Raw genomic sequence first — 117,257 nt, 5'->3', positions numbered from 1 at the left:
ATGGAAGGTGGAAATCTTGGAAGCAAGTTTCCTTCCAAGTTGGTCTGTCCGGTGTGTTTTAACAGTGGCAGCTTCTTGGATGGAGGCAATATAAGTAAACATATTCGGGTATTGTTATGCGTACCCTGTCAGTAGCTCGACGGACTTATTAAAGTTCCTTACCCGAGATAAAGGCATTCAGTTTTCAAACAGAATATTTTATTAATGTAATCCAGCTTGAACCTTTTAAAATGCACCTGTTTGCGCTTTCTTCTGCGTTGTCGCTTTGTGTCTGAAACCCCTTTTGCTTTAAGAGATTTTCAGTGTACATCTGCTGATGTTGTGGAAATTTCCCATGATAAAAATTTCCAGATGTTGCGGCCATCGAGTCAAATTGTCTCACACCACTCTCTAAGGAATCTTTTATGACTCTTCTTTAAGAGCGAAAAGGTTTCACATTTACCTCGCAGAGACGTCCTGAGAGTTATGTGTCTACCTCTTCACCGTGATCGGTTTTTCCAACACTAAATCTGAACATAGGTCAGCGCTGTTTTCCTACGTTTCTGTCTCACACTCGACCCAGAACTGTCTGGTAGCTTCTCAGAGCTCCATGGATGGCCAAGAGCAAAGAAGGAGAAATGGCGATATAGAAAGCGATTGTGAAATGTGGGAGCGAGGAGTGTTTGGCAGGGCTCATCTTGTTTGCTCAGTAAACCCCCGAGGCTTGTGTTTTTTCGCCGAGGGAAATGCCCGCATTGTTGGACCTGGAGACCGTGGTTACGGGCCAGACCGGGGCCCAGCCAGGCAGGTTGGGACAAACAACAAGATGAAGGTCAGCTAATATAGCAGTTAATTCCACTTCCTGGTCCCCATGACACCCAGGCAGGGTTTATTTGAAGATCCCAGAGCCTGAAGTCACTCTGCACTTTGTTTAGTCCATGAGCATTTTTGCTGCGAGCCAACACTTTCAGATATTAATGTATTCGGATGAGAAGGAAGGGAGGGTGGAAACAGAAAGGAAAAGGGGATGCAGCCAAGTAATGAGGAGGGAAGCCAGATTTTTCACACATCTTGCTGTCTTTTTTTCCAGATTTATTTTTTCTTTTTTTATTTTGTAAGGCTATTTTGTTGTACTTTTACCCTTATTTGATGGTGACGGTGAAGTATGGGACAGAGGGTAGGGGGTAGCATACAGTAGAGGTCCAGGCCAGACAGTATTCGAAGCAGGGACTCGCTGCTGAAGGCATTTGCACCCATATGGTATGAGCTGTAGCTCAGCTGTTGGGTCACTCATATTTCTTTTGGCTTAATATAAGTTTTTATATCTAAAGAGAAAACCTTACCTTTTCACATAAACCGACATGTGAAGCAAAAACAATCAACTGCATATCAGTCGATAGTATTTTTCTTTAACATGAATCTTAACGGGATCCTTTCATTTAATTTTTTGCTTGTAGCATTTTAGACCAAGGTGCATACTAAGCATTTTACTTGACAGTTTAGAAATCAACTTGTTAGTGCTCTCATGTGCACACATGACACATTTATTTTTCTTTTCTTTATTTATCTGGATGGGACAGTGCATATTAATGAACATACAATCTCATAATACTTTACACAAGGTTGCAGTAAATATGCAGGATTTAGCACAAGGCTAATTTCCATCCGTTGTCCCTCACATAAATGAAAAACTTACAGAGGTACAGATGTATAAAAAACTATTTAGTAAAACAAAGATAACAATAAATTAATACTGGCTGGGTTAAATCTGCCCTAAAGTGCTACTTTTTTAGAAAAGTACTTTCTAGAGTGCCTGATTTTAAAGTACCTGAATTTCTCAATGTTCACACATCTGCAACACACTGATATCAGTTATCAGTTAGCCCTAATATCAGTTAGACTCTGTGGTCTAACTGATAACTTTTGTCATATAATTTCAAGAGCTAGCAAAGAACAACAAATTAAACCGAGCAAATCCTTTTATGCCTGTTTTGTTTGTTTTGTATTTTTAAAGCTGTAATTCTTAGGATTACATTAGTACACTTTATATTACTGCTTCACAGTAAAATCCATCGTTTGTGTTTCTGGTTGATTTCTTTAAATGTGAATTAGCGCCAATGTGAAATGTTGGATTTGTGTTAATAATACTTTAACGCACTTCTGTTATGGTTCAGTTTGTTTAGTTGTTTTTCATTTGAAAGGGATGATGCAGTTTAATATAGTTACGAAACAGAGCATGAAGCTGATGTGCTGTAGGCTTTGTAACAATAGCTAATTCCTAAATCGTGTGCCTAGTTGAGCTTTTAGATACACAGAACAATTCATATTCACAGCTTTCATTCTCACAAAACCATATTGCTCTACAGACAAAAATATGATGAAATATTTATAACAAAATACTTTAAATCTGATGTGTAAGGGGGAAAAAACTTATAGTTACTACTACAGCTCTGGCTTACCTTTTGCCAGCGCTTTACCTTTTGTTGTGAGACACTTTATATCTGGAATTAATAAGATTTTGGTTGTTAATGTGTTCCAGAGTTGACAACCCTTTATGGAGAAAACTGGTTGTCCAAATTTAGACAAGCTGTCTTCTCCATAGTCTGTCACAGTCTGATTTTATGATGCAATTTATATTAAACTACATCATTCCTTTCAAATAAAAAACAACAAAACAAACTAAACCATAACAGTATGGTCACTAACATTTCACATTGGTGATAATTCACATTTAAAGAAATCAACCAGAAAGACAAACGATGGATTTTACTGTGAACAGCACCATAAAGTGCAGTAATGTAATCTTAAGAATTACAACTTTAAAAAATGCAAAACAAACAAGCAAAACAGGCATAAAGGGGTTTGTTTGGTTTAATTTGTTGTTAATCGCCAATTATCTATGGTGTGGTATTTTACCGTTCCATTTATTATGACTTACTCTGTTACTGTCGTGTCTTTGGACATGTCTGCGAAGAGGCCTCGATGCTCAACTGTTGATGCTTTTAAATAGAAATGACTGAAGCTCTCAAAGCTAAGTAAATTACATATTTCCAGAATATTGCAGAGATGCCACCTCACAAGCTTTTTGTCCATTACTTTCAGATCCTGATTGCATAAGGAGGAGAAATGTCTGATTTTTGGCAGTGATGTTTAAACCTTTATTATGTCATACAGTATGAAAAATGATATGATAGCTGTTAGGGACTGAGCAGTACACAATAAGACTGATACTGCACTCTGCCACTAAAATATACAAAATTAGAAGGAATTTCTGAGTATAAATGAAACCTGACTGTAAGTAGAGTCTTAATTGGGGTCGGCTTTCTGTTAAGTTTTGGTTTGAATGGGAAAAGAAGTCAACATTCTTTTAGTGTCTGTTGAAAAGTGTTTGGTGTCCTCTTGTCCCCGTTAAGACCCGGAGGACAGGGTGCTACTGTGAGGCAACTGAAGGACTCTCATCATGGCACAGACTCCAGTGAGACCTGTCTCCTCTGGCTTCCTCTGGACCCGGCAGTGTGCGTGAATAGACATTAAAAAGAGCTAGTTTATGAGCCGATTGTCTTACTGATCATTTAACTTGGACCTTGAGAATGCAGGGAGCGGGGGGTGGGACGGGTGAAAAATATAGCACACACCATCCAAAAGCCAAGTGGCTTAATCCTGAATGGAAATGGTAATGAGAAAAAAAGAGGACTAACTCTGTCTGTGTGCGCTCTCCTAGCCAGGATGGGATGGAGGCCTCTCTAGTGGGGCTTCTCCAGGATGCATAAGAAGAGCCTTTGTGCTCCAATCTAGTAAGCCAGAAATACAGCTTTTGAACCATGTGCATTGAAATAAAAGACAGAAATGGAGAGGCAGTTTGGGCGGGAGTGAATGAGTGAGTGGAGGGGTGAGGGGTAGGGAGGGCTTTTAAATATGTTAGTGTCAAAAGCAGAGGGTGTAATGCCTTGTGTGTCTGCGCGCACATATATGTTTTTTTGTAGTGTGTGTGTGTTCGCTGGTCACACACTGGGCTGATATCAAGTAGCTCTTTAAGCCCTCCTTCCATCTCCAAAGGTGCTTCATTCTTTGTTTCATGGAGCCTCTTTCCCCCATTCTGCTGCAGTCTGACTGGCAATGAAGGCTGGGAAGTAAAAGAGTGGCCAGTCAAATAGGTGACAAGTGAAAGACTTTTAGCAGGGAAACATTTTGGTGTCTCATGTTTCTTCCACTATTTTTTTTTTTTTTCAAAAATATGTTAATACTGGTTGTTGTTTGTTTGATCAGTTGTGTGAATATTATGTCTGTGAAGATTCTTAGACGTGTCTTGTTTTTAAAATTTTAAATGGTTTGGCCTCTCCTCCACTGCACCAATTTGTTCAGTATCACTTGGCACAATCCATAATACCTCAATACCTTTAATACCGTTTCGATTCACCACTTTTGAGTGGTCAGCTTTTTCTGTAAAGGCTGCAACTCAGAGCGCCCAGAAAGCTCAACTGATTGAGCGAGCGACCCATGAATGCAGCGGCCTGGGTTCGATTCCAGCCCACGGCCCTTTACTGCATGTCTTCCCCCATTCTTCTCCAGCCTCTCAACTCTACCTATCAAATAAAGCCAACAAAAGGCCAAAAAAATTATTAAAAAAGAAAAAAACCCTACACCTCAGTGGAACGTCCTGCCTGATGACGTTAAGAACTACGTTTCTATCGGCAGTTTCAAAAACAAACCGAAAAACCTGCTTAACCCTGGTGTCGTCCTGTGGGTCAAAATTGACCCAATTTAAAGTTTGAAAATGTGGGAAAAAATGTTTTCACATTGAAACATCTGATGTCCACATTTTCAACATTTTTTTAAAAAATCTTTGAACATTTTTTGGTGGGAAAAAAGAAACGTTGAAAATGTTTCTGAAGAGTATTCACATAAAAAATCAACCAAAATCCAGCGAATTTCGCTGGATTTTGGTTGATTTTTTATGTAAATTTTCTTAAATGTTCTTAAAGAAAATATTAGAAGTTTTACTGATATGTATGGAATCACTTTAGATATTTTTAGGATTTTTTTGGAAGATTTTTACTCATTTTTTGAAAATATGTATTAGAATTTTCTTGCCAAATTTTATTTATTTATTTATTTATTTTAAATAAAACTTTTAAGGGAAATTTTTAAGGAATTATTGGAATTTTATTCCTGAAGGTTTTACAAATTTTCAGAAATTTGGGGGATTTTTTGCTGAATTTTTGGATTTTTTTCAGACAAGGAAGCAATATTTTTTGTTGCCCGTAAATGAGGACAACAGGAGGGTTAAGGACACTCAAAACTGTAACCACTAATGTCTTTTTAATTTGCATTTGTGTGTGAGTGTGTGTCTGTGTGTGCATTTAAGAGTGTGTGTGTATAATGTTTTGTTTCACTGTGTCTTGTATTTTAGAGTTCTTCTTTTTTGTGACATTTTAATGTTGTGATGTTTTCATTGTGACCTGCCAAGGGACTGCAGATGGAAATTAGCTTAAAGCTAACTCTGGTGCAATACATCGAATGGCCACATGTATGTTTAATATTGTACATGGTCCCTTTTTAAATAAACTCATAATAATAATAATAATAATAAATAACCCAGGTCGTGGTAATTGTAGAAGCTTCAGTTAAAAACAACAACAAAAAAAAATCAACTGGACTTCTCTTGTAGGTTGTTTGAACAACCTACAAGAGAAATCCGGTTGAGTTTTACTGTAGTTCCTGCAATTTTTGTGAATATTCATGCTCATTTTCTTTATTTTAAGTTAAAATTTGCTCTGCATTTGTAAATTATATGATTGTATTTTTCTACCTTGTGAGAAGCAAAGTAAATAGGGCTTGGAAATACATTCAGTCAGCTGAGAAAACACAGTGTTATAGTGTTCTGTGTTTATTCGGGTGCTTAGGAGCAAACAAAACAGCATCTGTGGTGCAGCTCTAGTTTTACAGAGGGTTAAGAAGAAGGAGCGGGAGGCCAAGTGGGTTTCAGCAAAACAAAAGACTGTGATTGCATATAGTTTTCCAGCTCAGAGACAGAGAACAGAGATCTCATGCATAAAATCAGATGTGACCGATATGACTGAGGCTCCCTGGCTAAAATGAAATGCTGGATGTGACTTTCGTGGAGGTGCATAGACTAGAAATGATGGCAGTAAATGATTGTAGCTGCTGAATGATGCAAATCAGTTTCTGTGATCCTCAGGCGTCTAATCCACTTAAGTATCAGAGGCCTCTCAGCTCTCTCCTTAAACTCATTTGATAGATCTCAGTAATTAATAACCAGTTTTCTCCTGTGCTCTATCATCAAACACCCATCAGAGTCTTTACAACATTGTTCATTTACACAGCAGCTAATGAACGTCTCGTCAATACACTGTAATTACTCGCTAATTAAATTGTTATTGGACAGTTTGAATACCCCTTTTTCTCTTTTCTGTTTAAATTGAATGCGCTGTCATGCCTATTGATGAATAGTCCGTGAATGGGATTAAGGCTGCCTGGGAGGCTTCCTGGTGCTCATTTTATTCAATAGATTTTAAAAGCTGTACATTTGTCCACAGATGCCTGAATTTATGGACCAAAATTGTGCTGTAAGAAATCGTTTTTACATTTAAGACGGAGGGACTGTCAGCACTTTGTAGACTGGAATTTTGCAGAGTGCATAGAGTTTGTAGAGTACACCGTTAGAACATTTTCTTTCTTCGTTGGTTCACTGATTTGAGGCCACTTGGGGTCTAGGGACCTTGGAGCACACCGTCAGTGTCCCCACGGAGTTATAAAATGCAGCTACACGCACGAAAGTCACATAATCCCTCATGTGATGTTGTTTCAACATCGCAGAAAACCGCAGCGGCCTCATAACACTTACCTTTCTGGGAAAAACAAGGGGGCAAGGAACAATAAGGAAAAGGCAATAAATTCAAACCCTCTGCCTGTTTTTATGAGCTCAGTCTGATAAAGAAATCAGGGTCTTTTCCATCCTGTCATCAGCAGCACACATATAGAGAATATGTCATGGGAGTTGAAGCCATTTCACTCAACCACTTGCTGTTTCCATTTCCTGCCAGCTGTCAGCCCAGCACACAATTGAAGGGCAGAGGGCCACCCTGCCACCGAAGCTAGGACAACCTCAGCATGTCGCGCTGTCAGAGCCACCCTGCCTCGCTTTGTTTTCCAAGGAGGACAATGGCAGCAGTGTGACGGGGGGGATTCCTCTGTGTGGAAAGTTCCAAGTTGGTGCTGATGATGGAAATCTAACCCCTACGTTCAGTCCACTTTGAGCGACATGAATGCCAAAAACTATGCTCATATCACGTCTTTGTGTTTGTTGTTCCAGCTTCATCTTTGCGGATACTGAGAGGGGAAGTTCACACACACCCAGATCTCTTTTCAACTCTCCCGTCCCGCCCAAATCATGAGAGAAATCAGAGTGATCTTGTGCAACACTCGGGCTTCGTAGACTTAACTGTTCTAGTCTTGTGACGACGTTGTCAGAGAAACCAGAGAGCTTGAACAGGCACATTAAAGATATCTATACCAGCAAAACCTATTTGATCATACATTCAGATGCGTTCCTCCGTCCCAAACTTTCTCTCCTTTTACCAATAGTTAGTGCTTATGAGGCTGGTGATCACGGTGGCCTCATATTAATGGAGAACACAGCTTAAACTTTCAGCACTGCCTGTATAAATTGGTTGGCCCCTTTGGAGTGTTTTGCGCTGGGCATTGCAAGAGCAGTATATCAATACCCCGTCCACAAGCCAAGACAGATGGACTCTCGTTTGGAGCGGGTTCAGAATTGTGTGTTTTTGCGTAAAACCCCCAAAGGGATAAGTTAAGGGCTTCCACTGATTCCAAAACCTCCCAGCTACAACAATAACATCTGCGGTTTGGATCAGACACGTTGGTGATATCACCCTTTTAGTAATATGCCTGCATTATAGCAATCTTACAGCCAGTCCTTATTGTCTGTGAAGTTTGTGGAGGCATGGGATCCAACACAAATGATGATCTGCACTGCAGGACATGGTTGAAGTTCTATGGCAACAGCTGATGTTTAAATTCATTTGCTGCTAATGCTTTTCTACTGGCTTCACATTTTCATGTCACACTCACTTCCCTTTAGAGAATTCACATATTTATTAGTATTAAGTAATGTTACAATGGGATAATATTCCATTAAAGTCCAAATTCTGTATTATTTCACAAGAGCGCTGTTATTGTTGCAGTGTGCAGCATAAAAGTGCTCCTTGACTGTTCTGACCTGTTTATCAGCTACACTCCAGCATGTTGCTTTTTAGCAGAGAAAACGTGATAATGCTTTTCAGCCTGTAAATTACAGTGGGAATATTTTTTATATTTTATATAAATGTGTACATACTGGGTCCATATAGGGAAGGAGAGGGCATTAAACTTGTGTTTGGGAACTCAATTGTACTGCAAGAGCTTTTTAAATGACCAACTAAATTCAACATAGTAGCATACATACAAGAGTAGCATGACAGGAGAATGATTGTTCTTGCATTATGTTTTAAAATAACTTTGCAAATTTCATTTAGCAGACGAAACACGAGGTAGGTAGGCGGTGCAGCATGAAGGACCTTGCCTGAGAGTCCTCACTGGACAACCGGGATTTGAACCACCGATCTCCTATACCAAAGTCAGGGGTGCTAGTCACTGAGCTATCCAGCCGCACAACTTAAATATAGTTGATACAGTTGGTCCATCGATGTTTGAGCTTCATGATCCCTTCCGGTAGAAGGTCACATCTTGAGTCTCCAGGTACTCCTTAACATCATCACTCCGAAAATGGCAACCATGTACGCGGGATTTTAATTTAATTTAATTTATTGACTGGGCCTCGAAATTCCCCAGATTTGTGGGATGTGATGAAACAACAGGTCCGAACCAGTGGTACCACAGGGTTAAATGTTGTGGCTGATCATGTACAAGTGTTTGTTTTCTCATAATATGTCAGGATATAAAATCTTGTCTACCTGTTTTTCACTTACTTCAACATTGAATCCCCTGACTGCATCTCTGCTCTCCAATGTTTAATTATCTTTTAAAAATAACAAATAGGATGCTTTTATAGCTGTTGCTATAAAGGCATATCCTTTCATGTTTTGTTCTTTAACATTAAACCCCCTTAAACTCAAATCCCCTTACTTCCCAACCTCTTGTCCTCCTCCCCATGTGTAATAAGTGTTTTATTGATACCTCATGTGTACTAAATAATTACGCTGTAGTTTGTGGGCTGTAGTCTAGTGTTACCAGGGTGGGGAAATCTTGCACAATATTATGTTTTGCAAGACTTTCTGTAAGTCATTATTTTTAGCAGAAGTAGTATTATTTGTTATGCTGGTGGCTTCTTGTGTTGTGCAAGCACAATTTTATATTACAAAGTTTAAACTATAGCACGCTGAGTTGGTGTATAGAAATGTTTGCATCTGTTGTGTTGCAATAGAGAGGAAATAAGTATAATTTCAGTTGGGATCATCCTCATTTTGCGTTTTTTTTTTTTTTTTTTTTTACACAGCTTTATTTCAGATGAATTAATTTTCAGTTCTATCAAGCTGTTCAATAGCAAAACACCAATACTTTTCATTACAGCCAGCTACAATCAATGCAAAAGTAGAAAAGAAAAGATCAACAATAAACACCACAAAAGCCACATTGTTTCATAATGTCATTAAATATATTCATTTGTGATAAACATAATATATTAGTATTACAAGACATTACACAACCATTTGCAATGTACACTGCTAAACAACATTTACAAGCCAATGCAGGAACATGGGCAGATAATTATTCAGATATAGTATTTATGGAGAACAGAAGTCTGGTAGGGAGTACCTTTCTGACTGCAGAAGAAGTTGAAATGTGTCGGTACAGTTGTGTTGGCAGTGATGTTTTATGCATTTTGTAGTCATCAAACACAAACAGTATGATGCAGAGTACAGACGTGTGCCCGTGTGTGTGTGTGTGTACATGTGTGTACAGGAATGTGGCCCTACATATGTGTTTTCCTTGTGTGTCTGTGTAAATATTCAGGTAAACATGAAAAATTTGTCCCACATTCATTTATTTGTCTTTCTTTTTATTAAGCCTCTAGTATTTAAAACTCTGGTTAAGTTCACATGGAGATAGATCTAGTTAATGTTTTAACAAAAAGAAAAGTAATACTATACAGCTATATAACATGTAGACAATCAGTCATGCCTTTTTGTCGAGTACCAAGTCTTGATAATGAAGTCCAGTCCTCAAAAAGGCGCTTTGAGGTGACGAGCATTTGACACAGCGTGCTGAATGCACTGTACAATAAACATCTGTGATACTTTATCACTCCACAGGTTATTTTCTCACAACATTGAATACTGCATACAAATTAAATGTGTACATAATTCACAATCATTATTAGCCAGTCAGCTACAGTAAATAGTGAGCATGCAGTATGTCAGTGGTATGAGGTTTGTTTGCTTGATAGGTCGATATTCTCTCTTTTTTTAATGGAGTGACATGGTTCGCTTCTTCAGTTCTGTCACTCGTAAATGTTTGGGACATCCAGCATACATTTAGTCCTTTATTAGAGAATAAGCACTAAATTCTGACACTTCCGTAGTTGTGACAAGTGCACAGGGTTGTTACAGTCCAACAGAAACATCAGCTCATAGTCATCAGTGAGACAAACAGGGCTTGAACTAGCTATTAGGGCTGAACAAAAGCAGTTTAACAAATTTGTGCCGTTCTCCTTGCATGATGGACAAACTGTCATAGAATTTAAAGACACCCTCTGGTGAAAGCACTTTTTCTTTTTTCTTTTTTCTTTACCTTGTTAGCGTGTCTATGTTTTTTTTTGTTTTTTTTTTTATGCTAGAAGATAAATAAGCATTGGTCGCTGTGGCTGAGCATTTCCATCCTGCAAATGCAGGGACTTCTTGGGTTTTTTATTTTAAGGAACCAATCCTGTCAACTTGCAAGGTGGGGCTTTCCCTTTCATTATTTTTATTATTACAGTTGTGAACACGCATGTCGGAATTGGCAAGTGCTACAACTTGCTGTTGTGTAGCATAGAGTAGTTTTGCAGTGTTTGAGCAGAGCTGCAGGTGAGCTGGTATGCTTGAGCTTCAGCTAGTGGGTTGAGGTAAAAGGAGAGAAAGGCAGAGACTTCATAAATCTGCACATTGTAGAGGAAGCAATGGTATAGAGGTACATCTAAGCCATTTTAAGGCAAGAAAGGATTATTTTCATGGAAAAAAATCTAAATATGTAATTTTGATACCCAGAAATGTGGTTTAAGGAGTTAAATCAATAGCTGGAGAGGGATTTTAAATCTATTTTACACTGGATATTAAACTGAACCTTAACTTTTTAAAAAATTACATCATATATCAAATCCAAATATCGGTCAGAAAAAAATCACAATCAAACGTTTTCCATAAATTGTTCAGTCCTACTAGCTAACTATTTTTTTTTGCCTCAAATGGTACAGGATTTGCTTTTTGGATGCCACTCTAAAAATGTTTGTGAACATATCTCATATGTTCTAAAACATCTGACTAGTAAAAATAAGTGCATGGTTGACAAGTCTACTCTACATCTAGCTGATGCTACAGCATCATCGACTAAACATAATGTCTATGTATCCACATATGTTACTTTACATTGCAGAGGTCACAACCACAACATACTCTTGATATATCGAAAAGCACTGAGCAAAGACTTGCTTGCAGTAAGATCATTATACAGAATGAGGACAGGATCTTAATGGCGTTTTGTTCCCACAACACAAGTTGTTTCGCTGAGGTAACACTCACATATGAGCATGGAGCTCTTATGGAAAAATGGCACTCTGAGACCACAGTTGTGGACAATTTCACAATTTTTGACGTTCACTGTTAAGAAAGGTTCTTCAACGTTTGGCAGTGTTGCAAAGAGCAACTTATCATACATGAGTAGAGTCCCTCAATGCCATGCGATAACTTTTCCTTTAACTAGACAATGCTTTACATAGCACAGTGGAAATAGATCCTCTGAAGACACAAAAGGCTGGTACAGAAGATGCATTGCTCTTTAAAACAACTGAATACAAGACTTTAATAAACAAGGGCATCATGGGTAAAATAGTCAGGATGAGACATATCTGTAACATTAGGTGCAAACTCTGCAATTATACAACAAAACAAACCTTGAAAGACAAACAGAACAACTGTAGAATGAGCTCCTTCACAAAAGTTCCTAAAAAACACTAATCTCTTCACTCCAGCTCAGAGCAGCAGCACTCAGTCATTCCCCCATTCCTCCTACTTTTCTCCTCTGTGTCTCCATTTTTTATTTCTTCCAGTTTTTTTTTCCATCCATCCTTTCCTCTTGCTTGATTTCATCCCGGCAGAGTTGTTATTTTGCCTCCACCTCTCCCTCAATCTTTCCCGTTTTCTTCCCTCCAGCTACTTTTAGCACTTTCCCCTCTTGTCGCGCTGTTGGAACTTCCTCAGCCGGCGGCCCCACAGGTCCTTCCAAGGGATGAGCAGGCTTCCCTTGTCGGCGACTACACCGCTCTGCCCGGGGGAGTCGTCGTCTGTACCCAGGAGCAGGTACTTCCTCCCGGGCTTGATCTTGGGGCATTTGCAGGCCACATCTTTGGCGCGCACCCACAGCAGCTGGTCCCCGCGGCGAATGCGATGCTCACCTTGTTTGTAGACAGAAATGATGTTGACGGTGAACTTCCACCACTCGCCTGCCTTGTCTCCCTTTAGAACGTGCGCCTGGACAGCTGGTGGAAGAGAGAAGCAGAGGTTAAATCACCTACATGTACAAAGAAGACATATTACAAACCACTGATTCCTAACTAGGGATAGTAGTACCCTTTGAACTAAAATATACATATATCCACATATTGTATAAGCTGTAACATTAATGAACATGAATAAAGATAAAGAGCTAAAACAGTTGCCTCGCCATGTACAAATACAAACTAAACTGACAAAAACTGACTACAGTTATGAAAACATATTGTACCATGTATACCAGAGATTTGCACATGCTATCCAACACCACTTGTATTTCAGCTGTTGTTTTTCAGTTGGAGTACCAGTAGTTAAATAGCAATTAGTTCCTCTTATGTAAAATGAAAAACTAACAGTGTAGTAGCAAATCAATGCAACAACGTCTTTATTTTAGGTAACGGACTCATTCCTCCTCGGCATGAATGGTACCAAATCTCTAGAGAGATGTTCTGCTGTTCTTTAGAGACTATTTTTTTCAGCGGCTCTTTGCTGGAGGGGTTGTGTTGCTCTACCTTCCTCTTTAAAATGCCCCAGAGGTGTTCTATTGGATTCAAGCCAATGGACAACTCGTCCAGGTAATAGTTTTCACTTTTTTTATTGCTTAGGAACTCTTGTGGGGTTTTGGCAGCGTGCTTTGGGTCATTTGTCATACTCGGATATTCCTCTTCTGCCAAATGTCTGCAGACTGGGAGTCATGTTGTCAGACAGTATTCTGGTATACTGTCCCCACACTTCCACCTCCATGCTTCACTGTCAGGACTGTGCATTCACTGTGGAAGTTCTGGCCAGGTTCATTCCAGACATGCTGGACCCCATCTTAAACAAATGCACTTATCTTGGCCTAATCTGACCAGTGAACGTGACCATCTTCATCAGGCTTCTTTTTAGGTTCTTTAGCAAAGTTCAATCTTGCTGTTTAATGTGGAAGAACAAGCAACATTTTTTTCTTGATGCCATCTTTGATTTCCATTGATAGCTCCTATGCCAAGTCTGAAGCACTTGACCATTTGTTTTCCAGAGAGATTGTAAAGATACAATGTGTACTGTTCAAACAACATAATACTTCACATGTCAGCTTAGAAATATTTCAATTATTGAGAGGTGAGGCAGTTTAAAATCACCTGACAGTGACTTGAAGTGATTTTGCACCGGGGTGTACTCAGCTCTGTTGTATTCTGTAACAGTATGTGCTTTTACATAAATAACAACGTTTAAAAACATTTAGCTAAGGACTACTTGAGGTGATCTGTGAGGGTACATGTCTATAAATGACTGACAACCACCTTTTCAAAAAAAATTTATACAACATTGTATAAAAGAGCTAATAAAAGCTTCTGTTTAAACATGACCTAGAAATGTGCAGCATGCCACTGCCCCCCTTCCCTCATCTCTGACCTATGACCTTCCCTTGTTGTGCTCCTGAGCTTACTCCCTTTTAGAGCAACTGTTTCCATAGTGCTCCCTGTCTCACTGTGCAAACACAATGGTTTCCGACGGAGAACATCTGAAAGCGCACATGCCCTATGAAGGGCAAAGAGACATCTTTCTTTCAGGTGGCCAGCCTGGCTTTAAAGCGGAAGAGGCGCATACTGGGTTCTTTTTTTAACTTCAAAAATAAATGACCACAAAAATAAAAGAAAAGTTTTATAGAAAAATGCCACATCTGCAACTAATATAACTTCTGAAACAAATTCTTTCCAATTGGTCTGTCAGGTGTCAAGCTACAGTCTGAGCAACTGAACACCGACAACCTCGGGCTAAGTCAACCTGAATCTGGTAACTATTGGGACACCACTTGTAGAAGATATTTTCATACCAGGAAATGAGTAAAGCTCCCTTTGCAGAAGCTCCCCTGCGCAGATTATTTGTCCAACCAAACAGCGATTACTTCATCACAGTGATTGCAACAAGAGGCAAACAGCTCAACGGCATCTGAGCTAATCTGTGCTTGAAGTGAAGTGCTCTATCCCGCGGCTTTAGCTAGGAATGCGCTATTACCGTTTAAGTGTATGTGGGGGTTCACTTAAAACTGTGAGAATCAATCTAATCTGGAGAAGGCTGGATTAGATGGTGGGGGAAACGCTTGACATGTAACCAACCTTTTATTAATGTATTTATCTTCTGTGCATAATTGATTTAATACTTTATCAATTAAAGCCAACATCTATGGTATCTTCAATTGTATCTTACAAGTTAAAAATGGTTGTGTAATAGTATAATTAATAATTCAACAGTGTTTCTTCTTTTTTTCTAAAGTAAGTTAGCCTTTTCCTTGCCTTTGTGACTTAACCTGATCACTTTTAGTGCTCATCAGTCATCCCTGACCGCTGCCAAGAATGAAGAGAACTATAAGAGTGGGGTGTTTAAGTATGTGTGTCAATGCATGGTGTGAGCAAATTGCACGCAATTTCAGAAGAAAGAAGGTTTGTTGGGCTGAGTAGAGCGAGCTCTCACAGCCCTGCCATTCATTGCAGCCCTCTCCTTCATCCAGACACATAAAGGGTGCGTGAGGAGGGGGGGAAGGAGGGGCCACTATTTGTCTTCACAGCCACAGAAAAAGTTCCAGGAGAATTGGGATGTGTTTCCGACCTCATGAGCTGTCCGGGTTCTGCTCCCAGAGCCCCATCCAACTTCACAGCGTGAGAATCCAGCGGAGATAGCGCTCTCCTCCCCGAGCTGCTGGGCTGAACTCAGTGGAGGAGACTCGGTTACGGCATCCAGTCTCTCTGTCAGTGTCTGCCTCTCTCTTTCTTTCTCTCTCAAGTGTGTTTTCAGTCTATGCGGCGTATTTAAACACACAAATCCACACACACCTTCTGCCACTTGGTTTGAGATAAATAGACACCAGGGGGAGAATGGGAGCGCAGGGTCAAGCAATCTATTACAAAATAGTCCACACTGTTTGGTGAGACGGCGTGAGAGGAAGTGTGAGATGATCCTGCACTCACACAATGACTGCCAACCGAGCCTCCCTCACAGCCAAACTTCCCACTGGGTTTATCTTCTTTGGGTGCGCTGCGACTTGACACTGCATGCCACCAACAGGCAAGGGCTAATGAAATTAGACCTTGCTTAATTACCACACAGAGGCCCCTGTCCCCTTTGGTTATCAGCTGAGCGAATGATCAGGGACCTGTTACCCTTGGGTGAGCACAGAGAGGTGGCCGGGGAGGCTCTGGGAGGCCCTGCCTTTGAGCGCTATCCCGGAGCGTCAGTAAACACGCGGCCCTTTGATTCATTGTCCTCCTTGTGGCAGCGAGAGGGAGGGTACGTGTGTGCAGAGGAGGGTGTCAGGCGAGAATATAATCCCTTTGTGTCCGCCGTCTCCGTAGCTACGGCAGTGATGAAAAACAAAAATTGAATAAACAAAACATATTTCTTTTTCTCCGGGGTGGCAATCCGTCACCGTCTGCTTAATTTACCACCTGTTTGTGCCCTGAGGAATGCTCGGTGCCGGCAGAGCGCACAACTGTGTTTAAACAGAGGGCCCCTTCCCGTGACCCCCGGGGGCCGGCATCAGCACTCACACATGGGGGTTGTAGCCCCCAAAGAACAGAGAGGAGACGCTGAAGCCCCACAAAAGCAAGGCGACAGGCCTGAGAAATGAATTAGACCACAGCAAAGGAAATGCACGCTAAGCAATGATGTCTGCTATGCTTCCTAAGCGCGGCTCCGGCAGAATCATCTGCTTCCAGAGTCTTTAGAGGAACTTACCAACAGGAACCGCCCGCTCTGCCTTGACTGATTTATAGTTGCATGGTCTGTCTCAGCTCTGATGATTAAGATTTAAGTCAATGGAAGTATGAATAATAGTTGAATTTGGCTTCGTAGCAAAATGCTACAAATGGCCTGAATTAGTGTTGACTCGGCTGTAAGAGGGAATAAGATACATTTGGCCAATTTTCATTTGGATGCTGTTTAAAGTGTCTAAAGCTGCTTTTCTGTCAGACTGATGAAGTTTCACCGATGATTTTGTACGAGAGACAACTTAGGCTGCTCTGAAAGAGATCAACATTAGCGGGACTGGAAGGGTCCCAGCAGAGCTAACAGGGACAAACCCTTATTACAACTAGTTAAAGCACAAGCTTAAACTGAATCACTAATAGGCTGTTCAGCAATAAGGATATATTCCAGAAGAGACTCATGATACTGCTCTGAATGGGGCACACAAGAAAGAAGAATGTATGTTTGGTTGTATTTTAGCGAATAAAATACTTGTAAAGACTTGGCAGAGACTAGAGGATATTCTGTCTGGATGAACACCGGATGTGCCACAAAGACTTTGTTGTTTTTTTTTTCTGTCACTGCCATTTACAGATGTGGAGCCACTGATAAAAGATTATATTTCAATGATTAATGTTGCCGAAAATCAATCATCATTTGCCACGTGGATGAATGAATGTAGAGGTACGCAGTAAAGAAGTAAAATTTAAAAAATACATATATTATTTTGTCTGTGTTTAATCCCCATACGTATCTCTCTGTACCTGTGGTTCCTGTGTGACAGATAATGGACCTGCATGGTTAATCATCCAAACATCAGATGTCCTTCTTGTTCCAAGCTGCTGGTTTGTGTGACACAGCTGTTTTTGCTGTTGTGTGCTGGTATCGAACTTATAGCACATCATTTCAGACCTGGTAATATTATATCTAATTTTAATTCTTGGACAGAAGCAGTTGTTGTTGACCAAGTCGCTGATTCTTGCCAAGTTTGAAGTGTAAACACTCAGTTCTCGTTCAAAAACTGCCATTTTGTAAAAACTGGGTTTTCAGAGATATACACAAGGTGTGCTTTGGTGTCAAAATTAGATGTTGAAAGATGTGTACAAGTTTTCTAGGTTAAAATCGTGGCATAAAGAAGTTGGAGTGGTGTAGGTGGAGTAAGTCACAAGACTTTGACCCAGGACATGGAGATTCATGACAAATTAATATTAGTAATATAATTTTAACGGTTCTATTATGACTCTTGAACTTGTTTTATGGCTCTTATCCAGGTTGTTTTCTACTGACTAGATCCTTACTTGTGTTGTATCTACTCTCAGATGTATGTCACTTTGGATAAAAGCATCTGCTAAATGAAATTGTAGAATTGTAAATAATTTCTTCACTTAAATTGGTTTTATTTTGTAGCGTAAGGTTCATTTTAACTTGTGGTTTCCTTTTGTTTTGGTTAACGTTTGGCAGCAAAACTACTTTTATACTTTGGGTTAAAATACACCCATCCATAGCATTATAGACCCCCTTTGGTCTTTTTTTTTTGCCTTGATAACATCCATGCATCTCAAAAACACACATTCAGATTTCCACAGTTTCATAAGAGATAAATCCTGTAGATTTGCAAAGTGGGACTTTCAATGTCATTATTCTTCAGAATCTATTTCCATTTCAAACATTTATGGCTGAATAACTCCAATTTTACAACTTGCCATCATGGACGTAGACTAGTTTTGCACTGTTGGAGCAAAGTCTTGGGTAAGCTGGAGTGCTTGAGCTGCCACATGTTGGGAGGGGTGGTTGGACAGGCAGAGGTTTCTTAAATTTGCACATTCTAGGGGAGGCAACCGTGTAGAGTAACATCTAGGCCATTTTAAGGCAGGAAGGGATTATTTTCATTATTATTTTTTAATATGTGACTTTAATGTGCGGACATGAGTTTATTTGAATTTGAAGCACATATTACACGGCAAACTCTTTTTTTTATCTGAAAAAGGAGTGACAAAGGCTCTAGCAAAGAAATTCTTGTCTTTTTCTGACATTCATGTTTTTTTCTTCACTCTGAGCATTTAGAAGTGATGTGTGTGTTCAGATGTGATATCAAGGGTTCCTGGCAAAGTGTTTGTATGCTAGAAGGGAGACCAGACTTGCATAAACCCTGAATTGCCATGTTCACTCATTTTTTAAGTGGGTTGTACAAAGGAGACATAAGGGGTTAACTCGGGAGGTTTATAAATAGTGGTAGGCTAGATTTTGTTACCTTTGGACAGAGCTAGGTTAGCTGCTTCCCCCTACAGTCCCCCTTTTTTCCAGGCATGTGTTCAACTAATTTAACCAGCTGCTGGTTTCAGTTACATACTTATTGGACAGAGATAAGAGTGGTATCAATCTTCTCATCAACCGTTCTGCAAAATAGAAAATAAGAATATTTTGCAACAGTTAATTTAAGACGTTCTTGGGCAACACTAATTTGCAATAAATTCTAGATGCTGCTTATGTGTCAAGCCACACTCTAACCATGCTTGCATTTTCAGAACTTCAGAATAACCACAATCTTTAACACAAACATCTGGTAAAGAGAGAGGCTGAATGTATTGGCTGCCATATTTTTTCTAGATTTCTGTAATCTCTAAACTGCATTGATTCAGGATTTAATCAGGGTTAAACACTATCTGATGACCTTACTAATGATAATTCCTGGATATTTGAATTTGGACCTTGAAATGAATCTCTGGTGTATACTCCTGAGAGATGAGAGAAAGAGATATGTCAATGAAAACGCCTGTACGATGCGATTAGATCAGCATACCAAACGAGCAATTACAAGTGACAGAATGTTGGCTGACCGTCAGACATCTTGAAAAGCTCGACTTTCCCTGCCCACACTTGAAAATGATCCACTCAGGAGAACATTTTTGAAAACCTCTATTTTCAGGGGTAGGAAATGTCAGCTTAGTGTGCCTGGAAACCCACATCAGAGAGATGTTTTAGATTAATCTGTATTAGTTGACATGACTTGAGGCTGTTTAAGTAAGCCATCAGTGAAACATGAAGACCAACAGGGTGTGGACTGGCCGTGCTTGAGATCTGATTAATTGAGACATTTGACCTCTAGACTGCTGACTGACATCTGGCAGCACTCATTCCTGTGTATTGGACTCACTCACCATAGTCTTTTTTACAGTACTTCTTCATTGTGATCTTCATTTTTCCTTTGGAGGCTTTGCAGTGAGATTCGCAATCTGAGGATGAGAAGAAAATGAAAGGTCAACACATATCCTGTGATTTGTGAAATGCCCTAACACCAAAAAAAATGTGTTTCAGTGTCTTCAGGCAGAGCTCCAACTGGATGGACTTTACATGTGCTCCCTTGTGTGACACTATTTGTGCCCCCAGAGTCTTAAAGATGCCTTCAAAGTGCCACTGTGGAACAGATTAAAGCTTACACAGATCCTCCTGTGTCTGTCAACACGCTCCTACTATACGCCTCCCATGTTTTCCATTCCAGCCCGCTCCCTCGTCAGTGTCCTGGCATGCATTGTGTGAGCTCTGAGGACTACTGAGGTCACTCCTGCACAAAAGAAGGTCATGGGGGAAAATTAGCCAGAGACCTAGCAAAAATTAGCAGGGACCCTCAGCAGCATCTCGGCCACGAGGCAAGAAAGCGAATACTCCAACACGGGGCGAGGCTAAATATTCTGCAGCCCTCTGACCGGAAAAGCAGCTCACAGACTTATGATTAATGTCTCAGCAGTGTCCCTTTTACGGCGCTGAATGTGCACCAGGTTTTGTGCGCCAGAGGTTTGTATCGATGGCCACTCTGTCGCGCTGTCACTGCGCCAGGTACCTTTTGTAATGAGGAAGCTGGTGGTGGGACCAGAGGCCAAACTGAAAATTGAAATCATTTGTTCTTTCCACTTTCTACTGACTGACACAAATTGGAACCAGACCATCTCCAAGTGTAGCCCCCCTCCCGTTCCACCTCTCCCAGAGCAATAAGCCTTGTGCTTATTTCTAGGGGGGGTGGGAAAGCTGGGCTGGTCAGTCTGAAGAGAAAGGAGGGGGCAGTTGAGAGAGAGAGGGGACCTTTCAGCTTGCCTGAATATGGACAAACTTCATTATTTCTTCCAGCCCTCTGTCCAGTCTTCCCCTTTCTTCCCTATTATACTCTGTGTGAATGAGGTTGCCTGGGTAATGATGGAGAAAGAAAAAAACACCCCTCTCCTCCCTCTCAAAAAAAAAGAAAAAAAGAGTGGTTTGGGACGTGGGATGAGGATCGAATTCATGTATGTAGAGAAAGCATTTCTGGTGGAATGCCTGGCTGCTTTCTGGGGTGGCGGGAAAAATAAGAAAAGAGGAAATCCCAAAGTAAATGAATTTGACGAGTCCATATCGAGCATGCCTGATTTCCATGTAAATGAAGTGGCGAGGGCGGGGGGCCTCTTTATCTCCCGCTGGCCCCTGGGGGCCTTCATCATACCTCCCTTTGATAGCTGACGTTGCCCATTAGCCCCTTAGTGCAATCGCTGCAGTGGGCCATTACACCCACGGCTCTCATTAAGGTCCAATCTCCTGCTGTGAGGACAAACGCCCCCTTTGTGTGTCTCTGCAGCAGTGCCACGTTCATTCTGCGGGGTGCCTGGGGACCCCACTGCTCCTAATTTGGAGGGTGGTGTCTGTTTGGAGTTTCTGACAGGAATCCAAACTCCACACAGCCTCGGCAGGCACTATAGCAGGAAGTGGGACTCGGCAACAAAGCTCAATGAAGTCAGTGGCGCCACTCTCACCAGACACTGATCGATGATCAGAGGTGACTCAGCCTGTTTAAACAAACCTGGATCACGGTGAAAACTAATTAATATAGTATAATTTTAAAAATGCATAAGAAGTTAAGGAAACATTTTTAGAGTCTGTTTGTTTCCTGTAAAGTGCATTTAAGAAATGTCCATTCTAGGACAGAAAAAGAAATGCTGCACATTAAAGGTGCAGGTAGATATCAGTGTTGCACATCATCTAATGTCAGCAGTCTGACATGGAGACTCCTGTCAGAAAACATGAACAGTCGGGTCAGGCAGGGCTTCACTGCTGGTGCAGCCAGCCTTGATTGAAATACAAACTGGTGCAAATGAAGCATGTAATCAGATTAGGGCTGAAACCCTGGGGAGGCTGCTGGGCAGGCTGGGAATACAGGCGACGAGGCCACAGGGAGCACTGGCAAAATATCTGGAGTTTACATCAGCTATGGGCTGACCTCACTGACGTGTGTTTGGTTGAGGAGTGTGGAAAAACATGCATGTGCTCAGAATACACCTATAATTACATGCATGAAGGAGCAGTTAATTTAGTTTGGTTGCACAATGTTTAAAAAATCCCACCAAAAATTAATTACAATAACATAACAGAAATAAAAAACTTAATGTCAGAAATATACCTTTACTTTGAGCGCTGGTTTAAAATCACCAGCTTTGTTACTCACCAGACGGCTCCTCGTAGCTGCTATAAGTTGCTGTCGGAGAGGCAATTGGGATTTCTGTGACAAAGAGAGGGATAGAAGCACATTTCACACTGTCATCATATTGCACTGAACCCCGAATAAAAAAGTGATGGTTACATCTATGAGGAAATATTGGAGCTCAATTTCCTCTTCTAAGGGCAGAGTTTCACCCCCGAGCATTGTGAAAAACACATTTGACACAGAGATGTGTTGAAAATTGTGTATCACGCCTCTGAGTTTCTTATTAATGTCCTGCTCCCTACTGATGGTGGTATGTTGTAGGTACAGGGAGCCAAGGCCGCTGGTCTAGTTAAACTCAGAGCTGGCAGGGAGTAAGATATCACAAAAATTTAATATCATACTATTAAAACCAAAAGACATGATCTCAAAAAGTATACGAGAAACCAAATACATTCTACTCGTCAAGAACCCAGTTTCCTCCAACTTTTACACCACATTTGTAACCTTCCCAACAAAATGAAAGGAATCTTGTTCCAGCACATTTGCAGGTATCACAGTAGATTCTGGACAAGCGTATCATTCTGATTCTTAGTCTGCATACACCCTGTCCAATTTCTACATGACTTTATCAGAAATGTCAGCCGCAGTAACATAGTGGACATTTGTTAGTGTGTACACGTCCTCCCAGAAATCACTGTTATCTTATCTGTTCCTGCCAGCCAGCTACTAGATGCTCCTAGCTAAAGCAGCTACTAGTGACCCATCTCTCCTTCTGTGAGGCGTTGGCGTTTATTGCCGAGGGCCTGGAATCTGCCGGCAGCAGATACAGCCAATAAACATATCGGCCATCATTCCCTTGGAGTCATTCTGGGGATTTATTGCGAGACGAACCATTAACGCCGTCGAAGGCAAACAAGGCCGCGTTAGTCGAGCCATAATGGTCTGTTTATCCAGACTCACGTTTAAACAGCCAAACGTCTATCCAAAATAATGGAACAAGGGTACAAAAATAACCCAAGATAAGTGTGAGCCAAGGATTCATGTATAACAAACGTGTCCTGTCCTTTTCAAGTCCTGAGCACAATCTACTACTGATTTATTCTACATCTCACAGGTTGCACTCTAGAATTTGTACAGGGTAACTTGGTCAAAGGCCTGCTTGCTCCAGCAATTAAAAGGGCAAAAATCTGTACTGAAATCAAGTGATTTGAAGGGTGCAAAGGTGGCTGTTAAAATCACAAGTTGAAGTACCTCACCTTACCTGAAACCACCGCCCCAAATTGTCCTGTCATCCTGCTAGACACACCCATGAAGTTATAGGATTAATACCTTTTGGCCTGCAAAGCTCGTTTTTCTTCCAACCATTGCACCAAGAACAAAGAAGGAACTGTTGTGAAGAAAGAATGAACTTTCTAACTCTATTATTACTCCGCCAAGGAACACAATAGAGTTATGTGACAATCAGCATACATGAATCAATCCTTCCTTCCTTCCTTCCTTCCCTCCTTCCTTCCTTCCTTCCTCTGTCTGTTAGCAACATTACTCAAAAACAAAATTACGGATTTGAATGAAATTTTCAGGGAAGGTCAGAAATAGCACAAGGACCACCTCATTAGATTTTTGGCAGTGATGCGGCTTATAGTCTGGATCTGCAGATTTGTTAAGGATTTCCAATTGAGATAGCGGCATGGCGTCACTGTAACCATGACAACAAGTGAACGCTACATCAGCTGCCTGCTGACGATCACATGATTTTGATCCTACTACAAATCCAGACTTATCGGAAGTGATACAAGGAACAATTAATTAAATTGTAGGGATTTTTCCGAGTCCCATCAATTCCCACTGCCCGCTTCATATTTAGGTCAGGTGATTCAGTATCCGTACTTAACGTACACATGGATAACATGCCTGTGTTCAGTGCAAGGTCTGGTAATGAACAGTGTTGGCGTAGTACTGCACTCTCTGAGTGCTTTTCTTGTTTTATTTTGTCGACACTTCACAGTGATAAGTGTTTCATGGTTGTTTTGAATGTGGGATATTTGTATTTCATTGCATTGGATTCCTGTTTTTTAATACCTTGAAAAAATGGACAGAAAATAGTGCAGCCAATCAGCACTTTGCTAGTGCTTGATTTGATCTGCAACTGTGTTCCTTTTGTCTTTATATAGTTGATATCTCCTTTATGAGTCCTCCCCCCATCCATCCACTTTATCATCTTCATTTGTAACAAATAAACTGTTGGATCAGCTTTCTGGGTGTGTTTAAATGTGCTTTCCAGGGCGCCCAGGTAGCTCAGCTGGTGGAGTGGGCAACCTATGAACAGGGGGTATAATCCCCGACGCAGCGGCCTGGGTTCAATTCCCACTCAAGGCCCTTTGCTGCATTTCTTCCCCCCAGTCTTCTCCCTACTTTCCTATCTGACTCTCTTCTAACCCGTCAAATTAAGCCAACGAAAAGGCCAAAAAAATTACTTTCAAAAAAAGTGCATTTCACATCATTCCTGTTCTGTTCACTTTCTTTTTTTTTTCAGTAGTTCAAGTGGTCCTTACTGATGCAGGGAGCGATAGGGGAGCGGCTCTGCTGGTAGCCTTTGGCACAGCGGTTGCAGGTGATCCCTGTCACTCCGTCCTTGCAGGGGCATTGGCCTGTTGTCTGGTTACATGTTTTCCCTGCAGCTCCAACAGGATGGCAATCACATGCTATGGAGGGAAATGAGAGAAAACCACAAAAACATGAAGCTAGATTGTGCAGAAGTAAACAAATTGTAATTTGAAAAATGAAAACACAAGTGGTTTACCAAACCAGTAGAGAACAAATATCAGTTTACAAATGAATACAGTGTGTCTCTGGCTTGCAATGCTGACTCTACATATTCCATACAATAAAAAGTGTAGCACTAAAACATAGTCAGAAATCATTCACGTTAGAGCAGGCTGTGTTTTCCTTCCAGACCATCACAGATGGGGAACTGGGCCTTGCACCAGCATAAAACCTCAATCAAATTACACTGCTCCCCTCCACCCATTATGACCAAAAGATTCTTCATAAGGTCTGCTCTGGAAGGCACGCAGAACAGTAAATAACTTGATTAATTACAGTATTTCTCTCACCGCACAGCGTATGTACAAACATTAAATGTACGTGACTGCGTTTTATGTATGTGCCTGTGCATGAGTGTAGGAGCGTCTCTGAGCTTCTCGAGAGCTTTGTGTCCTCTGCTTGGTTGCGATCAGACAGGCTGCGTGCTCTTCAGATTGAGTTTCCTATGTAAAGCCTTTTGGCAAAGAGCTCCTTGCAAATACTGGCTGAATAATGTTGCCCATTAATGGACGAGTGGAACGCACTTCAAAGTCTGTTTAAGCTTTTAGTTGGGAGGATCACACGTTAAATGTGAGAAATTTGTTGTGTGTGTGTGCTCTGCCAAACTTTCACCATAAAGCCAGTGTTTGAAGTGGAAGCCCAGCCTCCCTATTAGTCCTCCATGTGTTATATGTACCAGCACAGTCATTTGAAATGTGCTTGAAGTGGTCCAGTACACGTTGGAGGAGATGCTTATTAAATCTTTCTTTAAGAAGGTCTAACTTCTTTGTTTTTGTTCTACTTGATTTGTATCATAAAAGATTCTGAAATAAAAAACTAATGGTGACATTTTTGGGGATCTACTTCATTTCCTCAGAGAATTCAACACCAGTATGATCTTTACATGAATATGAGGGAAGAACATTATCATTATATAATGCAGCTTAGAGAGAGTTGGTTTGTTTCAGTCTAAACATTTTAACCAACATAGTGTTCTTTTGGTTGCTAACGGGTGAATAGATGTATCAGTAAAATAAATAGTTTGCAGTTTTTTTCTAAATGTATAAAATATATAATATTTCAAAGAGGGACCAGAGCAATAAAATTCAATACATAAAACAGAAATCTCTCCATGAAAAGATTAATGTCACTGTCATGTTTTTGCAGTAAATAGAGAGCTGAAGTGAAACCATACGTTCTAGGTTCTGTTCCAGAAGTAACAAAACATGTAGAAATCACAGTGACTTTTCTAACAATTAAAATCCAGGCTTGGAACAGATCCTTTGTCAACACTGTACTGTGAGACTTGCTTCATATGTCCACATCAGAGAGGTAATTTAACAGAACAAAACATTGTTTGTTCAGTGATCTGACTTTAGCAGTGTTTAAAACTGAGATAGACAGAAATCTGCTAAAGGAAAGAAAAAAGAACGCCGGAATTTGAACCAATCACTCCTTAGTCAAAGTCTCTGTCTAACCCGTTGCACCACTACACTGACCTTTGCTGTGGACTTGTTGCTCTTTACACTATCTCACATGTGACTGGCCAAAATCTCCTGTCACAGTTGGATTTTCTAAAGCCTAAAAGTGCAGCCAAGAGGAGATACAGAGGTCTAGTTTCCTTTCAGACCACTTGAATTTCAGTATGCAGGGAATTTTTGCCAAAATGATACAAAAAATACTGCCTACGCCAGCTTTAATGAACTCAGTTTCCCACAGTTTTGGTCATTTTCCATGCTGTCCGAAGAGAAGGACAACAAAAGGGGCGGGAACAGACTTAAATATGTCTATTACCTTTTCCAGTAAAGTTAGAAATTGCCTCAAGCAGACATTAAAGCTTGAGAGGAAGCTTTATCGAATTTCGCCATTAACTTTTTATACTTCAATATACGTTATGGAAACATGCATGTGGAGCCATTCCTTAGTTTAGTTTAGTACTCCTGTTAGTGAATGCACTTTTGTATGCAGCTTCAGACTATTAGGTGTAAAATAAGATAAGATATAAAATGACAGAACCAGGCTAGCTGTTTCACTCTTACCAGTCTTCATGCTAAGCTAATCTAAGTTAACTGACTGTTGGATGTTGCTACATGCTGTATTTATTGCACAGACATGAGAGTAGTATTCATCTGCTTCATCTAGTTCTCAGCAAGAAAGCAAATATGTATATTTCCCACAAACGTTTTTTTTTCCAAAACTATTTTGGTATAAGTAGCTGCATAGTGAGAATTCTTTGTAGTCCAGACTCAGCTCAGAAAAGTTTATGAGGCAGTATATTGTCTGATTTCTACTATGTCTGATGTTTTTTTTTTTTTTCAAAAAGCCATAATCACAGGTAGACTTACAGTATTTTCCAACCACCACCAACCTCTAATGCCAAACCACAGTCTTACTGCCTTCACAGGGGGTGTTACAAGCTGGAAACATTAATTAATTTGAACCTGCAGTGGGGGGCCTGTGGAGCTGAATGGTTGCTGAGGGGTTCAGGGAGCGCGGTGCACTGAACCATGTACCAGCTTCATCCCCATGGACTCACCGTGCCTAGTTAAAGGCTTAGACTGCCAAACGTACGAGGGGATTGGAGAAAAAAAACAAACTGTTAGGGGCGGGGGGGGCGTGCGCTCTGGTTCTCCAAGAGCCATGTTTACACTGCGCTTGATGAGGGGTGAAGTTGTTAATCTGGGAAATAAAGCATGAGGCATTCCACATTGCCACTGGAGATGTATGCAGTATGTTGAGCAGAAGAGCTTTTTTTTTTTCTCTAAACCTCCAACTATTAAGTAAATTGTTGAGAGGACATTTTGTTGAGATGTGGAGCGTTGGGGGGGGAGGAATGGGGAAGGAAAGCAGACTTCCTCCTGGCTGTGTTGGCGCAGCGCTGTATTTCCTGTCCAACAACAGCAGAGTGGGATGGTTGGCTGATTTGAACAATAAATACAGTGGTTTCTAACTGATGTCACATCGCCCTGCTTTTGTCACCTGAGGAGAAAGGCAGCAGTCAGACTGTTTGGGTTTGATCCCAGAGCAATGAGCTGAGTTTGTGGAGGGACGGGGAGAGGGGCTTGAAGCGTTCACGTTACTGATCCAGCTGTTTGGAAAGACTTTGCAGAGACGTATGGATGTTGCTGCACCATTAGGCAAAGTGAGAACCGAGCTGCTCGTAGCTCCAACCCCCTGAACTGAACCACCCCCCAAATATAGCTTGTGAAAATGTTTAGGCTGGCAGAGTGAAACAAGGCTGCGAAGAACCATTTGTCATGTTTTAAGTTAAGTGCAGATGATCTATCAAGCTTGTGTTCAGCACAACTCGGCCGCATGCAGTAAATCGATCCCAGAGCTCTGTTTGAGAGCGATTTCTGACGACCTCTGACAGAAAAAGCTTCTGTAAACACATTTGTCGGCCCTGCTTCTCATGCCGTTGCTTTCCTTTCATGCGAGTTGAAGAAGTCGGAGTGAATTAAGAGGGCAGGACTGTTGTGGTATGCAGTAGGAAATATCATGTTGCTCTTCCTATGTTATATAGCCAGTGGTGAACCAAGGCTAGGGCCAGCGGAAGATAGGCATCCCCAGACCCCATCACCTGCCAATCACAGCTCAGCTCAGCGGTGGATGTGGCTTAAGACCACAGTATGTGCATCTGCCCTCATTTGTCATTAGTATGTGGTAGAAGATTGGAGCACAAATGCACAATGGCAGCCAGAAATATTGTTTAAAAGCTGAAGTACTGCATTCTAATTAGAAACATTTTATTAGCTGCTTTTCATTAATCTTTCCTATATAAACAAACTTCAACTATGAAACCAATACCCCCTTATGACATTTCAGTTAAATTTAGTACGACTGAGTACAAAACCAAGCAGAAGGATCTGTCTGCTCTTGTTGATGTAACTTTCTGACTCATCCAGCTCTATCTCCTAAAAGTTATGTTCCAATACAGCTAAACTCAATTCTCAATTACACTTTAGACATACACCGAAATCTACATAAAAGATTGGCATAGCTGAAAAGTGAAGGGTGAACCGGGGATCTTCTAGCTGTGAGGTGACAGTGCTAACCACCATTCCACTGTGCAGCCCTATTTCAACCCAAACCATAATATTTTCCTCAACCTAACCAAACGTCAGGTGAGAATGAAAGTTAAGTCTGAAGATAATGATCCAACACAGGATATAATCTTTGATCTCCTGAGTGGATTTCCTGTTGCAGACCAATACCTCCTAATGTGGACTATATGATTCTTTTGATTGGAAGCCCTTCCTGCTATGTCATAATCCGTATGTATGTACCACCGTGTAAAAACTTTTCTCCAAAACTGAGGTAGTTATTTTATAAAAATGTTACCATTTCCATTTACTTTTCCTAATGTCATACTTCCTAATGCAGATAAAATATGTGAAAACTGCTCTTGTCCTACTTCACAGTGAGAAAATATCTTTGTTTAAAAAGGGTTAAACCTTTGATGTGCAGTGTGGGTCAGGAGATACCCATTTTCCATTGGACTTGGGTCACTTTTGACCCATGTTTTGCATCAAAGGGCTAAACAACAATGCAGTTTAGGTGTATAGAAATATAATTTTTGTGAAACAAGGTTGACTGTCATGGTAGCATATCATGGTTTGTGTGTCTCATGTAGACAGTGGCAATGTTAGGATTTATTTTTTAAGGTACTACTAACTGAACACTGAAATTGATATCACATATGAGTATTACAATATTGATATTAATAACCATTTGTTGTGTAATGTATGAGTTGTGTTGACCTGAATAGAGAGAGAGAGCATTAACCCCAGGCTCTGAAGGGTTAAATACATGACGGACACAGACAGGTCAGGCTGGAAAGCTACAGCTTCTGCTACACAACTAACAAAGATAGAGTTTTGGCCTTGATACACAGCATATCCTTATTTTCTCATAATGTAACAATTAATTTGGTTGAAACTTAACTCAAGGTTGTTTGAGGGAGAAAACCATAATAATCCTCCCTAGGGGACACCTGTATCCTCCTATTAGATACCACTAATGGCTGCATCACATCTCAGCTAACAATGGAATAATACAAACTGGTAGAAAGCGGGAAAAAGTTTGCAGGAGGTTCTTTTCACAGGGTGCGGCTCCTGGAGATTGGATGGACATGTCTGTGCAACAACAAATGGAGTCTAAACCACAGTTTATCCCCACCTTTAGCCAATCACATTTCAACAATTGAATTATATGTTTGTGTTTTATAGCCAATCACATTTCACCATACTAAATAAAATGTTCTGTTCATAGCAGACTGGATCCTTTTCTGAGAGGCTGTTCCAAATAGAAAAGGTCTTTGTACAAGATTATTTTGAGACACTCATATTTACAAAATAAACAGCTTAATTGGAGAGGGGTAGTCTGTCTTCTATCTCAAAAAACGAACACGCTCAGCAGCAGTTATAGGAACATACATGTGCATCAGTAGGATATTTAGCCGAGTGACTGAGTGACAGGGAGTTTGTTTGCTCAGGGCCTCGGAGTCTGTCTTTACTCCCAGAGGTGCTGCGAGACAGAAGGAGCTCAGCTTTTGTCTGCCCACACATTAATCCTTGGCAGCTCGGTCTCAGACCTGACGTATGCACTCACACCTGTGCGTGTGTTGTTTTTTCTGCCTGTGCACATGTGTATGTGGAGGTATGAATAGGCGAGTGGGACGATTAGCGAGTTGTTTCCACTGCTCTGCTCAGTTGGATCAGCTCACACCTCTGTTCTGTTTGTTATGTTTGTCTTGTCAGAGATTCACAGAAGACCTCAAATAGCTGCGGAGCTGCACGGGTCAGTTCACTGACACCTAGACAGGTGGGCGCTAATTTCTCCAAACTTTTTAAAGAATTCCTCTAACACCTGAGTGCGGTGAATGGTGTCTGTATAGCTGCAAGCCTGATTTTAGAAGCTAAATATGATATTTAAAAACATCAAATCTGCACACATATCTTTGGTCCTTTTTTTTGGGATTGTGTGCTAATTTGATCAAAATTGTAAATATAAAACTTTCCACAGTGACAATGAAGTTGTCCATATGGTGTTTTCTGGTTTCTGGTCGACTTCTGCCTCGATCACTTATAATGGAGATAAAATTTTTTAGATGAGGTTCAGGAGCAAGACCACACCTCAGTCACCCAACTTCCTGTCATACGTCTATATATACCACTTTCCTTCCCACTTGTTCGTTCTCGCTTCTCGTGCCACACCCACCCTCCCGATACTTCTGGCTCCTTTTCCTGTCTTTCCCTTTTCCTTGGGGGTCCACCGGGCTGGGAGGTGATGTCCGACTAAACTTTTCCCCCACACCGCATCAACTCATCTCAGTCATCACCAACATAATGATCCTTTGCATCCAATAAACCATCAAGCCTCAAGTCAATGGTGTGGTCCTGTAGTGAAAATATTCTGAATGTAGTGTACATTTAAAATAATATTTTAATTAATAATTTTAATTAAATAATATTCGTCTTCAACCCTTTGGTGCACAACATGGGTCAAAAGTGACCCATATACAATGGAAAACGGGTATCTCTTGACCCATGTTGTGCATCAAAGGGTTAAACAGGAAATGTGCCAACAACGATATAATACACTGCCTCATACAACCCCATTTCAAAGAAACAAACTACCCCTTTAAGTTTCAATTATTTTTTTGCTGTTATAGCACCCCTTACATTTAGCTCTTTAAGGAGTAGGAATTTTTGGTACGAAAGTCCATGTTCTATTTTCAATAGCCCCACACAGACAAGTTTATCAGCTATAGATTGGCAGCCATTACTGTGAATGCACAGTATATTTAAAATTGCTGTACATATATGCAGTATTTATACTATATAAATATGTTTATGTGAAGCACATTGAATCTCCCCTGGAAAGAAATGTGCTATAATAATAAAATTAGCTTAGCCTTTTCCTTTAATTGCTGCCATGGGAAACACCACCCAGATGTGTGAAAAAAAAGCCGCAGTATCATTGCAGTTTATATTTCCAAAAAACTCAAGAATCCTGGCGACTGAGCTCAGTTAAAGTTACAGCGTCCAACTTTTGTTACATCCTGTTACCTTTGCAGGCTCTGCGGTGAGAGATGGACTTGGTCATGTCCCTGTAGTAACCCTCCTTGCAGTAGTGACAGTGGCGTCCCGCCGTGTTGTGGCGACAGTTGAGACAGACTCCGCCGCTCCTCCGGCCCGACAGCTTGTACAGCTCCATGTTGAAACGACAGCGACGGGCGTGCAGGTTACAGTGGCAGGCTGGGAAAAGACAGAGACATTCAAACAAGACCGCCGACATTGACATTTTACAGCTCAGCAAAGCAAAATTAGTTTAATACTCAGTTAAGTGGGTTTTAAATGTGGTGCCGCCATGTGAAAACTGTTCAGCTTTTCTCATTCCCATGTTTTCACTTCAGTTGCATGATTACATAGTCCCCTGTCAGCTGAGAAACTCCAAACCCTCATGGAACCAAATTCAGCGCCATCAAGCTAGAAAACAGCGCTGTTTTTCTTAGCTCCTGAAGAGCTGACATTTTTGGAAACATGAGCTTCTTATCTGACAGCGAAAAACTCAACGCACAACATTTACAGGCTTTCCAATTAGCTGTTGCGGTTTAGAGCCAAATGAAGTCAGCAGAGATCCTGAAAAAATACATTCACTTGAAAGAAAAAGTCTCAATCTCCTGCTATGAGTTTGTCAAATTAAGACAACGGGTGAAGCAGATGGCGTGGCTTGGCCGGCTTTGGTCGGGCCTGAGAATAATGAATCCTCTAAAAGAAACGTCCTGGTTCAGGCTCTCTTTAACTTGGCCACCTGTTTGTGAATTTAACCTCTGAACCCTGGTGATGTCAGGCAGGAAAACTTTCTTCCGCCCAGACACACATCTGAAGGACTTCATATTCTGTGACTGAATGTCGCTGCTGTGTGGACTTCTTAATATTGACCTTGAAATTCATATTCCTCTTTCACAGATATATTAAAAATGATAAACTTAAGGATTTAGTTAAACTGTTTTCACAATTATTTTTATTTAATTACATTTTTATTTCAGAAAGTCACCATTCCCTTCACCTTTCACTGCATTACTTTTTTAAGGTAGCTAGCTCAATAAATGTCATTAAATTTAACCAGTTAGCTCTTGTTAGCATCTGCAGACCTGAAAGGAAAATGTGTTAAAATGAGATGGTAGTTTTTGTGCCTCTGCTCTTGGTTCATATTAAAGAGGATTTTATTTTGATTTGCTTTCTCAAAATTCTGATTCTGACTTTTTTCTCTCAAAATTCCTGAGAAAAAGTCACATTTCTGAGGAAGAAGTAATTTTTGTTGTTGTTTAATGTCAAAATTCTGCAAAAAAAGTAAGAATTCATACACCCTTTATCGGGCAAATGATCATATTTGGTAGCTTCCGCACACATTAAATATGCCGTTGCTCCCGCCTCTCAGTGAGGTCAAGAAGCATGTGGTTTTCACCCAGCCAATCAGCGAAGACCACTATGTTACATCACACTACATCGTGGCATTAGACCAATCAGCAGAGGCCTGGAACGTATTAAACTTTATCTTTTCTCCAAAGTTGAAAAAAGACGGACTTGCAGCTCGGTTCTCTTCCATATTTGCAGTCGAAACGTCAAAACTAACCATGGTTAATTGATGAAACTTACACATTTTGCAGTTGAGTAGTTGTGCTAAGTGATGATATATACATTTCTTGGAATGTTTCATTTTTTGAGGTTTTTTTTTTACCACTAATGGGCAAGGAACCACATATAGTAACTTCATTGACCTTGAATTTCAACATGAAATGAAAAAATTTGAAAAATGTCACAAAATTTTTAAAAAGTCTTATGTCCTCCAAAATGTTGAATTTCAAGGTATTTCAATGAGTGCCCTTTAAAGGGTTAAAACCAGAATTCAATGTCAAAATTCTGAGGAAAAACATTTTGAGGAAAAAGTCTGAATTTATAGTTCAAAGTCAGAACTAAAAACTCTCACATCTAAAAAAAAGTTAGGATTTTTAGTTCAAAGTAAAAATTTTGTTGGTAAAAAGAAGAAATTTTTGAGGAGACAGAATTCTTAATTTAAAGTCAAAATTTTGAGGGAAAAAAGGCAGATTTCTGACAAAAGGCAGAATTCCTACTTTAAAGTCAGAGTTAAAAAGTCAGGATTCTTAGAATTCTAATAAATTATTTACCGCTGCCCCAATCCTCCTCTACAGTGGCGGAAAAAAGTTTTCGGACACCCCATACATTTGTGAAATATTGCATTAAGAATCACTCTTAGGTGCGAGTGCAAATTGTTTTAGTACAGTCACAGCCATAATACTAAACAAATCCTTAAAAAAACATTAAAAACCTAAAATTATTTGGTTCCATAAAAATAAGACATTTTGAGTATTGGGTCATTTTGGTAGAGTTTGGTTTTGTTATTTTTTCTTGTAAACAATAAACCAAAAAATACCATTTGTATTTGTTTGTGTCTGTCTAATGCAGCCACATCCTTTGAAGCACAAAAAAAGATTTTCCACAAAAGTTTCATGATAATATTTGAGATTGTGTCAAATTTTAAAGGTGTCCCAAAACTTTTTTCCACCACTGTATGGTTTCTTAACTATATTTTACTATCAGTAAAGGTGATTTTTTTTTCTTAATATCATACTTATTTAAACGATGGGTTTATTGTTCTCAACTATGATCATTCTTGTGTTATAAAGTTTTACCTATTAGGTCACTCTTCTCTTTTATTCTCCTGAATGAGGCGCGCATGATTCATCCGAGCTGCCCCCACAGTTCCTCACATTTCGGTAATCTCTCCATCGGTGCGCCCGTCTTAATGTTATTACAGGGAGATGCAGGCGATAAGACTGTCACATATGCTCCGTATTCATCAGCGGTCTGAATCACGTACAAACTGACTCACACCTGCCATGAGGGGCCGGAGCTGGCAGGTGGTTGGGATTCAGAAACACTCCTTCTGAATGGGGGGCCCACACACACACACACACACGCACACACACACACACACACACACACACACACACACACACACACACACACACACACACACACACTGAGAGTACAACACAGAGGTGTTTGGCAGCTGTCACGGGCTTATCTCCCACACTTCCCTCCCCAAGCCCGATCCAACACGCACCACAGCGAGCTTTGAAGAACTCTCTCTCACACACACATGCTCCCTCCTCCCTTTCCCTCTTACTCTTTGCTGCTTTCCTATCCCAGATGTTATCTCCACTTAAGGGAAGTGTGAGGGAAAATGCAACAGGGCTTTTTTTTTTTCCTTTTTTTTTCATGAATAGGAAATGGAATGCTCTTAGTTTTCCGTGCTGAAGAAACCCAATGCTGGCGTTGTGCTTTCATCTTCCTAAATATCCAGAGACAGATGTGTTTATTGTAACGCTGCAGCTGTCATTTCAAAGTACACTATTACCTTTTTGCCGAAACATCATTACTTCAATCTTTTCAATACATGAAGTCAGTGGCATCAGTTTCTCTCTGCAGAAGGTAAAAATGAGTTTCCTTCTGTGTGTGTGTGTGTGTGAGAGCGTCATGCGATTAAATCAGTGCTATCTCCGCTGCTGTCCCCAGGCCCTTCTAATGAGCGCTGTGCTATCTCATCCACACATCCCCACTCCGCTCACACGGTCACCGCTGTAGTTGTCCTGCAGTGACAATAGCTGGAGTGCTGATAAGCTGCGTGTACAGCAGCAGGCTCCAAATGCCTTTCACAACAATCTGTCACACGAAATAACCGATTAAAGCAGAAAAGTCCACTTACAGGTGAATCTCAACGATGGTGTAAAAAGTTGGCAATAGGGTGACATTAGAGAGCTGCTTTGGTAAGATAAAAAAAGGTACATTATTAGATCTAATACACAGTATGCTACCAGTAAGAGAGCGACACATAGCAGCAGCATCGGTGTAAAAAGGAATTATTGTTGCACAGAAGCTGCTGCTTGCTGTGATTGGACATCCAGAGAAACAAGATGTCTTTTCTGGGTCTGCACTCATTTGATTTCAAGGGCCTACTTAGAGCTATGCTATTCCAATCTATTTATGTTCGAGTGCCATCTATCAGGCTTAGTGAAGGAAGCGCTCTCGGTGGGTGTGCATATTACACGAAAATTACGCATCCCACAGCTCGGCGGAGGCGTTTTTTCGCTCCGTCTACAGTGGAGAGCACACTTCAGGAACAATCAAACGTCTGTACATGATGATCACTGATGAAATTTGGTTATGGATGTTTGGAAGAGCTCGGCAGGCCGCAGCAGCAGGAATTCACCAACCCTGTCAACAGGTGTCAGACGTTTAACCCTACAACATGTTTGAGTGTCTGAGGGGGGACTTGAAGCGGTGTGATCTGGATTGAAAAGAATGCAACGCTTCTTCAGAGATGGAGTAGGAAGGAATTCCAGCACAATTGTTGTTTATCCAGGACCAATTACTCTCTCAGTGTGCATAATCCCGTACAGTCACTCGTATCATGAGCTGATGAAGTGTGCCAAATCAAACAGGGTTCATGTCTCGGCACAGCCTGTGATCTGAGCAAAAGACAGCACTCAGAGATTACAGAGCCATATTTTCATGACAACAGTCGCTTTATTGATTTAGGCACACAGAGACAGACGCTAACTGTGCTCGCTGTGGATGTATAAGTGTCATGTGCACTTGATTCCAGCGTTTCATCGCACAGTATATGGAGCTTATACAATCCTTGCATAACACCTGTATATGTGGGTGATGTTCCAGAAGTGTCACAAGAGTTCATTATATCCACCAAGTGCCTTTGTATTTTTTGCTTTCCTGCATTATAAAGAACAGGTAACACTCTAGATTACACTGTCTAAATTTACAGTAGGTAAATGTTGCTTTACAGATAAAAGAAAATACACATTGGAAACTGCACTGTACTTGCTCTATTCTTAAACCTGTATACCTGCATTATACAAGGTGCGCAGTGTCTCCCTGTGTTATTGTACTACCATTTCAAACTAGCTGGTATTTAATTGGCAAAAAGCTGAGGTGGTTCTCTAACATCAGTTTTGGTTGCTAGATAACTGTTGCCCAGCATTTTAAAGTCATTTTAAAAACCTGTGTTTCACTGTTTCTGGAGTTACAGCTACAGTTATGCTCTACATTACAGGCATAGCTTAATGTTTTGTTCTCAGGCAGCTATTAAAATGCATTATAAAATGTCAAATATTAAACTAACTACATCCATAGCCAGCTATTGTATAATATTTAAATTGTAATTTCCCAAGGCATATGGTTTGTACATATATCAAAGTCATCCATTGATAAATTCATTGGATTACCGACACTTATAACCTTTTTTTTTTTTTCGATTTTTCTTCATATATTTGACCCTGCATGCCCAATTGATTTGGATACACCACATATACAGGTCAGGAAGGACCTCCTTCACCTTCTCTTGAGCTCAGTAGGACATTAGCACCTAATTTAAGGACAGCAAAGCCACAATTGAGCACCTACAGAGGAACAAAACTCACCATTTGGAAGCTGGAGGTGGTAGCGGAGGTGTAAGCCTGCCTACTCTCATCCAGGAGGCCTGACTCCTGTCTCAAACCATAATTACAATCTTATTTTTTGATTCAGTTTTCACTTTTACCCCTATTTTCACTTTAACCTGCTGTTTTCAGGCAATGTTTGGTTACATTTAGGCACCAAAACTTCTCGGATAGTTTTAGGAAATGCTTTAAAGCTCAATTTCATACAACCTCAAGAGTTCGCCGACGTTATTAAGGTTAGTTTCTGTCTTTCAAAATGGATGATAATGAGCCTATTAGAAGGTCCCGACTAGCCCACATGTTTAGAAATGATATGCACTGATAACAGACCACTTAACAGGCTGATAATATCCCAATGGGTGGCATGACCAAGTGTTGAAGTACAGAAAGTCGGTCTTAGCTAAAAGACCTCAACTGTAGGGATATCACTAAAATGCCCATGGATGAAACATTTTACAAATGGTAATGACCTCTTATACCTCCCCACCCTTATTCACATTCACTCCAACAACATGAAAGCAGGAGGAGAAGCTTTGGCAGTCTGAGAAAAGATGTCAAATCTGTGACCAAAACCACAAAGAGTTCATCTGCAAAACAGCATCTAAAAGAAAACACGCAGCAGTATGTAACTTCTGCAGCTTACTGACTTGACTCATTCTTGCCTTTCCTTGGTCATCACTTGGTCTCAGTTTAGGTGGTCTACAGCACTAGCATGCATTGCATACTGAAAAGTCAGACTAATTTGTGGTTGTAGTTTAAAGTTTTATCCAAAAAAAAAGATATGCAATGAAGCTTTGATGGATGAGGTCACTGTGAACTCTGAAACTAGGATGCTGTTTCACTAATGAGGCTGGCAGTAGTTACTCTTTAGGATTATAAAAGCACCACTGAGAGTCGTGATCACGTCAACTTGCATAAAAAAGAACGGTGGAAATATATTATTATTATACTGGAGGGCTTGACATAAATCACTAATGATTTCTGCTGTGAAGGTTAATGGTAAGTCATTGTCAGAAATACAATTTTGTCGCTGCCGAGGCTCTGAAATGGTGCACTGAGACTAATCTTTACTGAAGCCAATACTTTAACAAACAAGCGTTTCTGTCACACAGTATTCGTGGATTTTTGTTGATAAAGCACATTTGACTCGGTAATGCAAAAGCATAAAAAGCAACACCGTGATCCGTCACCCTCGGCCGCCTCCAGGCGTCCTTCCACCAGACGCACGTCTCCCACAATAAATATTTCAATCACACATCACTGCAGCAGCTGTGATTTTGATGAGGGCGAAGACAACAACAAAGGATTTCGGCAACAAGCTCTCCAGATGATGACTCCTTTTACAAGTTTCCGGACTGCTTTTGAAGATTTTGGAAAAAAATGTAAACATTTAAGAAAAACTGGAGCTGTGACAGGGAGATTTTTATCTGGCACAGAATGGATCAGGTTTACCCAATGACCTCTGCCCTTATCGCCCCGGAGTCACACAAACAAGAATAGCATCAAAACAGTGTGCCGAGATAAAAATTACTCACAGATTTTATTTTCTTTGATCAGATCTAAAAAGAGATGGCATGAAAAAGACAAATAACTGCAATGGAACATGAGGAGTTAGTGTATGCGACATGTTTTAAGGAGGTATATATCAGAATGTGGGATGCTTGAAAAATGGTTCTACTTTGCCACACTTTCCTATGTGCTAACCAGACTGTCAGAGCTTTACAGCTTTTATATCACCTTATTCTATCTACTTAAAAGTTAGAATAGACCAACCAAAAACAAAGAGAAAACAAAATCTAAATTCTATCCATCAGCAGCACATGACCAGCACAGCTGGTAGTTGGGTCAATATATAATTGAGGGACTTTTGAAGTGAATGGGATAAATCTTGCATACATTTTTATTAAAAGTAAAAAAAAAAATTTTTTTTTTTAAAAAAAAGTTTAAAAGTTTTTTATGTTCATTATGATCATATCTTTACAAATTCCATAATTAATTTTTTTTTCAAGTTAAATTCATGTTGCCTGGAGAACACTAATGTAAGGAAGACTAGACAAGACAGAAAAATATATCTTAAATTTAATTTTGCTGGTAATTACAATTTTGATCTGACTTTTGATCTGACAAGTACAGATCAAATCAACCATCAAATACATGTTGATTTTTGTAGCAAAAATTCATTTCACATTTTGCCTGTCTGCTTGGCTGTTCTTCCAGGCTGTTCCATTTGTCACCGGGCTCCACCACATTGCCCACCCAGGTGGTGAGTCCTCTCAGGTTGATTGGGTCTCTGAGCTATCAGCTGTCTTCTATCGCTCAGGGACCAAATGTGAAAACCACCAAGTGTGGTTGCCAGATTGGGATAAGTGCTGGGAGTGGAGAGTTGGCCTGAGAATCTTTGTGACTTATCAGCATGAGGTTAGTTTAGGGCCAGCGTCCTTCACATACACAGTCATGTGCATTGCTCGTCGCGAAAGAAGCAAGATGTATTTTTGTCAACTCAGCAGATATTTGATTTTTGTTTGGCTGCAATCAACTGACTAGATGCAATGAGTAGTATGAGTAGTTAAACCTTCTTTTTTCAAGTGAGTGGAAGCTCAAAACTGTTCATGTTGACTCAAATATTGTCATTTTGAACGAATTTTAAGTAATTTTCAACAGGTTTCCAGTCTTTTTTGACATTTGTTTTGTTACTCTGGACAAATTTTGAGTAAATCCAGGCAATTTTACTCTGGGCAGGTTTCAAGTTATTTTGGACAATTTTAGAGTGAGCACTAAATAAAATACACTGGATCAATAGAATAAATGTGGCATGGCTCAGAAACAGTGAACAGAGGAGCAAGTTGTTGGAAGATACATTCAGCATGGTGAAACATCTTTCTACAGATGATGAGCGGAGTAAAGTGATGAATTTTTAGAGGTGTTGGTAACACCGGTGTGACTCAAAATTGCCCAAAACAACAAAAAATGTGTCCAAAGTGACTTTAAAATTGGCTTTTTGAACTAATCTTGAGTCATTTTGGACAATTTTAAAGTTATTTTGGTCAATTTTTTTAGTTAGTTTGGAAACGTTTTGAGTCATTTTATGTGACTTTGGACACGTTTCAAATCATTTTGGACAATTATTTGAGTGAGCACAAACTTTCCAAACTTTTCAGCTTTAAAACACTTTTACAGAAACCTGTAGGCAACGTCACATCATCAAAGCAAAACTAATTAAAACCATTACCGTTATTATCTGTTCTCTTCAGGACTGACATGAGGCTCAGAGGCTAACAGAGCAGTTCAACGGCATCTGCCTGTTTGTATGAGGACAGATGCCATTAGTCTAATGATGCCACCATGGCCAGTTTGGCATTAACGCCTCTGTTCCCTGTGGAGAGTTGTGTCTGCCCTGCTGCCAGATCACCACACACAGAAGCATTATGGCCCATCACTCAGCTCACCTTTCACCTCTGAGGAGCTGTCAGACCTCACAAGAGTGCACTTTGTGCCCCGAGACCAGATAAGAGATGAAAAGATACAAGCTACGCTAATGAATTGTGTTATCCTCATGATGAAAGGCTCACTAGAGTCATCTCAGCCATCTTCTTTATCCAGGTCTGAGCATGTCCCTGTATCTGTGTAAAAATCTGCTGCATCACCGTGTTTTTAACCTCAGTGTAGACGTAAAGTAATTTTATCATCGCTTTAGCCATATGCAATGCTAGTAGTGAGGCCTTGTAGAAACATTAAGGGGATCAGAAAAACTCTTTTTGCAGCATTTAACAGGGATTAAATGGAATAAAGATCTTGTTTCTGCAGCTTTCTGTAGCTTTTCACAAATCTCTTTTAAGCCTGTCAGACATCAGGGTAAATATTTTGCTACAATACTTGATACTATTACCCTTTTGTGGATGCCTTTCATAAAGGGTGGGGATATTAATCCAATAGGGCCAAGGGAAATAGTACTCATTTTTGTGCCAAAGTTTTGTAGTTTTGTATGTCTGAAAAACTGACAAGGAAATGGCAGCTTTAAGGGGAAAAAAAGAAATACCCAAGTCCACAGACATCCATGTGCAGAACAAAATGGTGTCCATGACAACAGTTCGTACACGTAGTTGGCGTACGCATGCTTGACAGTACTGTGCATGCACAAAATTCATTGTACATGTATTGGGACCTAGAAAAGTAATATAATAACACCAAATATGCATCTGTGTAAGCAAGGACGCATAATTAGGACCTCATGGTGGTCTACTTAAAGGACAGAAAGTGTTATTCAACTCTATGTGATTAGGGTGCTACTATTCATGAAGTCTCTTTAACTGGACATCATGGGCTGAAGCTGTCTTGTTTTTGTCACATCACCTCTGTTTCTTTGAGAAGAACACAGACTGCCTTTCAGTGCAGACTTAGCAGGAGTTTGCCCCTGGGTATTAGGATTAATCAAGGTTTCGGTTGGCCTTTAAGAATGCACTGTCTCCGCGACACTGTAGGGAATCTGGCTTGTAAAGATCTCACATGCAGCTCATCTTTAAACCTCTGACCACTCTAGTCTAATAACAGAGTACCCTCCTGTTGCCTAATAGTTCCAAAATGTGTGTATGTGTTCTTTCCACCTGACACTTTCTCTGCTCTCTCTGTAAATGCATCTCTCTGTGTGGGAATAAGTCTCTCCTCTGACTTGCAAGGCTCTGTCTGGCCATGCAGCATGCATGCGCTGATGTCATGGGAGGCGTTCCCTTTCTTTACGAGCGCAGCTCTGTGATCTCTGGTGGAGATCAATTAGTTGAGCAATCAGCCCGCCCCGTGCTTTTGTGTGAGTAACAGCTCGTAAACCGTTCGGTTGCCTGGCGAACAGGGAATGCACTGCCTCAACATAAACAGCCACCCAAGTCAGCACGGCCAAAGTAGCGCTGCTGGCTCCTACTCAGCACAGTGTATGTCATTAGGTAATGCAAAGTGACATCAGCTCATGCACTGCACCGTTAGCCAGTGTAATTTAAGATTAGCTGGTAATAATTTGTGTGGGTCAAGTAATGACCTGTTAGGGGTAACAGTAGTTCTCTCTAACAGGCTTTAATAGTGCCATCATTAAACCAGCTGTCCATGCTGAATAAATGAGAATTATATTCTACTGTATGTGTAGTAGGTGCCTTCACACTAAATTTTCCACGTGTAAACAGTATATCGAAGCTTGCTGTGTGCACTATGTGAGTTCTGTCTGATCTGAACCATGACCCGCTTCACTGCCGAGAAAAAAGACCTGACATTCTGTAGCAGCCACAATTTGTAATTGTGCAATCAGCAATGACCGGAGTTATTCACTCCCCTTTCTAAACAGCCTCTGCGAGGTGGTGCCAATGATACACACCCTCTCTTATGAATAATAATGCATAATGGCCAGCATATCTCAGCCCATTTATCCTCTTGTTGCAGCGTTGGGAGCGGTCCAGAGGAGGCGGGAGTGGGCGTGCTGCTGGTTCAGTTTGCTGGAACGTACGCCATGTAATTGCAACAGTCTCGCCTGGGATCTTTGTTGCGTGTCGCCTGTTTTTCTGTCGCACTTTTGTCCCGTTTTTTGATAGTAAAGTTGCTATTTACGGCTGTGAGATCTTTAAAATAATGGGAAGAAATAGCAACAGATGGGACAAAAAAGAAGGGAAAATGAGAGCATGTGTTTTGGTGTAGGCTGTTGTTTCCAGGCCTGTTCCCGAGGCCTTTTTGCTCTGGTGTGTTGGCCGTAGAGCGTACAGGGACAGATCTCACTGAGCCACCACATAGTTGGTCGGTAGGCTTTTAAAAAATTCCACAAAAGTTTTTCCTGGCATGCATGTGCAGTCTCCTGTACATGTGCAGGACTAACCAGCGCCAAATTTCTTCTTTCCCAGTTCACACCTGCCCCTTTGCCTCCGTCAAAGGTCTTGTGTTTAAATTGAACAAATCTTGAAGTAAGTTACTTGATCAAATGTTTAAGGTTCGCTTCCTGACTGACCGCTGAAGGAAGCAAAACTGGACTGAAACTGACCATTTAAGAGGAACATCCTGTTGACATTGATTCTCACGAGTATAGGACATTATGTGGTGTGTGTATGTGACCATGTGTGTGTGTCCGTGTGTGTAAACAGACATGCAACAGGGACAGCAATTTAGCACGGCTGCTGCGGCTGCAATATTCTCTTGGGTAATAATCTCATAAAAGCTTATTAGTTTGTGATTTATCTGTATGTTTTTGTTTGATGCCCTGTATATTTTCATCTATGAACTGCAGCTCTTGTAGGTGTGGAAACAGGCTGACAGGAGTGTTGCTGCTCCTTTCCTTCCTCCAGTTTATTTCCTCAAGTTTATGGGAGAGGTGATGAAAAGGTCCACGGTCATTAAGCTCGATAAGCAAATTCTGCTCCCTCCTTTCTGTTTCTAAAGGAAGCTTTTACAGTATAAGGATTGAATGGATCCAAAGAGATTTTAAGGTAGGGTTTTAATCTTTCTTTTTCAGATGCATGTTTTTAACCTTTTGAACTGTTCATTCATAATTCCAGCTTTAAACTAAGTAGGTTATGGAAACCATGTAGCCATTACTTTTGGCTAACTTTTTTGGCAAGTGCTCCTCAACTTTGAAGATTCTGTATGTAACATCCAGTGGTTTGGAATAAAAACAAGAGCTACACCATGCACCTTTGTGTACAAAGGAGCCAACAAAAAGTAATGTAGCTATATCTATATCCCCCTACCATTTTAAAAGATACTGAATGAAGAGCTGACAACTTGTTTACCATTATCTTCACTTGACCTCTTTTTGTTTCACTCCTCTTGTGTCTGTTCTGCTCCAGTCTGTGTTGATGTCACATCTGAGGAAACAGACATACAAGGACCAGTGCAGAGCAGCAAAATAGCAGTAGAGACTTACACTGAGTTTAAATGAAATGAGTACACATAAATTAGGTAGATAACATGAATATAATTTTGTTTTAATTCATTGGGTTCTTAGGCACCTGCTGAATGCTGGACTACATTTTCTCTTTTCCAGTGCAAGCTAGGAAGTCACTATCAGGCATCATAAATGCAGAAGATGCCAACAGTTTCAAATTGAGGGACTCAAATGCATTGACATGCACTAACATGTCCAAGAGGCCGGACCAGCAGCCAAAACACATACAGAGTAGCTCAATGTAATTTCGGTACGAAGGGCACCATTAAGCCACTATATCTTCACAGTCTCTCCAGGAATTTGCAATGTTGTGATCGCAACAATTAACGCAAATTCAACCAATCTCTGTGAATTTTGTCCAATCACCGCAACTTCTCCGCAATTTTGGCCAGCCTCCCGTGAGTTCCACCAATCATGGAAGTCCCCAGCACAAACATAAAGCACGGACGTCATCGAATTCACTTCCTTGTTTGTGGTTTGAAGATGCAGACATGTCCAATTCTAATGTCTCTCATTTACCAAGAAAAACTGCTGCTAAATTCATGAAAGCGGAGGTAAACTGTTTTGCAATACTGTGGTGGAAAACAAACGAAAATCAGCTTTACACAAGTGTAAGCTTGTGTAAATGGGTTGGAGCGTGTTAAAGAATTAGTTCAGGAATAAATATTGTCAATTAAAATGTTAAAACGTGTTCTTAAAGCTGAAAAAATGCAACTTTTTAGCAATTGTTACTGTCTCCCTCAATTTCATCGCAATAAATACACTTAAAACATCACAACTTACATCGCAGTTTTTTGGAAAAGTTGCTGCAAATTCAGGCAATTTATGCCGCAACAATCTCAAGAAAAGCCCAAAAAATCCTGAAGGACTGTCTTTACAAAGCAAATAATTGTTTATCGCTATATTAATGTTGTAATAAGGTCTTGAATCTCAGAATATGCACCTTTAACTTAATCAACTATTTATGGATTACTCCTCTCTAAGTATCCAGATATGTAAAGCTAATTATCTAAACCGTTTAACCAGAATTTTTAGCTAATTGTCACCATTTATCCAGTACATAGTTATTTCTGGCATTTACACATATTTTTTAGTATTTAACTTTAACCTTCCATATAGGTCTTAAACTGTTCTTTGCCACTAGCTGACTATTTCCACTGTTTCTACATCACTTTTAGCCAATTCCAACTGTTAGGACTTATTGCTTGCAAGCCAGTTTTCACACCGTCTTAAAGGTAGATTGTGTGAGTCTAATTTAGTGCCGTAACACTATTTTCTTGTGTCCTGTGCACGTTCGGGCTTGTGCATGCAGGTGGCTGTGCACAAGAGAGGAGAAAGAGGAGCTGACATGGGGGAAAGAGGGCAGTGAGAGTGAGACGGCTGGTAAATCTAGCACATGCTATCTAAAAATGGTAAATAGCTGAAAAAACACTGATCTTTTTCCATAATCACAGACTTCAAACCCAAGCAGGTGTTACAGCTCAACATGTGGATCTGTATTTGTAATCTGTAGATGTGCCCAAGGGAGTGCCCCACACTGAGGCTAACCTGAATAGGTGTCTCTGGTTAGCAGCTTGTATTTACAGTCAACCTGACATCGCATGAATGCAACCTAATTGAGCTTGTGGTCTGAGGGGACATTTTCCAGACTAAACCTGTCCTAAACATCTGAACAGGGCTTGGTTGCCGCGGGACCCCAGCGTTAGGCCGAGGCCCAGATCTTCCCCACAGAGCAGGGAGGTTATTTTAACACTCTGGCACGCGGCAGCTCCACTGTGTTCTCCCCTGCAGAGGGAATAAGGGAGAAAGAGGCAGGAAGCCACTAAGCTGTAAATCATGAAGCTGAGGTGACAATCCATCGTTCTTGTGGCATGTTTATTGTGCTTCTCTCCACTTTTCTCCAAAGGCCTATTTATAACTGGCCACATTCCCATCTCAAAATATCTCTCCTGTGTGTTTTTAGATTGCATCGACACATTTAACCCTTTGTCTCAGCCTTGAAAGTACAATTGTTTTCCATATTTTATTCAATTTTTGGAGACATTAACTGAGTCCTTGCAAGACGGAATACAGAAGAAGTACTCAGATCTTGTACTTACATGAAAGTACCAGTACCACAGTGTACAAGCAGTCAGTCAGAAGAAAAGTACAGAAGTGTATGCATCAAAATATGCTACAGTTACCAAAAGTAAGAGTACTCGTGATGTAGAATGGCATATTTTAGAATAATGTATGTAATTGGATCATAAATACTAATGCATAAGCATGTTTGTAAGGGTGGTTTAATTACTTTAGATAATTTATCTGCTTCGTAGCTTGTCAATTTACCTTTGGTGATCAAAAAAACTATCTTAGTCTAGAATACTATATAATTTGTTGACGATATTTGTTTTGTACACAAAATTTGCAAAAAAACTAAAACTAGCAAACAAATGCAATTAAGTAAAATATCTTTTTTTTTAATTGCAAGGGACTGTAGGCAGAAAATCAAATTACTCAAAAACAAGTAGCTTAAACTGTACAGTAGTTCAGTAAATGTGCGTTCCACTACTGATCAAGTGTTTAGCTTATAATGTGATTAAATAAAGGAAATCTATCTGTTATGTCACCTCACGAAAAAGCGATACATCTGAAACACCAGCGTCTCATTTCTGCACATTTAAAGGAAAAAGTTTGGAAATTAGTAGTTGATGATTGTTTTTATGGAAACACTGAAAGGTCACGGCGAATGTTTTGTTGCTACTGTGCTCATTTTCATCCCAAAGTTTGTTCTGGTTGCTAGGTGGATTCCAGGACATTGTACTGAGTTGAAGAGGAAACTGCTTGGTTTCTTCCTGAATCACACCAAACACAGGCAATCTTGGTGAAACTTGAGCTGCTATTAAAATGAGTAAAACAAATACTGTAATAAGCCTCAGATTAATGGAGACATCCAGGGATCTCAGCAGTAAATCAAACCCACATGATTTAACTGTTTGAACTATTGTTTCTAATTTATTTACAATGACATAGTATAAGCCGCTGTCTATGTGTCATTTAAAGAGGAGTTTCCTTTATTTAACACATCACACTCACATCTGATTTATGTTAAACTGCAATATGTAATATAGGGATACTGTTTATAATTGTATCTCACTGACTTTGGCCTCATTGTGTGCCTGCATTACCCACAATGCATCATTAGTGGCGGCTCAAGCAGAAGTGCCATCCCGTTCTCATTCACGGGTGTTTAATACGGTCATTGTACCAACACTGTTGTTCTTTGACAGAAGTGGTGTGCGATACTGCAAGATTTGGTATCGATCCGATACCAAGTAAATACAGGGCCACTATCGCCAATACTGATACTCGAGATAAACTTCTTCAGTAGTTGGTAGGTTTAGAACAAAAGTTAGATGCTGTATATGGTCGTCCACATCTGGAATAAGATGGGGTTGTAAATGCTTATAGGGTTTAAGAATCAGACTAATTCCTGGATAGGTTTTCTGTGGGTCAGACCAGGAAGAATCTGGGGTGCCGATGAAATCACAAAGTGAGGGATAACCTCCTTAAACAGTATTCATTTTTGACAGGTTGGTCAATTTTTGTGAAATACTTCTGTCACTGAAATAGGAAATGCTCTTTTAACATGCCTTTTTACATAAAATTTTTTGCACAGAGTTACTTTTGTAATGACAAGTACGAAAAAATTTCCCCCCTATAGTTATTGTCTTTGATTATAAAGCGTGACAGACATTGTCAGTTCGTCGCGCCCACCTGGTCACAGGTGAAACACCTCACTAGCTGAACATTTACTTATCGACAGACACATTTACCAAAGTTCCCTAAATGCCTCACAGTGCAGACTGCAGTAGATGCTGCTCAGACGGCGCTAGTCTTTGTAATTTGCATACAGGAGAGAAACTGAAACTAAAATATCGATCTTATTACACTGGTATCGTTCAATATCAATACCAACGCTGCCATTGATATTATTGATATTTGGATCGATTCACTCACCTCTATTTGACAGATACACACAAGGTGTTCTTCACTGTTAGTGCCATGTGCATCAATATTTGTTGCTAATGGACGTACAGGAGTCTTCCTAGGAAAAAAACCTTCACAGAGACATTGAAGGTAGACATCGTATGTGTTGTAAGTCACAGGACTCATGTTGGACGATTATATTTTGTGCTTTTTCCCTCACTGCTTAGTAAAATTTAGACAAAACTACTTGTTTAAGTTCAGGATAAAATCATGGTTTGGGTTAAATTACAACTTTTCACAACATTAACCATGTGTTACAAGGCAAAAGAACAACAGTGATGACACCAGCAGAGAACATTTGGTTACAGACTGATTACATCTATGTATGTCATGGAATTTTCTACATCTATCAGACTAGCCTGTGTGCTGAAAAGTGATTCTAAAGTGTTCCCAGTGCATTCAAATGTTACGTCAACGGGTCTTGACGAAGTAGTGTGACTAAGACTGAAATCGATACGATGAGCAGGCTACAGAGGTCTGGTACACTCACTTCTACTGAACTGCTTTAGATTTTTTTTCATTTTCATATTTATAGTCTTCAGAGCCAGGAAGGAGCGGTCATAATGAGCTGTTAGATGAAGTACTGCAGGTGCAGGCCACAACTTCTCAGCAAGTAGTCAGCTTCTACGATGTTAAATGGGAATCTACTAGCATCAGTTGTTTCTTTTGCTGTTGCTCCAATGTGCAAGGCCATGTGTACCATGTACCTTATTGATTTGGATATTTGCATACATAAATTGCGATCTTATCCAACCCTTTACTTCTTATGTGTTCCTCTGTAGCACCACTACAGAGCAGAAAAGGCTGCTGTAACAGATTCCAGGTACTTGACGGGTTGTTGTACATCACGATGTAATCTAACATGGTCTGTGGGTTCACTGCTCTGAGGTCATTCTTTTTCCCAGTTGTCCGTCTAAGTGGGAACCAGATACAACGCGTTATCTCTGACTCACCATCATGAGAAATTGAGCCTCGCTGTCTGTGCAAATAAACCACAGGGCGCACACACACACACATGCAGATGTATGCATGCTGTGGGCTGGTTCACGGAGTTTACATCACATACTGGGCGCCCAAGGTTTTCCTGTGAGCAGAAGAAGGGAGGAAGCCGCCTGTTGTACGTCTCAGATCTCAGCCAATCGCGGGAGGAAGGAAGTCACTTTGTACTGTTTGTGGTGAGCGTGTGAAGGAATGGTGAGCCGTCCACCTCACAGTAGCTGTGGCGACCTGGACGAGAGAGGAGAGGAGGGTGGGAACAGTGGACAAGCCAACTCAGACTGGAAGAGTTACTGCTCACTGGAAGGTGGCTTAATCCTCTGTCTGTGGATGATTCCCTACTCCCAGTCTGACCAAGAGATCTGCTCAGTCACACTCACACAAGCACACAGCGAGCCGAGGGAGGCTTGCATTTGATGAATCTCCAGGTTTTCCCGCCTTTGAGCAGATGTGGAACCCTGGGATATTTATGGTCATTTAGGGAGTGATGTCTGGTAGCCAGTCAGCTCTCCTCTCCTGTATGAATCCTGCTGGATATCCCCTCAAATCCAATAAGTGGTTCCTCGTTCTCTCTCAGAGAAGAATTGGTCGCTGGGGTATATGAGAGATGGAGGATGGAGAAATCCATTACGGAGCAGCAGAACCACTTGTAGACGCCCCCGCTCACGTTATATGGAAAAGTAAATGTGAAACGGGAACCAACAACTCCATTTCCTCCTCATGGCAAGCTTATTATGTCTACACTTTGTTTCAAAGTGTTCAGGAGAAGTGGCTGTTAATGAAAGGAGAAGCGGGGCAATTAGCAGCTGACATTCCCGATGCTTGGTGGACGATCAAACAGCAGTCGCATTTAATTTACACAATGTCGTCGAGATAATACTTTTTTTAAAAAAGGAGCCATAATATTTTACACTGTAAAAAATGTTTGTACATTTTATGGTGAAAAGCTGTCAAAGCATGACGGTAAAAATCTGTAAACTCTAAAACAGTTTGATGCAGTTTATATAACACTGAATGACCGTAAGCAGGTTAATCAGGAGAAAAATATGTTTTTTAGATTTTCTTTTCTCTTGAAAAAATACATTTCACGACTCCTGCACAGTTTTTAATGGAAAAATGCTGTAATATTTAGAATAAGTTACACAAACTTTATTTTATATAGTATATATATATCATGTAAATTTTCAAATTTTTAAAGGTTAAAACTATTTTTTACAGTAAAATATGGAATAAAGCACATTTTTAACCCTAAAATCAACAATATCAATATATTTCTTTACTGTAAATGTAGAAAATGTTTTACCGTAATTTTACAGTACCATTCTGACAACCACAGCTGCCGGACATTTACTGTAAAAACAACTTTTTTTTTACAGTGTGCATTTCCATTAAACTGTAGTAAAACCCCTGCAGTTCTCTATAAGAGCTGATCTAATAAAGATCAAGACTTTATTCAACTATAACTGATCCAGTTGTCAGTTGTTGCCTTTGTCTTCCAGTAAAAAGACCCCTGTGTTGACAGCGCAGCAGGAAGGATGGTACCAGCCAAAGGAGCTTAGCTTCGCCTCCACTGCACAGTTCCTTAATGCTTTTTGGGGGCGAGAGGGGGGACGTGGCACTGGGGGTAAGTCGAGTAAGTGACACTGAAGAAGTGTGTTGTGTGTGTTGTGTGTGTGTGGCGTACAAGCGGCGTTGTCACTGAGCTGGCTGTGTCGGGTGGCAGCGCAGCAGGGGAGCTGGCTGGGGGTCTGAAGCTGAGCTGCGGAGCGTGTCACTCCGCTGGCCCATTAATCATTCCCAGCCTGCCCTGCTTCAGCGCCTCAAAGGGGCTCGATGTGCACGCACTAGGTGGTCCTGATGCCACCCTGGAGGCTCCAGTCGGCTCCATGTAGACAGACGGTGGACACAAAGAGCCGATCATCCACACATTCACACAAACATGCACATCCATTTCATCCTGGCTCGGCAAACAATAGCGCCGCCATGAACAAACAAAAATAAACAGCCAAGAAAACAAACAGTTTGAACAATTTGAGCTGTCCCAACCGTTCAGGATCCTGTCACTGCTCCACAAGAGCAGGTAGAAGTCATCTAAAATTATTATTCCAAACATATTTTCATTTGAACCCTCAAAACAATAACCAAAAAATAATAAGACCAGTATGAGTCTAAACAAGAGCATCACGTACATATCTCACCCCAGCAAGTCAGAATTCCACTGAATTTGTGCATTTTGAATGAAAGGAGGACCAACTGAATTTTAACTTTGTGAGAAGTTTTCATGATTAAGAAACAGTAGCACGCTACAAAAACAAACAAAACACAGGTAATATTTCCTAAATAAGGTGTTGTATTTGACATTTGTAGCCACTGGATGTCATAAGAGAACCAGCATCTCAGACCTGTACTTTCAATTACAACCACGAAGATTGCTTCCACAGTCTTGGCCGTAATGAGTTGTTGTCATCAGTGTAAACTCTAAGCCATCTTGAATATGCAAATTCACTATTTTGGAATGAGCAGTATCTGTTGAATGTGGATGTCTCGTTGGGTGTGTCTGAAATGTGTGTTTTTTTAGTATATACTTTATATTATGCGATATTATCATTTTTATTTTTCATTCAATTTTAACTTGCGCTGTTCTTTTAAAGATTGCACTTAACTTCATTGCACAGGTTGCAATGACAATAAAGATATTGACTTGATTGACTATAAGCACAGGGAGCTAGAACTGTTTCAATGGGAGGCCGCACATGCACTGGTTATATTAATGTTCAAAATCTCACATAATGTGCCTTAAATTTGGTTTCAAGTGTGGTAGTGACAAAAATCTGTAAAACTTTTGACTTTTTTAATGCTCTTTTATGACTTTCCCTGAGCCTGGTTGTGCAAAGAAACAAACTTCAGTAGCCTATCGAATTATGAGGTAAAGATAACACCAACAAAAACTGTTAAACTGCATTGTATAAACCAATATATATTTTGAATCAAATACGGTATTGGGCCAGTTTCACGCAAATGTGCACTCAATGTGTATGTTTCCTGTAACCCCATTGTGTCCTGTATTTGTTTCACACTGGTTAACATTCATGCCATGATGTCCAGCAGCTCATGCGTGAAGGATACGAACATTAAATCAAAGTGAACACACTTGTGACAAAACATTGAGTCACCTCTCCAAACCACCATCCACAACTTAGCAGAACAAGATTTTTCAGTGTGCTCTTAGCCCGAGTGAAACCTTTCTGGCCTGAAACATCATGTCTGTCTTGAATTATGAGCTCAACAAAACAAAATCCTCAAAACATGCAGTCTTTGCCCAGAGGACACTGGATTGTAGCAGAGTGTGGATTTTTTGAGATCCCCCAAATACATCTCTTTGTTTTATGGTCTGGTTGTATACAGAGAAAGTCTTACCAAAGTCACATAGGCTTATGTTGCAAGAAAGACTGGAGGGGACAGAGTGAGGGCCAATTTCAGAGGTATTGTTCTCCAGCTGTAATCATGACTGAGTTGAAGCATGTTTTCTGGAACTGCTGTTAGCATGTGAACAGCACTGAGTGTCCCTTAACATGGAGTCTTAATCACAGACATGTAGGATCTAGTCAAAGTCTTTGGCTTGTAAGGCATCAGGATCTGTACCTAACTGGGTGATCTGCTAAAACATAAGCAAGACACTGGATTTCCGTCATGAGCCTTTTTCTCATGGATTCCACCCCTAAAAAGTCATATCTCTCCATCAAAGTTGCATATTGAGAAGTTATTTTCTGTGAAAATAATCCCTACCTGCATTAAAATAGCTTAGCTAATACTCTACATAGGTTTTTCTTATAGGATGCATGAATCTACCTCCATTACCACTTCCCACTCGCTGCTACTCGAGCACCCCAGCTCACCTATGACTCTGTTCACTGTAAAACTAATCTGTGGAGTAAATTAGTCATACATGTTCAAACAAGAAACCAAAATTAAAAAAAAAAAAAAAAAAGAGTAAAGGTACGTGTTAACTAGATCTGGCAATTTCCTGCATCCCATTCATTGTCTATGTGAAACGCACCGCCTTGCATGCTGGTCCGGTTGGGGTGTGTTTTGAGCTGTGATCCGATGCATCTCCCCGGAGCGAGCCACAGCTCATTTGCATAAAGTAGACTCGACTTTATGCAAATTTGATGTGGCATGCGGAGGGCCGACGCAACATGAAACTTTCTTCAAATGTCTAAACTAGCCGTTGTTGAACTAAAACGGGGACAGATTCAGCAACTGTACAGGTTATTTCTCGCCTCAAATGCTTTCAGAAATACTTTTCACTAAAGTGTTTTTGACCGTCATGTTGGTCCAACGCATCTACCGAACTGAAGGTCTGAAGGGCTGTCATGTGACCACCTAGTGGCCCGCTAGTGACGGCCAACCAAGCAGATGATTTTCAGATGCAGCGCGTTTACATGCAGAAAAAATCTAGATCTAGTGGACACATAGCAAAACACACAAATTCTAATCCTGCAAGTTTGACTGGATTGGGTCTTTAAATTTGTTATGAATGAAACTCTGGAGGTCTGAATCCATGTTTTTGAGACAGTCATCAGTACACTGCAGTTTTAATATGGAAATACTCAGCCCTTGTGCTCACTGCTGCTTTTGTTCATGATGTTTTCCAGCACGTAAAAAACAACATATGGAGATTTTAACAAGGTTAAAAAGATTTCACAACAAAGGGGTCTTTAAAATTAATTTCTCATTATCTAGACACTCATTATGCTTTTACGGTTATGAGAGTGGCTAATAAAAAAAAGAAATTTTAAAAAAAGAGATTTTCTCTAGGCTTATGCAAAGAGCAAGTGTAGACTGTAGGGAGTGTATTAAAATGATATTATTAGACAAGGCTGTATGTGATGTTGGGTTTTGTTTTTATGATTTTGCTTCTTTTTTTTTAAAATATACATATTAGATTAAACTAGAGTTGCTGTACAGGTGTGCATGCAGCATAACTGCAGCATCCCTCTATTCAAGCCAGTGACCTGTGTTGCATGTCATACACTCTTTGACAACCAATATTTCCACTTTCAACTATGCAATAAAGGCAAAAATGTCCAAAAATATCTTCAAAATAGATTTCAGTTTTAAAATTGGGTCATACAGGTGCGTGTATCCCTCCTATTCAAATGTCAGCTTATAGAGCCAACATACTAATGTTAAGAAATACAGAGTACAGAGAATTTTCTGTCTAGGCAGTCAATACTACCTTCACAAAAAGTTAAATGTGTCATAATTAGTTATTGCACAACATAATAGCACCACACACTGGGCCAAGATGCCTCACTACGTTTGCTTTCCAACTTTAATGCACCGTTTTATGGCTATAAATGTGATTTTTGCTAGTTTAACTTTTACTGTACAACAGGTGGCTCTGGTTAGGTTGTTGTTCCATTATGGTATTATTTTTAAATGGGGGTACACTATCTTCAGCTGCTCCTTTAGATATTAGTAATAATGAGTTCAACTAATTCAAAACTGTGTGTTATTTTGACATTTAGGGTGAGTTAAGGAGGGGAAGTTCCAAATGTAGCATTTTGCTCAAACACAACCTTACTCCTTCCCAATCCTGTCATTTCTACATAATCTCACACCACATTATTGGAAATCAAAATCCTCTCACACATGATTGCATATGAGACAGAACCAACCATTTATAGATGCTGTGGAAAGTTATGCATTCATAGAAGACTAGATGACAATTTACAACGAAATACAATGAAACATACCAGATTATGGCCTCTCCAAGTGTATAAAACTGCATATAAAAAGTAAACAGAGTGATGATAGATTCTGTTACTGTTTCCACAGAGTCTCCAGGTTTGCTGCTGCTGGTTTTGTCCCCAGAGTCGACCGTCATGTGAGTTGTGCCGATAAGTTTAGACACTCTTTTCATGCTCATAAGAAAAGCACGTTCACGTCTGCTTCATATTTGATCTTGCTGATTGAAAGCGATTGGTTTATAATCAGGGTCACTACTACCGCCTGCAGGGACTTTCTCTGCACTCCAAAGCATTTGAAGTTTCCTCCGAGCTGCACTCGAGCGCCGACGTGTTCTAGATGACTGAGACTCGTCAGTCCATCTAACTGGCAGTCGACTCCTGATGGGATTCTGTCCCAGGTGTCTGACTTTCCACACAGCTGTAGGGCTACAAATGTTCCTGAATGTTTGCTAACCTGCAGCACACCTGTTTCCTATTAACTCCTCTTTTTTCTCACATACTTCTCTTTTTTTCCTTATTACTTCTGCTGTTATTTCCTTTTATGATATGCAGTTTGTTTCTTCAGGTCTTATTTAGACTATTTACACAGCACATCTGAATGTTGTTGTGAACCCGCAAGAAGAAAGCCCTGTAATCATTAATGGGCATCCAAACAAACAACCCACAACAAGAACACTACGCTCACTGGAATATTTATTTGTTCTCTTATTTTTTCCGTCATCTTTGAATATTTGCTACATCGTCCAAAGGAGAAATTTTTCAATGCCTCGCTTTGTGGGTACTTCATTCGCTATCTGGGGAATTGCACTGAAGTTTCATTGCTAAACAAAATCTGTCTCATCATTTCCAAACACAGCCTGCTTTCATTATTCACTATGTTAAGGTAATGTATTTAAACATGAAACCCATCAAAACAGAAGTCAACAAAACAAAAACAACCCCAGAAATAGCCGGATCCTCTGGCTATTGTTGCCTGATTTCAAAATGAAAAAATCAAAACCCACAAATATGCCTGAGCTTACAAACCAAACTGAAAATGGCTGAGTCTGTCGCCCTGCTGCTGGCACACGGAGAATGACAGGGAGGAGAGAAGAAGAGGAGGAGAAAGCAGCAGAGCAAAGGAACCAAAATGCAGCTTCTATTACAACAAAGTCTATGACATCATGCTTCACAAAAATTCTTCTCTCCCGTCACACGGGCCGCTGCCGTGGAGCCGAAATGAGACCCAGATGGTGAGCAGGCCTGGCCCGGCCTAACCTGGCAACCCAGGAGGGAAGCGGGTGGCACAGGCACCATCAGCAGAAACAGTGTCAGTGGTCCCATTGAGCAGCACTGACAAAGACGGGTCCGTGCTCGAAATCATCGCGGCGCAGTTGGAAACCAAATGATGTGGAGTGGTTGTGTAAAAACGACTGATAAATGTGGTGTCCTCGTATTGAAAGACTCTGGTTTCCTCCTGCTTCTGCCAGCGTTTCCTCTCTATGAGTAGAAAATAAACTGTTTGCTAATAGTAGATGTGGCTGCAAGTAGGAAGCATGGCCACAGTTAATTAATCAGTTAGTTGTTTGGTTTATTAAATATGGAAAATATCAATCAGTGTTTCCTGAAGCCCAAGATGACGCCCTCAAATGTCTTGTTTTCAGATTCAGATTTAGAAAACTTTATTTGTCCTCGGGGCAATTAAAAAGGCATGTAGAGCAGGCAGTGCAACAATGATGTAATAAAGAAATAGGGATGGATATATATATACAAATGTAGAGCAAGTAATATAAGAATAAAAATAAAATGACAAGAAAGGAAAAAAGATTTTAAAAAACACAACTTACTAACATACTAGTGCAAATATGTCATACTAGTGCAAATACAAATGAACAAGTAGGTGCAATATGGCAATGAGGTAGATACAAGTTGCATATATCAAGGTCTACATTAAAGTCTGTAGGTGGTGGATGAGGTGGAGGTTGTGGTTTATGAGTTGAGGAGTTGGACCAAAGATTTTGTCCAAAGATATTCAGTTAACAGTCATAGAGGAGGGAAAAAAAGGAAAATATTTACACTTTAGAAGCTAAAATCTATTGAATAATTGTGGCTGTAAACCAGTGATTTCCATCATAGAGCAGCTAAGCTAATGTTAAAAATTCAAATATGATTTGACCCAAACACAGTCCTTTTAGATGAAAATATTCCATTTTTATGTATGCAATAGGGCTAATTATTAGCATCCGTTTTTACTTTGGGTTCATCTGGCAGTGCTGTTGGTGATACATCTGCACCTAACTAATGAAAACACAGCTGTAGTATTGATTTTCCCATACTTTTCTGCCATATTTACCATCAAACCTTGTGTTTCTGTACAGATATGCGAGCACACATTTCAGTTCTGTATTATGAAGCGTACTACAATGTGCTGCACTGACTGGAAGCAGGCAGTTATTTCAATCATATCCTAATTCAGCTTCATAAATGCCAGAATGCTATCGGATAATAAGTGAGACTGTGATCAGAGGTGCACAGATCTGTATCCCACACAACATGCTGGCTTTAATGAAATTAGAGGTTTCTCTCTGAAAATCTCTTTCCCATGAAATCCACCTGAAGCCACATAAAAGTCCGTCAAGCATAAGAGCAGACCTGCAGAGGTGCGTGAAAGTGCGCTCTGAAAGCACATCAAAAGTGAGAGGAAACACGACGGGCCGCACCTCCAGCTGACTTACGAGCGTTAGAACGCAGAACATCGCATGGCAGGGTGACAGAGAAAACAACGGCGGAATTGAACAAGTGCAAAATTACACGTATGAGCGACTGAGGCTACCATTTTCATCTCGCCTCAAAACCCACTTGGCAAGCCCGAGTTTCCCACAGTTCCCTTCACAGCCCATCAGTCAGGCCGGAGAGGAGCGGGGGCCTGACTGTCAGGGGTCAGCGCTACACCGAACATGGAGAGAATATGAAGCAGCTGCCTGGGACAGGAGGGCCTGACGTGTCACCATATGTGTGTGCGTGTTTCCCAACCTTATCCATTCCTTTGTATAACTGATTATGGGTCGTGGTCAAACATCATCATGCATTCATGACTTAAATGTGCTTTTTGTCTGGATGTTTGATGCAGAGGTGGAGTTAGAAACTTGTTCACGGTGGTAGTGTGGGGCACAGTGGCGGACAGATTTAAAGAATTATTTACACAGCAAGTAAAACATTTAAAGCACTGCTTCACAACAATACAAAGAAATAATAGCAAATGTACAGCAAGCGTTACATCAGAAATACTTAAAATGCAGCTGAATTGTAATATTATAATCTAAAATCAAAAAAGCTTCTATTCGTAACTAAAAAGCGGCTGTGCTGTTTATATTCATTCATCTGTTTGTGTACATTTTACATCTTTAAATACCGTGACGGGACCAGAAAGTTTGTTTTTAGGGGTTTCCATACCATTACTCACATTGGGGTGGTACAAAAACATTTTTTTCTGGTAGCAAATCACTATAGGACATTTTTCTGGTCAGTTACTTTTATCATTAACTTATGCAGGCATGACTGCTATGCAGAGGTACACCACAAGGACTATTTTTTGTGTAACCCTCAATTGATCCATGAATACATAGCTTTTTATTTGTTGATATTGCAGTTTAAATGACATTATATTAGGAGGTAACTCCAGTGTGTGTAGCTGTATAACTCAGGGGTATTCAACTACAATTCAAAGAGGTCCAGTCAGAGAAAATGTATTAAAGCAAAGGTCTGGAACATCATAATGTCTAACTTTAATTAGTGTGATATATGTTGATGAAACCTGGTAGTTTTATTAGTCTGCATGTAATCAATAACTGACCGTCAAATCTAGTAAATTCAGTACAGTTCAAAAACATTATGACAACATTTATGAATAAATAACTTTTGATATAACTGTAAATCTGAAAATAAAGTGCAGAACTTGAAAAAAATGACTGAACAACTTGAATCAACTGATATACATCTTTAACAATACCTAGATCTCAGAAAATGTAAACAATTGAACACTTTTACATTTTTTTCTTGTCTTATATCACTCCCCTGATATCCCTGCTGCTTCATGGGAGACCTGAGCTGCAGCTAGCCCTGCCAGCTTTTTGAATCATGATCTGAATGGTGTCAGGGTTGTTCTCAAACACATTTGGAGCTCATTGGTGAGTCTGGAACCATATTTAGTTTGGGTTATATTCATAGTTGAGAAGCTGCCTCCCAGCTGTATGTTGAGCCAGACATGGTCAGCATGTGACCACGGTCTGTCCTCGTCTTGTATGTCCCTCGCCTCTCAACTTTTCCTGAATGCAGAGCTGTGATGTTTAGCGCCTGCAATGCAGAGACTTCATTGGCTGAGTAGTGTCAGTTGGGATGTCTGAACTCGTATGTAATTGGTCTGTGTGTCTCCTGAGCTGATAACCAAGGTTGTAAACACTGGAAAAGCTGCACTGGTAAAATAGAAGCGAAAATTTAAAATCCTGCTACAATTTACTGATTACAGATCCGGATCTGGACCGCGGTTTGCCAGTTACTGATCCCTGCTCTATTGGTTATTTGGTCGGTATGGCGACCCCTTGACTCAACCCTGAATGTGCAGGTTCTAGTTGCCTTCCTAAAATAATGGCCGAAGTCAGTTTTTGCCTAAATCATCTCCTCATGATGCTGGCCACATCTGGTAAAATCGCCAACATCCTCAGTTGAACAGATCATGCGATTCTACCCCTGTAGTATAATGACCTACGTCAAGGTTCAGTGTGGTGTGGTTCAGTTTTTTGTGTTTTCTGAAAAAAATGACTTGGGGCCATTATTTTAAGAGGGTGTTGTATGGCATCTCTTTTTAGTAACTTTACATGTTGCATTGTATGTATCTCCTTTCCTGTCTCTTTGTGGTCATTACCAAGCCTCTCTACAGAGGCTTGGTAATGTTTTATATCTCTGTACCTGGTTTTCATTCAGTGAACCTCCTGAATGTTAAAGGGGTACCAGAAGTTTCCAGTCAGACTCCTTGGTGGGGACCATGCTGCCCCTTGTTTTCTAGACAAATTTGTCAGTCACGCACCTCCAGCTGATTGGAATGCGAAGGCTGCTCTTGCCAACATAAATGCCTCTCGACAAAATGATGGCAACCCTGCATGCAAAGTCATGGGAAGTAACTTTGTCTTGCTTCCTTGATGCCTGTCGCCAATAAGTGAAACCAACTCTCCCATAACCGCACCTCTCCTTCTCACTCTCCCCTCAATATCCTAATGTCCTACAGCAGGGAGGAGAAATCCAGACAGATCATTAGCACCGGCCGGTCTGCATCCCCACTGCCAGACCATATGGACCGTGTGCTGAATGGAAACAACCCCCTCCCCCGGGTCTTCTTCTTTCATGCTAAGGTGTCAGGCCACCCTTATTATTTCCTCTCGCTCGGTCTGGCTGTTCTGCGGTTTTATCTGATGACACCACTCACACAGAAAAAAGTGAGATGGTGAAAGAAGGAGGGGAGGAGGGCCTCCCACTGACAGCGAGATGGATGCCACAAGTGACAGCCTTTTGTTTTAGTAAAATACACTCACATGCTGGCTTTGCCGAGGCGAAAGGCGGAGGCCAAAGGGAACAACTTGTTCACTTGTTCCGTTTGGTTGAGCAAACCATGGCAGAGTCAGGACTTGTTACTTTTCCAGGTTTTGGAAGCTCAGGGGGGCTTGAACTGTTGATATACGCTCTCCTGCTCTGTTGAAAATAAGCATCACAGCAAATACACTGGCTCTACAATAAAAAAATAAAAAAAGCCTCAGATCTGGCTTCAAATTACCTCTCTCTTTGTCCTCCTCTCTGAATAGTTTACCGCCTCTAAAGTGGCAGTTTATACTCTACGTGCCAAAAATGTCAATAAAACCGCCCTAATCGGCCATCCAATCTGTAATAGCACCTGCTTATGGAAACACAACACGCCCCTGCAGTCTATCTCTGCAGCTGCAATGTTTCCTCCCTATTAAAGCTGCTACTACAGTCGGAAGCGCGGGTCAAAACGCAATTACGCATTTGGACAGGCGCACTTTGTTTATCGAAATGACTTCCTGCCTTTTCTTTGCTATTCATGAATTTCTTCTGATTGTTGATAAAAATCAGGGGTTAACAAAGTTCACGTGGTGCTTTTACTGCAGAAAAATATAGAGTTTGGAAAACAACACTTAAGATTTTTTGTTTGTTTGTTTTATTTTATCTTTACGCACAGGAACCATCCAGCTCTGCCTCCTGGAAATTGTTATTTATGTCTGCTCCACTGTGCGCATTTAACCTTACCTAAATCGGATAAATTACATTTTTTATTACAAATCGAATTAGTAAATTACTGCTGTTAATTTAGTCTTTTATGCAAATGTACATCACTTGTTTCTGTGCTTGTTTCAATAATATATATTTTTTTGCTTTGGAAAAGTAAAATGCGTAAAAATAATCAGCAAGGATGTAGCTTAATTTTGAATAAGTAATTTCATCAAATACTTTATTTTTAGATTGACTAAACAGATCACTCAGTTTAGGTGTAGTTTTAGCTCCTGAAATTTCATCTTGCTCCTGACACACGAGGCCTTTCTTTCTGTTTGTCTCACTAGAATTTATTTCTAAAATAATTTAAGATCAGATCACTATTTATTAATCTCGGCCTGTGCGTAAAATGTACATTTCCTTTAGTTTAGACACGGTGATATATTTTAAAATTCAGTAAATGAACCTCTGAGGAGAGCTGCATTTGTTTCACTCCCATGAACTTTTTGTGAACGAACAAACAGCTGCTTGGAGCTTAATTCTTGCGCGTAATGGCACAAAACGGTGATCACCAAAATTCTTGTTTCACCCGCATGACATGAAACGATAACTTAGTCTAGAGGGATTTTAAAATATTTCCACAGTGAAGGACAAAAAGAATAGATGTCTTACCGACACACTCGTTGGCCTCTCTGGCCGTGGCGCGCTGCCAGGGTCGGTCATAGTGGAAAGGTTTGCACCTGTCGCACTCCGGTCCCGCCGTGTTGTGTTTGCACTCACAGACCAGATTCCCCTCTCTGTCCTTGACGCATTTTGAAGCGTGCCCGTTGCACTTGCACCTTCCTCCGACCTGCAGGTCAGACACCGCGTAAAAGTAGGAGTCTCTGGCCAGCTCCGAGTCGTCCTCGTTCTCGTCTCCGAACGTGTGCAGCCGGCTGAAGATCACCTTGATGTCGGTGGCCGTCACCCAGTCCTGCAGCACCGGGGAGTTGTCGAAGTCGTGCGCCGACGGTCTGCCGTCCAGGGTGCTGAAGGCGATGAGGCCACCTGTCAGAGGGTGCATGTCCGTGTGGGAGTCCGTGCAGATCGCCTCCTGCTCGTTCTGTTTGGTTATGGTCGCCTTATTCTGTCGGTTGTACATCTTCTTGCACTGCGTGGAGTAAAACTGAAACGGCACCCACGACTTGCCATAGTCCATGGACTTGTAGATCGCCATGGACTCCGGTCTGGGTGAGCAGAACTGCAGGCTCACATAGGTGACCTCAAACTTTTTCCCCAAAGACAAGGTGAGGGTGACGTTCTGCGGATACTGCACGTAGTTTTCCGACTGCCAGCAGGTGAGGTTGTGCGGGTTGTTGAGGTCCGTCAGGTAGGCAGGTGGATGGGACTTCTTGGGATCCCCGGCGTCGCACGTGTGACAGTCCCTGGTCCTCTCCTCTCCCTTCTCGGTCACCACGCAGTACCGGGCCGCCGGGTTGCCGCAGGTGCTGGATACGCGCACGTCCTTCCCAAACGCGGAGTTGACGAAGTCGGGGATGCATCTCCGAGGGTTCCCGTTCTCGTCGTAGCACGGATCTGGAGGGGAAGACTGCGCTGCAAACATGCTCAGCCCGTATCCTCCAAAGGCGCCCTTGGTCAGCGCAGAAACTGTCACCAAGGTGACCCAAATCTCCAAAACCCTTTGCATTGTAATCCGTGCGCCGCAGGGACCGTTGCGCTGAAATATAATGAGGACAAAAATGATCAGTTAGGAAGAGAAAACCAGCTCAGCTATTATTACACTTAAATGATGCTCAGGCAGACACAATGAAAGCAAGAAACATCAGGACGCGAACATGTAAGAGAAATATTCTTACGAGGCAAAGAAAACTCCACCCAGACCTCCAAATTTAGCCCTCTGCTCAGTCTGAAAGTGTAGCACAACTCCAAAGAATTTGGAGAAAGCCTATCCCGTTTACGCACGAAAAAATACTACAGTTAAACTTTTCCCCCTACTTCGAAAATTACAAAATAAAAACAAGATATGGCAAAAGCCCAGCTGGCTCTGAGTCTCCCTCTGCCTCTGCCTGTCCACTCAGTCACACCTCTGCCCACCTCTATCTCTTTCTGTCCCATTCCCTCTCTGTTATAATAGAAAAAAAGGGGTCCACTCATTGAGAGGAGAGGAGTTGAAGCCTACTGAGTGTCTCATGATAGAGAGAGAGCAGCGACATCTTCTGGTGGATTATTTCAACTACATGTGGGAAAAAACAGGACTTTCCCCCTCAAATGATGCTCAGAAATGTACTGCATTTGAATGTGTGGTTTGAAGATGCACGTTTATTTATAGCTCATAACAACAGGATACATTTAGAACCCTTATCAGTGACCACAGTGGTTTAACTTGTGAAATGTGCTGATGTGTTTATAGGAAATCAGCTGCTCTCTGGTAACCTCATGATGCTGCAAGTAACTGGAGACTTTATCTTCTCTTTTATGTAAGTACTTTATTTTTTTGCACCACATAATATATTTTTTTGCAGCGCTTGCAAGTAGAAATAAATTTGTTGTGGAAACATTAGTTGCAGATCATTTCCTGACAGATAAACCGTCCAGTGCCTTAAAAGGTCATCAATCTAAACTGAGAGAATGTAGAAATACCTAATCAAGTGAAAACATTCTCCAAATAACTTAATTTGATGGGTTTTTTAAATGTTTTTTAGTCTCATTTATAGTACGTGAGTTATATTAGGTAGTATGCAAAACCAAAAAACAATAACAGACAGACAGACAGACAAACGTACGCCGATCGTCACATAACTCCGCCGCGTTCCTTGGCAGAGTAATTAACTTAACAGAACATAGCACAGCATAAAATAACAGTATGTGATGTAATCTAACTGAACAGAACAGAACAGAGAATAGCATAAATTGACAGAATGTAATATAATCTAACTTAACAGAACAAAACAGATTATAGCATAACAGAGTAACTGTAATTGTAAACTAACTTAATATTAAATAAAAGAACAGAACATAAATGCTGTTTGTTGTTGCTCATAAAACTTTTACTGCAGGAGTTCTGTCACTTACTATTATTTATTACAATACATTCTACATTCTTTTCTAAATAAAGATGACGTTCACTTTTGGATAATGTGTTGGCAAAATATACATTCACCCAACAAATGTAGAGTGGTTTACAGTAAAAGAAAAACTAATTAAAAGTTGCTTTTCATCATCATCTTATCACAACATGAATCTTCCTTTGCCAGCGTGCTGCTGCCTTTTCTTTTTAAAATGTTGACATAAATGTCAGTGAAAAAGCCAAAACTCCATCAGTGCTTTTGTGAAACTCCTTTGCAACTCTTCAGTCATCAATCAGTCTTTGTCTGTCTATAAAAGATGCCAAATCTGTCTTGTTTTTTGCAAGTGATGGGAGTAAGAGGCCATGGCTGAGGATCAGAGAGGAGGAACAGGAGTTTGTATGTGTGTTTTGTTTGCTGCATGTTTTCAATGCTTTGTGAGTCTTAGAGTATTTTGCAATGAAAAAAGACAAATGCGTTCAAGTAAATGGGGAAAAAAAACGTTTTTCTTTATCAGACAAATAATCATTTAACAGTGTGATGTGGGTGTGTCCTTGTGTCGAGTTTAGAAAACTATAAATAAAAATGTTCTACCCAATTTGTTTGATCATTTGATCACTATAAACTACTGCTTACCATCTAATCATGTTGTTCTTTATAAGTTGTAAGAAATGAGCTCTGTCATGTAGCAGACTCCTCCTCCAGCATCTGCCAGCTTATGTAAACTACTTGAGTATAAAGACTCACTGAGTTCCTGTTTTTCAGCTCGTGCTCTTTTGCCTGTACAGTCGGAGGGTCTATTTTTGAAAAGCACCAACACAGGAGGATGTGGTGTCTGTATCGTGTCCCTGCACCGCTGGGTCCCAGTTGTGGTTGATCTGGGATGATCTGAGACTCTGATTGCTGCAGTTTTAGGTAAGAATTATCTCTCTTTCTGCTAATTAATTCTAAATTTTGAACCTCTGTTTGCACTACAGCTGTATGTGTCTATGTCCTCTGCATGCACCGGGTTAGCTGAGTGTCATTTCACACGTTATGGCTTCAAATAGTCTAGCAGGAGCGAGCTTCTATCTCACAACTTACATCACTTCCAACTAAAAAGTGTTATTCAAGCTCTACAGATTTCCTGTTCCTCTTCTTCTAAACACAACCTCAAAGCTGATATCAATGCAATCAGGCATTCACACCCCAGAATATTTGTGTAACTGATTACAGAGCAGCTGAGGAGAGTCTCAATAAGCTTTTTGTTTTGTTGAGAGTCGAGCTAATGCATATGAGCTAATTGTCTCCGTGGTCCAGTGGGCAGCTGCGTGTCGTCCCCTCTGCTTTAATATACACAATTAAAACAGTGATCACAACGTTACAAGCAGCCCTCCAGCCGTCACGCTGGCATGGCAGCGCCGGACAAAACAGCCTGACAGCATACAATGGATTAACACCTGCTTCCTCAGAGGACAATCGATGGGGCTGCTTACTGAGGCGGGATGTGCAGGTACAGCTGAGCACCGAGCTGCTGCCTGGTTGTACGCTGCAAACAAAACACATCCTGCGTATCTTTGTTGTTAATCTGCACTGTGCACATGTGGTGGTTGTGTGTTTTGTAACAGAGCTGCAATAGTTGCTAACTATTAAATTAACCTCCAAGTGTTTAGATAATTGATTAGACAGTTTGAGTCATCTTTTTTTTAGTTATTTTTGTTGGCTTTATTGGACTGGTAAGTACAGAGATAGACAGGAACGTGGGCTGAAGAATGGGGGAAGACCTGCAGCAAAGGCAGTGGGCTGGAATCGAACCCAGGCCACTGGTCATGGGTCACCCGCTCAACCAGCTGAGATATCTGGGCACTCTGAGTTATATTTTAAAGCAAAAAAGTCTAAATCCTCAGATTCCTCCTTCTTAAATGCAAATCTTTTCCAATATAACCGTATACTGAATCTCTTTGAGTTACAAACAAGACATCTGAGGCCGTCCTCTTAGGCTTTAGGGAACTCTGATTAGCATTCTTCACCCTTTTTGTGACTTTTTATCAACCAAACAACTAATCGAATAATCAAAAAAAATAACTGACATTAATTAATGCTAAAAGTAGTTGGAAGTTCCGGTCTTGACTTGTAGTTTAGGATTTTAAGCTTATTCTACTGTTAAAATGCCACAACAATGGCTAAATATTATTACTTTTTTTAAATTCAATTATAGTTTTTATTATTTCCTCCAGAAACATCCATAACACAGGAGAGCAAAGATACATAACTACATCAAACCAAAATAAATATGATAATAATAGTAGAATTATATACACGACTTATAGGTACATATATATATATATATATATATATATATATATATATATATATATATATATATATATATATATATATATATATATATATATATATATATAACGGAAGATAAAGCCAACTTGTTAAAAGAACTGGATAAAAGGCTGAAATGTCAAGTTAGACCAGAATTGTCGGTGAAGGGTTACTCCAGTTCATCTGAAAGGGCTGTGTGCATCTAGTTGCTACTCTTTTGCAGTACTGTGGACCCACACTGAATGAATATTTCAATTAATTCAGATGCAGACTCTCACCATGCCATATCCAAAGGAATTAGTTGAATTTTAGTTATATTTCACATTGTATGCCTCTGAAGGTCTTTTCCTGTTTAGATGGGCACAGGTGATCTCAGTTTTTAAGTCACAGGTTCCTTCAGGACATCGACATCCTGCAGGTGAAACACTCAGAGTGGTATCGGAGGAAATATTCCTCCTAATTAACCTTAGAATGCTTGCTTTTGAGTTTTACTAAGCATTGCAGCAAGAACTGACGTGAAAATCTGCTTACATTGTTTAGAGTGTTGTCTCTTTCATTGCGTGGTCGCTGAAAGTGTGTGCACTTTAACCACAGGTGTCAGATGGGATCTGGAATCAGCAAATTCCAGACATTCTTAGTCTTTTTTAGAATTGTACTTTGTTTTTTTTTTTAGAGGTCTTGGTTTTGACGTGAATTTTTGTCTTTACTTGGACATTTCAAGCATTAGTCTGCTGTAAGACCAGTGGGGATTAAATGGGAAGTTGTCCTTTTGAAAGATTCGTTTCCACCCCAGCTCTGAGTCATATGAAATTTGGTGCCAGAGGTGATTTTAAGAATGAAAAAGTAGAAGTTGTGGTGGCTGTTTTCGACCAGCTCATCTCCGCTCTACTCACGCAGTCTGTGACTCACTGACTTGGGTAAGAAGTACTGCGCTGTCTGTCTGTCCGTCCTGACATCTTTGCTGTGGACACTTGTGTTTGCATCTGTGTGTTGTGCGGGCGAATCTGTCATTCTGGATTGTGTTTGATTGTTTCCGGAAAGGAACAACAATGATTATAAAGTGCTGGCAGCATCAGTAACAGGAAGCTTGGACTACCGAAGGGACGCACTGGTTTACCACAACACAATAGAAGGGTGTTTTTATTTCAGGCCTTCCTGCTGGTTTATCTTCTGTTGTTTGTGTGTGGATGGTTGTGATGCCTCTGCAGAAGATGATCCACACAATGGAGCAGAGTTCTTGCACTGAGGACCGAATCCAGCATGTCCTCGAACGTTGTCTCTGTGATCTGGGTCTCTACACTCCTGACAAGCAACTCTGGAATGGTACGTCAATCAATATACACTATAATAGATAGATATATAATATCTCTATGTAAATATAATTCTGATTACAAACCAATATGGAAAACATACAGATGATACATTAAAACGCATGTTGGATGTAAAAGCTGCTGTTGAATTTAACTGAAATATGGATTTTAGTAGATTTGTCACCTCCTATACCAAGCTAACAAACTGACAACATATCGTTCATCTTTAAGAGAAAATGGGAATTGAAAGTAGTGACACAGAATGAAGGAATGAAAGTATCATTTTTATGTATGTAAGATACATTTTGAAATTTCTAACAAAAGTTTTCTGCAAAACTCTGACTGTCGTCATTTTGTTGTTATTCGGGATTTTTATAACTGCGTAAACAGCCTGTTTACTGATCGTCATCAGAAAGAAACCCAAAAGGAGAAATAACGTGCGAGTTCAGCTTGTGTGTTTTCGTCTGTCTGATTAGCGGGGCTGTGCATAAACCACTGGTGTTTGGAGGAACTTGTGAAGCGAGATGCCCACAACTTCCTCATCCTTCTGCAGAAAATACTGAGGAAAACAAAGCAGGTGATGAAATGAAAAACCAACGTCATTTTATGAACTGCTCATTGTAATATGAGGAGTGGCAGCCTGTTTCAGTTCACAATTTTCCTTTCTTTTACAGGTGTTGGAGCAGTGTCGCTATGAACTGGTGGTGCCGCTCACGCTCTTGTTCTCTTCAACCCTCCTTAAAGTGAGTTGATGTAGTCAGTAGAGGAACAAAGACTTGTTCATTTTCAGTTTGAAGTGGTCATTGCACAATAAGATATTTTTAGTGTCTAGTTTTTTATGTAACCAGGCTTCTTCTCTGCTTCTTGCAGGCTCCTTATGTGCCTGCAGACTGTGGTGTCCTGCAGGAGGCCTACCTGTTGTTCCATAGTTTCCTGGCCTGGCCGGAGCCGTGCAGTTCCGCCTGTAAACGTCTGTTAAACGTCATCCAGCAGGAGCTCCGAGCACCAGGTTGCACTTAAGCTAATATGCACCGCAATGCAAAGGACAAATGTCACCTCAGTGTTTTCTTTTAAGCATGAAATGTTATAAATTAACCTAATAATCCCACTGGGGTGACTTGCTGCAGCTAGACTGTAGAATAGTTTAGCTAATAAAAATAAAAATTAGGGTTTGATCGGAAAAATATACATCCAACTATAAATGTTAGGGATGAATGGTTCACGCAGTTTTCTTGAAGTAATGGACATATACTTAGAATCCTTGGATCTAAGCAACAAATAAACAGTTAAAGTAGCTGACAAATGAAATAGTTATTTGAAAGTAATCAAAACAGTTTCGATAGTAGCTACAAGCCATAAATAATATTAATTAATGGTTGAAATAGTTAGCTAAAAGTAAAAGCTACATAGAGATAAATTGTTGAAACAGCTATAAACACAGATAAATGGTTGAAATAGTTAGCTAAAAGTAGATGATAAATAGTGCTAAATGGTTAATATAATTAGTTAAACACCGATGAAATGGCATTAATGGTTGAAATAGTTAGCAAAGAGTAGTGGATAAAGGGTTGAGATGTCCATTTCTTGCTACTAGTGGTAAATGTAGCAAAGTTGGACCGATCCAACCTATCAAATGATAAACTGATGGGAAACACTCACTTTCAAATAGTTAAGCATTTTTAATAGTGTACAGTTTAAAATCAGTTGATCTGAACACATTTGATTGGTGATGATCAAACTGTGGTTCTTTGATCTGAAAACACAGAAAACACTGGTTTAGCTGGTATCACTGTGGCCAGCTGAGGGCAGTGTTCACCTACTAATACTCACATTCTGTTACTGTCTGATTTGTCCTGTAGGTATTTCATTTCAGCGTCTGGTGAGGACAGAGCAGAGTATTTCCCCTGAGATCCACTGCTCTAAAACCATGTAAGTTCATGCAGCGTTTTCATGACAGATATAGAAATGTGAACAGTTTCATCAAGCTAAACATGCCTATTATTTCTATACATCTGTGTTAGAACGGTGCTGCTGGTGAGCCCGGATGATGACGTTCCTCCTGAGGTCCAGTCTGTCTCTGAGCAGCTCACTTCCACCCAGCAGTCCAGCAGAGACATCACAATCTCTCTGATCCTGCACAGCTTTCAGGCTGCTCTGGGCAGCGAACACAACCTGCAGGCCCTCCACAACGCCCTGCAGGTGACCCACCAACACTTTCTTTAGGAAGTGCAATTCCTTCTTCTTCTCCTCTATGTTTTATTAAGCGGTCTCCCTAATATTCCTCCAGAAGAAGCAGCCTGAGGAGCTGGAGCAGCTCCTGGAGGCAGTAACTGACAGCATGGAGACAGCCACCTCCACAGCAGATCTCAGGACAGCTAGACAGGGTCTGCTAAACAGCATGACGAGGCTCAGAGAAAGTCTTGCTGTACCTGCTGATGGATGTCCCAACACTGGTAATACAGAAAAAACAGGCACAAACTGATGTGGTTGTTTTAAATTATATATCAAAAGTGTAGTGACAATAATACTAATCTCAGTGTTGTCTCCTCTCTTTAGGGGCTGTTGAGGCTTTTATGCTTCCCTTCCCCAAGTGCCACACATGCTCATGGGAAAATGATAATTTTGGTGAATATTTCACTTTCAACAATTTTCCAAATCAAACATCTATAATCAGCTTTAAAATCCACTTTTACCTTATCGTACAGCTCCAGTACATACATACAGTCACGGAAAAAATGATTCAACCAGCCTTGTTTTCTTCAGTTTCTTGTTCATTTTAATGCCTGGTACAACTAAAGGTACATTTGTTTGGACAAATATAATGACAACAAAAATAGCTCATAACAGTTTAATTTAAGAGCTGATATCAGACATTTCCCATGGTTTTCTTGATAACCAAAATCACTTAAGTTCTTCCATCAATATCTGTGGCATTGTGCTGCCGAAAACAGCTTTTAGGATTCCATGTTTTCTTTTCTGTTTTCGTCACATGATCCACACAGGAGTTAGTACTGATTCGTAACCATGGTTTCTGATGACTGCAGCCGTGCGTCTTGGCATGCTCTTTTCCAGCTGATGGAAGAAGACTGTTTTCAAGAGTAGCCCCAAACATGACCTGGTTCATTCACCTTTCACACAGTTGCATTTGCCCTGTTTCCCCCCCAAAGTGAAACAACCCAAGATGGTCACTGATCCACCCCCATGTTTTACTGTAGGGGCAGACAGTCTGGTTTGTAGCTTCTCCAGGCTTCCTCCTAACCAGTAAGTTGGTTGGAGTGGGCATCAACTGGAAATTGCAATCATCACTGAAGAGAACTTTAGCCCAATCATCAACTTCTGAGTTGTGATACGACTTGAATGTCAGCAGGAAACCACTATAGAACTTTGCATGTGCAGTGCAGCAAATGACATGAAATGTCCTCTTATATACCCTGGGAATACAATGAAGCTTCAGCATGTCAAATAGGACATAAAGTATTATGGAATCAGCTGCATTTTTTGTCGTGTTCTTTGTGTTTTTCAGGTAATATACCTTTAGTTGTACCAGGCATTGAAATGAACAGGAAATTGAAGAAAACAAGGGTGGTCTAATGTTTTTTTTCCATGACTGTATGTTTCATCCAACCCTAACTCTGCTCTTTACATTCCTGCAGATATTCTGAAGGACATTCTCGCCTCTGACTCCGACTTGGATTCCCCTCCAGACTGTTTTCTCAACACAGACATGGACGAGGATGATATTAATGACACCAGCGTGGATGAAGAGGACGAGTTAGACGGAGACAAAGTGGACCATGACTTCCAGAATCATCGTATCTCCACTGCATCTTCATCCTCGAGGGACTCCATGTTTTCCAGCTACTCCCTGTCCTCCAGCTGGTCTGTGCCGTCCGGTTCTTCAGGCATAGAAAGTGACTTCAGTGAGGACGCTGCCCACGAGGACACGGAGGAGGGACAGGACAGCCAACCGAAACCTAGAAAGAAGCCCAAAAAGAAGTCCAGATCCCTCCTCGGCATTGAGCGCTTCTCCTTGCTCTTCAAGAACCCCCGCAGTCCAAACATTTGCCGGCGTGCCCAGAGCATGGGCTACCATGGAGACACCAGCAAAGACTTTCACAGAGCTGGATCACAGCTCAAACACCCCAGGTCTCTCTCCAGACAGCCTCGTCCTCTGCATGCGTCCACTGCTCTCCTCGATCCTCTTTCCCCTCAGAAGCACGTCTGCATGCGCAGGAGGCCGATCCTGAGCTGCGATGAGGGAAGCGTGGCAGAAACTCCCACTCTGGTCAAAGTGGTCGTGTTCGGAGGCGACCGAGAGGCCGGCAGGCTGGCCAGAGCCTACAGCGACCTGCAGCAGAAAGAGAGCAAATGTCCCCGACTCACCAAGATGTGCAAACTGCAGTTTTACTTTGTCCCCACCAAAAGGAGAACTGCAAGTCCAGGAGGAGGACCCACACCGACAGAAGGACAGAATGGAGGTTTAACCAAAACCGCCGCATCTGTGGTGAGAACATCTGAAACCATCACATCCCATTTCAATTAGGATTTTATCTCTACATGAACGTATATGCATGGATTCATAGATAGCAAGTGAAGTGGAATCTAAGTCGCAAATCATGGGCCAGAGTCTAAGACTTGAATGTGTTCAAATGTTAAAAATCTTCCAAAAAAATCACCAAGAGAAGTCAGCATTCAAGGCAGGAGGATTTATTGTAGACAAAAACCCAGGAGTACTTCTTAGCAGTGATAACACCCCCAAAAAAAACAAAGATACTGAGTTGTGCATCATATTCATCGACAAAAAAACCCCAGGAGTAGTTCTTAGCCGTGATTAATAACCCAAGAAAAACCAAAGATACTGAGCTGCACGTCATCGTCATTTATACTGTACGAGTTTTTTCATTTCATTTTTCCACGCCTATATGGTGTATGATAGTGACAGTTTTGACACCATTATACTTTTCTAAATCTAATGGTCAGATCATGACGTCATGTTTTCATATTTCACCCCTAGATCACTCCCTACAGGACATCAGGTTCTCATTCGCTCATGTTGTACAGAGAACATGCCCAGACATGTTCAGACTTTGCCCTATTATTTTGAGACAGATTTCATGCATATTATACCTTTATGATTGTTATGTTTCTGATTCACCTCTTAATTGTTATATTGCTTTAAGTTTACACCACATTTGATTACACCACATATCATTTTCTACAAAGCATTTATCATACACAAAAGTTACAGATTAGACTTTGTGACCTTCCAGCTGTGTGTGTGTGTGTGTGTGTGTGTGTGTGTGTGTGTGTGTGTGTGTGTGTGTGTGTGTGTGTGTGTGTGTGTGTGTGTGTGTGTGTGTGTGTGTGTGTGTGTGTGTGTGTGTGTCCTCCACAGAAACACACCATCATCAAACATCAGTCATTACTAGAATATTCATCATTATGTATTTTATACATATGTTTTAACTCTGGTCTTCAGTCTAGTAGCATTTGCCATAATTATATCATCTTTTACTTTTAGCACATCGTACCCAAAAATGATTACACTACACAAGGCAATATTTACTCAAGAATTATGGATCAGTTATAAGCAGTTAATTAAAGCAACCTGACTTTAAAGGATCGCATCAACGTTTTGACAAATGCACTCATTTGTTTTCTTAGAGTCACTCTCATGTCTGTAAATTAAAGGCTACAGCCAGCAGCTGGTTAGCTTAGCATAGCATCAAGAAGGAATATATGGGAAATGTCCAAAAGTAACAAAATCCACATGCCAAGTCTTTCTTTAGAGCTCACTGATTAGTCAAAAAAAAAAAAAAAAATCCAATCAAATCAAGTCAGTGTTGTTTCTACAGCACGTTTTAAAGAGCAGACATTGAGCAAAAGTGTTTACCAGTACAGAAAAAAGTAGAAGTTCTGAATTTACCAAACAAATGTAAAAACTAAGATTAAGATCATATTTTTTTGTTATATAAATTACCTGATTGATGTAAAGATTAAGGTCAATCTTATAGTATTATTTGTTATACAAACTAACCTGATTAATTTAAGATTAAACACATAAAATATGATAATTACCTTACAAAATTTTACCAAAAAAATCCAAAGATTCTCTACAAGAAAACACACTGGTGACAGTTAACATGGCAGCTGTCTGAACTGCATGTTTTGTGGCAGAATATCACTTGGTGAGTTTTTTTCTTCAGGAGGTGATGCTGATCTGAGCAAAAAAGAGCAAGCAAATATCTAACTATTAATTTGATGTTTGAAATTTCGTACTTTCTGACTTAATAGCAAATAATCCAAAATAAGAGGCACTGTTGATAAAGCAAAAATAGTGAGTTGTTTGGAAATATAAATGTGGTCTTTTCGCAGGCTTCTGCATGATTGATTAAAGTGCAAAATGTCTCACTGAGAAAGAAGATTTCATAACCTAGCAACACTCAAGTTATTTTTATAAAACCTTGTGACTTCTCTATAAAGCCTTAGTACTTGATTATTTAACTCTTTATTGCAGCAATGTTTCCATAACAGGACAGATAATATAATGTCATGTGTTTAAATAACTGAAGTATTATTAACGTATATTTCCTGATTTTTCCAGGAGTCAAATGGCATCATGGAGGACAGTACAACAGATATAGCTCAGATGTTGGGTCTGATGGATCCCTGGTACGAGCGGAACGTCCTCAGTCTGCTCAGCCTGTCGTCTGACGTCCTTTGTCAGGTATGTTTCTTAGTTTAGTTTTAGTTTAGTTTGCTTATTTTGCAGGGACAGAGACCCAGAGTTAGCTAGCAGCTAATTAGTATCTATTGTTCCTGGGCAGGGACAGAAGGAGAGAGCAACCACAAAGCATTAAATACAGTCCATAAAACATTAAGTCTCATGAGTTTAGAATGTTTCTCTGCAATGTTGCACTGTGTGTTTTTTCTGATTTATTTTTGTACTGCCTTTGTACTTTTTCTTTTGCTGCTGTAACAGTGAATTTTAACCACTGTGGGATCAATAAAGTTTATCTTATGAGATTATTTAAAAAAAATAAATAAATCAGTAAAAACTATAAATGAAAGGTAATCACCTCTCTGTGGTCTATCCAGTACACCAATAAATAAGTCAAAATCACAGCTTGGATTTGGATAAAAGATGTTGTTTACCAGGCAGCAAATGAAAAAAAATGCTGTTTAGTTGTATTATAGCGAATGACGAATCCAGTGTTTTCAGAGCTGTAAGACTTAAACTAAAAATAAGACTATTTACATCTCAGCTGCTCATTTTTTGACTCTTTCTGGTTTAATGAGTCTGTTAAAAGTGGACCAACTTCATAGAGGGGATTACGAAATGGCTGGAGAATTCCTTGATTAGCTGCTAGTAATTAATGACCTTAATCCAACTTTAAATCTGTCCCTTTCTGCATGTGGGGTGGATTTTTTCCCCGTAAACACCTTAATGTCATTTTGATTATAGGAAACATCCAAAGTGATTCAACTTTTACGTTTCAGCTTGAAATTCATGCCAATATTTAACTATCTCAGACCCACATTTGATCTTTTAGAGGCTGCTTTTCTGCTCAGGAATACTTCAGTGATTGTTGTGTAACTATAATACCTTATCACAGTATATATTCTGTGAACTTCCTGTGACCCAGGCTGCCTCTAAGGATGACGATGTCTCAGCGAGCAGCACGGAGCGTCTTCCCCTGCTGGCCGACCTGGTGCTCTATTACTGCAGACATGCAGACCAGCCTGTTCTGGTGCAGCTCTACCAGGCTGAGGTCAGAGGAGCAACACACGCACACACACACACATAGACACATACATACACACACACGCACACACACATAGACACACACACACAGGCGCACACACACACAGGCACACACACAGGCACACATAGACACACACACACGCACACACACACACAGGCGCACACACACAGGCACACACACACACACACGCACACACGCACACACACACACACACATAGACACATACATACACACACACACACACACATAGACACACACACACACACACACATAGACACACACACACAGGCACACACACACATAGACACATACATACACACACACACACACACACACACACACACACACACACAGACACATACATACACACACACACATAGACACATACATACACACACACGCACACACACATAGACACACACACACACACACGCACACACACACACACATAGACACATACATACACACACACACACATAGACACACACACACACACACACACACATAGACACACACACGCACACACACAGGCACACACAGACACACACACACACATAGACACACACACACACACAGGCGCACACACACACACACACACACACAGACACACACACACACACACACACACAGGCGCACACACACACACAGACACACACACACACACAGACACACACACACACACACACAGGGCACGGTGGCCATCAATCGATGCTCCTTCGCTCTCACAGTTAAATGTTTTGGTTCCTTCCTCCTCACAGCTGACCCTGGCCGGGGGAGAGAGGAGAAAGGAAGTGTTTATTCACTCTCTGGAGCTCGGACACTCTGCTGGAACCAGAGCGGTGAAGGCCATGGGTGAGTCACACTCTGGAAGATGTTTCCAGACAGCAGGAATCACCTCACAGTCAGACACACTCATGCATGCATGTAGTCTCATATGTTCTGTGTTCTTTATTAAGGCGCTGCCAGCAAAAGGTTTGGAATCGACAAGGAGCGGGAGGCTGTTCCTTTAACTCTAAATGTTGCCTACAACAAGGTATTGTTCCTGAAACACACACTTCCTGCAACACAAACAATAAGACACAGCACATGTATGTTCACAGCTGGATCTATTCTTAAATGTGTCACCTCCAGGTGGCAGTTAGTGGGAGGAGTCAGTGGATCCAGACAGAAATAGTCTGCACGTCCATTAATCTTCACAAAACCTGCAGGAAACCTGAGCAGCTAGGTGTGTAAAAATCATTCCCACAATCCAACTTTGCTGTTTTGATGTCTTTTTGCTACATATATTCATGTTTGCATTTTAATATTTGATCAAATCATGTATCGCTCATCCAGATTCAACAGAAAGTCTGCAGCTGACAATGACAGAAGTCCTGAAGAGGCAGTGCTCCAAATCCAAAAAGAGCTACAACCAGGTGAAGGACGGTTTCACACGTTGCAAACTAAACACCGTCTCATGCATCCTGTCCTCACACCTCTTCTTCTTCCTCTGGCAGCACATCTCGGTGACAGAAGTGAAGGTGGACAAGATGCAGGTGAACGGACGAGACAATGGGACCACTTTTGCTGTATGTCTGGATCAGGATGAAAAGAAGTTCATCCAAAGCGTCACAAGGTGAAACAGAGCAGCATCTCTGAGCGTTGTAAAATTAAGCCTATGGAGCAGATAACAACAACAATAGTAATAATAGTAATCATTTGTAACAGTAGAAAAATCTATTTTTACCCCTATTTAACATGTACATATGTTTTTTAATTTGCCGAACCCACATCATGAGCAAGATTAGCAGTCATCACCATGGCTGAGTATGTGTTGATGAGAGTTTCAAAAATGCAGATTCTGACTTCTGGGGTTCATATGTGACAAATCTAAGGAACCAATCGTTCGCAGGCTTCTTTCTCAGAATCTGTTTCTGATTTAAACCTGTATGGCTGATTTACTTCAATACTACAACATGCCATTGTTAAACATAAAATAGTTTTACAGTCGAAGGTGAGCTGGTGTGTTTTGCATCGATACACTCACAGTGAAGCCGTGTTTTCTGCAGGTGTGACGTGTCGCTGTGCTGTAAACCAGGAAGCGGTTCAGACTGGAGGTCCTACAAACCGTTACCAGGACAAGTCCAGCCTCTGCACCCGTCCTACTGCTCTCTGCTCTGCCTCCCCATCACCTCCTTCTCTGCCTCACATCCATGATACACCTGATTCTGCCCCGAACAAACCAAATCAGTCAGGATGCTGGAGATCAAGATAATAGAATGAAAATGAAAGTAATACAATGTTGTCTTGTGTCTGATGTCAAGGTGTGTTCCATTGTTATTAAGGAACACTGTGATTAGATTTTTCTTGAGAGAAGAAGGCTCTCTGTGTATGAAATGATTTTCCTTCTTGGAGGATTTCACAGCACCTCAAGGTCTCAGCAGGACTTTGGGAGATGTCACTGTCAACTATGTCAGTTATCTGCTGTCAGTAGCATGAAAATGACAACCTCAGCACTATCTTTGATTGAGTAATAAAATAAGCTATTTATTTTGATATGATTGCAATGAAAGCATGTTTTAATGCATTTTAGAAAATATGCATTTCATTTTGTTTGTGTTACAGCTGGAATAAAATCACACTTCAGTCTCTTGCTCTCCCTCTGCAGACAGTGAACGCTGCTTTTGAACCTCGTCTCATGAATTAATCACAACCTGTCTCCGTCACACGATAAATAATGACTGTTATTGTCAAGTGTTCTCCCACTTTCAGTGACACGTGAATATCATTGATGATTTTTGAGGGTTTGTGTGCAGTTTCCCCATTTGAAAAAGGATGTTTCATCTACCCAGGTTATGAGCTGGGCTCCACTCATGAGTCAGACAGTTGCTTTCTTTTCTTCCTCTTTTATTTTGCAATGGTTGCAAGGTCATGGAATACAACGATGGCAACTTAGGTGATAGATTTAGTTGAAAAACCTTTAAACAAAACACAAAAGAACAATGTTCACAATATTGCATTCAGCAGATATTAACAGCCATTCCCCATATACAATTTCACCTCATTAGTAAATGCTGCTCAATTTACCTGCATTTTAAAGAGTTGATTTTAATCACATTTTAACTAATTTTACTCTTAAAATTTCTATCAGACTTTTTAAACTATTTTTATACTTTTTAATTCATATTTTTAAAATTATTTAAAGTGCATAAAGTGACTTTTAAAGTGCATTCCGTTCCAGATCCAATAAATAAACAAATTTAATAAAGTGCATAGTACAACCCACCATTACAAACAGAATGAATTAACTGGTTTTTAACCTTAGCTGGAAAACCCTCTAATTAGCACCAATTAGCCTGCAATCTTATTTTCAGTTGAGCAATTACAAATGCACAGCAATAAATGGCATACAGATATAAGAACGTTACCGTATTTTCGCGACCATAAGGCGCACTTAAAAGTCTTAAATTTTTTCCAAAATGGACGGAGCGCCTTATAATGCGGTGCGCCTTATGTGTGCACGGAGTTCCAACATCTGTAAATGTTATTGTGTTACTTTGATGAGCTCCACTTGACTGACTGAGAGCATTTCCTGCCGACACGCGTCACCGTCCCTGTTGATCTGTGACTCCATGCGCGTCCATCTCACAGCCGCTGTGAAAAACCAAGTGCAGCAAATGAACTCGGAGCTTGCTATCATTCCGGGAGGCTTGACGAAGGAACTCCAACCGCTGGACATCGGTGTAAACAGGGCGTTCAAAGTGAAGTTGCGAACGGCGTGGGAGCGATGGATGACAGATGGCGAACACAGTTTTACTAAGACTGGGAGGCAGCGCCGGGCGAGTTACGCCACAATTTGTGAATGGATTGCGGATGCTTGGGCTAACGTGTCTGCTTGCACTGTTGTTTGAGCTTTCACAAAAGCCGGCATCATTTATGAGGAGCCGCACGGCAACGAGACTGACTCTGACAATGACGAGCGGGAACCTGGCGTGTTCCATGGAGAACTAGTCCAGCTGTTCATTTCAGATACAGAAGATGAGGACTTTGATGGATTTGTGAATGAGGATTGATCAAAAAACAACGTGAAAACATTGCTAAATACTTCAATAAAGTACAACTGAACTCAGTTTTGCTTCCGCTGCCTTTTTTAAAACACACGCTAGCATGCATGTTTTAAGCTAGTACAGGTATGTTTTACCTGTCCGCGCTCTATGATCCGGTGCGCCTTATGTATGTGTTAAATACAGAAATAGCACCCGGAACTGAGACTGCGCCTTTTAATACGGTGCGCCTTATGTATGTGTTAAATACAGAAATAGCACCCGGAACTGAGACTGCGCCTTATGGTCGCGAAAATACACAACCAGCCGCTCCGTGGCTAATGCTAATGCTAACACGTTCTGCAGCGGCTCACATCGGCAGGTTAAACAGTCTCCTAGATCTTTCATGATTCTGCTCTTACCGGCTGCTACCCGGATTTTTATAGATGAAGCAGTCCTGCACAGTTTGCTGCAGATCCTCACACTCACAGCCACTTTGTTTGAGGAGGTCATTCATTCTCCGTTCCTCCTCAGTGCTGCGTGTGTCCCTTTTTATGCTGCAGGTAGCAAACCTGCAGCCGCAGATTGGTTCCGCCCTAGAGTTAGGTAAAGTTGGCAAGATATTCACAGATTCGGACTTCCGGCCTCAATAACTCATGGGATATACGTTGTAAAAACATAAACAATGCCTCTTTCAAATCGTTGTAAGCTAGACAATGTGCTACAAGGCCAGTTTTATCAAAAGTCGCTGTCTTTCAAGCTGCAGAAATAACATTGATGTCTATGAGCAGCAGGCTGTGCGACGAGTGAACAGGGACCGTCTGCAAATAGCAAAACCGCTGCAGCAGCGAAGAGAGGCACTACACAAATATTCAATACCTTAACTTTTATACACTGTAGCGTCACCAAATTTACTGGAGCCATCAATTGTGTCTTGCTGGTCATACTACAAGTCTTGGTTTGAAACTAAATACAAAATCTGAATGTTAAGGAATTTTCATTATTGTCTTATTATTTTATTAGTCATAAAATTCAATAACTTCACTCTTATATACTGTAGAGTCGCCAAAATCATTGGAGCCATCAATTGTGTCTTGCTGGTCATACTACAACCCTTGGTTTGATGCTAAATACAAAATCTGAATTTTAAGGAATTTTTATTATTGTCTTATTATTTTATTAGTCATAAAATTCAATAACTTCACTCTTACATACTGTAGTGTCACCAAATTTACTGCAGCCATCAATTGTCTCCTGCTGGTCATACTACAACTCTTGGTTTGATGCTAAATAAAAAAATCTGAATTTTGAGCAATTTTTATGATTTAATTAATATTTTATTAGTCATAAAATTCAATAACTTCACTCTTATGTACTGTAGTGTCATCAAATTCACTGGAGCCATCAGTTGGCTCCTGATTGTCATACTACAAGTCTTGGTTTGGTAATAAATCAAAAATCTGAATTTTAAGGAATTAATAATAACCAAACCAAGACTTGTAGTGTGACAATCAGGAGCCAACTGATGGCTCCAGTGAATTTGATGACACTACAGTACATAAGAGTGAAGTTATTGAATTGAATTACTAATAAAATAATAATAAAGGTAATTAAAATTATGAAAGAATGTTTTTATATCAAACCAAGAGTTGTAGTATGAGCAGTAGGAGTCAATTGATGGCTCCACTGATTTTGGTGACAATACAATGTATAAGAGTGAAGTTATTGAATTTTATTACCAATAAAAATTCCTTAAAATTCAGATTTTGTATTTAATATCAAACCAAGGGTTGTACTATGACAGTCAGGAGACAACTAATGGCATCAGCGAGTTTGGTGACACTACAGTACACAAGAGTGAAGTTAATGAATTTTATTACGAATAAAAATTATTTAACATTCAACTTTTGTACTTAATATCACACCAAGAGTTGTAGTATGTCCAGCAGGAGATAACTGAAGGCTCCAGTGATTTAGGTGACACTAAAGTAAACAAGAGTGAAGTTACTGAATTTTGTTACTAATAAAATAATAATAAAATAATAAAAATTCCTTAAAATTCAGATTTTGTATTTAGCATCCAACCAAGAGTTGTAGTATGACCAGCAGGAGACAATTGATGGCTGCAGTAAATTTGGTGACACTACAATTCATAAGAGTGAAGTTATTGAATTTTATGACTAATAAAATAATAATTAAATAATAAAAATTGCTCAAAATTCAGATTTTTGTATTTAGTGTCAAACCAAGAGTTGTAGTATGACCAGCAGGAGATAATTGAAGGCTCCAGTGATTTTGGTGATACTACAATTCATAAGAGTGAAGTTATTGAATTTTATGACTAATAAAATAATAAGACAATAATGAAAATTCCTTAAAATTCTGATTTTGTCTTTAGCATCAAACCAAGAGTTGTAGTATCATCAGCAGGAGACAATTGATGGCTGCAGTAAATTTGGTGACACTACAGTATATAAGAGTGAAGTTATTGAATTTTATGACTAATAAAATAATAAGACAATAATAAAAATTCCTTAAAATTCAGATTTTGTATTTAGCATCAAACCAAGAGTTGTAGTATGACCAGCAACACACAATTGATGGCTCCCATGATTTTGGTGACTCTACAGTATATAAGAGTGACGTTATTGAATTTTATGGCTAATAAAATAATAATTAAATAATGAAAATTCCTTAACATTCAGATTTTGTATTTAGTATCAAACCAAGACTTGTAGTATGACCAGCAAGACACAATTGATGGCTGCAGTAAATTTGGTGACGCTACAGTGTATAAAAGTTAAGTTATTGAATATTTGTGTAGTGCGTCTCTTCGCTGCTGCAGCGGTTTTGCTATTTGCAGACGGTCCCTGTTCACTCGTCGCACAGCCAGCTGCTCATAGACATCAATGTTATTTCTGCAGCTTGAAATACAGCGACTTTTGATAAAACTGGCCTTGTAGCACATTGTCTAGCTTACAACGATTTGAAAGAGGCATTGTTAATGTTTTTACAACGTATATCCCATGAGTTATTGAGGCCGGAAGTCCGAATCTGTGAATATCTTGCCAACTTTACCTAAATCCGCCCCAGCTGAGTGTAGCACCTGTGTGAATGCTGCTTCTTTCTATGAGGTTTCAGCTTCTCCCAGTTTGACTTGACAGTTATTATCACAATAATCCACTTAAATGGAGCTGAAATGGGGAATCTACAGGAGGAAACCCTTTTTATGTTTATTGTGAGACAGTTGTAAGGATTGATTTTCCCTGGATTATAAATACGCCGAATTAAAGTATGATCAGATGCAGCTTTTTTCGTTTCGGAAATTTGGAATTTTCAGAGACGGTTGGAGTCAGTGCTAAACTTGAGCTCAGAGGAGATGAAAGCACCAGGAGTGACGGACTGAAAACCTCTGTTTGGAGTTTATGTTGCTGGAGTTACAAGTATTCACATGTGAGTGCTGTCATTGAGATAACCGGTTTTGGCGGTTACAAATCAGCGTCTCAGAGTCTAGAGAATGTAAACTTAATCATCTTTGTCATAACAGTAACGTGATCTTTTCTTTGTTTTATTCTGTAGCTGATGTGTATCTCTCCTCTACTGTGGAGTCCAACTTGGAGACTGATTTAAAGATTTTTTTCAAAGCAGGCAGCAAACTCCGGGCCTGAAAGATGAAGCTAACGTGAAAGTGCCAAAAGCTGCAGTTCCTCAAAAGGCCACTAGAGTCACCAAGTGAATCTGCATGGACCCCCAGGTTGAAAAGTTCAATTTTACCGCAGATACCAACATATTTACAGCCTAGTACAAAAAGAATTTTTGGTCTGTAGCTAATTTCCCCATTCATGTCAACTATAGAGGGGTGAACTTTAACATAATTCATCTGTTTAAACTGTTTTAACCCTCGTGTCGTCCTACAGGTCAAAATTGACCCGTTTTAAAGTTTGAAAATGTGGAGAAAAATCTATATTTTCACTGTGAAACTTCTGATGTCCACATTTTCAACATTTTTGGGAAATCCTTGAACATTTTTTGGTGGAAAAAAAAAGTTAAAAATGTTTCCAGCGAATTTCAATGGATTTTGGTTGATTTTTTTGTGAATGTTCTTAAATATTAGAAGTTTTACTGATATATATACGTAATCACTTTAGATATTTTTAGGATTTTTTTTTTTTTTTTTTAGATTTTTACTCATTTTTTGAAAATATTTCCAAGAATTTTCTTGCCAAATTTGGGGGATTTTTTTCAAATGAAATTTTTAAGGGAAACTTTAAAGGAATTATTGGAATTTTCTCCCTGAAGGTTTTGCAAATTTTCAGAAATTTGGGGATTTTTTTTGCAGAATTTTTGGATTTTTTTTCAGACAAGGAAACAATATTTGAAAATGACGACAACAGGAGAGTTAAAGACCAAACATAATACATGATTAATGGTATGGCTCTTGGACAGTCCACGGTCCACCTTAACTCCACTCATTTTTGGATTAGCTGGGATTTAGGAGTCAGATACTGTCCACATGGTGACAGCTGGAGCCACCAAACTGAGCAGGAAAACTGTAGGTGTTCACCCATCTTTTTTTTCTATCAAGTTATTTTTTTTTTGGCCTTTTGTTGGCTTTATTCAATAGGTAAGTAGAGAGGCAGACAGGAAAGCAGGGAGAAGAACCTGCAGTAAAGTGCTGTGAGCTGGAATCACTGACTATATCCCCTGTTCATGGGTCACCTTCTCCACCAGCTGAGCTACCTGGATGGCCATCCATCTTTATCGAGCCAGTGATCAATACACTCATGCAGTGGAACTCTTTATTGTTGGCAGGTGGGACTTGTCTCTGTGAAGAAAACCCTGAAATGGCTCTTAGCCGTATGATGCACTTGATACTCGAGCTACTTCAACCCTTTGATCTGCAACATGGGTCAAAAGTGACCCAAATCCAATGGAAAATGGGTATCTGACCCACACTGTGCATCAAAGGGCTACACAGGGATGTGTCAAACCAAAACAGTAAGGATGCAGGAAATCCACATCACATAGCAAATGAAAATCAAAGTACTTATATAAAAATTGACATTTATTGACTCGTGTTTATTTCTGGTTTGTCCTGTGTTTGACATCAAGCCAAGGAAGTGTGAGGAGTGTTTGCCAGAGGAGAGATGTCACTTGTCAGATACATCAATTACTTGCTGTCCGTCACATGAAACTGACAACCTGTGCACTAATATTAAAACCTATGACAGAGTAGAAAGAAATAAGTAATAAAATAAGCTATTTGTTTTAATGGGACAGCAATGAAAGCGTTTTTTAATGTATTCAAGAACATATTTGTTTAATTTTAAAATCATACTCCAGTCTAGTCTGTTTATTCTCACTCTGCAGACAGTGAATGTTTATTTTCAACCGTCCCCTATTTTTGCTCAGCAGTGTATCAGATAATGCTCCTATGATGTGTTTAAACTTGGTCACGTGGAGCGTCCTAGATAACTGAATAGAGTACAACAGGTGGTTGATGTTACAGGTACCTGCTTCACTTCCTCCTTCCTCGTGGACGGTTTGATGTTACTGATTAAATAACTTGTTTTGCCGGTTAAAGCTCGACGTCTCAGAGTCCAGAGAATGTAACAGTGATGAAATCGCTTTTCCTTTTTTTAAAGCAACTCTCTCCTTCACTGTTGAGAGCAGAATGTACAATGATGTCAAGGTTCTTTTTAAAGAGATAAACAGTATTAGTGCTTCCTAGAAAGTAAGCTACAGCCAAAGGGAAATATAGGGCTAAAGGGAAAATACTACGAGAGAATCATTATGAAACTTCTCTACTACTACTACTTATGTTCAGACTTTATTCATTTAGTACATAGTTTAATAGTCAGTATAGCTATTCTAAAATGTTCAGTTTGGTCATGCTAAATCCACTTTTGATCCACTTTGACCTCCTGGGCTGCTTAAGAATAACAAGCACACACAGTTATCTCAACTACATGAACACTGATTGAATTAGCGTGACTGCAAGATCTTGAACAAGAAAAGCACTCAGAGAGTGCAGTTCTCCACCAAGGCTGCTCAGTCATTGTATCATGTCCAACAGCTACGATCTTGAAAAAATTTGTGGCAGAAATCACGGCACTATAGAATGTGTCCATTTAATATAGATGTCCCCACAAATAAAATGACCTTGTCCTGAGCACAGGCGTGTGTTATTCATGTGTACATTATGTACAGATGCCGAATCACGTGACCTAAATATCTAGCAGGTTAGGAATCGATGGGACTCGGAAACACCCCCACAGTTTGATCAATTGTTCCTTGTATTACTTCCAACGGATAAGTGCTGATAAGTCTGCAATGGTCGATTTGTAGTAGCATCGCAATCATGTGATCCTTCAGCAGGCAGTTGACAACAACATGATGCTGCTTTCTAACTTTAGGTCTTCCTGAATATGCATTCATTCCACATAACCGTATTGATAATATATAGAACTATTTGGAATTTATCTGACATTTTGTAGTCTGACCTTGTGTGTTTTAGTCATCAGATGACCACACGGTGAGGAAATGTTTCCAGAACTAACGGAAATAACGGAGGTTCATGATTACTCATTTTCCACAGATTCACTTCCTCATGTGGAAAGAGGATCTATGTGAGGAAACCAAACAGACAAAAACTGCCACTGCTTTGTGTTTCTGCTTATGTGAGACCAAGTAAATAAATGTCACAGATGCTGCTGTTTGATTTGAGATCATCTTATTTGAGGAGAATCCGTTCGCAAAACTCCCAGTACATGATGGGAAGAAAAGGGCAACAGAGGCAGCAGGATAGAGAGAGATCAAAGTGTGATGACAGAGAGTGACTTCCTGCCAGAAATCCTCTGTCAGCACTCAAATGGAGAAAATGTAAGAACAGAAAGTCGGCAGGACAGAAGATTGAAGGGTTCCTGGAAGCTCTGCTGTAGTTAAAGAGGAGTGAAGTCATTCAGCCTTCCCTGAGCCTGGTTCTGTCAGATTTTTATTTTTCGTTTCTTCCCATCATCGCTCATGGGGAATCCAAAGATAACGTTGGATTGTTGGGTTTTCTGTTCTGTATCTTACTATGCTAAGCACTGTGAGATGACATATGCGGTGAATTTGCGCTATATAAATAAAATTATTTAGACTTGAAGTGTGCAGGTTGTTCATTTGATACAGTCTTCCTTCTATGCACCTCTTCCACCATAAACCAACTGGACACCCAGTGTTGCCACCACAGCCAGTTAACCTCACCATCATATCACGTGCACAGGTATTAAAATTTACATGCTTGCAAATGTGGCAGATTTTCATGTGTCAACAGCAGCAGCAGGAACATCACATCATCACAGGAGGTGTAGAATAAAATAATGACGTGCTGGATTAGTATATTGTGGCTACTTAAAGCTGCACTCATTTATATTCAAATAGAAAACATTATTTGGTTGTACAATTGCATAGTTTAATCATTTAAATATGTCAAAATATATAAATGGATTGGAGGATCGTATGGTGAGAAGTTGTGGACAAGCCTGTCCACCTATGAGAGAGAGCCAACAACCAAAATCCAGTGCATTTTGCTGGATTTTGGTTGGGTGTTTTTTTTGTTAATGTTCTAAAGAAACATTGTTAACATTTTTTTTTGCACCAAAAAATGTTCAAAGATTTCCCAAAAATGTTGAAAATGTGGCCATCAGAAGTTTCACTGTAAAAATGTTTTTTTTTCCCCACATTTTCAAACTTTAAAACGGGCCAATTTTAACCCACAGGACGACACGAGGGCTAAAGGATAGCTTCTATAGAGTTAGATATTTTTTCCAAATCTGATTACTGCTAAATCAAATTTAACGTGTTACGGCCAGCGCCTCCTACCCCGTGTGTGTGTGTTTTAACCAAATGTTGTGAGTATGCAAATAGGGCTGTGTGATCCCCACTCCCTGGTTGGACCGTGACAGCAGAGGCGTGGCTGCGACCAGGAGCCCAGTGATTGGTGCGGCGCTCCCCAGGCCGACCAACCGAAAACTGCCAACTCCTTTAAAAGAGTTGGCAGTTCAACTGAACGGAGCAGCTGACTTTCAGCGTGTCATTCTGTGTTCCTGTGTGGTGGAGGCAAGATTGTCTGTGTGATAGGAATTGGGCCAGGGTTAGAATTAAATACTGATACAGCCTCATTTCATTCCAGGTAGTTCCTTTTGTCTAGGTTTCACCAGGATTAGGGGTGCTGACTCCTGTGTAAGTTTTGTTTTGTCAGTTCCTATTTAGTGAGTTTTTTTGTTCCGTTTTTCTTTTGTCCACCGCGATGGTAGTGTTAAGTCCCCCCCCCCCCCCCCCCCCCCCCCCGAGCCGGGGTTGTAACAACATGAGAGAGAATATTGGACTTAGATTCATCAGGTGGATAGAGAGAATATTCTGAATGAACTTTATGACAGCGTTAAAGCTTCATAAAGTGACTCACAACCATAAACATTTCCTGAGGCTGTTTTCTGCCTTCAAGCAAAACACAGCTGATGCAACTGTAAGTAAAGAATTTCAACACAGTTTCTTCCTGGTTGTAACAACACGTGGTTCAGTGTGGAGTGGGAAGATGCTGTCAATGATTTATTCCTGCCTCAGAGTTTGATTAAAGACACTGTGCGTTCAGGTGACTTCCTCCTGCTACATTATTGCTCTACTATCACCTTAACCCTCCTGTTGTCTTCATTTATGGGCACCAAATGTCTGAAAAAAAATCCCAAAATTCAGCTCATTTTTAAAAAAATATTTACAAGAATTTTCTTGCCAAATTTGGGGATTTTTTTTTCAATAAAACTTTTAAGGGAAATTTTTTAAGGAATTATTGGAATTTTCTTCCTGAAGGTTTTGCAAATTTTCAGAAATTTGTGGAATTTTTTTGCTGAATTTTTAGATTTTTTTTCAGAAAAGGAAATCATATTTTTGGTGCCCGTAAATGAGGACAACAGGAGGGTTAAAAATCAGAGCTAGAATAGTAATTTACCACATTAACAATGTCTAGGCTGTATTTCTGATTTATTTAATGTGATCTTCATTGAAAAAAAACTAAGGACATTTCTAAGTGACCCCAAACTTTTCAACAGTAGTGTTAATATAGCAGTAATACTGTTGTGTTTGACTACAATGTTGAGAAAATTTGATGCCATGTGACGAGTTTGATTTAATGATGTGCACTGACTGCTCAGATTTGCACATTTGTTTAATATTAAACATTTTATACTTTTACACTTTCTCTACATCTATCCTTTAACCAGCTGAGCTCAGTTTTTCTGTTCCGATCAGAGCAGTGCAGCTTCTACTCTGTCAGTAGATGATCTGAGGTGGAATGTGTGACCTGCAGTGACCTCTGACACACTCAGTCCTCCTCACCAGCAGGAGGCGCTGCTGCCCTGAAGTTTGTCTGCAGGTGTGAAGTGTGATCTCGGTTCAGTCACTTCATAGAGCTACAGGTGTCCTCCGATGAAACGTCTCAGACTCTCTGCTGGGTCTGATGTCGGATCTGCAGCTGGAAAATGACCCGTAAAGGACAATAAGGGAGTTTATTCGGGCTCAGATTGTAAGGTAAAGCTGAAACTTCGTCTTTGTTTCTTTCTTATCTTGTGAACTTGACGTGACGTGGACTTGATCTGCAGGTTCAGGTGCATCCAGCCGACAGGTGACTCTGATCCTTCTTTAATCCACCTGCAGAGGGAAGTGATCCTGGTTCTGTGATCAGGAAGCACAGTTTAAATCAGAAAGAGTTCAGAACTTTACATGTTTGGTTCTTCTCTGAGCAGATCGATTAATGGAGAAGTTAAAGTAAGACAAATTTCTCTCGTAACGAATTTACTAATTTACTTTCAACATGAAATTTTATTTGACCATCTCAGTTACTGCATTTTGTACGTTCCTGAACAGCCAACAAACAATTTGAAATAAAAATCCAACTAAAATAAAAACTAAATAAGTGGAAATCATAGCCATAGTGCTCTATTCTTATTCTTATTTTTCTTCTTCTTATTATTATTATCATCTCAAAACTGTCAATTTTAAGTTTTTTTTCTTTCTTTGCCTTTAAATTCCATAGCATTAAATATGTATATTTATAAAGATATCTGTGACTTTTCAGATTGATATATCAAATACTTTCTGTGATAATTTTTTTTTTTTTTAATTTCCCTTCATCTCACTTTGGGCCCATTTTTCCACGCAGTGAAGTTTGAGGCTGTTTGAACAACAATATCTCAGGAACTGCTAAAGATAAAATCCTGAAATGTTCACTGTTATTTCTCAAGATGCCATTAATTCAGAATCTGCAGCATTGGACAAGAAGATCAAATAATTTGTGATTGTCATTGTTGTGGAAGATGGAAAAAAAATGAAGCTGTCATGAAAAGTCCCATCTTTAAACATTAATTAATTTAAAAAATGGTGACGCAAAAGCATGCTGGTGTTATTTTCTGAGCCATATGTAGTTGCATGTTACAATGATTAGAGATTGAATGACTTAATAGAGAAATACTATAATAATATATTACAGTATTAAAGTTTAGACAATATATAATGCAAATTTAGAATTAAAGTATTACAATAATAGTTTTTATATAAATTCAGCAGACTAATGTAAAAAATAAGGGTAAGACACTACAATTTTATATGTTATTTCTAAAACACTTTGGTGATAGAGAGCAGAGTGAAACATGCATTTGGAATTAATGTATTTATTTAATCTATTATGTTTATCCTTCATGTGTTTAAAAAATCCTAGGAGGACTGTGTTGTGGGGATTGATATATTACTACTGTCTGTTAAAGTTTTCCACAATTTCTCAAGGAAAAATAGTGGGAAAAAAGTGCCAAAGATTTTGTGGTCCTACTCTCTAAAATGTGGGACTTAGAGATTTTCGGAAATAGGAAGTTGCTAGGGACATTTTTTCCACTTTATTTGGCATTGCCATAGTTAGATGGCAAAGACACTGATATTTTTCTGTGGCAGATTAATTTCCATCAATCTGGAGGATTAATGAAAAATAATCTTTCAGAAGATTTAATGATAATGAAATCAAACATTAAACACTGATACATTTTGAATAATAATAATAATAATAATAAATTTTATTTATAAAGCGCTTTTCCAAAAGCTCAAAGACGCTGTACATAAAATACAATAAGATAGAACAAAACAGATAATTAAAATCAGTAGATAGTAAACAAGTTCAAGATAAAATACAGAATCACTTAAGGAAAGCAGATCTAAAAAGGTGAGTCTTTAAAAGGGATTTAAATGTGGTGAGGTTGGTGCAGTCACGGAGGGCATGGGGGAGTGAGTTCCAGAGAGTGGGGGCGGCAATGGCGAAGGCTCTGTCCCCCCAATGTCGCCGGCTGGTCCTGTGCGGGATGGAAAGGAGGTTTGTGTGGGAGGAACGGAGATTCCTGGGGGGGGTGTAGGGGAGGAGCAAATCGGTAAGGTAAGAGGGGGCTAGATTATGGATGGACTTGAAGGTGAGGAGAAGCAGTTTGTACTGGATGCGGTGTGAAATGGGGAGCCAATGGAGGTTCCGCAGGACGGGTGTGATATGGTCGTGAGAACAGGTTCGGGTGAGGAGTCGGGCAGCAGAGTTTTGAATGAGTTGAAGTTTATTGAGAACTTTGGAGGTGGAGCCGAAGAGAACGCTATTGCAGTAGTCAAGGCGGGAAGTGACGAAGGCATGAATGAGGGTTTCAGCGGCTGAGAAGGAGAGGAAGGGGCGGAGACGGGCGACGTTGCGGAGATGGAAATAGGCAGTTTTGGTGATCTGATTAATGTGGGGTTCAAAAGTGAGGTTGCTGTCAAATATCACACCGAGGTTGCGGATGTGAGCAGAAGGAGATAGGGTGGTGTTATCAATGGTAATGGGGGGGTGGGGAAATGGTGTGAGTGATTTAGGTCCAATAAGGATGAGATCAGTCTTGTCACAGTTTAGCAGGAGAAAATTTTTCCTCATCCAGGATTTAATGTCGGCCAGGCAGCTGGAGAGAGAGGGGAGGGTGGTGGTGGCGGTGGTGTTGGTGGAGATGTAGAGTTGGATATCATCGGCGTAGCAATGGAAGTGTAGGTTGTGGCGGCGGATGATGTTGCCGAGGGGGAGGAGGTACAGGATAAAGAGGAGGGGGCCAAGTACTGATCCTTGAGGGACACCATGGGACAGGGGGGCGGTGGGTGATGTGCAGTTGTTGACCTTGATGAATTGTTGTCGATTAGTGAGATATGATGTGAACCAGGTGAGGGCGGTGCCGGTGATGTTAATGGAGGATTGAAGGCGGGACAGGAGGATGGAGTGATTGATTGTGTCAAATGCTGCAGAGAGGTCGAGAAGAATGAGGATGGTGACTTGTCCAGAGTCTGAGGAGAGGAGGAGATCATTGGTGACCTTGAGGAGAGCAGTTTCAGTGCTGTGATGAGAGCGGAATCCGGATTGAAAGGTTTCATACAGGTTGTTGGAGGTGAGGTGAGTTTTCAACTGGGCAGCGACGACACGTTCTAATGTTTTGGATATGAAGGGGAGATTGGAGATGGGCCGGAAGTTGTGAGGGGAGGTTGGATCCAAACCAGGTTTTTTGAGGATGGGGGAGACAGAGGCGAGCTTGAGGGGTGAGGGGACACAGCCAGTACTGAGGGACTGAGGGAATACAGACAGTTGACAAATTAAAGGAAAAACCAACATACAATACCAGTCAAAAGTTTGGACACACCTTCTCATTCAATGCTTTTTAATTATTTGTATTATTTTCTACATTGTAAATTAATACTGAACACTGAACTGAACACTTTTTTGTTTACAACATAATTCCATCTGTATTCTTTTATAGTTTTGATGTCTTCATTATTGATCTACAATGTTTAAAACAGGACTGCAGATGGAAATTAGCTTAAAGCTAACTCTGGTGCAATACATCAAATGGAAACATTTATGTTTAATATTGTACATGGTCTCTTTTTAAATAAACTGATAATAATAATAATAAAAACATTGAATGAGAAGGTATGTCCAAACTTTTGACTGGTAGTGTATATTGATGGGATCTTTATGAAATTCTGTCCTATGAAACGCCACCGGGATAGAAATAATACATAATAGAATAAAAATGATCACTCAGAATAACTTTGTATTGATTTGTAGTGACTCTTCCCTCTAAGGGGACAAATAGGTTTAATTATACCAACATATTGCCAAAGCAGGATCAGTTTTTTTCCCTTTAACAAATAGCACTTTAACTCCAAAAGCATATATTTCATTATTTCTCTTCTCTCTGTCTGTGTCGCTCAGTTTGAACAGCACCCGTTGCTCCATGTGACGCCCATCAGGAGAGACTCTAAGACAACAACCATGAAGCGGAACAAGCAGATCAACATCAGACATGCTCTTGCTCTGGCGGGCACCTTTAACTTCCTGTCCTGCTGCGCTAAAGCCTGCCTGCTGCCCTTCCTCACGCTCTACTTCAGACAGCTGGGCCTGACCCCGGCCATGACCGGCATCATCATGGGGACCAAGCACCTGGTGTCTCTGGTGTGGAGCCCTCTGGTCGGTCTGCTGTCCAAACACTACAACAAGAGGCGGCTGGTGATCATTGCGTCCCTTTTGTCTTCGGCTGCGGTCGCTCTGCTGCTGCTGCTTCTGCCGCCTGTAAACGTGGACGCACAGGTCAGCAGCTGCAACGTGTCGGGCCTGAGAGTCGGTCCGACGCAAAGTGTGGAGACCAAAGTGCTCACAAGTAGCGTTTCACCTGGAACTACATCAAATGAGACACACCCAGAAGCTCCTGTTTCCCCGTCTGTTGTCACTCCTCCCCACAACACGGTCAAAGATACAAAATCTCTTGTTATGACGGGCAAACCTTCACCTCAACGGCATGATCACCCTCATGAGGACACATCAGTGGTGGTAAACAACAGTCTCACAACAGAATCCAGTATGAGCTCTGTCCAGACCCCAGTGAGGAATAAGAGGTCTGAGGTGAAATCATCTCCGCCTCAGGGGGACAAACAGGAGGGCGGCTTTGACTTCATGGGAAGCCTGAAGGCGATGGACGAACCTCACCAGCTCTTCTTCATGATCCTCCTCATCGTGTCGCTGTGGGAGTGCGTGTCCTGTCCTCTGGAGTGGACCGTAGACGACGGCTTGTACGAATATCTCGACTTTGCGGACGCCTCGGACCACTACAGCAGCACCGGGGTGTGGGGGCTACTGGGGGCGGCGCTTGGCGTCGGTGGAACCGGGTTACTGGTCAGCAGGTTGAACTGTCTCATCGCCGCCAAGACGCCCAGGATCGCTGCACATTTCTACTTCTACGCCGGCCTGGTGGCTCTGATCCTCCCCGTGGCCATGTCCCTCCCTCTCCACCTGAACAGGAAGCGGGACCGGGCCAACAGGCTGCTGAAGGCCGTGCAGCTGATCCGTGGTTCCCCCCACGCTCTGCTCTGCGCCTTCACCACCCTGCTGGTTGGAGTTGCGGGCTCGACCGTGGACAACTTCCTCCTGTGGCAGATGCAGGATCGCGGCAGCAGCGAGCTCCACGTGGGGCTGTCTCTGGCCGTCGCTCTGCTCTCACAGGCCGCCTTCCCTCTGCTGGCTGGGCGAGTCTCCAAACTCCTCAGCCCAGGGAGGGTCCTCACGGTCGGGGCTGCCAGTCTGGGGCTGCAGTGCTTCTACTACTCGTTCCTGTGGTCGTCGTGGGCTGCGCTGCCTGCACAGCTGCTCGACTGCCTCAGCGCCGGAGCCCTCTGGTGGGCCGTGAAGGTCCAGTGTGAGGACGTTGCCACGGCGGGGGCAGAGAGGAACATGAGGAGGATCTACGAGTCTCTGTCTCTGCATCTTGGAGGTGGGCTGGGGAGCTTTGCAGGAGGGTTCGTGGTGCAGCAGTTTGGGCTGCCGTGGCTGTTCAGAGGGGTAGCGGTGGGGCTGATGCTGTGGTGTGTGTTTCTTCCTCTGCTCCAATGGAAAGCCCCTCGCCAGCGCAGGATTAACTACTCCCGTCTTCTGGCAGCCGAGGCGAGTGAAGCCAGTGACTCCGAGTCTGAGCAGGACAGAGACTGGCTGGATAAAGCCATGGACACTGACGGAGGAAATAGCAGCTACGGACAGAGAAGAAACCATTGAACTCTGTAGTGTGAGACAAGGACACATAGAACAGTGCAGAGATTCACAAAAATCATCAAATAATTTCTATCGGCATGAATTGGAGCCTCACTCAGACACGTCACTCTTAACCCTGTAAAACCCACCTTTGCAAAAATACAATATCAGTTTTAGTTTTATTTTATTTCTTCTTTTGCAGATTTTTTCTGTTTTTGGGCACATATGTGTGTATATATATATATATATATATATATATATATATATATATATATATATATATATATATGCAAAGAACCAAAGAATTAAAACAAAAAAATTATGTGTATATCGAATGTATTTTTTTAATTTTAGAAATAAAAATTCAAAAAATAAATTATATATACGTGTGTATATGTATACATGTATATGTGTGTGTGTGTATATATATATATACATATATATATATATAAATATTTTGTTTTTTGCAAATTTTTTCTGTATTTGGATATATATGTGTGTGTGTGTATATATATATATATATATATATATATATACACACACACAAAATAATATATATGTATATATAATTTATTTTTTGAATTTTTATTTTATTATATATATATATTTTTGTAGTTTTTTGGGATTTTTTTTGTTTTGTTTTTCTTTTTTTGGGGGAGGGGGGGTTTACAGGGTTAATATAAAGTGGCTCAGAGGGGGATAATTGATTTCCCTCCAAGTTTAATTACAGTCTAAGTGTTGACTTTTAACTCTCATTACTTTTTCATCAGAATTAATCGTCATGGAACCCCGTCTGTCCTTCCACTGGGCTCTACTGATAGATCTGAGGACTCATCACCCGTACAGTTTGCATAAGCAGCCCTTGTGTTATAAAGCAAACAGCGCAGGAGGATTACAGGTGGGCAGAAACAGCTCAGACATCATGACAAAAGGAACACCGGAGCTTCTTACAAAGAGTGTAAACACAAAGCGTGTGCACAGGGTGAGGCCAGACTGAGCTGGCATCCTGTTTAACCGCACCTGAACATGCGGTTTATCTTGAGTAGAAATCTGCTGTCAGGTGTCGTGTTTGTGCCTCTTTCTGGGACTCCAAAGTGTTAACTGATTAAAGAAGCTGAAAAGTGGCGTCTTTGTTCAAAATGATTTCTGCAAAAATGAGTTGGAGGGCGTCTGTGTGAGAAAATGTTGACACGTATTTCAGGATGGATTCATGCTAAACACACCTCATGTGAGATGGTCCTCCTAGCAGACAGCTTAAAGGGATTTCTCACAGTGAAATATTGTATAAAGACTTAATATCTGCTCCACTCATGAACTCATGAAAATCCTCAGTGTTAGTTGACAGTTTAGATAACATCACAGACACTCTGGTTTACAATATAAAAATCAGGGTTTTTTTTCACAAGTTATTTTTTTAAACATATGTCAACTTTGGTAATTAACCCTCATGTCGTCCTGCAGGTCAAAATTGACCCGTTTTAAAGTTTGAAAATGTGGAGAACTTCTGCTTTCCACATTTTCAACATTTTTTTTTCAAATCTTACCTACGTAAGAAAAAAGCAATAAGATATCAGTACAATACAATACAGAAATAAAGTGAATTAGCAATAAAATGAGGCCAGAATAGAACAGTAAAAGTAATAACAGCAGTTATACTGAGGTAACATCACACCTGATAATGATATATTGCACCTGGAAAATGAAATGAAAATGAAATATTGTACATCACTTTGACAGTGCTGTACATGAAAGTTAATCAAAATGTGGCAAAGGATAATCAAATATTACACATGAAAGCCAAATATTGCACCTGAGAAATGAAGATATGAAATATTTCACATTAAATATTTTGCATGATTGAAATTCAGTTCAATTCCGTTTCATTTATATAGCACCAGTTACAATTCAGATTGTCTCAAGATGCTTTACAGAACCCATATGCCTTTCATGTGAAATTCCAGACATGATGTGGAAGCCAAACTAGCAAGAAAATGAGCAAATAATATTGATATTATTGTTTAAATCTAAGATGTTTTAGCTGCCATTCCTGCAGAAAGGAGATGAATTTCAAATGAATAAATATTTTCTCCACATGTAAGTTATGTAATTTCAGAGAAAAGGCAAAAACACTTTTTTTTCTGACTGGTTTTAGAAACAGTGGTCACTGCCGTCTTAAAGATCATCTTCTGTCTCATCAGTTTAGTGACAGTCCTTTTTTCATGAACTCTTCTGGGCAGCAGTAGTGAATTATCTAACTGGATCTCTGCTACCTGAAGCACAGCAGCAGCTCCTGCAGACCGACAGATGTTTGCTGCGCTGCCCGAACATCTGTCCGTCCTCTGAAGGGTCTGACTGCATGAGAACCAGTCGTCTCCAGAAGTCAGTCAGCCACAGTGAAAGATTTATGATGAAGGACAGCTAGAGGATTCAGAGCAGCTCACCAGTAAATAACAGCTAAGTGTTTAGTCATTTATGCCTTTTATGTTGTTTTAATGTAACACGAAGGAGAAGAGTAAATGTACTTAGTTATTTTCCACCACTGTCTAGTTTTGGGTTATAAATTGAACTAATGAAGACGATAAACGTCACACCTTGAGCATATTTGATCAGGATTGTCTTTAAATGCTGTCCCATCTAACAGACCCACCCTGCTGTAGACTCTTCACAACTACAGCCCTTTAAATTCATCAAAAACATCATTTTACTTGATTTAAAATTCTCTAAGATGTTGTTCTGACTCTATACACTTCTCTTTGTGGATTTAAATACGGTTTTCCCTGTTTCCTGCAGTCCTCTCCTTCTTGCTGCTGGGTGTCTCGGTGTGTTTCTGCCAGTAGGTGGCGCCTCAGAGCAGATATAAACTCCGATCTGCTGACAGAACTGATCAGTGGAGGTCTGGAAGGATTCAGCTCCAGCTCTCCTCCTCTGATGCCTCCTGAAATGCTGCATGGACTCAGCCGAAACCTTCTCATTCTCATGTTCAGGCTGCTCCAGGATCTCTCATAGACTGTGAATCTCCTCCTGCAGAGAAAGAAAAAGCAGCATTTTTCTGAAGAACATGGACAAAGAGAGAAAATCCTCTCAGCAGTACGGCTCTCTGGAGAAGACGCAGATTGTGCAGGGAGCAGCAGAGAAATCAGGTGAGTTTAAAGTGTCGTTTTATTTGTTTTCTGTTTGAACTGAAATAGATGCATGTATGAACGGACGAACTGCATGAAGTAATTCAGACTCTTAGTAAAGAGAAGTGAAGCTTCAGGTCTCCACTGTGAGCATCATGATAAAGTTGTGTCTGCAGGTACGTGGATAAGATCTTAGAGGCACCCATGGGTGGGTTTGGTGTTTTAAACCCTTATTATTGAAGGTTTTTATGCAGAAGAAGATCTTTAATTGATTAATGAAACAGATTTAAAAACTGTTATTTTAACTTTATTTCTACATGTAGACTTGTGATGCTCTATTTTTATTGCTGTTGTTTAAATAGCCCTATAGACACATAAATAAATAAATAAATAAATAAATAACCTCGGATTTACTTACCTTAAAATGAAGTTAGAGCGATGCAAAATGTTCATTTGAGAGAAATCAAATGAATTAAGCACATCTGACTGAAACCAGCAGCATTAGTATATTTGTTTATGTAATTTGGATATTTTGGATTAATTCAATTGTGTGTGACCAACTAATACAATTCATTTACGTTTGTCAAGCCATTTTTTAAAATTAAATTAAATTTAATTTAGTTGAATTTAATTTAATCAAATTTTATTTAATTTAGTTTAATTTATTTTAATTTCATTTTATTTTATTTTTGTAAGTGTTCAGAAAGGTTGGGTACCACTAGTTTATTCTGTAACGATGTCTTGCATTTTGAGAAGTAAAATGGAAGGGTTTTTTGCAGGAATATAATATTTACTTAATTAATTTATCAGATTTAAAAACTTAGTTATTTGTCCATGCAAACTACTAATGATTTCTGCATTTTTGATTATTATCTATTGCCTCAATACAGTGGAATGTAAACATAGAATAATGATAGTGAGTTAAAATGGGGTCCGCAAAGTGTTTTTTTTTTCTGAAAATCACTATGTAATTTGGTGCAAACTATAGGGAATATGTTGTGCTCAGTTGGTCCCTTTATTTAATTCATCTCCAATATTGACTAAACTCCTCAAAACTCATGTCAGTGTATTAAAGTTGCGTTATGAGAAGTTTCACCCATGAAAATAACCCCCAATGCATTCCATTTTTATTTATTTATTTTTAATTCTTTATTTTACCCGGTAAGATCAGTTGAGAACAATTTTTCATTTACAATGATGACCTGGCAAGAGGCCCCAAATGGCTTTAATCTAACTCTACACCTCTGCTCCCCCCGACTATCTGCATCTGGAGCACACCAGCTCACACTCTGTAAAGCTACACAATGGCAAGTTAACACAGGGCAGCCACACATGTTGTTCCTGGAAACCAAGTCTGATGAAGAATAATGATTGAAAAAGCTCCACTCTGCCAGCGGATTGGTTCCTTACATTTGTTACATATCAAACTCTGGAAGTCATCAGCACACTGCAGTTTCAAGGTGGAAATACGCAGCCATTGTGTTGACTGTTTATTTTACACTTATTGTGCTTTATATATTGTACTTTACATATATATAAAAAACACCATACAGACATGATAACAAGGTAAGGAAGGTTTTCGTCCTGTGAAAGAGGGGCCTGACAGAAAAAGTTTGAGAACCACTGCTCTAACAGGAGCCTGATTCAAACCATATCCCTTATATAAAAAAGACAAAAATATAGAGAAGCTCCACAAGGATAAATGGTGAGAATTTCTATTTTAATAAGCATTTGTTTATATAATTAACTATAAACATTTCAACAAAATTTTATGTTGAAGTTTGTGTTCTTCTTTAGATTGTTTCCAAATATGTTCCTGTTTTCCTTATAATCCGTACCACTTGCAAATTCCTTTACAAGTTCCTTCTAGGCAGATGTATAGGACACTATTAGCTAATTACAGATATAAAAATCACAGGAAAAGTAACTTGACTTGAACACTTTGACCACAACCTTTTCCTACCAGTAAATATTTGATCCTAAAATGTAACACTGTTAACTGAGATTAAACTGAACATTTAGACTCAATTCAAAAGAAACAAATGGTTGAAATGTCCCTTTAAGTTTATACCGACACCAGTATAGCACTTTCTATTCCCTGTAAATACAGCATAGTTTACCTTGTGAATACTAATATAGTCTGTCAAAATGATATGGATTCTAAATTCACACAAACCTGCAGTATAACGAGTGTAATTAAAAGTGACAAGGTGAAATTAAAAGCCAAGAGCGGTTTTGACAGAACACTTGGGAGCTGCCAGAGTGCTCAGAGCAATAGAATAAAGACAAAGAAGAAGACCTGCAAGCTGTTGTAACAGTAAAACACCAAATTGCCTGCTGATGATTAACCCTCATGTCGTCCTGTGGGTCAAAATGACCTGTTTTAAAGTTTGAAAAAACATATATTTTCAGTGAAACTTCTGATTTCCACATTTTTAACATTTCTGGGAAATCTTGGAACATTTTTTGGTGGAAAAAAGAAATGTTAGAAATATTTCTTAAGAGCATTCACAAAAAAATCAACCAAAATCCAGCAAATTTCGCTGGATTTTGGTTGATTTTTATGTGAATGTTCTTAAAGAAAATATTAGAAGTTTTACTGATATACATGTAATCACTTTAGATATTTTTAGGATTTTTTGGAAGATTTTTACTAATTTTTTGAAAATATTTACAAGAATTTTCTTGCCAAATTTGGTTTTTTTTTGTTTGTTTGTTTTTTTTTTTTTTAAATAAAACTTTTAAGGGAAACTTTTAAGGAATTATTGGAATTTTCTTCCAGGAGGTTTTGCAAATTTTGAGAAAATTGGGGAATTTTTTTTCAGAATTTTTGGATTTTTTCCGGACAAGGAAACAGTATCTTTTGGTGCCTGTAAATGAGGACAACAGGAGGGTTAAATCTGACCGTGCGCATGACCTCAGTGGTAGAAAGACCAGATGTGAGGTTTGGGAGGTGGGGGTTTGTGTATTCTTCTTACTCCCAGCGATCCAGCGTGATTGTAATGTCTTTTCACACAAGGTCGGGTAATTAAAAGCCAATCAGAGCTCTGCTGGATGACTCATCGCTCCTGGTGAGGAGTAGGAGGCTGCAGCAGGGGGGAGCGGTGCAGTTATTCAGGGATGTTCTGGAGGGAAAGTATCCACAGAGCTCTGGTCAGATCACATCACAATGCTTGGTCTGATTCACCCTGAACTAACCCTGAAAATGCAGAAAACGCGACAAATGTAGTTTACAAAAGATTTTGTAAAATCTGAAACAACTTTGTGAACTCTTCTAATTGTACCGTCGGACCCAAGTAAACACGTTTTGGTCTCGTCTGTCTTTCAGCTGAAGATGTCGTTTCAATGGCCGACTCCACAATTACCATCGAGGACATCGAAGGAGAGCTGTTCAGAATCGAGCGGATACGAGACATCCTCGTACGGAGAGAATCCGAGCTGAGATACATGTAAGATCTGCTTCTTAAACAGGAAAACATGGACACAAATAACACTAATTTTAGTCTCATCACAGCAGATCTCATCTTATTAGTTTGTTTTTTACATTCCTGGTTCTCTAAATAGGATTCTGTGACATTAGACCCACGAGGATAACACATGCAACCATCATGCCCTGTGCTATTGTACTGTGTGGTCCTCTGTTAGCACACACACACACTCACACACACACACACACACACACACACACACACACACACACACACACACACACACACACACACACACAGTAAAAGTGCACTACAGGGATGTGAATACACCAACACACTGTTAGCAGTCCCTCAGGAGTAAGACTTGATGCACCACGACTGTCAGCCAGCAACAGTGAGAGCAGCGATGTGAACGAAGGGAAAAAGTGAAGATAACTGCCGAGTTATTGAAGGTCTTAGCAGACTAACAGCAACACACACACACACTTTTTTTCAGCTCTTGAAAGATGCCGTTGCTTTGAATTACTTCACACTTTTTCTCCTCATTATTTTGACACATGATGTTGGTGGTGAAGCTAAAGGCCAGAGCTGTATGATGAGACCATATGATGAATCAAAAACTATTTTTGTTTGGGGTTTTGTTGTTCTCTGTTGTGAGCTGTGGTTCATGATGACACATATCAGCTTCACATCATGTTCTCATCTTTCCGTGTCATTCCCAGAGGGTGAAAAGTGATGCATAGTCTCATTCTGTTTCTGACTCCATGTTGCTAGATGTGTTGACCTTTATCATACCAATCTGCAACATGAACAAATGTTCAGTTTCTTTCACGGTTGTTAAAATACGGCTTTGTTTTCTTTCTGAACATGTAGCTGAACCCAGCAACTTGTTGGATTAGCCTTCGGGATACAAATAAGGCTCCTTCCAGATGCAACAAAATCCACCTACCAGCACATCTAAAGCTCACAAATACACTTGGTATAGCTTAACTGGTAAATCCATACGAAACCCACATCTGACTGAATTCAGTTTTAGTGAAGTTGGTGCAGTTAAAGGTGGAAACTGTGATTCTGGAGGAAGCTTTAGCATGTGCCTGGAACAAAAGAATAGTGTTGTGTGATTTGGTCAGAGCAACATCATTTACTTTTCATTTACAGACTGACTGCTGAGGACAAACACTAGATTTTTTTAATGCATGCACACAGAAAGTACAGGTAGCGATTGAAAATGTTCCATACTTCAACTGTGCAAGAAAGCAGATATTTCCAACATTCCACACAGTAACTTTGAAGACATCTGAGGGCTGTACTATGAAGCGAGTCTGACCAAGCTGGACTTTCTTTGTGTAATTTGGCTCGACAAAAACCAAAGCTCCGGTCAGAAATAACACGTATCATGAAGGTTGTTATCAACTTTCTTTGTTAACTCAGGATTTCTGCGTCAGGCTCTGAGCACCTTCACATTAAAGGGGGTGTTTAATGCATCATGTGTCTCTTCTTCTGCACAAAATGGACCAGTGATGTGGGTCTACATCAGTCAATGGGTTGTTTTTGTCCAGCAAATGAAATAAACATATATTAATATATTTATTTTACTGATCGGTGCAGCTGATTATTTCTAACTGGCAGCTGCACAATAAAGTTGAACTTCAAACTTAATTTATTTAAACATATTGTGCTGAAGACCTATAATGCAGGATATCACTTCAATTTTTGGCCAAATCAAAGTGAAATAAATGTTACTGAGAGAACATTTGTTATAATGAATACAAGTAGAATAAACGTTCAGGCAAATATAAACAAATAATCATTTCTTGTGGAAGCAACACTTTCAGTACAGCCCTCTGTCCTCATTCAGGATCTACTGTTTGCATTAATATTCATTCATGTTTCTTTATTACTGAGATCCTGCTGCAGACAGCTGATGCAGCTCCACCTCTCAGGCTGTTTGTCACGTTTCTATACACCAGAGAGCATTTTCAGTAAACACTGAAATATATAGAGCTGAAATGCTATGAAGTGAAACCTATTTTATACACCAGCAGCTCAGAGTGTATATATTACAACCATTTTCCTCTTTTTAGCACCACTGTTATAGCAGCGCCTCCAGACTCAGAGGGCGAAATGAGATCTGATACTGTCAGGTGTGATTCATTCACAGAGGGCAGCATGGCGGGGTTATTTCAGCTAATAAACCCTCAGACCTCACCATCATCTGAGCCCAAAATCTCAGACCAGTGTTTTTCTATTTGATATGATACGATGTCTGTATGTCCAGTTTGGAGGGAAGCTGCTCTGCTGTCATGAGCCAATATCCTCTCTGTCATAAAGCCAATTGCCTGGAAAACTAGTTTCAATCAAAATGTTGTAGATTTGGTTTAATTAGATTTACTCTGACATCAGCTGGTTTGCTGCGGACGCATATATGCATAGTTTGTGGCGCAAATAATTTTCCCTGCGTGTTTGTTTCTCACTCAGGATGGATGACATCCAGCTCTGCAAAGAAATCACACGACTGAAGCAGGAGCTGCAGAAACTGGTGTCAATTCCAGGTAAATTAAAAAGCAGCAGCTGCCTCCCCGAGCAGCGTCGATCACATTGTATTTAACCTGCAGACGTTCTATTTAGAATGAGCTCCGTACAGTTTTTAGTTGCTAAATTGAAAATATATCAGGCGACTGCAGCAAAAGCAGAGTATTATTCCGAGCTGCAATTACCTCTGCTTCACAATAAGACTGTTGTACAGAGAGAAAAAAACTATCTACTAACAAAAAAAACTCTTTAAAAGAAAACTTTTCAGGTCCGTTGCCACCTCACACAACATTTACATTCAAGGCTTTTCTTTTTTCCACTTGAATTCCGGTATTAAATGATGTCTTCTGCGTGACAATATTCACAGCAATCCTCACATTCCTCTGCTCATTAGGTTCAGATGGCAGCCCTAATACAGAGGAGGGTTGCTGTGGCAACTAAAAAGATAAGAAGCTCAAGTTACCAAAGTGTTAGCCTTTAAAATGCTATTTATACTTTGCAGGATTGTGGCCACATACTGCAGCATAACGACTCAAGGGATGACTGTGTCTGCCAGTCCAACATTTTTATCCTGTGGACTGTTGGATTGCTGTAAAATAGAACATTCAGAGCTCCCCTGTAGCTCACTGGGATGAACAGACACATTTATGTAAAGCTCTGGATTAGATTCTGACTCATGGTGACTTTACATGTCATCCTCTATCTGTGACCTCCCCTTTTATAACATTTATATTCTTTAAACAGTGGATCCTGCCAGCTTTGTCAGTCTCCAGACTTTTATTAACCACGAGTCTGACTGGTAGTATTTATTAATGTGCTAATTTCAGACTAATTTTGGTCTAGATGGACATAGTTTCTTGGTCTGACAACACAGAAGTTTCTTGAACTTGCATTTTTTTTTTTTGACAGTCAGCAGGTGGTGAGTTTTTTGGTTGCACCAAGAAGTCGGTTTGTGTAGAAGTCAGTGAGAAAAGGACCCTTCTTCTAACTTGATTTGTTAACTCAATACACATTTTCCTGATAAGTTTATGGTCTCAGTCACTAGTTTCAATTCTCCTTCAGTACAGCATGATGTTTGTTTAGTAAATTCTTGTCCCATTTGGAGTAAAACAGATGATAAACCATCCACTGTGTGGCGTGTCCTAGATTTCTCCGGTCACCATGGTGACGGCCAAATTCCAAACTCAAGGTTTCAAATCTGTAGTCCGCAGAGCAACAGGTGATGTCACGGTCACTATGTCCATCTTTGAGTTACTCTCTATGGGTAAAAATATTCATAGTTTTTAGTTTCTAGAGGATGAATCCTAATAACTTAATCGACCTGTCCTTTTGTGCTGCCCTGAGGTTTGTGGTTTCCAGTGAAATGTACCAACAACTGTTAGATGGAGTGTCGGGACATTTTCAACAGACATTCAAGGTGCCCCAGAAGATGAATCCCAAAACCATTTTTCATCTAGTACCTTAATCAGGTCAAAATGTCAGTTTGTATAACGTTTTTAGTGCTGATTCATTAACCCTGAGGTAATGGACATGGTACACGTGGAATTTTTTAGTATCAGTGTCCATGACTAAGATGGCAGTAAAATTGATGGCCTCAGCAACATTATTTTGAAAATCTGCCATAAGAACTGTTGAAGGAGTTTCACTCTTAGTCCTTCGAAGTTTGCTGTAGTGGGGTGTTTATTCCGGCATACGGTGCATGAATCTGTGAAGGTAAACTGACTCAGAACTTTTAGAGAGGACTCAATTTCTAGGGATGGTCAGAGAGCAGGGAGGGGGTCGTATGTCAATACAAGGGTGAATAGTGGGTAATTTGTGTACGGTTGCTAGTCAGTAACAGAGGGTAAGACAGCAAAGAACAAAAGGTGGTTGAATCAAGAGGTCTGGCAGACAACAAAAGGTGCAACAACAGAAGGTAAGAGGGGTTTTGACAGACAGCAACACATATGAAATGATAAAATAATTGTGGCTATCCGTGGGAAATGGAATGAAGGAGTGACATTAGAAAGTATCTGTAATGAACAGTGTGCTATTTTCTTCATCAAAACTCTTAGAAAGCATATTTTACCTGGAATAGACTTGTTCATGATTGTAACTTGCTCTGCTGCATGTTATCTATTATGTGACTTATTCAGACAAAGACAAGTCCAAAGAGGCTCGGGAGAGGGAAGAGGAACTGCTGCAGCAGATCAACAAGCTGGTGGAGACCAGAGATTTCCTAGTGGATGATGTGGAGTTTGAAAGGTTGAGGTGAGGATCATGAATCAAAAGATCTTTGGCTGAGTGGCGACACAGACGGTACCACTGTCAATCTTAAACTCTTATTTACTTATTTGCTTCGTGTTGGACTACTGATCCAAGTTTTAAAATTGATCTTGATAACTCTGTTTTCTAAAGCCTTGTCGCTGTACATTCTCTGCATCCTCTTTGTATAGTTCCCCTGAATATTAATAGCACGTCCACCATCTCTCATGATTTATTTTTGGTTCTAAATTAGCCGTCACTGCTGATAAGCCGGCATTTGTTATTCTGAGGAAAGATCCGTGAGTGACATTTTGATTGTTCACAATCAGATAACAGAGGCCATCTCCCTTCATTATTTAATGTGGATGCGAACACGGAAATGAAGAGACGACTGTGGAGATGCAGCATTCACAGGCTGTCCACAACATTAAAATTCTCCCCAGAGGATGCGTCGGTCCAGCCAACAGCCTGGGTTGCTCTCAAATACAGCCCAGTGACATTTAATGAGATGTTACTAAATCTTAAGCATCACTACTTCACATTAAAAAAACAAGAATTTGTTCTCCTCTGCAGGGAAAGAGAGGAAGACAGAGAGATGGCAGCCTTCTTACAGGCCAGATTTCCCAAAGCACTGGCTGCAAAAGGTTAGTCTGACCACAAAGGTGTGATTTGTAGGCCTCCAATTAAAAAGAAGTTTCTGTATCCAATATTAATGTCTACTTACAAGACTTGTGCCTCAGAGGATGAAATAAGTGATCTTAAAGTAAATATATTGAATACCTGCAGGAAGAATATGCCCCGTATAGTCACTAATATTCCATTATGCATCATGTACCTCAAAAAGTTGAAGGACTCTGTGATGCCAGGTGTGTGAGAAAAACAATAAATGGTGGTAAATATATGTTTCTTTTTCATTCAGGTGCTTTGCAAAGTCAAAAGGTGGCATCCAAATCCCAGCAGACATCAGCGCCTTTTATCACTAAAACTGGACTTACGCTACTGAAAGACTGCTGCGGCTTCACCTGCTCCGTCATGTAACACACTGGATTCTACCTGCAGACCTGCATGTGTGTGCGTGTGCGTGAGTGTGTGTGTGATGCATCTGTTGTGTGTGTCTGCCCTTTCTAGAAAGACTCTGTGCATTAATTCTCATATATGCTCACATAACGAAGAGGGCATGTATTGAAATACTTAATGTGATTTGCTGCTGTGAAAAACTGTGTTTATGTGTGTTGCAGCAGGAAAGCTGATATACTAATGATTCCTGCCCAGTTAAGGTAATTAGATAATACGACGGCTGCTCTGACAGCGCAATTATCTGTTTGTAACGTATTAGACGGTGTAAATGTGGACGTCCCTCAGGGAGAAAACTACTCCTAACTATCTCCCGTCGCCATTTGCTGTAGTAGCCAATTATTATAATTGTTTGGACTTTAACTGGGCATTATTTGACGTGATTCATCTTTTTTTAGGTAATACGCTTACGGTGTGTGTTTTGTAAAAAGGAACGTCACAAGTAGCATATGATGAAAAGATAATAAATGTGTCCATGATGGTATCATTTTGTGTGACAGTGACTGTAGCATCTTTGTAATGTTGTTACAATAAAGACATGTAATGCTCCTCCTTTGCTATATTGCTCAACATTATGTGTCAGCCATTAGATTAGGAGCTTCTAAGCTTCTATATGTGGGATGAAATAATCAGATCACTGCTCACTGATGTATTTCATTTTAACACAGTTGTTTTCAACATGGCCACTTCTACTTACCCGATCTGACTTCTTCTCACCTCACTCTGTTTGCTTCTCTCCTGCGGGACCCACTTGAATGCTTCAGTGAACTGGGTCGATAGTTGGAGGAAAACTTTCCGCTCAAACCCTCAGGAGGTGTTGTCTGACATGATCCTCAGCGAGCTAAAGAGATCTTGGCAGAATGTCGCAAAAAATGTCAATTCTAACTCCATCACTGATTCCTCATCCAGAACCACTTCAGCAGTGAACACATACACTCTGGACACAGAAATACTAAGGTAATCAACAATTTGAAAGTGATTATCAACCTGGGTTGCACAGTGGCCTGGTGGTTAGCACGTTTGTCTTGCAGCTAGAAGGTCCTGACCCTGGCCTGGGATCTTTCTGCATGGAGTTTGCATGTCTCCTGTATAGATGGATGGATGGATGGATGGATGGATGGATGGATGGATGGATGGATGGATGGACCAAAATCCAGTGAAGTTCACTGGATTTTGGTTGATTTTTTTCTGAATGTTCTTAAAGTAAATATCGGAAGTTTTACTGATATATATGTAATCACTTTAGATATTTTTGGTATTTCTTTGGAAGATTTTTACTCATTTTTTGAAAATATTTACAAGAATTTTCTTGCCATATTTGGAGGATTTTTTAAAATAAAATTTCTGAGAGAACCTTTTAAGGAGATATTGGAATTTTCTTCCTGAAGGTTTAGGAAATTTTCAGAAATTTGGGGAATTTTTTTGCTGAATTTTTGGATTTTTTTCAGACAAGGAAACAGTTTGACTCACAGGATGACAGGAAGGTTAATGTTTGACAACATCTCAACTGGTCAGCAGCAAACGGTGTAAACCAGGACCGTAAAGGCCTGACCGGCTTCAAAGAACATCCTGCTGCCGTCACAGCGCAGGAGAAGGTGTTGTGTTTGCTGTGCTGGTGTTGGTGGTTGGGGGGTATTGTTCACTGCTGTGAGGAGGAAACCAGATGGTTTCAGTTCCACATAACTTCCCTCAGCTGCCTGCCTTCACCTCACACACACAATAACACACACAATAACACACACTGCGCTCCCTGATGACTCATACAGCCGACGTAGGGATTTACTGCCTCCAGAATGAAGGCCGCTGTCATGTAAAAGCTTCCTGATGGACCATCTTGTCTGCAGAAATCACATGAAGCCAAGCAGCAGCCTAATTGGTTTGAATATTCACTTTTGCATTCTGCCATAGATAAATGCACATTCAATTACACATATTGTCCGCTGCCATTGTGCGTTTGCCTGCGGCTCTTATCCTGCAATAATGTGGACTGTTGTGTGGCTCCACTCTCATGGCAGTTGATAAAGGCCGTCACAGCTGGTTGCAGATAAACAGAGGTGCCCAACACTCTCCGCTGTATTTAATTTGCAGGCTGAGAAGACTAATCGGGGGGTTACATACTGTGAATATAGACAAGTTACTGCCAACCCACTCTAATTAGATGCTGGTGAAAAAGCTGTTTGTTCTTGTACGTAACGCTGGCTGAGACATTAAACAGTCCCTGGAAAGGTGATATCATGCTCCGCCAATTACAGACTTTGTGCTTTCTTTTTTTTCTTACTTTTTTACAGCTTTTACATCTCTGGCTCTTCTCAAAGCGCTGAATAATATCCAATCATGATCTTTGGTGTTATCCACGCCTGTAGGAAGGGCAGCATCGCCCTGCAGCGCTTTATATTCGTCCCCCCTGGAAATCCTCCCTGACATTTACTCCAGGGGAAAGTAAATGAGAGATCTTGGTGTGCGAACATGTCAACTGCTGGGAGCTGGGAGAGGGAACAAAGCAGAGTGGTACAGTAGAAGGTAGACATTGGGAGGGGGAATGAAATGTTGAAAAGAGGCGGCAAAGAGGGTGAATTATGGAGTTTTGATGTTGAGAATTACCATTTGACCTCCCTTCCTGCAGTTTAACCCTCGTGCTGTCCTGCAGGTCAGATTGACCCGTTTTAAAGTTTGAAAATGTGGGGAAAAAACATATTTTCACAGTGGGAATTTCCACATTTTTGGAAAATTTTTGAACATTTTTTAGTGGAAAAAAAGAAATGTTTAAAAAAAAAAGTTTTTTTAAGAACATTCAGAAAAAAATCTACCAAAATCCAGCAAATTTTGCTGGATTTTGGTTGATTTTTATGTGAATGTTCTTAAAGAAAATACTGGAAATTTTACTGATATATATGTAATCACTTTAGATATTTTTGGTATTTCTTTGGAAGATTCTTACTCATTTTTTGAAAATATTTACAAGAATTTTCTTGCCATATTTGGAGTTTTTTTTTTTTTTTTGTTAATAAAAATTTTTTAGAGAATCTTTTAAGGAAATATTGGAATTTTCTTCCTGAAGGTTTTGGAAATTTTCAGAAATTTGGGGGATTTTTTGCAGAATTTTTGGATTTTTTTCAGACAAGGAAACAATGTTTTTTTGTGCCCACAAATGAAAACAACAGGTGGGTTAAAATGCTTCCATGTTGCTGGATTCCTCCAACGTGTGGGATCTTTGATGTCTATGATGAAGAAAATAGCACACATCTTTTTCTACAGATATATTTTAGTGTCATGTGTCACTCCTTTATTCCATTTCAAACGGTTATCCACAATTCTTTCATCTTTTGTTATTTGTTACTGCCTGTCAGACCTCCTCTTACCTTTTGTTGTTGCACCTTTGTTGTCTGCCAGACACCTTGATTCAGTTACCTTTTGATCTGTGTTGTCTTACCTCTGTCACTGGTTAGCAACCATACACAAATTCACCACTATTAACCCTTGTATTTACATACGGCCTCCTCCCTACTCTCTGACCGTCCCTATAAATTGAGTTCTGACCATTCTGTGTTGGTAAGCCCATCGTATACCAGAATACCAATAAACACCCCGCTACAGCAAACTTCGAAGGACTAAGAGTGAAATCTCTTCAACAGTAATTTGAAACCAAAATCGCTTAGAAACAGAAAATTGCTCAGCTGTGACGGTGACAAACTGAATCAGTACTGATGAGTGATGGACATTTCCCCTTGCCTCAGATAGCCTGAAGCCAAAGCAGTTTTACATGCTAACATCTCAACACAACACTGGCTGACAGCAGCCATATTTCTGCTGAAGAACAAATACAATTTGCCAGACGGTGATGAGCTTCTGAAATGCAAGAAATCTGTTTATGTTCCCGGTTGATTTTTATCAGATTGACTTTGATGATGCAACATCTGTGACATTTCAACTCATTAGATGTACACCACGCTGGCGTCTACAGTCCTCATGTGTGGTTTGTTGAAACATTGAACATTAATATTATACATCTGAGGAAATAATGGCAGTAAATGTAAACCAGTATCACTGAAACTGACAATGTGGGCCTTCTGTGATCAAATAAATTAACAAATGAAAAAAATTATGTCCGTTATTTCACTCCAACTAGAAATTTAGTTTTGCAGCTTTGACTGGAGATCAAGTCAGCAGGGAGGCGAATATCTCGTAAATGTTAATTAAAAACAGCAGGTATATTCTTGGTTGTGCACTTGACCTGCCGTGCATTCTTTGGTCTTGACCGCTGATTTTTCCTGTACCAAGACTTCTATTTGGTCTGAGTCTTAGCTGTAGACCCAACTCACTTCTCCAGTGATGATCCTCGGCATGAAGTTTGCGTCATTCGGAGACTGTTGATGAAGATCGCAGCAGAATTCCACACCGTGCAGTTTCTGCTTGGATTCGGGTGCTAGGGCCTGAATTTGGCAGCAGTGATTTCCATGTGGATGTGAGGGTTGCCTGAACTGTTCAAAGCGACATGTTGACCATGTCAGAAATGTCACTGATGGTTGTCCGATCATCTTGATGTACAATTCATCCAATTTCTTGAACACTTTCAGTGGTTTTGCTCATGGAAGGCCACCCTGTTGACTTGTGCTTCGTGTCTGTAGGATTTCCAAGAGTCTGACACACAAGTTGAAGTCGGTTCTCTGCTCCATTTTGGAATCAATATTGGCGTCACAGATGCGCACCTCAGACTGCTCAACTTTTCTGGGTAGCACAGATTTATCAGAGCATTACGATAGTCTGGTCTGCTTCATGTAAAAGTCTGTGGAGGTGAGGTGAGGGGTGCTGGGCTAGTTCAATAGGTTGAGCTGGAGACCCATAGACAGGGGTTATAGTCCCAACGCAGTGGCCTGGGTTTGATTCCAACTCACTGCAGGTCTTCCTCCCTTTCTTCTCCCTACTTTCCTATCTGCCTTTCAACTATGTCTATCTAATAAAGCCAACAAAAGGCCAAAAATATAACTTTAAAAAAAAACAAACAAAGTCTGACACTGGCATGCAGAACTAGAATGAAATAAGCTCCCTCCTACCTGAACTCTCTCGTTCAGGTCTACACTCAGCCAACAAAAGGTGCCTGATCCAACCCCCACAACAGGACCGATCGATAGCTAGACTCTTCTCCTTTGTGGTCCCCCAGTGGTGGAACAAGTTACCAAACTCTGTTCGATCTGTAGAGTCCCTGTCAGTCTTTAAGAAAAGACTAGTGTAGTTTCTCAGACTTCCATGATGTGCAGTTGAAAAAAGAAACGTCCGCTGACACCATCTTATTTGCATAATAATAATTTTATTACAAAGAAGACAGCATCTGATCAGGCACCATGGACTGTTCGATGGAGAACCCTCAGCCAGTGTGAACCTCCCCGAACAACATTCTGAGCTCACTGAAAAATGTTTGTGGTTGTTTGTGAAAACTCAACATATGGTTTCTGTTTCTCGTATTTTGGCCTAAAAAAAAAAACAAAAAAAACTGAAAATAACTTTTTTTTTAAAAACTCTGAATGAAAAATCAGAGTCAGAATTTAGTTTAGAAACAAGTTTTTCTATTGAGCTTTTCAACCTGTAGCTACAATCTCAATTTTCTCTTGGTTGAACTATAAAACCTTTTGCAAAAATCCAAGCTCTGGCATCTAAAACAGATGTACAAAAAGGATCTGTTCACCTTGTGCTATCCAGAAACACATAAATAAGTGTGTCATCAACACAGCTTTAGCAAGTGGTATAGCGAATGTGTTACACAGAGCTGAGTTTAATGAAAGTGTTAATAAAGATCCATTTAACACCTGTGCCTGGCGCAAAGACTCATCCTCTCCCCTTGTGTTTATGCTGTTTTTTTCTCTCTTGTTTGTCTCCAGTTCAGCTTCTCTCTCTGTGTGCAAAGCTACCTGATCTTCTCCTGCTGGCAATCATCAGACACACCTGAGACTGCAGTATTTAAACCCCCGGCTCATCGCTGCCACTTTATCCCAGTCTCCTGTCGTGTGCTCTGCCAACCAGCTCAGACTGAAAGATTCAGCCAGCAGCTCACCTCACTGGACACCGTCTCCCTCCAAACATTCAGTCCTGCCACATCCCTCCTCCACGCTCACTTCCTCCAGTCTCCAGTGGTTCGTCAGACAACCACTCACCTCCTCGAGATTCCTGCCACCTGCCACAGCTTTCCCCCCTGGATTCCCTCTCCAGGCTCCACTCATCACCCTCAACAGATTTGTTGCAATGAACCAATTTTAACTGTTGCTTCTCTGTTAGTGTTCCACATCTGGGTCCAGAAATGATCTCACAATCTGTGCGAACATTACCCTGAATGCTGCAAATTCTAAAAACACTAAGCACTAGAGATGTGTGTATTACTCACTGTCATATTTTACAGGTTTGATCATTACATGCATTTGTCTTTATCCCTCAATGGTAGCATAGCAACAGACCTGTTGTGCACAGCGGTTGAAACCATGCTGCAGTTTTCCTGCACACACAGTGAAGGTGCATTCACCCAACTGTTCAAACATGGGGAAAATACATATATTAAAGAGATTTAACCGCAGCTTCAACAAACAAACTGAGTTTTTCACAGAGTGCAGTGACCACAATCTCACCCCTGTTTCTGCGAGGAGATCAAACGCCGTCTGTCAGAGCAGCTTTGAGGGAGGAAAGAAAATGATCACAAAAAGATTCAAGCCGTCTGCCTTTTTTATCTGTTCTCTCATCACCCACACATGCTACATATGGTTCTTTTTAATGGGCAGAGTTGTATCGTCTGCGGGTGTAAACACAGGAGCGGCTGGTGCATCAGCAGCAGGAGTAAAAACTGTCATCTCTGCTGGGCTGTGAGTCACTGTGTGTGAGTCACACACTCACACTGCCGTCATGATCAAACGCAACAAATGTATTTCCCCTGTGTCACACAAAGCGGGAGAAAACAGTTATTCATTTGCTGGAAATAAATAACTCTGTGTTTTGTTTAGATAGTTTGTGTCTGTGTGATGTTGACATGTTAAATATTTAAAGGTCTCTGAGTTCAGGAGTGTTGTTTACTGTATGTCAGTGTAGAATATTCTGCCTGGGGCCAAATGAGCTGCTGGGCTGCTGTTAGAAGCTCCTGATGTTCCCACTGTTTGTGTTCGACGCTGAAATATTAACTGACCTTGGGTATACTTAGTGATGGTCCTCTGATACCCGAGGCTTTGACACATGCGCTGTAGCTCATGAAGCAAACGTATCGAGCCACTGTGCCGAGGCGTGGTTTGGTCACGTGACTCGTGACGTTTGAATCACTTCAATGACGTTTGAAGCACTGAACTGCTTCGAATCACCTGATTGGTTCGGTTTGTGATGTGAATCACTCAGCGGGATCGAGTGTTCCGGGATAGGAGATCCCTATTTAGTGTTGTTCATTTGAATTGTTTTTCGCAGAATAGATTGGTTTTTTTGCTGTTGTTTTTCTTTGAGAGTTAGTAGTATGTCAGATTTCGTATTTCGTAGAGAATAGATAGATAGATAGATAGATTATATTATTTATTTTTTTTAATATATATATATATATATATATATATATATATATATATATATATATATATATATATATATATATATATATATATACATATATATATATATATATATATATATATATATATATATATTCCCAACTCACCACCCCCATGCCACAACACCTGGCACAGAACCTTGTCAGGTGCTTAGCTGACAGACTACAAACCAAAGAAAAGAACAGTTCACTGACTGTTGCTACACTTGTTGCTCTGCAGTTCAAAACTTTTGGATTCACCAATCAGAGTGGCAGCCAGTGTGAAAGAACGTTTAATAACAGAATGCACAACAATTAACATAAAGAATACCAAGCAGCAGTCATCTACGTCACAAGCACCACCACAGCCTCGTCCTCCACCACCAGCAGCACCTTCCACAGGTATTCTTTTTCTCTTCTGAATAGGGAATGACTGACATTTCTGGTGATGATGATGATGATCTTCAATATTTTTCAGTTGAACTGTGGAGCCTATTAGACGAAGACGCAAGTAGAGCCTGGCAAATGCAAAGCGCCACAGCGAATGCAATTGTAGAAAGAACGGCAGACCCACTGGCTTACTGGGCAACCCACAAAACTGTTTACCCAAACTTGTACAATGGAGCCAAACATTTCCTGTGTACCTCAGCCTCATCTGTGCCGTGTGAACAGGTTTTTTTTTTTCTGAGGCTGGGGAGATAGTGAGTAAAAGAAGGAACTGCTTGAGTCCCAAACAATGTTCCCTCTAATTTTTCCTGAGTGTGAGCAAACACACAAACTCCCTGAGCGTCCCTTGGACCACTGTGAGCAACATCAGACGTGTGCACTGTGGTCACACCAGCATCACATCCATTCAAGTTACATGGTTCATTAAAAGAATCAAATTACAGCATTTACATTTCTGTTAAAACACTTTGTCAACAGGAGCCAGTTGAAGGCTGCAGTGATTTTAGTGACACTACAATGTAGAAGAGTGAAGTTATTGAATATTTGTCTCTCTTTACTGTTGCAGTGGTTTTGCAAATTGCAGACGGACCCTGTTCACTCCATAGACACCAATGTTATTCCTGTAGCTTGAAAGACAGCTACTTTTGATAAAACTGGGCTTGTAGCACATTGTCTGCCTTACAACGATGGGAAAGAGGCACCGTTTATGTTTTGACAACCTATATCTAATGAGTTATTGATGCTGGAAGTCTGAATCTGTGAATATCTTTCCAACTTTACTGAACTTGGGGCCACTACCACCTAAGGAGTGATATATTTAATTTTGAAAAAAGCATTTAGCCATACTTAAAGCTTTAAGTGCTTTATTAACACGGAACTAAAAATTTTGTATTGTTTTATTATCACAGGTTCTGTCTGAAAAGAGGTGGCATCATTTTAAACAGTGAAATCAAACTAATAAAACTTAATGACCAACCAGTGAGCAATACTGGATTCTGCAAAAACATAAACAACTTTTTAAAAAAAAAAATCTAAATCTTATCTTAACACAGTTAATGTATTAACTTATTTTTGTGTGTATGCATGTATTTATTGATTTATTTAGTACTGTTAACATATCAGAGTTCTGAGTGAATTTTTCTTAAGATAGACAAAGGCCATTTATTGATTACATATAGGCTCTTAAATGTTTATTAAAAACTGAAAAGCATTTAAAAAAAACAACTTAGGCATTTATTGAGTCACTAAAATACTGTAGAGTACAGACCACATCAGCATGATTATAAGCATCCTCTGGTAAATGAACAACCAGATACTGATGTCTCTCACCATATGGACTTCAGGAGATGACTGGGGGATGATAAACTGTGACCTACTGGTTGGGTTCTCTCTGTTCTCATGTTTCTTACATGTTTGTCCCCTGACAGCCGGGTCCTAATGTTTTTTGAGCAACACACCATACTATGACATTTTTACAATGATGGTTCTACTATGAAGCCAGTTTGACATGTTCAGGTGTTCTTTGTGTGAAAACTCAGAGATTTCAGGTATCAGAAGGTGGCTTTCAACTTTCTTTATTAACTTTCTGCTTCAACTTTAAATTTCCTTCACTAACCCAGCCCTCTGGACTTCCAGTAAGCTGTGTTCCTATTGGCTGTCCAGGTGGCTGTGTTCCTATTGGCTGTCCAGGTGGCCGATTGGTGTTATCAGGAACACCTGAGTAGCTCAGTGTCTTCCTGCTTTATTTAGCTGCAGACAAACATTTCCTCTGCTTCTCTTCACCAGTGAACTGGGTTTGGCTCCATTGCTTTAGTTTGTTTTTTAGGCATTGGCTTGCAGCTTCCAGCAGTAAAATCGTCTTTAATGTGTTTCTTGGTGTGTTTTAGGGCTTTGTACTGGATAGTTGTCTTGGTAAATGAGGTTCTTTAGCCACAGTTAGCACATGGTGCTAATGTGTGCAGTGATTAGTGGATTTGGTACAGCTGAGTTGTGTCTTTATCTTGGCTGTAGTGAGTCTTCAGAGGTTTTTGGTCAGACACATTGTGTATTCTTGTTTGAGAACCAACGTTGGTTGT

At 40.3% G+C, this 117,257-nt stretch overlaps 4 protein-coding genes across 5 annotated transcripts; 3 read left to right on the top strand and 1 right to left on the bottom strand.

Annotated features, from left to right (window-relative positions):
• Nucleotides 1-9,651: 9,651 nt before the first annotated feature.
• Nucleotides 9,652-63,327, bottom strand: ntn1b (netrin 1b). The gene is made up of 7 exons (XM_023269702.3): nucleotides 63,082-63,327; nucleotides 61,898-62,942; nucleotides 31,806-31,994; nucleotides 24,486-24,635; nucleotides 21,955-22,008; nucleotides 19,646-19,720; nucleotides 9,652-12,751 (listed from the first exon to the last, which is right to left on the bottom strand). The coding sequence occupies exons 2-7, from the start codon at nucleotides 62,910-62,912 to the stop codon at nucleotides 12,432-12,434; spliced, it is 1,803 nt and encodes a 600-aa protein (XP_023125470.1). The 5' UTR covers nucleotides 62,913-62,942; nucleotides 63,082-63,327; the 3' UTR covers nucleotides 9,652-12,431.
• A 1,728-nt stretch (nucleotides 63,328-65,055) lies between these two features.
• On the top strand, nucleotides 65,056-78,325 carry LOC111568188 (phosphoinositide 3-kinase regulatory subunit 5-like). 2 transcript variants are annotated; one of them, XM_023269699.3, is made up of 18 exons: nucleotides 65,056-65,205; nucleotides 67,812-67,926; nucleotides 68,390-68,490; nucleotides 68,588-68,656; nucleotides 68,784-68,922; nucleotides 69,773-69,842; nucleotides 69,935-70,112; nucleotides 70,201-70,366; nucleotides 70,470-70,538; nucleotides 71,567-72,417; nucleotides 74,518-74,640; nucleotides 75,560-75,685; nucleotides 76,438-76,531; nucleotides 76,636-76,712; nucleotides 76,811-76,904; nucleotides 77,015-77,094; nucleotides 77,176-77,294; nucleotides 77,728-78,325. In XM_023269699.3, exons 2-18 carry the CDS (start codon nucleotides 67,815-67,817, stop codon nucleotides 77,873-77,875), a joined length of 2,616 nt encoding a protein of 871 aa, XP_023125467.2. In that variant the 5' UTR covers nucleotides 65,056-65,205; nucleotides 67,812-67,814; the 3' UTR covers nucleotides 77,876-78,325. The 2 variants fall into 2 exon arrangements, with proteins under 2 accessions (XP_023125467.2, XP_035803799.2); XM_035947906.2 differs by lacking the exon at nucleotides 65,056-65,205 and having other exon boundaries at nucleotides 67,403-67,926.
• Nucleotides 78,326-88,950: 10,625 nt separating this feature from the next.
• mfsd6l (major facilitator superfamily domain containing 6-like) lies at nucleotides 88,951-95,030 on the top strand. The gene is made up of 2 exons (XM_023293593.3): nucleotides 88,951-89,268; nucleotides 92,993-95,030. Exon 2 carries the CDS (start codon nucleotides 93,053-93,055, stop codon nucleotides 94,820-94,822), a length of 1,770 nt encoding a protein of 589 aa, XP_023149361.2. The 5' UTR covers nucleotides 88,951-89,268; nucleotides 92,993-93,052; the 3' UTR covers nucleotides 94,823-95,030.
• Nucleotides 95,031-97,668: 2,638 nt separating this feature from the next.
• zgc:171844 (uncharacterized protein LOC100151763 homolog) lies at nucleotides 97,669-107,744 on the top strand. Its single transcript, XM_023293595.3, has 6 exons — nucleotides 97,669-97,938; nucleotides 101,246-101,366; nucleotides 103,824-103,897; nucleotides 106,013-106,127; nucleotides 106,695-106,765; nucleotides 107,041-107,744. Exons 1-6 carry the CDS (start codon nucleotides 97,857-97,859, stop codon nucleotides 107,157-107,159), a joined length of 582 nt encoding a protein of 193 aa, XP_023149363.1. The 5' UTR covers nucleotides 97,669-97,856; the 3' UTR covers nucleotides 107,160-107,744.
• Nucleotides 107,745-117,257: the final 9,513 nt, after the last annotated feature.

The sequence above is a fragment of the Amphiprion ocellaris genome, chromosome 19 (genome assembly GCF_022539595.1).
Source record: "Amphiprion ocellaris isolate individual 3 ecotype Okinawa chromosome 19, ASM2253959v1, whole genome shotgun sequence".
NCBI classification, from domain to species: Eukaryota; Metazoa; Chordata; class Actinopteri; family Pomacentridae; genus Amphiprion; species Amphiprion ocellaris.
The sequence above is the reverse complement of the archived record's forward strand: the minus strand, read 5'-3'. Positions and strand labels throughout refer to the sequence as shown.

Excerpts from the sequence above, each read along its gene's own strand:
- ntn1b (XM_023269702.3), bottom strand. The coding sequence starts at position 62,912 with ATGCAAAGGGTTTTGGAGATTTGGGTCACCTTGGTGACAGTTTCTGCG. Across the intron at positions 24,636-31,805 it reads TCACCGCAGAGCCTGCAAAG|CATGTGATTGCCATCCTGTT; the intron begins GTAACAGGATGT and ends TTCCCTCCATAG. Across the intron at positions 19,721-21,954 it reads CAGCTACGAGGAGCCGTCTG|ATTGCGAATCTCACTGCAAA; the intron begins GTGAGTAACAAA and ends TCTCATCCTCAG.
- LOC111568188 (XM_035947906.2), top strand. The coding sequence starts at position 67,791 with ATGGTTGTGATGCCTCTGCAGAAGATGATCCACACAATGGAGCAGAGT. Across the intron at positions 69,843-69,934 it reads ATCCACTGCTCTAAAACCAT|AACGGTGCTGCTGGTGAGCC; the intron begins GTAAGTTCATGC and ends CATCTGTGTTAG. Across the intron at positions 74,641-75,559 it reads CGTCTGACGTCCTTTGTCAG|GCTGCCTCTAAGGATGACGA; the intron begins GTATGTTTCTTA and ends CCTGTGACCCAG.
- zgc:171844 (XM_023293595.3), top strand. The coding sequence starts at position 97,857 with ATGGACAAAGAGAGAAAATCCTCTCAGCAGTACGGCTCTCTGGAGAAG. Across the intron at positions 97,939-101,245 it reads GGGAGCAGCAGAGAAATCAG|CTGAAGATGTCGTTTCAATG; the intron begins GTGAGTTTAAAG and ends TCTGTCTTTCAG. Across the intron at positions 101,367-103,823 it reads GAATCCGAGCTGAGATACAT|GATGGATGACATCCAGCTCT; the intron begins GTAAGATCTGCT and ends TTTCTCACTCAG.
- mfsd6l (XM_023293593.3), top strand. The coding sequence starts at position 93,053 with ATGAAGCGGAACAAGCAGATCAACATCAGACATGCTCTTGCTCTGGCG.